Source organism: Vulpes lagopus, chromosome 2 (genome assembly GCF_018345385.1).
Source record: "Vulpes lagopus strain Blue_001 chromosome 2, ASM1834538v1, whole genome shotgun sequence".
Taxonomy (NCBI): domain Eukaryota; kingdom Metazoa; phylum Chordata; class Mammalia; order Carnivora; family Canidae; genus Vulpes; species Vulpes lagopus.
In genome coordinates, this window is record NC_054825.1 from 153879886 (window position 1) to 154001781 (window position 121896).

General features: G+C 55.2%; 3 protein-coding genes across 11 annotated transcripts; 1 reads left to right on the forward strand and 2 right to left on the reverse strand.

Annotated features, from left to right (window-relative positions):
- The first annotated feature begins 9665 nt into the window (after positions 1-9665).
- Positions 9666-68392, forward strand: SEMA4D (semaphorin 4D). 5 transcript variants are annotated; one of them, XM_041746129.1, is made up of 20 exons: positions 9667-10138; positions 31879-31945; positions 32342-32476; positions 39458-39806; positions 41580-41725; positions 44245-44307; positions 45730-45828; positions 48222-48315; positions 48826-48939; positions 49569-49720; positions 50637-50812; positions 50902-51058; positions 51996-52218; positions 52923-53038; positions 56138-56310; positions 56390-56433; positions 59509-59715; positions 64760-64969; positions 66628-66725; positions 67291-68392. In XM_041746129.1, the coding sequence occupies exons 1-20, from the start codon at positions 9816-9818 to the stop codon at positions 67315-67317; spliced, it is 2973 nt and encodes a 990-aa protein (XP_041602063.1). In that variant the 5' UTR covers positions 9667-9815; the 3' UTR covers positions 67318-68392. The 5 variants fall into 5 exon arrangements, with proteins under 5 accessions (XP_041602059.1, XP_041602063.1, XP_041602058.1 ...); XM_041746125.1 differs by lacking the exons at positions 59509-59715; positions 64760-64969; positions 66628-66725; positions 67291-68392 and adding exons at positions 41270-41476; positions 57200-59327 and having other exon boundaries at positions 9666-10138; positions 39458-39599; XM_041746124.1 differs by lacking the exons at positions 59509-59715; positions 64760-64969; positions 66628-66725; positions 67291-68392 and adding an exon at positions 57200-59327 and having other exon boundaries at positions 9669-10138.
- Positions 68393-69297: 905 nt separating this feature from the next.
- On the reverse strand, positions 69298-116146 carry SECISBP2 (SECIS binding protein 2). Of its 5 annotated transcripts, none has more exons than XM_041746131.1 (17): positions 116010-116146; positions 115229-115374; positions 110504-110753; positions 110159-110279; positions 108524-108759; positions 105987-106068; positions 104632-104834; positions 102194-102316; positions 100919-101008; positions 99518-99650; positions 80107-80273; positions 79417-79555; positions 77951-78101; positions 77266-77486; positions 70965-71119; positions 70503-70698; positions 69298-70125 (listed from the first exon to the last, which is right to left on the reverse strand). In XM_041746131.1, the coding sequence occupies exons 1-17, from the start codon at positions 116043-116045 to the stop codon at positions 70022-70024; spliced, it is 2553 nt and encodes an 850-aa protein (XP_041602065.1). In that variant the 5' UTR covers positions 116046-116146; the 3' UTR covers positions 69298-70021. The 5 variants fall into 5 exon arrangements, with proteins under 5 accessions (XP_041602065.1, XP_041602064.1, XP_041602067.1 ...); XM_041746130.1 differs by having other exon boundaries at positions 77951-78107; XM_041746133.1 differs by lacking the exon at positions 102194-102316 and having other exon boundaries at positions 77951-78107.
- Positions 116147-117292: 1146 nt separating this feature from the next.
- On the reverse strand, positions 117293-121559 carry CKS2 (CDC28 protein kinase regulatory subunit 2). Its single transcript, XM_041746499.1, has 3 exons — positions 121369-121559; positions 118781-118908; positions 117293-117625 (listed from the first exon to the last, which is right to left on the reverse strand). The coding sequence occupies exons 1-3, from the start codon at positions 121425-121427 to the stop codon at positions 117573-117575; spliced, it is 240 nt and encodes a 79-aa protein (XP_041602433.1). The 5' UTR covers positions 121428-121559; the 3' UTR covers positions 117293-117572.
- Positions 121560-121896: the final 337 nt, after the last annotated feature.

The following is a 121896-nucleotide window of genomic DNA, read 5'->3' on the forward strand; positions in this document are numbered from 1 at the left end:
TGGCTCCATGGTTTTCTGTGTATACAAACACGGTTCTGTAAACCTGCTTTTCTGAGGGAGATAAAGGGGCCTTTACTGTGATAAAACACACATCATGTAACATTGACCCTTCTAAGCCCAGTTCAGCGGCATGAAGCACATTCACGTTGTTGTGTAACCACCACCGCCGTCCATCCACAGGACTTTGTCACGTTCCTGGAACAGAAAGTATGTCCCCGGTGGATACCAACCCCCCAGCCTCCCCAGCCCCTGGCGCCCACCCCCTCTCCACTCTGCATCTGGGAGTTCGACCCCTTGGGGGACCCCAGACAGATGGAGTTATAAAGTATTTGTCCGTGTCTGGCCAGAAATAAAAGTGTTTTTAAAACATTTTAACCAAGAGGCACCTGGGCAGCTCAGTCGGTTGAGCGTCTAACTCTGGGTTTCAGCTCAGGTCGTGATCTCAGGGTCATGGGATCGAGTCCTGGGTTGAGCTCTGCGCTCAGTGGGGAGTCTACTTGGGATTCTCTCCCTCTCCCTCTGCCCCCTCCCCACCCCCCCTCCTCTTCTCTAAAAAAAAAATAATAATAATTTCAATTCTGTCTATACACACACACACACCCCTTATTTTACTGTACTTCCCTCCACCGCACTTTGCAGAAACTGTGCTGTTTATAAACTGAGGGTTTGTGGCCAAGCGCGTGTCGAGCAAGCCTGTCAGCATCACTGCCGACTGTGTGTCTCTGTGTCCCACTCTGGTCATTCTCATGCTATTTCAGACCTTTTCGTGATGATGATATTCGTTCTGGGATCCACGCTGATGCCCGGCTCAATGCTCAGATGACAGTTTGTGGCTTCTAGCAGTAAAGTTCTTGTAACACAGGTATGTGTGCTGTGTTTCAGACACAGCGCTGTTACACATGTACCTTTTACATGTTCTGGGAAAGCTAAAAAGTTCGTCTGACTCACTCTGTTGAGATCTGCTTCATCATGGTGGCCCAAAGCCAAATGTGCAGAACTTGGAGGTCCTTCTACTCTTTTTTTTCTTTATATTTTATGTGAATAGACAGTGAAAGTGGCCTTTGGTGTATGGTTCTTTTTTTTTTTTTTTAAGATTTTATTTATTTATTCATGAGAGACAGAGAGAGAGGGGCAGAGGGAGAAGCAGGCTCCCTGTGGGGAGCCCAATGTGGGACTCGATCCCGGTACCCGGGATCACGCCCTGGGCCGAAGGCAGATGCTCAACCACTGAGCCACCCAGGCGTCCCTCCTTCAGTTTTTCAACATAGATAATCCTCCTGTCTCTGAAAAGGCCTTTTTAGTTCTTCCTTGCTAATCTGTATGCATTTTATATATCTTTATTGCTCCTTCTCACGAGCCAGGCCTCCACGGAGTCAGATGGGTACAAAGAGAGGAGCTGTCCCACCTTGGCCCTGACTTAGGGCCCGGCGTTCAGTGTCCCCCCCCCCCCACACACACATATGCTACCTCATCGTCTGCTGAAGGTTTCTTTGTAGACACCCTCTGCGGGTGTGGGCGCGCCTCCTCTGCCTGGTTTGCTGAGAGATCTTATGAGTAAATAGTGAGTTAAGTCAGATGCTTTTCCTACAGAAGTTGATCCCTCGTGTGTTTTTTTCTTCCGTGGGCCCCCAGGATGCTGTATCTACTGATTTTCGCATGTTGAGCCTGCCTCGCATCCGGGGATAAACCCTATTCGGTCATGGCGCGCCTTTACATATGTTACTGGGTTCCATTTACCAATATTTTCTTGAGGATTTTTGGGTCTGTGCTCATGAAGATCAATGCTCTGCGATCTTTTATGCTGGTTTCGTCTGGTTTTGTTCTCAGAGTAATGCTGGCCTCCTTGAGGTTGGGAAACTTTTTTCCTCTTCTGTTTTCTGGAAGAGATGGCGTAAGACTGCTGTGTGTTTGTAAACATTTGGTAGAATTTGCCGGTAAGCGCATCTGGGTCTGGATTTGTCTTCTCCAGAAGGTTCTTAACTACAAATTCATGTTCTTGGGTGCTTATGGTATCGTTCAGGTTGTCCGTTTTGTTGTGGGTAAGCTTTGGTGCGCTGAGGTCATTGAGAAATCAGAGCATCCCCAGCATGTCTCTGACTGGGTGTGCCCAGCGGGGTCGGCAGATTTCCTTACCTGTCCGCCTGATTCTGGGGTCCGCAGGGGTAGCAGCTCTTTCTCCAGATACTGGGAACGAGTCAGATCTTGTGTTTGAAACACAACCTTCAGAACAGGGTATCACAGCAGCTGAAAGTGTTGGGTCATCCCCCTAAGCAGGGTTCCTGGGTTCCCAGGTACCCCACAGGGGATAGCGCATGAGATCCCATGGGGCAGCATTTGGTGCCCAGGGGCGGAAAGTTAGTGCATGGCACCCCAGTGTCCTGCGCATCTCCATGTGTTTGCAGAAGCGCCAGGTTGGGGCCAGGGAGCAGTTTCCCTCAGGGAGAGCCTCCTGACAGGGTGGGCCGAGTCTGCCCCTGATTCTGGACACTCAAGGGGGCCGTTCCGGGCACAGTGTCCACACTGCGGATTAACACCCGCTCCTCCCATATCCAGTCAGGCCACAGCTGGGCTGGTGATTTTTACCCCCTGGCAAAATACGTCCACACAGAGCTTCCGGTGTTTTTAGAGGTTTAAGCAGCGATTGCTTGGCTGGTGTTCATGGGGCCGGGCCAGGAGCGCAAGGTATGTGTCAGCACATCCTCACACATACGCTACGCCATGTGATCATCGTGAACCCTAAGGTAGATGTTCCAAAATGACAAAAGCTGTGGGTTTCGGTTCCTATGTTAGTCTGTTCTCGCTGCCGCAGACTGGGTGGCTTCTCAACAACACACGCTTATTTCACACGGTCCTGGAGGCTGGAAGTCCAAGCCCAGGGTGCCGGCAGCCCTTCCAGGGCCCAGGCGCCTTGCCGTGTCTTCCTGTGGTGGAGGGGGCCGGGCTCCTGGGGTCTCTAAAGGGCACTAGTCTATCCACGGGGACCCTGCTGTCATGACCCTGTCAGCACCTCAAGGCCCAGCTCCTCGCACCATCACATGGGGTGTCGGGTGTAGCATGGAGTTTGCGGGGGACACAGACTATAGACCGGAGATGCTGACCTAGGGCGTCATCCCCTGGGGGGGCAAAGGTCAGAGCTGTTTAGGAATTCCTCAAGCAAAATTAATTTTGCTTCATTCAATTAAAAGATCTGTGTCACTCAGGGCTTTAGGGCAGGGGAAGGATTTATGAACAATAGAAGGAGGATGAGATTTTGCAGACACAGAATGATCTGTCATGGCAACGTGCTGTCCTGTGTTGGCCCTGCTGCAGATCTGGGGTGCACGGTTTCTGCCTGATTTCCAGGAGCATGGGGGTGACTGGGCCCAGCACGGGGACCGCCTCGGCCGCTTGTCTCGCTGTCCGCCCTGTGGCAGCTCAGCCTGTGTTGGGAAACTCCAGGCAAAGTCCCCCAGGCTCAGCAATGGTGCGGACCTTGAGGGGCTGCGGTGGTGTGGGGTGTGCTCCCTGCGCCCCTGTCCCTGAGGCAGCTGATAAGACAAGTAACCTCTCTGGGTGTGATTTCCAGCCTCATTATAGAAGTAGCATGTGTTTCCTGTAGGAAGTCCAGAAAGGAAGGAATTGGAATCAGCCTCCACTGGGAGAGTTAGGGCCTGCGGGCCCCGGTCTCCTGGGCGCGGGATCGTAGGCACTAAAGGCCGCAAGCTGCCTTGAGGGGCACCCTGTGTGGGAGCCCAGGGTCTTCCGACGCTGACATCTCAGGAGACGGGCCTGGGAGGGCACACTCTCCCGGGGAGAGTCCACACGTGGCCACCAGGACGGAGGCAGGCCAGGGCGCAGGAGAGGGGTGTCCCCTCCTCTTCACGGAGATTCTGTGCCGTTAACTCTGTGGATTAATAATTTGGTCTTTCCCATGAGGTTGGTGACAGGCGAGTCTTGCATTCTGGGTGCTGTAAAAGAGTGACAACTCTGTTCGGGCCGTGCTTTCCAGAGCTCATGGCTTAGAGCCTCTTGGTTATGCGGTGACAGAGGACCAAGGGCCGTGCAAGTGCAGCCCCACCCTTGCAGAAGGTTCTGGTTGTTGACGCGGGGTCCACACCTTTTGACGTCTTCCTCTCACGCCTCCAAGGAGAGCCTGTGGCCTGGCAGTCACCCGCTCAGCTCTTCATGAGGACAGGGGATCCATTCCCTGGGTGCCCCGGGCCTCCATCCAGACGTCCCCTCACCTGGCCCCGTGCAGAGGAAGCACGTGCCCTCACGACCTGATGCCGTGTGTGCTCTGGACAGAAGCGAGTGACCACTCTCGTCCCTGGATGGCCTCTCTGAACGAGAGAACGGTCACCATTGTCATGTGGTCTGGAGCATCAGTGTGTCCAGGCACACGCCCTGGAGGGGTCGTAGGGATGCGGGGACCCCTTACTCGCACAAGGGGCGGCCTTCCCTGTGTTGTTGGAGATTCCTGGAGAGAAGTCTCATCTGGCAGACAGAGAAGGCATTTCTAGAGATGACTTGGTGTCAGGCTTCCTTATTTTGGAAGATGGGTGAGCTCAGACCTGAGCCGTCACTGTGGCTTTTCTTCTGAGGGAGTGGGGGGGGGTCTTTCCTTTTGTGCGTGCGTTTGGCAGTCTACGTGTCAGCTGCCTCGGAGCGTGCCCCAGGCTCCTTCTCCCCGCACACTCCTCCCCATCTCACTCTGCACCTTCACCTGGCCCGGGCCCCAAAGCCCCGCCCCTCCCCGCTCCCCACCTGGGATGGTGCAGTGAGCGGGTGTGAGTGGAGGGTCAGAGCCCCTGACGTTTGTCTTTGTCCAGTTTCCGACGCTGCACGCAGTCAAAGGCCATATGGACGGACCCCTGGGCAGGGATGCGCATGCGTCATCCCGTCCACTGACCGTGGACTTCGTCCCCCGGGAAGGGCCGCTTTGCACCTGCTGGAGGCAGTTCCAGGATTCCTTCACCCAGTGTCTTATGGGGCTGACCATGTTTCAGTGCACAGTCCAGGGGCATTTGGGACATTCCCAGTGTGGTGCAGCCACCGCCTGGTTCCAGGACACTCTGTCATCCCAGGGAAGTCCCGTCCCCCTCAGGCGGTCACCCCCGCCTCCCCCACCCTCCCCCGTCTGTTCTCTACTTCTCCTTTGAAGAGTCTGGAACACCTCATTGGTTCCTCATGAGTAATGAGTCAAACAACATTTTTAACCCGTGGTTATTTTTTCAAATGACCTTTGACAACCGTCCTGCCCTTGGCTAAGCCACAGTTTCCAGTGGGCCTGAGGTCCTCACTGGCCTGCGCCCTGTGGGACACCAGGGCTGAGAATCCGGTCATGGGGGGCAGGGCAAGCACCCCACGTGGACTTTCCCAGTCTTGTCTCTTGGGTGGAGGCGAGTCACCCAGCTGGCACTCTGCTGTGCTGGGACAGCATGCACCAGGTCATTTTCATGTGCCTGGGGCTGTGTCGACCGTGTGAGAGGTTTTCAGCAGCTGGTAGGGCTCAGTGCCAAGCAGTGAAGTAGATCTGAGAAGAAGCAAGAGATGCTCCATCGTTTGGTGTCCCTGGGCATGCATCGTAGTCGTGAGTGTCTGCTGAGCAGAGCAGAACCTCCTCCGCGGGACGCGCTGGGCCCCTGTGGTGGTGGCCAGGACTTGGTCTGGCCTGTCCTCCAGGAGGATACGGACCACCCCCCGCCCTGGCCCCTGCACCCCCTGCTCCCAGCAGATGCAAGACTCAAGTGTGATTCTGTTTGAAGCCTCTGCTTTGTGCAGGTTGAACCTGTAAGGGGCCTGAGTCACAGCAGGACCAGCAGGTTTGACGTGTGTCAGTGTGACTCCTCTTCCTGCCCCTGCAGCGCATGGGGACGACGGGTCTGGCCCGGCTCTCCCCAAACAGCAGCACCAAACGAGGGGTTGTGACTTTGAGCAGAAAGAGGAAGCCTCTGAGGGCCCCACGGGGTGGCTTCCTGGGGGACGGAGCCTGTCCCTGAGCAGGGCTGGCGTGGCAGAGGCGGGGGCCGTGTGGGCTGCAGCAGGTGCGAGCTGCAGGTGCTTCTGGACGGTGTGGCCAGCCCTCCGTGCCGGCTGCTGTCGGCTGGTTGCTCTGAGCGGGGGGCTTCCGCCCTGACTGCAGCCTGCTTTCTCGGGCTGTGATCATTCCCTCGGTTGTAATATTTTCCAACAGCTTTATTTTTTTTTAAGATTTTATTTATTTATTTGAGAGAGAGAGTGAGAAGGAGCACAAGCAGGAGGAGCAGCAGAGGGAGAGGGAGAAGCAGCCTCCCTGTCAAGCAGGGAGCCCAATGCGGGACTTGATCCCAGGACCCCGAGATCATGACCTGAGTTGAAGGCAGACGTGTCACCCACTGAGCCCCCCAGGTCCCCACATCCATCGCCTTTTAAAAGATTCTGTCTTGTAAAGAAGGCAGGGCTCGTGTTATGTAGATGTGCCACCAGGAAAACCACCTCCGCGTTGGGTCAGTCTCTTGTTGCTGCTCATGCCCACACGAGGCAAGAGCGTGGGGACCACTTCCTAGCGTGGCAGGTGCCCCTGTTGTCAATACTGGATGGCCAGGGACCCTACTTTCTGCACCATACCTGGGCTTCAGGGTGGAGCTGGTGAGATGTCCCCATGTCTGCACCGGCAAGAAGCTGAGTTCCCACGGCCTGCCGCCCGGTGTTCATTGTGCGGCTCCGCACCCGCACCGTCATGGGCTCTGCAGACAGCATCAGGTGGAGTCAGGGTGCTTGTAGCTTCTGGAGCTGCAGCCGGGTCTTAGCCAAGGTTGACAGCTTCCCATCCTGACCAGACCGAGTTGAATCAGCTGCCAGGAGAAGCAGGTCACTGACTGTTACCGGTGTCCCTTAAATCCAGCCTGTGAATCTTCTGTCTGCTATAGAACCGCACCTTGGCCCCCCAGGGAGGCTGCATGTGCACAGAAGCCGCTGTGTGCTCAGCATCTCTAACCCGGGGATCCTGGGGGCCGAGCTATGTTTCTTAATCCTCTCTCCAGGGCCTCTCTTAATTTTATGCCCTACTGAGTGTCCACTGGAATGGGAACTTCGGCTGTGAACCCCTGTCCCCAATCCCCGTCCTTACCCGTAGCCAGCATATGCCTCTGCAAGGTTCCGGATGGTCCTGGGCCGTGTTGCTTCTAGAAGAGGCTTCCCATTGGTAATGGGAGCCCTGGCTCCTGCACACATGACCCCTGAGACTGAGCCTCAGAAGTCTGCAGTCCATGGGAGGTTTGAGTCCCCCACTGCATCCTCCCCAGGAAGCCTGCCCTGCTGGGGCTCTTGCGGGCCTAGCCTGGCCTACCCTGGCCTACCCTGACTCGGGGGGCCAAAGGGGCTCTCCCTCCCATGTCAGAAAACCCCCTGCTCTGGCGTTAACCTTTCACATCACAAATCGTCTGCTTGCAAAAGGCACATTAAAAGGGAACACTTAGATTTAAAAGTAGATTCTAGAATGCATGTCCGAGCAGAAAATCGGCTCACGTGAGGGATTCGCTTTTCCAGCCTGAGGTGGTTTGGAGGAAGCTTTGCATCAGTGGGTTCTCTGTGTGGGGACAGAGCGGAGGCAATCTTCCATCACCAGCATGGCCCGTCTGTCTGACTAGGGTCCGAGAGAAACAGCCTGAACCCCGAAGGGGTGCTGCCCGTGTCACAGGGACTAGCCGTCTGGGAGGCTGGCTTCGAGGGCCAAGGGTCGGGGTGCAGGGGGTGCCACCTGTAGGTGAGCTTCCCTGGAGCATGTGACCCAATGGGCCCAGAGGGCCTCCATGGCTTCCTGGGATAGGGTCCACAGGGACGCCTGTCTGCAACGGATGTAATTTTATGTCTCACCTGCAATTTTTCTGTTAGACCCAAAGTCGTACTACAGCCTGGGCAGACGCGCTGATGGGAGGCAGAGAGCCATCTGCCCTGAGCACCTTTGTTGTGTTGGCGCCGGATAGCTAACAATCCCACGGTCTTGCCGAGCCATGGTGCGGGCCACCTGGCTGCCGGGGGTGGGGGGGGGGCCATCCGTGGGGGGGCCACTGTCCATGGGATGGGTGCTTCGTGCACAGCAGGTGGCGTGCGGTGTCCTGCAGCGTGGGGAGAGGGACTGCTATGTGTGTATTTGAGGACCTGGGAGGGTCTGTCTGGTGGTCCAGCTGCAGCCCCGGGATGCGGTCACCCCCATGTGGCCCAGGACCACCCCTGAGGGCACCCAGGGTCCCGTGGTGCTGATCTGACGGTGAGTGGTCTGGACTTTTCGTGTCTGAAGGCTGTGTATGTGAGGGGCTCACATTTCACAACTGGTTAACATCAGTGTGGAACCAACTTCCTCCCAACTCGGGTCTGCACATGGTCTTAGCCCAAAGTCCAACCCAAGGCCCGCGGTACAGACTGAACGACAGGCCAACCAACAGGCCGCTGATGAGGCGTGGGCAGAGCTGTGCGTGCACCTTGCTGAGGCCGGGGCTCCTTGGAGCCAGGACTGGGGGGCAGGCCCTCTGGCCGTGACAGCCGCACCGCGCTGACCCCATTGGGTCTGTGGTGATCAGGAGCTGCCATACTGTCGGCCACAGCTGGTCCCGCACTGGCTCTGACATCAGAGCCTCACGGGGACAATACCACTTGCTCATGCGTCACACCTGCTGCACGGTCCGACACCACGGGGGCACGGAGCCGGTGCAGCGGCTGGTCAGAGCTATGGGCGTGGATAACAGCACAGGCTGTAAAGGCCCAGGGTCAGGAGGGACTGACCGGAGGTGGTTCTGTTCATGATGCTGGGAGCTACCTGTGATCGTGCTTTGGATGTGTATTGGACTAAACGAAATATGTTCTAAGAGCTAACATCACCTGTTTGTTCTTACTGTTTCAGTGTGACTTTTGGGTGCATCTGAAATGACACATGTGGCTCACCTGGCATTTCTGTTGTTAGCACGGATCTGGACTGCTTCTTTTTTTTTCCTAAACATTTTACTTATTATTTAAGAGAGAAAGTGAGAGTGCAAGCACATGTGCGCACGAACAGGGGGAGGGGCAGAGGAAGGAGCACACTCCCTGCCAAGCAGGGAGCCCGATGCAGGACTCGATCCCAGGACACTGAGATCATGACCTGATCTGAAGGCAGACGCTTCAGAGACGGAGCCACACAGGCGCCCTGGACCACTTCTGTGACTTCCCGCATCTGTCAGGCCGGCCCAGGGGTGGGGATGCTGATTCGTCACGGGTCCTTGGGGCCTGGAGTATAGGGCAAAAGCCTCTGTGAGCCTCCTTGGTCCTGCATCCCTGCCGCACTGACTCACGGGGGGCGACCCTTGCCAGAGACATGGGCTTGGTGCTCAGACCGCATCTCCTGCGGGGGGACCCAGCCCCCTGCTTTGTGAACGTGTTCGGTCCCTGAAGGGCCACCCTGGCTCCCCGATCCCTGCGCCTGTGTCCCTGTGTGCTGTGCATAAGGGGCCGAGCCATGGCCCGCAGCCTGGCCTCTACACGACCACCTCCTGCACACGCTGTGTGGCAGTGGCATCGGCGAACTGCTGGCTGTGTCCTGGTGGGAGGGGGACGGGCACGGGACCCTGTCCTGGCAGGAGGGGGATGGGCACAGAACCCTGTCCTGGTGGGAGGGGGACGGGCGCAGGACCCTGTCCTGGTGGGAGGGGGACGGGCACAAGACCCTGTCCTGGCGGGAGGGGGGTCGGCAGGGGACCCTGTCCTGTCTCTGGGTGCAGGGTTGCTGTGGCTTCCCGGGGCCCCGCTGATGGGGGGCTGGGCTGGAGCCCTGGGGAGCACCCTGCAGGCGGGTCCACATCTGGCTGGGCTATTTATATCCCACAATGGCCCGTTTTGCTCTGGCGCTGCTGTCATGCTCGTGGGTGAAGCCAGTGAAACGGGCCTTTCATCACCCGCTGCTGGGGCGTCAGCCGCGTTCTCGTCCACATGCCCGTCCCCAGGCTCTCCCCTCGGCCCGCTGCCGTCTGGGGCACACACAGCCTGGGCGCGGCATTGGGATGGCCTGGCTGGCCCAGGGCAGCAAGCCCCGGCTCCCCCCTGGCCCCTCCAGACCCCGTCTGTGCGCTGACCTCCCCTGCTGGGCAATGGGGCCTCCGCATGGGGTGTGCACTCCGGTGTCGGGGAGGACAGAGCGACCGCGGGACCAGTAAGTGGGTTACGAGCCGTGAGGTGGTCCCGGGAGCACAGGAGGGAAGCCCAGCGGAGGGCGCACCGGGAAGGAGGGCCTCGCTGAGGAGGGTGGTTGGGGAAGGGGAGACGGGCTGCGCCTGGGTTTGGGGAGTAGCGCTCCAGGCGGGAGGGAACAGCAGCCACAAAGGCCCTGAGGCTGCAGCGGGCCTCCCGTGTTCCGGGCACAAGGGGAACCTGGGAGCTGCTTGGCACTGGGGATGCCGAGGTGGGAGCCTGGAGCCCAGGGTTTGGGTGGCCCACGGCTTCCGGGACATGGGACATGGTGGGGGCAGGGGGGCTGCAAGGTGGTCTGGAGAGGACGTGGTGGCACAGGCCGGCTGGCTATAGCAGCCAGGGTGGGAGGATGGCCGGCTGGGCCTTCCCCGGGAGCAGAGTCGGGGGACTTGCTGACTGAGTTGGGGTGGGTGGGGGTCGAGGATGCCCTGGGGCTGGGCAGAGCAGCTGGAAGCATGGAGGGTCCCGTGGGGGCAGCTCCCCGAGCCCCTAGGAAGCGTCTCAACCTTGGGAGGTGGGGTGGCAGGCTCGGGGTCAGGTGAGGCATGGAGGGGAGGAAGGCCTGGGGCCCTAAGCCTGGCATTGGACGATGTCTGCGGACCTCCCAAGGGGTGGGCACCTGCTGCAGCAGCGTGTGGATCTCCAGACGGGTGGGCTGCTTGCTGTCAAAGAGCCTCCATCTGTCTGTCCATCTGTCTGTCCATCCGTCAGGTGAAGCTGGCTGTGTGGGAATCAGGATGGGCGGCCTGTTACGACCCCGGGGTGGGACGTGGTGCATGGAGGTGGGGAGGGGTCTCGGTGGCTGTGTGTGCGGGGCGGTGAGGGTGGGCTGCTCAGGGCACATGTCCCAGGGTGCACCCCGGCGGAGCTCCACAGGGGGTTCCGAGCTGCTGGGTACACAGGCCTCTGGAGGCTGGTGCGGGGGTGGGGGGCATGTGGGGGAGGCAGAGCCAGCCACAGGGGAGCCCTGGCTGGCTGTTAGGACGGTGCGCAGCCTGCGTGGTGTGGGAGTGGGGGGCTCTTAGGAAGGAGGCGCCTCCTTGCTCCCGGGCAGACCTCAGCACCGACACTCTTTGTACCTATCTCCAGGATAAGTGACTACCTGGGGTGGTAGACGACCCCCCTCCCCGCCCCACCCTGAGGCCAGGGGGATGCTCATTTTTGCAGGCACACAGTAGCCAGGGTCTGCACCCTGCCTCCCTGTAACCCGAGAGAGGCTGGTGCCTCTGTCACAGACAGGAGGTGTTGCATCTTGTCCTCGTGGCTGTATCGGGTTGGGAAGAGGGATGATTACCCCCTGGCCAGGGTTCCTTTATGACCTAGCACTGGGTCCCACGCAGAGCCACTCACCCACACTCCCGGATTAGACCTGTGGTCCCTTGTGAACTCGAGAACGACCGTCAACAAAGTCAGGCTCCGGTCCCTGGAACTTTGGGCACAGCTATGTCTAGACACAGGGTCTATGCCTGTGTGGTTCCGTGAAGGGTGTTGACATGGGAACGAGATCCTGGGTGGCCTGGTGGGCCCTCAATGCACCACAGTGACCTTCTGAGAGTGAGGCAGGAGTCAGGCCGTTGAGGACAAGAGGAGGACGTGACGTGAGGACAGAAGATGGGTTGGAGTTGCATGGCATGGTGGCTGGTTTTAGGTGGTAGCTTGGCGGGCCGCCGGTGCCCAGATACTTGGTCCAGTGGGATTCTGGGCATGTCTGCAAGGGTGTTTCTGGATGGGATTAGTGTTTGAATCAGAAGACTGAGTAAAGCAGATTGTCATCCTCAATGAGGGTGGGCCTCGTCCAATCAGTGGAGGGCCTGAACAGAGCCAAGAGGCGGTGTAAGTGAGAATTCCCGTGCTGGCTGCACAGCTGCTCTGAGCTGGGTCGCCGTCGTCTCTGGCTCCCAGATCTGGACTGGAGCTAGGACTCATGTCCTCCGCTCCCCTGGGGTGTCCAGCTTGCCAACTGCACATATCAGGACCAATCAGCCTGCAGGACCGTGTGATATGATTTATAATAAGTAATCTCTTTCTGTGTGTACATCCCATCGATTCTCTGCCCCTGGGGACCCTGACTAATGCCATGGCCACGAATGAAGGGATGCCGACGGCCACCAGAAGCTGGAGAAGGCAGGGAGGGGGTCCTCCCCCAGAGCCCCCAGAGGGGACACGGCCCTGCTGACCCCATCATTTCAGCCCAGCAAGACCGATTTTAGACTTTGCGGCCTCCAGGACTGCGGGAGAATAGATTTCTGTTGTTCTGAGCCACCCAGTTTATGGTCATTTGTTAGAGACGCCACAGGAAAGGAAGACGCAGCCAGTGTAAACAGTGCTGCCCTAAATAGGGCGGCCACACGCAGGGGCTGTAATTCAGTGCGTGGCCTTCAGGGAGAGGTACCGCTTGGTTGGGGTGGGGGGGTGCCTCTTTGTTCTACAGATTGTGCCACATGCATCTGCGCGGGTGTCTGACAGCTGCCACCTCCCCGTGAGGCCGTGTGCCCGCCCTGAGCGCGGCGGGCACGAGGGGACTGCCTGACCGTCGGCCTGCAAGGGGCAGAGCTGCAGGACGTGCGGGCCCCGCGCTGCCAAGGTGGGCTCTTCGCTCACAGGTGCAGCGATCCCTCTGTGTGTGAATCATCCACTCGTGTTCTGGGCCCGTGTCCTTCCTCGGCCGTCTGTAGATGTTCACAGGCGTGGGTGATTCCCTTCTGCCCTGAAGATACGGGCTCCCCGCTCTGTTGTTTGGCCCTTTCTTGGGTCACTGTGTCATTTGCCACCAACATGAGGTCATTTTGCAGCTGACTGTGTGTCTTGTCACCTCTGGTTTCTGGCTGCCGGGTCTTCTGGGAAGATCACCCAGGCTGTCTCTCGATTGTCTGGCGGGGGCTTTGTCACTTTGGATCAGCTCTTGAGCGCATCTAGTATGCTCTCGCATAATGTGGGATCAGATTTTTGAGGGCGGAGGAGCCTGATTTTATGTCCTTCCAATGTGCTACACCAAGTAGTCGGCCAGTGAGTTGAGCTTCCAGTCTGCAAGGTGTCCTGGGCTCACATACGTGGGTTCCCTTTGGGGGTTCTCGCGTCCATCCCACTGACCTGGGTGCCTTTGGTGCACCAGTGTCTCACTGGTAGCGGCTGTGTGGTATGTTTCCACAGCTGAGGAAGGAACCCCCTTTCCTGTGCTCCGGGACACAGTGAGATGTTATGGCGACAATACTGGGTGTGCACCTGTGAGCCCATGTGCACACTGACATGTTCCCATGGCTTGTGGGCAGAGGATGATTTGGGTGGACACAGGATAGCTGTGCTGCCAGGGGCAGCAGAGAGGACAGTGTGGTGTAGGTGCAGCGGGAAGCCAGACGCAAGGGACAGAGGGACAGTCACACTGCATTAAACTACTCCTCGGCACACACAGAGTTTTAAAGGTTTATTGAAATAAGTGAAGCAGTAGCATCTGAGGAACAAGGCCCTGAACACAAAGGGTCGCCACAGGGGAGTGGCCCCATAGCACATCCCACTGGCTCCACCATCATGTTGGGGACATGCCATGGCCTGGGTTTCTTCTGTGCATGAGTGCTTTTCTTTGTGGATGGTGGGACATGTGTGTGCATGTGGGGGTGTGTGTGTGTGCATGTGGGGGGTACATGTGCATAGCAGGAGTGTGCATGTGCGTGGGGGTGCAGTGTGTGTGCATGGTGGGGGGGTGCATGTATGTGGCAGTGTGTGTGTGCATGGATGGTGCCTGTGCACGGCGGGGTATATGTATGCACGGCAGGGGTGCATGTGTGCATGGGAGGGGTGCATGTGCACGGCAGGTGGGCACACGTGTGCATGTGCAGGGTAGTGTTTGCATGGCAGGGGTACATGCATACATGGGAGGGGTGCGTGTGCACAGCAGGGGTGCACGTGTGCACAGGAGGGATGCAGTTGCATCCCTGCATGCATTTGTAGCCAGTACACACATGTCGCAGCTGGGTATTGTGTCTGACTGGGCACCCTCATCATATCAGTCACTGGCTCAGGCCCTCTGAGCAGCAGCACCCTTTGTCCTCAGACATCCCTGGTGTCCTCCAAATGCCTCCGTGTTCGCCCTACACCATCTGTGCCTGGGCTTCTGCCACCCGAGCTGGGGTGCACCCCCCTCCATGCCGGGAGCCTGGATAGGTCCTGCCTGTACTCACCCTCTTGTGACCCTGGCCCTGCCCACACAGCGGGTGGAGGTGTCCCTGGAGCTCCATGCGCTGCACCCCACACAGGACTGAGGACTAGCACCTGAGGACGCTGGCCTCAGCTGGGGTGGGGTGGGGTGGGTGTGGGCACCGCAGGCCCAGGCTGTCCACTCACTCTCTGCCCCACACAAGTCCTCCTTCAGTAGTTCATGCTGGGGGCCGCCCAGCCTGCTTCACGGCTGGCAGGCCTGGGGGGGCAGGGTCCACAGTACAAGGTAGGCTCACCTCTTTCCCAAATACCAGTGTGACTGGAGTCTCCCCAGGACCAGACTGTGGCCCATCTGCTCCGAGGTCAGCAGAGGGTGACCTGGGAGCTTCTCCATGGGAGAAAAATGGGGAGCATGCCCTGTGGGCAGGAGGGGAGGACGGAGAGCAGGCCCCCTGGGAGGAGGGGGAGGAGGATGGGGAGTGGGCCCCTGGGAGGAGAAGAGGAGGAGGGGGAGCAAGTCCCTAGAAGGAGGGAGAGGAGGGGAGAAGGAGGAAAAGCAGGCCTCTGGGAGGAGGGGAGGAGGGGGGAGGTGGGGAGCAGCCCCCCTTGGAAGGGGGAGAGGAGGAGGGGGAGGAGGAGAGGCTGGAAGAGGGGGAGGAGAAGGGGGAGTGGGCTCCCTGGGAGGAGGGGGAGGAGAGACAGTGGGTCCCCTGGGAGGAGGGCAGGAAGCTGCAGGCCGAGGCCATGCTGGCGAGCAGGTGAGGAAGGACACCTCTGGGCTCCCGGGGCCCCTGCCTGGCCGGTGGCAGGCTCACCCTTGCAGCTGAAGGACGTGCACGTGTACGGGTGCTGGAGCAGCATGTCTGGTGGGGAAGAGACATGTTTCAGCACAGATGGGTGCCCGGGGAAACCCCCCCCCACCGTGTCCACTACTCCCTGTGCTCGGGGCGAGGGGCCCCTGCGGGAGGTGGTCACCCTGGCCCCAGCCTGTGCCAGGGAGCAGGGGGCCCGAGCTCACGGGGTTTGGGTGCAGGCGCCGCAGGAAGGGCTGAGGCAGGAGGGGCAGGAGGCACTGGACTGGCGAGAAGTCTGAGAGGAGGACGGGCCGCCATCAGTGAGTGGAGGGTTGGGAGGCTGGGGGCCTGGGGGCCGGGCACTAGGGACCCTACAGCCCCAAGGAGGAGCCCCCAGGCTTGTGGGGTGCTGGCCTCTCCTCCCGCCACTGGGCTCCTTTGCCCCCTTCTCAAGCTGGGACCCTGATGCAGCCCCCCCACCATGCAGACCCCCAGGGAGCACCCCACGGTGGCCCGTCCATGGAGACCTCATCCTTCCGGGGAGATCAGGGCCACTTACCCAGTGGGCCTGGGTGTGTTTGAAGGGTGAGGAGCATGCGGCTCGTGTGGCTGGTGGAAGGTGCCCCAGCAGAGGGCAGAGACAAGGGGGTTGGCGTGGCCTTGTGCAGGGGAGGGGTCTCCAGGACAGAAGCCCGTGTCGGGGTGGCCCGCACGGCGAGGGCCAGGTTCCGAGAGAGGGTGATGTCTGGACTGCTCCTGGTGAAACTGAGGCAGGCCGCTCTGTGCCCCTCAGGCCTCTCTGCAGCCTGGCAGGTGCTGTGACAGGACCGGGTTCCAGTGGCAGAGTTACACGTGGTGCATCCTTGGGCTCAGGGGGTTGGATTGATGCTCGAAACTGATGCTAAGACGTGAACTTGAGCACGAGCCCGCTGGTTTTCACTTGGCCGAAGTTTGTGCAGTGGGGTGGCCGCCTCCTTTCTCAGGAAGCGAAGCACGTACCTGAGGCAGGCTGGTGCAAGTAGAGCCCTCCCTGGCTCCTTCCTGAGCCCTGGGTGGGCGCTGGGCCCAGGGTCCCGCTGGGTGCGCCCACTCTGAGCTGGGCCGCGGAGCCCGCCCTGAGCGCCTTTGCGACGGGGATGAGACTGAATTCAGAAGCTCGTCTTTACACGGGCGGCTCATCAGTGCCGGTCTGTGAAAATATCCTCGGTTTCAGGGCGTGTCGCAGACTTGAGGAGTCTCCAGGTAGCAGATTGGGTGCGATTCCAATCAGAGCACGAGGAATACTTGAGTTTGTGGCCTCGGGACAGCCGTGAAGCCAGAAGCGCTGTGTGCCTCTCCTGACGACAGAGTAAAGGGTTTTCGTGATGCTGGCGCGACGGAGGCCCCTGGCAGCCCACGCTGGGTGCAGTCTCGCTGTGTCTACTGTCCTGACCGTGTAGCCCCGGCTCCCCCGGCACACGTGCCCTGGAGCGCGGCCTCTTGGGCTCCGACGGCACCGCCTGGAGCTGCCCCATGCTGCCGGCCAGGGTACAAGTCCCCCCACAGGACCCATGCGAGCACCTGCTGTGGCCACCCTGCCTGTCTCGCTGCTGCTCCCGGGCCTGGTGCTCAGAGTGCCGTCCCCAAAGGCTCAGGGCAGGGCAGAGGTCCCTGGAGCAGGTGCCTGGGACCAGGTGGGGCCCTTCCAGGCAGGGCCTGCATCCCTCAGCACTGGACGCGTCCCATACGCCGGCCCTCTGTCTTGGTGGCTCAGTGGCACTGTGGGTGGCCCGCAGAGGTCAGTGCCCTCGGCCACCAAGCCGTGCAGCGCCCCCTCGACCCGTGTCCTCCCGTGGTGGGGCGCGCAGTTATCTAGGGCCACAGTGGGGGCCTCCCTGCCTGCTGCCCATGTGCTCGGGTGTGTTCATGACCAGCTGTGGGCACTCCCATCCCCTCCCTGTTCCCTGTCCAGGTCCGCAGGGTCCTGGGGACGCCCTGTCCACCCTTCACAGGTGGCTAGCGCGGGGGCCATGCGGAGGGGCCGTGGTCAGCCCTTGGTTTGGTTTCCTGGGTGAGTGTCACTGTGCCCAACTGTGCCGTGGCTGCATCCCTGCCTCCCCTGCCCTAACTGCAAGCCCAGGTGCCCTGACTGTCTTTGTTTCCCAGGCTGGACACTGAGGTTCAGAGGGGTCACCCAGGGCCCCTCAGCAGAGCCTGCTGGGGAGCAGCTCCCCCCTCCTCGGCCTGGAGCCCCAAGGCATCGGGGACCAGCTGTGGCCTGGCCTGTGTGACCCTCAGGCTCTCGGTGGGACCCCTTGTTTGCCCTCTCGTGGCTCCTGGTCCCCTTCTTCCTGAGGGAGTGGTGTTCCTTCCCCCTCCTGGGCCAGGCCCCCCGGTGCCCTCAATGGGCCCACACAGGAGAACAATCAGGCCCACATCCCGCACAGCCTGCCATTGATAGGGAGAGAATGGGGCAAGCGTGTTCCACGGACCGAGGGGGGCTCCCCGCGGGGCCTTGTCCTGTTGCTGAAGGGTCCCTTGTGGTGCCCGTGGCTGGTCCCCGCCCCCCCCACACGTTGTGCCCTGGACACCTCGCCGTGCCAGGACAGACGCCCTGCAGGTCAGGCCCCCGCAAGCAGGGGACAGCGGGGCCAGACGGGTCCTGAGCGCTGTCCCGCCACGGCCAGCGTGGGTCGGGGACTGCCGGCGAGCGCAGCCCTGGAGAGGTGAGGCCGGCTGGGCGGGCGGCGGGGGTCTGGCTTGTTGGCAGGAGTCCAGCGGGGTTTTTCCTGCTGGAAGAATCAGGAGCGTGTACCAACCCTGGGTGCCAGGATGCATCTGGATCTGAGTTTGATCTTGTTCCCAGGCCTCAGGCGTGTGATGGCGTTCAGGCCCGTGAAGAAGTGGGGTGACGTGCGGCCATCCCCCCTTGCTGACCGGGCACCCTGGCACGGGGAGGCCGGGTCCCCACCCATCCCTGCGCTTCTCATCATTCTTGTGGACGGTCCTGTGCTTTCCCGGCTCTGACAGCTCCGCTGTGGACAAGCGAGCTGAGTGGGCAGGTGGGCATCCCCCCCACCCTGGGTGACCGAGGCATGAGTGGCCAGCCGCCCTGCTCTAGGGCCGGGGGAGTCTGTCTATGATTCTGGGCAGGTGCTCATTGGCCTGGGTGGCTTGTCCAGGTCCCCGTGGACATGTCACAGCAGATGTGTCTCAGTGTCTCATGGGCTCTGCAGAGAAGCCAGCAAAGGCCATGGGCATCTTGGGAGTGGCGGGGCAGGTGGGTGGGGTCAGTAGGACAGGCTCCCGGCCCTGCTGGCTCTGCACACGGGGGCAGGCCAGGTGCCGTCTGGGGTCCCCACTGCATCTTGCTTGGCACCCTGCGAGGGTCATGCCAGGCGCCCTGGCCAGTCTGGCTCAGGAGACAGGCTGGTGCGGCCCCTGGGGTGGGTGGGGGGTGGGACCGGGCCCCCCCACCCCAGGGACCCCGCCGTGCCTGCCTGAAGAGGCCTCTGGGGTTGAGGGGCTTCGTAGAAGGACCCAGTGCGGGGAGTGCCTGTGGCTGGGAACTGTGAGCGCTTGTTCTGGGGAATTCCTCTGGCCTGGCTCTCCACGGGGTGCTTGTAAACCTTCCAGAATTGGGGTAGAATTTGCATCTGAAAGACCAGTCGGGCCAGGCCAGCCTTGGAATGTGCTGGTTTCCTTGTTACTTCCCTCTCCTTGTTAACACTCAGTCACATTTTTATTCTGCCCACGTCCCTAAAACTCACATTACCTGGCGGGTGCCTTGCCCCTGGTTTCAGGGGGCACCTCCCTCATGGACCCCTACCCCCAGCCCCCAGAAAGTGTGCACCCTGCCGCCCCCCAGCCCTGGGCCCCCACCCCCAGCACCAGCCCCCCAGCCCCCGCGGAAGGTGTGCACCCTGCTGCCCCCCACCCCAGCCCTGTAGTACCCCCGTTCTGTGGGGCACCCCTGTGGGCTGGAGCTCACAGGAGGCACACAGGTGTGGTCTGGACATCCCAGGATCCCAGTTGCCTGTTACTTCTCTACATGAAGAAACTGGGAGCTTTATATCCACAAACCTCACTTTTTCTACAAGAGCTGGGAGCTATGCTCATCATGCGGGGCCATATCATCAAGTAGCCCTGGGGGCTGCAGGAGGCTGCACACTGGCCCCAGGCTCGTCCACATCCTCACCCCTGGAACCTGCCACGCAGTTGACCTTGAACGGTGTGGGGGAGGGGAGCTTCCATGTCCCCCAAAAGCCTGCTGTTGACCAGGAGCCTCGCCTGTGACATCCACAGTCAGTTAACACGTGTTTTGCATGTGGAATGCATCCCGTGCTCTGTTCTTGGCGTAAAGTCACCAGGGGGGGAGATGTTGTCAAGGGAACCATGGGGAGGGGAAAGGACATGCACGGTATGCCCTATGCGTACCCCAAATAATCCACCTATGAGTGGACCGCACCGACGCAGTTCAAAGCAGTGTTGTTGAAGGGTCAACCCTGTGTCATCCTACGTGGTAAAGGGACTTCACAGGTGTGATTTAGGGTTTGAGTTAAGGACAGGATCCTGGGTCCTCCGGAGGGGCCTGAAATGTCATCACGGGTGCCTGATGAGAGACTCAGGAGGGCGACGGGAAAGAAGATGCTAAGGTGCTATGCCACCAGATTGAGGGAGGGAAAAGCTTCTCCTCTCCTGTCTTAGGTTCTGTCTGTGGGGCCTGTGAATTAAACTAAGAAATGAGAGATTAATAGGACAAAAGGCACACAAGTTGTACTATTGCCACATGCACAGGAGCTTCACAGGCAAGTAAAGACCCAAAGGAAGCAGTTAGACGGTGGGGGGGGTGGGGGGGGTGGTGCTGACACATCACTTAAGTCAAGAGCGGTTAAGTTGTGAGGTGCTAAGGCCAAGGGAAGGCGGTTTGGGCTCCTGGGGCAGTAAACTGTGGGAAGGCAAATAGGAAACTGGTGAGTACGGGGTGTTCAGGAAGGTTTGCTGGGCAGACTCATGTTGGTGCCTTCCCGGGGTCACACTAACCGAAAGTGTGCGTCTTGCGGGCTCGTGGGGAGGCAGCGAGCCCTTGTGTGTGCCGCTCCTCGGCTGCCTTCTGCTTAAAACTGTGCTTCTGCCAAAGTGGCCTGCATGGCCTGGTGCATCCTGATCTTCTTCTCTGGCTCCGAAGCCTGAGGCAGGGACACGAGCCCGGGAGCACAGGAGGCCCCGGGGGCTGGGAAGGCAGCATGGGTCCCTCCACTGGATGCCCGGCAGCCCAGTGGGGCCCACGTCAAGATGGCAAACCCCAGAGCCGCTGAGATGACCCATCGATGTCCGAACCCATGGAGTGTGTGGTGATTTTCTCTGGGAGGTCAGCACGGGTCCTTAGGCTGCCGTCTGCTGGCTCCTGCGGCTGGTCGGGGCGGGACGACCGTATGGCCCTTCGTCTCCCCAGAGGCTCATGCCGCAAGCACTTACACATCCGGGGATGCAGCCGCGGCCACTCCTTGGGCAGGAGGCCGTGTGGTTGACAGTCTTGAAGACACATGGCCATCCTGACTGTCGCCTGCCAGTGGACCTGCTAGAGTCAGAGCCGTGACATGAGGGCCTGGGCGGCGGGTGCCCCGGGCAGCCCAGATCTGCTCCCCCATCCCTGCTGAGGGCCTCCCTTCCCGGGTGCTGGAGGCAAGGAGGAGGATCAGGGACGCGGGGTGGCCTCACAGTTCCCCAGGTATGTGGGGAGCAGGTGCCGCCCCACCCGGTGATAGTGACATCCTTTAGGACGGGACCTGAGGTTGGAGGCCGAGGCAGGAGTGCTGGAGCTGCGTAGATGAGGTGGCTTCCCCTCTGCGTGGCAGGCAAGCTCTTCCTGCGTGAGCTCTCTCCTGGGGGACAAGGTGTAGAAGGAATACAGCGTGGGATGTGCCAGGGCGGTCGTCTCCCGGGAGGCCCAGCAGACGCCCCAGCCATGCTTTGGGGCCGGCTCCATCACAGCTCAGACCTCAGGGGCAGCAGTGGGCAGCTGACACGGGTCACACGGCTCCAGCCCGGGCCTCCCATGCATCCCTCTTGGGGGGCAGCTGGACCATCAGCCCCCAGCAGGCACACAGACATGGAGAGCAATGAGGCATCGACGATGACAGAAAGGAGAAGCCACGGCATGGGCGGCCCCGTCCGGTGGGGGACCGGGAGGACGGATGTGTCTCTAAGGACAGTGGGAATGCGCCCCTGGGGCCGCGGGCCGCCTTCCTCTCCGCTGGGGCTGGGGGATTGGTCCAAGAGAGACTCTGGGAGAAGCTACTGATTGTGGAAACATCGTGATTGTTCTTTAAGAAAAACACACAAAAAAATTGCATTTTCCAATTGCAAAAGCAGTCAGGAGATGCAGTAGAATCCAAAGAAGGATTTAGAAATGCCCCCATGAGCCCAGGGCGCAGAGCTCGCCCCGCAGGCAGCAGGCACCCCTGGCCCACCTGTGACAGGGCCACAGCCTGGGGCTCAGGGCTCAGAGAGCAGGTGCACCTGGCCCAGCGAGCTCACCTGAAAAGCAGGTAGTGCTGCCCCGCCGGTGTGGAGGAGCGCGCGTGGGCGCAGGGGGCAGGGCCGCAGCCCTCCTGGACACAAGCCTCCCCAACGGCCTCGTACGTGAGTAAGCGAGCATTTGAGCTCCAGTTTATCCTCCCCGCGTCACATTTAATGATCTACGTGTCCGTCCGTGCTCAGCAGTAAGCAGGGACCAGATGGTTTGCGTTGCAAGCGTAGCAGGCTGTGATATTACCTAGATATCTGTAGATCCTTGCTGCTGGGGCCACATGGGGGTCAGCGTTTGAGCCCACATCCTTTTGAACTGGTGGGATGGCGGCGGCCAGGGAAGTAGGTGATCGGCGCTTGTCTAACTCCTCTGGAACGCCGGGTCTGGCTGCACCCTGGTGGGTGCTGGCGGATACTAGCAGGTGCTGCTCCATGCTGGGTGGGGGTTTGCAGCCTGGCGGCTGGCACCCCCACAGAGGCAGAAAATCGTTTCCCACTGAAGGTGGAGGGCCCCAGCCTGCTGATGGTGGGTCAGGGCAGGTGGGTGTGCAAGGGGCTGCCCAACGTGACTCCCCTCGGGCTTTTCTAGGTAGAAGAGACGTGGCCCCAGGGACCTGTGCGTGGGGGCAGGGAGTGGGGTCGGGCAAGCTCGGGCAGGTGCTTCCAGTTTCTCAGTTTGTGAGTTGAGTTTTGTGAAAAGAATCCACCTGGTTCTGAAATCTGGTGAGGAGTGTCTTCCGCCATGGCTGAAATGTTTCTAGAGCCTTCTGTCACCTGGGACGCTCTGGGAGGGATTGCCATCCTGGGCTGGGAGCCTGTCCTGGGCAGACAGGGGTGGGTAGCCAGGTGTGCCCACCCCCCACGGGGTCACAGCTGCCGCCAGCCAGTCAGGGAAGAGCAGAGGCCCTGGAAGAGGGTTTGTAGTTAGAAGATGCTAACGAAGCTGTATTGTCATTTGAGGTTCATCCCTGTCCCTGACCACCTGACCTTGAGGCTCATCCCCGACCCTGACCCTGACCACCTGACCTTGAGGCTCATCCCCGACCCTGACCACCTGACCTTGAGGCTTGTCCCCGACCGCCTGACCTCAAGGCTCGTCCTCATCCCTGACTGCTTGACCTTAAGGCTCGTCCATCCCTGATTGCTTGACCTTAAGGCTTATCCATCCCTGACTGCTTGACCTTGAACATGCACCTGGGGACCACGTGGTGTTCTGGGCATGGAACTGTTGCTCTCCATTCGCCATGTGGTCTCCAGGGATGCAGGGGGCGATTAGTTTTACCGTCTCTGTGTTAGGTTTTTAAACTGGGAAGAAAAAATGAAGACCACACAGCCCTGATTTGCCGAGTGGGTTTATTGGCGAGGCACAGCTGCCAGACTCCAGGGGCGGGCCCCAGTACCACCGGCCTGGTTTAGACCATGGCGGGGAGGTGCCTGCTACACCCCCACCTGGGAGTGTGTGTGTGGTGTTGGTGGGACACCTGGCAAGGCCAGCCATGTGCACCAGCTCTATGTGGCCCCGGCTCAGGCTCTCCCATGTCAGGGGGAAGGTTGGCTCCCCACCCCGGTGGGGGGGGGGGGTAGTTACAGGTGGTGTTAAGGTCGGGGCCCAGGCAGATGCGGGCATCGGACTCTGATGGCCACTGGCCGTGGGACTCTTGGAAGTCTGGGCTGTGGTTTCCTTATGTGTGAAGGGGGGTGAGGAGGAGAAGGAGGATGGCCCCAGCTCATCCTGTGGCCGGAAGAGCCCCTGTGACAAGCCCACACATCTTGGTGGTGTGGGGTGACTGACCAGCTCCTCTTCCTCCCCCAGAGCTCATGCAGGGACGTCAGGGCCCCAGCTGTGTCTGCAGGAGGGTGAGGGGTGGCTGCCGGTGGGGGGCAGCTCTAGGGGTGGACGGAGCTGCGGGCAGGTGAGGACGGGGGGGGGGGGGGGGGGCTGCCTCCAGGCTGGTGGCAGGTGGGGCAGGCCTGGCGGGCTGCCTGGCAGTAGTGCTCTGCAGGCCTCCCCTGCCCCTCCCCCATGCAGCTCGTCAGCTTCCGGCCCAGAGCTTCCGGCACCTGGAGGGTCTGTGGAGGCCTTGGGGGACCCGGAGGTGAGGGCGGTGGCAGCCGGCCCCTAGGGAAGCCACATCAGTGCCTCACAAGGTCGAAGAGGAGCGGTTGGCCTTTCCTGGTGACCCCGTGGCCGGCCGGGGCCCATCTGGTTTGCTGCTGCTCCGGGTGGCACTTCCGCCCAGGGCTGCCTGTTGCCCCGCACCTGCAGGTAGGGCTGGCACCAGTGCTGTCGGGGGCCCTGCCGGGTGGTGGCCCCACTGCAGGGACAGGCTGTCCTGGAGGAGAGCCGGGCGGGGCAGGGGCTGTCCGGGTGTCTCTGGTCCCTGCTGGGGGCTAGCAGCGGGCACGGGGCTCTCACGTGTGCATCGTGGGGAGCCGTGCCTGGCGCCTGGCCGAGGACTGCCACGCTCTGCTGCCCGCTGGCGCACGGGGTGGCCCTGCCCGCGTGTGGTCCTCGGTGGGCAGTTGCAGGCCTGGCTGGGTCCCCTGCAGTGTGCGGCACGGTGGCTCAGGCGTCCCTGGCAGGGATGTAACTAGGCAGCAGGGAGTGTGAGCCCCGGGGGACCGTGATGGTGGTGGCGCCTCCGGGGCCCAACTGTGCCTATGTGCGTGGTCACGGGAGGCAGCAGGGCCCAGGTGAGGGCGGCTGTGTCAGCCTGAGGTCAGCCCCCCCGGGGCACAGCCCACCTCGAGGGGCCCCGCATGTCCCTGGTGTGATGATGGCAGGACTGGCAGGCTCCCCAGCAGAGCTCACCCTGGGCGGTGGCTGTCAGGGGCCCGCCGAGGCCTGGGGTGGGCCACCCGTGATACTGCGTGTCCCCGGGGCCCGGGAGCGGGTGGCAGGGGGGCCCTGAGCTCTGCCTGGCAGGCAGCATGGCCAGCTGGCCAGGCTCCAGGACCAGGCCTGCAGGAAACCAGACCTCGGGCCCGTCACCTCCAGTAGACAGGGCCGTTGACGAGCACACCTCCCGACTTCCCGAGTCCTTGACCAAATGCCGGTCACGTTTCCTCAGCCCTTACCCTCCGAAAGGCTCAGAGTCCTGTGCTCTGGCTGGTGCTCGGGACCCACGTTGGGGGGTCCTTTCGTTCTGTCCCCGTGTCCCCATCCCTGGATGAGGGTGCCCAGTATGCATGAGGTGGCACGTGTGCAGCACCTGGCAGGAGGCTCGGCAGGAGCAGGTCTGAGCCAAGCCGCGGTGGTCTCCCGGGGTGCAGTGGCAGGGCCCTAGTGGGGTAGAGCGGGGACCTAGCTTACTCTGGTGTGAGAATGTTCTAGAAGCTCTTTTAGATTTTGATTGATTTTGGTTGCTGTGAATTGTGAGGAGGCCACTCTGCCTTTGTGCTGTGCGGCTCCTATCGTATTCCCAGCACTGGTCCCCGGGAGGGACGGCGCCTCCTCGGGCTGGCTGGAGGCCGTGTGGGCCAGCTAACCCCTCAGCCCGCGTCTTCCCCCCTGGAAGATAACTGCCGCCATGTTTCCGTGTCTCACACATTCTGAAGCACCTGGGAGGTGGCACGGGGCTCGGGACAGGAACGCCCCACCTGCTGTGGGAGTCCACACCACGGGAGGGACAGTGGGGCCAGGCACCAGGGCAGGACACAGGTTGGGTGGGCCGGGGTCCAGTGAGTCTGGCCCGCGATACAAAGGGAGACCCTCTCCCATGTGGATGCTGCAGAGTAGATCTCTAGAATCTGAGGTGGGGGCTGCCCTTGACCTGGGACCTTCAGCAGAGGTCACCCCCAGGCACCTGCTCACCTGCACCTTGTCTGGAGGGACAAGGACATTTGATGTACTGGGGTTTGCTTGGGGCCTAGCCTGCATTGTTTATGTGGCCCTCGTCACTCACACAGCAGCTGGGCCCGGAAGCATCTAGAAGATGAAAAAAACCACAAGGGAGGGTCGATTGGAGGGGTGAACCAGGCCCAGGGTGGGGCTCTCAGTGCTCCCCCCAAGGGCTCTCCGTGCTGGTGTTTACCTCGGGCTGTGACTCTGCGGCCTGTTTGGAAAGTAGAAACGATTGAGAGTCTGGGCATCACCTGTGTGCGGGCGGCTGGCCAGTGGGCATCTCAGCAAAGGTGGAGACCCTGGTGCCCCCCAGGTTAGGGAGAGGCTAGGGTCCTTCCAGGCTGCCTGTGGCACCCCGCAGTATTTGCCCCTTGTCCTCATGGCTGGGGAAGGGCTGTCACTTTGTCTCCTCTGCAGCATCCTGGGGAGGCCGCTCCACCTGCCCAGGGCGACCCCGTGGTCCGCTGTTGGTGGGGCACGGCTTGGTGTGGTTTGAACGTGGATCAGAGGTGGCGAGGTTTCAGGACGGTGAACTTTGCTGCCAGGTGTTCAGTCAGCTGCATCCAGGGCCGAAGTTGGAGTTTCTGGGGGGGTCCCCGTGAAGGGGAGTAGAAGATGGTGAATTGGAGCAAAATGCTGGGGTGTAATGTGTGCGCAGATAGTCCATGGAGGTTGGCACGGCAGCCTGACGTGGCACGGTGAGGGCCCTCGTGCCCCGCCTGGGGGAGGCCCCGGGGCCCTCAGGGTGCCTCAGCCTGGGGCGTGTGCCTTCTCTAATGGGCTCTGCCAGCTGAAGAGCAAAGGCCACGTCCTGCAGGGAGGCCAGGTGCAAGGAAACGGCTTCATCCCGCTCGGCCTTCGCACACTGGAGCTGGACGGCAGCCTGCGGCCGGTCATGCTGGCCTCGCTCTGGAGCCCTGCTGGGTATTTTTAAGGAGTCACTAAAGAAGATGAAGGCAAAGAGAGTAGCATTTTGTGGGTTTTTTAGACTTAAAAAAGAAATCTCCGCCTGGACCTAGGCTTGTCAGGGCTCCAAGGCCTGTCCCTCCTGCGATGGCCAAGACGTGCTGGTCATGCTGCCACTGGGCTGGGCCCATGCAAGGGGCAGGAGTCTGGTCCCCTGGTGAAACTGTGTGCACAGCCCCCGTGGACACTCTGAGGGGCTTGAGCACCCTGGAGGCAGGACACTGCCCCAGGTGGCCCTGAGCGCCATCCCGAGCCAGCCCTGGATTTCGCATGATTCCAGGTGATTCTGTGACACCTTCGTTCCCTGGCAAATGGTAAAGAGAAGGAGACACCTCTTCTGAAGCACCTGCTGTGGGGTTGGAACACCCCTTGTCTCTGCTCTGAGCTCCTGGAGGAGAAACATCAATTCAGAGTGGAGCCAGACACTTCTGCAGAGAGCAGTCTCTAGCCCTGCCTGCTGAGCCATTGCCCGCTCCGTCCCCAGGGCAATGGGAGCCTAGGGACCTGCTGGCCAGTCCTGCAGGGGGGATGCAGGACACGGGAGGGACAGAAGATGCCCAGCTTTGCTGGAGACTCCAGATTCATCACTGCCTTTGTGAGTCTGTTTCTTCTTGACAGGGGTGCCTAAAACCTGCCTCACTAGGAGCTGGGGGTAGTGGGGGGCCACACGGTGGTACCCCCATGGATGGTGCAGCAGGGCTGTGGCCTCAGTGACTAAGTCTGTTGGCACAAACCAAGGGTTCTTTCAGAGGTCTTGCATTGAGAAAAAAAAAAAAAGGCCTTGCATTGTAGTCAGACATGTGTACACCCAGGGAGCTAGGCATGGATAAGGGTAGTGATCTCTTGTCTATAACACTGTAATGCCTGTGGAGGGGCTGAGGGAGTAGCTGGGGGTGATGGAGGAGCTGAGGGAGTAGCTGGGGGTCGTGGAGGGGCTGAGGGAGTAGCTGGGGGTGATGGAGGAGCTGAGGAAGTAGCTGGGGGTGGTGGAGGAGCTGAGGGAGTAGCTGGGGGTGATGGAGGGGCTGAGGGAGTAGCTGGGGGTGGTGGAGGAGCTGAGGGAGTAGCTGGGGTGGTGGAGGAGCTGAGGGAGTAGCTGGGGGTGATGGGGCTGAGGGAGTAGCTGGGGGTGGTGGAGGGGCTGAGGGAGGAGCTGGGGGTTGTGGAGGGGCTGAGGGAGGAGCTGGGGGTGATGGAGGGGCTGAGGGAGGAGCTGGGGGTGGTGGAGGAGCTGAGGGAGTAGCTGGGGGTCGTGGAGGGGCTGAGGGAGTAGCTGAGGGTCGTGGAGGGGCTGAGGGAGGTGGAGGGGCTGGGGGAGGAGCTGGAGTTGGGCAGTGACCTGTCCCCGTCCCTCCAGTGGGAGGTGGCATCCCTGGCCCTGGGAGCGGCCACTAGAGCAGCACCCTCACTACCCGCCCCCTCCGGCCCCCCCTTAGGGGAGAGCAGCCACCAGGAGCTGAATGGCAGCTAGGGCTGGAGGGAAGCGCAAGCGGCGCTGAGGTAGAGCGCCCCGCGGTTTATCGCACAGAGCGCGCGCCTTTGCCGGACGAGACCGTGTTGGGCGCCCGCAGGGGCCGAGCGCGCCACGTCCCGAGTCCCCGGGCGGCGTTTCCCGGCCTGCCAGGCAGTGCGTGCGTGCTCTGGGCTGTGGGCCGCGCCGGGGCGCAGGCACGGGCCTTCCGACCGCTTCACGGTGTCCCCCGCGTGGCGACTGCACGTCCGCAGACAGGCTCTGGGTACGGGAGCCTCTGGGTGGAGCTCGCTGGAGGCCAAAATCAGGCTTTAAAAATGAAGTTTAAAGGGCGCCTGGGGGCTCGTCAGTAGAGCACATGACTCTTGGTCTCAGGGTCATGCGTTCAAGGCCCATGTCAGATGCGGCTCCTACTTAAAAAATGAATTTTAAGTCAGAAATTGGCAAACGTCTGAGGGTGCCACCTTCTCCTCTTTAATCCTGGAACACCGAGCGGCCATCAGAGGTGCTGGCGGAGCGCCGGGGGCCCACGGATGCCCCCCGCGGGAGAGCCCAGGGAAGGGCACGGCTCACTCAGAGGGCCCGCCCCCGCTCGGCCAGCGCCCAGGGGACACCCCCCAAGTCCGTGTGCGGCAGCAAGCTGCCCCTGCCGCCCCAGGGCACCGGCCGGCTGGGATCCCGGCCCTCCCCGGACCGTCCTCCTGTGTCAGTCCCTCGGTGGGGGTCCGACAGGACGTACACGTGGGCAAACGACGCAGAGACTATCTGCTGTTCTCGGGAACTGGTGCTTTAATAGAATCCATGTCGTCAGCCTCACAAACGGAACCAACCGGACATCAGAGTCTGTGCCTTACTTGGTGCCCCCAAGTGAGCGTCCCCGTCGGTCCCCGGGCGACATCGTGGCTGTGTCAGCGATGACGCTCCCTGCGCTGAACTTTCCATCCCGCGCACTGACTTGTGTTGTTGCTGGACGTTTGTACCTCTCTGTTCCCGTCACCAGTCTCACCCATCGCCCACCCACCCCCGCTGGTGACCCCAGGTTGTGCTCCGTCTTTAAGACTCTGGTTTTCCGTTTGTTCATTGGTTTCATTTAGATACCAGTGTAACCAAGATATAGTGTTGATCCTTGTCTGAGTGACTTACACTCTCTAGGTCCTTCCATGTCATCATGAGTGGTAACGTGTTCATTTTGTTCTTTGTTTTTAAATATTTTATTTATTCATGAGGACACACAGAGAAAGAGGCAGAGATGCAGGCAGAGGCAGAAGCAGGCTCCCTGTGGGGAGTCCCATGCGGGACTCGATCCCAGGACCCCGGGGTCACGCCCTGAGCCGAAGGCAGACGCTCAACCACTGAGCCACCCAGGCGTCCCATGTTGTTCACTTTGGTGGCTGAGTAACATTCCAGTGTGCGTGTGCCCACCACACCTTAATCCACTCGTCTATCGAATGACGCTTGGGCTGCTTCCGTATCTTCACCGTTGCCAGTGGTGCTGCAGCGAGCACAAGAGCGTGTGTGTCTTTTCAGATTACTGTTTTTAGTTTTCCTTGGTAAACGCCCCGTGGTAGAATTACTGGGTCATATAGTAGTTCTGTTAATTTTTTGAGGATGCTCCATACCATGAGCACGCCAATCTACACTCCCACCAGGAGCGCACAAAGGCTCCTTTAGCCACTATATTCCTTTTAGCAGCTGCGTACTGTTCCATCCCACGGACGCAACACGATTTATATACAAGCTGATTTGTGCACATACGGTGTGTGTGTGTGTGTGTGATGTCTCCAGAGTTGCCCTGTGGAATAGCCTCCTACTCGTACGTGGGGTGTATCCAGCTGAATTGCTGGTGGACAACTGCTGCGTCAGGAGCCCTTGGCACATGTTGGCCGGGGTACGTGGACACTGCCCCTGCGCCTTCCTTGCGGTGTCTCATAGCCAGCTGGTCCCATGGCTGCCCTTCTCAGAGGCGGGACGGTAGCATCTTGCTTAGATGTGCAGACCCCTGCTAAGGGTAAGGAGCTTGGGGGGGTGATGTCACAATTGCAGAACATGGGCAGGGTGTGTGCAAGAGCTGCTTTGCCTTCCCTCCGTGCTGTGGCTGGAATGGTCACTGGACAGCTGCCCAGGGCATGGGCCTTGGGGCTCCCACACTCACTGGCACCCTGGGGAGGGGGGGATGGGAAAGGCCAAGTCCCTCATGCAGGAGAGGAAACACTCTCTCCCTTCTGATTAATTTTGTGCTTTTACCTTGCAAAAGGACGCTCGGATTCTTTTTATGTGCATTACAAGTGGGTACGCATGTGTGGCTCGAGGAGATGCGCGAGTCTGTCGCATGCACGTCTTCGGGGTGGTGGTCCCTCATTACAGTGCATGGATTTTTCTGTTGAGAAACAAGGAAGGACTGGCGTGGTAAGAGGGCACAGATGGCCGGGGCTGGGGCCGGGGCCTGGTCGTTGGTGGGGCCGGAAGTGTCTGGTTTTGCTCTGAAACCACAGGTTAGGAGCTGCTGGGTGGAGGGAAGCTGGGTGTGCAGACCTAGGTCAAGGTTAGAAGGCGAGGTTGCCACGCCCAGGTGCGTGTGAGGGGGTCCACGGTGCAGACCCACATACAGGCATCCCGACCTGGCAGTGGTGTCGGGCGCTGTGAGATGGGGGAAATGCGATGCCCGCCTCGTCCGGCCCCCAGACGAGCAGCTCTGGGCTTGTACTTGTGGAAGTGACGGAGGCTTACTGAACTAACAGAAGAGAGACGTTTTTCAGTTTTAAAATTCTCAGCATTCATGTTGTTTATCTGAACCTCTTGCTATGTGTGAACTGCTTCCCCCCCTACCCCCATGTTTTTGGGAGTGTCTGGGTGGCCACTGTGCGCTGCCGGCCTGTGCCATCGGGTTTGCGTGTCACCTGTCCATTTCTTGTGACAGCACCTGCCCTGGCGTTTAGACAGCAGGCGTGGGTTCTGGGAGCTGCAAGGGTGCGGCCTTGTCTGGCGATGCTTCTGCTGGCTCATGGGTGAAGATATTTTTGCTTGTCAGTTGGCCGTCAGCAGGAGCCAACCCAGAATCAGAAAGACCCAGTTCGGCCTCTGCAAGCCTGCCACCATGAGACCAGTACTGGGCCGGGGGGGGGTGGGTGGGGGTGGGTCTCATTTGCTCAGGATTCATGGGATGTGTCTCGGGCGGCAAGGCTTCCCCGGGGAACCCTGCCTGGAAGTCGTGCATCACAGGTGGACGCGTGGGAGTGGGCGCAGCTGGCCCCCAACTCCGCAGAAGCCGTGGGATGGGGTGTCGGCAGTGCTTCCGGGGAGTGCTTTCCACTTCTCAGCTGTCTTCAGAAGACCGGCAAGAATTGTAGCAGTTCTTCAAGCAAAAGGAAACCAAAATATTCAACCTCAGAAAAAAAATGCAAGTGTTTGATTGTGAGGTTTCAGGCCCATGCTGGATCGTTGCGAGCCCTCGAGGGTCTGGCACCAGTGTCCTCGACCCCCTTGTGCATCCAGCCTGAGGCCCACTGGGGCCGCCAGCCACTCTGGGCCTCTGCGATACCCTGCCCATCCTGGACCCGGCTGCCCATGGTGAGGGCCACACCCTGCAGGCCGGGTTTCGGGGAGGTGTGTTCTTTGTGGATCTGAAGCTCACAGGGTGCTCAATTCTGTGTCCACAAGCAGCGGACCAGCCCCAGAGGCCGTGTTTGATTGGCTCCTCCTGCAGGGAAGTGGCTGCGGTCAGTGCTTGGGGACCGGCCAGGTTGCACTTCCTTTCTGGGCACGATTGCACACTCCCTCCTCCCTCCCGTTTGCACAAGTGCGCAAAGGCCTCACCCATCCTAGGCCAGGGCCGGCCTGCCTGGGGCCCCGGGGGTTATAGAAGAAATTGCTGAGACTTTCTTCTTAGTTGTGTCCAGAAGGGATGCTCAGCTGCCGTGGACGGAGGATTTCGATGTTGAAACGTTCTCCTTTCCTGTCACTTTCAGAGCCCAGGCTTCTGAGGACACCGTCCTGGGAACAACAGGGGGCAGGTCCTGGAAGGAGAAGATCCAGGTAAAAACGCACGGCCTCCCCACCTGTGTCCCCTCAAGGCAGGGCCGAGTCCTGGTAGAAGCTTTAGTGGGGTCCCGGGGACACTGGTCCCAGCTCCCTGTGTGCTTGGGTTGGAGTTGAGGGAGGTCAGGACATGCTCTGCAGGGCGCCTGTCCGTCTTGGTGCCGGGCACCTGGAGCCCAGCGCACAGCCGTTCTCTCTGCACCCACCCTCACCGTCACCCTCCTGCTCCCTGCTTCCTTCTCAGCTCTCTCCCCTGGACAATTGCAAAGCTCCATCATCTCTTCTGGGGGCGCAGGGGCCTTGTCAGTGGTGTGATTGCAGGGAGGGTGCTCTGTGTCACCCTGGCCCAGATTTGGGGTCATTTTGTGGTTCGTCTTCATTTCAACCATGTAGTTCCAGCTTGAGGGGAAAGAGAAAGAATTGAATGTAAAAGCAGAAGGAAAGCCCACGCCTCCCGTCCTCCTGCCTCGCTCTGGCTGCTCTCCAGCAGCCCTGCCGCCCCGTGTTCCCCGGGACCTGTCTGGGCCGGTATGCTGGGGCACCGTTAGTGAGCACGGCTTTACCTCTAGGGGCACTTAGCACTTTCCGTGTGTTTGCCTGGGCCCACGCGTGTGCACTGAATCACCAGCCGTGTTGGGCCAGGGGCTGCTTTGGTAGGTGGCTGTGCAGAGCAGGAACTCTAAGCCCTGGCGCTTGGCTGACAAGTATTTTCCCCCCAGGTCATGTATCTTCAATTGTGTTATCTATTTATTTTAATTTTTTAAAAGATTTTATTTGAGAGAAAGAGATAGAGATATAGTGACTGAGACAGCACAAGCAGGAGTGGAGGGAGCAGACTCTCAGCTGAACAGGGAGCCCAATGTGGGACTCGATCCAGGGACCCCGGGATCACGCCCTGAGCCAAAGGCAGAGGTTCCACCATGGAGCCACCCAGGTGTCCCTGTTGATTACATTTAAAAAAAATATTTGGGGGATGCCCAGGCACCTACCAGGCAGGTGCAGCAGTAACTGCAGAGTGGTATAGATGTGGCACTCACTGTGTACGAAGCCAACACGAACACGAAGCCAACACAACTGTGTACGAGCCTGTGGGGTAACATCTGGTTCCTGAACCCATCCTGAGCTGAGAGGACAGGGCCATCTCTGCGAGGTGGTAATGCATTGGTCCCACAGCCAGTGAGGGAGAAAGGAGCCCAGGGCTGGAAGCTGGGAGCAGGGGGTGGGGGTCAGTCGGAGGACAAGAGTGCTGTGGGCCAGCCTGGGGGCAGGGGTGGGCATGGGGGGTGGTCAGCCTTGGGGACAGAGGTGGAGGGGTGGGGAGGGTCAGCGTTGGGGGCAAGGGTAGGCGTGGGGAAGCCATGGGTAGGTGCATGTCCTCTGCTGGCCAGGCTACAGGGTTGAGGGAAGCAGGGCTTCACCCACCCCGTGTGCGTGGACCAGGCCCCTTGGGCCCCATGGGCCCCATGGACCCCATGCACAGCTGTCACCAGAAAGCCCTTCCACAGACTCGTGGGTGCCGGCAAGAGTGCTCTGAACGTTGGCTTCACATCCTGCTGGTCAGTGTGGCCCTGAGGTCTTCAGGGGGCAGGGAGAGGTGGCCCCTTTGTGGTCCCCCTGTGACCCTCCCACCCCCACCCAGGGCCACAGGCAGTTGGTCCCAGGAGGGGAAGCCAGTCCCAGGGAGCCTTGTGGTCCTCGGTTCCCGCAGCAGTCAGCTGTCACATCTAAGAACAGAATGGCAGGTCAAGACTGTCCTCCTGCAGCAGAGTGCACACACCACACACGTGTGTTCACGTGCATGCACACGTACAGGCGTGCACATGTGGATGCACACAGGTGCACAAATAGAGGTACACAGGTGCATGTGTACATGCATGCACACAGGTGTGTAGTTCACATGCACACATACAACTGTGTGCATTATATGCACGTGGGTTCATGCACTTACATGTCCACGTTGCACACATGTGTGCACGCACCTGCAGCTGTGGGGGCAGTTTCCTGAACAGAACCCTCGCTGGCTGCTGTCTTCTCCACTGCAGTCCCTGACTTGGTTCAGAGGCACCGGGGGGAAGGCTGGTGGGTGACCGGCACTGACAGACTGAGCGAGGGGCTCCGAGCCCCCTCCCTCCAGTCTCTCAACGCCCAGAGTGGGGTCGTGCACTCCTCATGAGCTAGCGCATGGCCATGTAGGTACTGGGGCCTGTGCGGTGGAACCCTGCCTCCCTGAAGGGCTCCTGGTTCCGTGTGACACTTCTCTACTGGGGACACACAATGCACACCGGTCACTTGGCTCCCAGTGACAGGCTCCTGCTGCTCAGAAGCGCCTGGGAAAGCCAAGGCAACTGGCATGATCCACTTGTTTCCATTTTAGCATTTATGCCATGGTCCCTCCTGCTGCATGTCCCCCATCCGGGAATTCTGGAGCCGGATTCCTGTAGGAGCACTTGGTGGCCGCAGGTCCGCGTGCACGGGGCATGTGCTCTGCTTGGTGGGGCTTCGGTTCTATGTGACACCACATGCTTGTTGGAAAAGAGAACACGAAGCCCTTCCGGTGTCCTGCAGAACATGAAGCACCCACTGCCGCCCCCCCGAAAAGCCGTCTGGGGAACGTGGCCCTCTCCCCTTTGTTGTTCCTGTGGATTTTTTAAAGACGCTCAGGAAGCTCGTGTGTGCTGCGGCACAAGGAGCATGTCTGCTGAGTGACCTGGGGTGGCCGGGAGCAGGTGGCCGCCCGGCTCCTGAGTGGCCGAGTCTGGGTGGGTCCAAGGTGAAGGGCAGTTAAGAATTCCCCCTCTCCTCACGTGGACCGATTTGAGCAAGCCACGTGTGCAGCAACCTATGTGTGCAATAGCCCGTGTGCAGCTCCCTACGTGTGCACGGTGCCACCCCAGCTCACCTGTGCGTTTGTCAGGCTGCACAGCCCCTGCTGGAGCTCTGGCCACTGCACCTGTCATCCTGGGGTGGCCCGCCCAGAGTGTTCTATTGTGAAGCATCCTGTCTCCAGCACCCCCAACCCCAGCCCTGGTCTCCTAACTGGGGTGTGCATCTACCCGGCCCCACCCACTGCAGAAGGGGCCAGGGCCACAGGCACGATCAAGGCCTTCCATGGAATGAAGAGGATGAGGCCAGAAGCAATAGGAGGGAGGGTAGGCATCCGGCCAGGAGTGGCCCTGGAGCCAGTGTCGCTGTGGGCGAGGCCCAGCTGCCAGGGCCAGCACAGGAATATTCTGGAGGACAGGCAGCTTGTGCCGAGGCTGGAGGTGGGGCATGGTGTTGCTGTGGAAGATGGCAACGGGGTTCTCTGCCTCCCCGCCCTGTCTCCTCCACAACAAAGTCCCTGCGCCCTCGGCCCCACTCCTTGTCACACGGGGTCTTCTACTCCCGGCTATTCTTCCTTCTTGGGAAGAGACAGACCAAGTTGCTCCCTTGTTTTGCTGGAGCAGATCCTTCAGGAGCTTTCTGAGAAAGGCCGCTGTGGGACGCTCTGAAAGAGCTTTGAGAGCCCTGGTGTGAGACGAGTTCCATGTACCCTCCGTGTTGACAGTTGGACACTGTGCGGGATTCTCCTCCAGGATGTTCAGGGCGTCCTCCTCCTTCAAAAGGTCATTCTGCAGGGCTCTGTCCCCCTGGAAGCTTCCAGGACCCCTCGCCCCACCTTTGTCCCCAAGGGTCTCAGATGTCACCACCATGCGCTGGGAATGGTGGTCTCCTTTCCTTCATCACACCGCCGGGGGCTCCCGTTCCGTAAACGCGTATCCTCCGGTTCGGGACCTTCTCTTATCATCGCCCTCTCATTCTCCACGTCTCCTCCTCCTGCCTCCAGAGCTCCTGCCAGCTGCTCCTGGGCCTCCGCACCCCAGCCTCCCGCCCCCTCTCCCCTTGCCCGGTCCTTATCTGCGCCACCTTGACGAAGCTGCCTCAGTTTTATCTTCTCGTCCTTCCCCTGGACGTTCTGTTCCTGTCATCAGAATTTTAATTTCTGAGTTCACTTTCATTTCCTGGGGTGGTTTTCCTCCGGCATCCTGGGCTCCGGCCGCGGCTCTGTGTGGTCCATGGAGCCTGCGGACTCCCAGCCAGGGGGTGCCAGCGCTGGTGGGGGGGGCACAGATGGTATCAGACTGCACGACACAGGCTTCGATGCGCCATGCGCGGCGTTGACAGTAAAGACCTCGCTGCTTTTGCTGTGTGTTTTCCCACTGGCCGTGCTGTTACTGGTCACCGATGCGCCCCAGCGGCCACCCGCCTCCTGCACGTGTGGGGCGGAGGGTGGGCGCTGTGCCCCCATGCATCTTGTGTTGTCTCTGTGTTCAGTGACTTCGTGTCAGGAGCTTGAAGGCACCTCTGACACCCCCAAAAATGGGCATATGGCACAAAGCAGGGCACGTCCCCCACCCTGCCGTGGCTCTTGGAGGCCTGGTGGCTGGGGCTGAGCCCACACAGTGCCTGTGACCCTCACCTGTTTGTGTTCCGGTTCCACAGCGCGGTCACATTCCCACAGGCTATGGTGCTCTCCCCATTTTTGTCCTGATGTTTTATGCCCTTGAGCGTCACAGGATTGGGCTTTAGGACAGCAGGGCTGAACCTCTGTGTGGGCTCCAGGTGGTGCATGGCTTCTGCCATCAGCAGTGTCTGGGTCCTCACCTAACTGCTCCCACAGTGACCTGTGTCGGGGACCCAGCCGGGAGTCAGCGCTGCCCCTGGGCCCTTGTAAACCGGACTCTAGGCTCTGTGTTGGTATTTGGGGGTGGCGGGGATGACACATGCCAGTGGGCCTCGAATCTGCAGCCAGAGGTGCCCTGGGCAGTGGGCACCTCACACGTGCACCTCTTGTGATTGGGAGGCACCTCTCTGAGCTGGGGTGGTTTTTTTTTAGTAAACTCTATTCTTCTGAACAGTTTTAGATTCATGAGGAAACAGAGCATAAAGCACAGGGTTCCCATGTACCCCATCCCCACGAAGAAAACCTTACTCTGCCGGCTGCTGCTGGTTAGTAAGTGTACTCTGGGGAGGTATCTGTTTGGAATTCTAGCCAACTGCTGGTAATAAAAACCTGGAAAACGGTAACTTGAAGAGACTACTGGCTTATTAGCAGGTCTGGAGGCAGGCAGAGAGAAGGTGTGAGGTCCCCAGTGGATTTCCACTTGGCTGTTCTTAGAAGGAGACCCTGGTCTTCATGTTTGCGAGGTGGCGCCCAGAGCTCCAGCCATCCAGTTCAAGTTCCAGGCACCAAATGGAGGAAAAACTGAAGGCAAAACTGCCAATGCTAACCGAGTCAGCTTTCCTGGGATTTGCACCTGATACCTTCCGTTCCCAGTTCTTCAGCCTCTGCTGCCTCCAGGGAAGCTGGGAGTTGTAGTGAGCTGGGCGCACTGGTGTCCCCAGGGAAACTGAGACCCTGTCAATAAGCAAGAAGGGACGCGGATGCTGGGACAGGCAGTAGGCATGGAACAGGGTGAAGGGGAGGCGGCTGTGGGGGCTCCGGTGCGGGTGGGCATGGTGGGGACGGCCCGGGGGTGGAGGTCCACGTCACCCACACAGGCCACTCTTCCCGGGGCCTCAGTGTCCCCCGGTTCCCCAACTGTTGGGGCTCGCTGGGTGCTGGGGGCTGCCTCATGCAGGGTCACAGGGGACCCGCACAGGGAGGAGCCTCGCCCCCAGCTGGGGGCAGGATGGCAGGGAGCCCAGTGCCCTCGGGACTGCTGTCGCGCTGCCACATGGACTCAAGTAGCCGGGACAGAGACCCCGCGGCTCAGTAGTCCCTGAGAAGGGTGCCCGTCTGGCCATCGGGGGGCAGGCGGGTGTCTGCACAGGACATGCCATCCCAGGAGCAGGAGCCAGCAGGCGCCCCAGCTGCAGGGCCTGACGCAACCTTGGGGAGAGGATGGGCGCCGGGAGGACAGAACCTGGCCCGGCAGGCGGGCGAGCCGCTGAGGCCCCACCGTGCCCTCCCCACAGGGCCCCACGAGCCCCTTCCTTTGGAGGGGGGTGGCCATCCTGGTGCCCTGTGTACATACGAGAGGCAGAGGTGCGCTATAGCACCCCGTGCGGTCCATGTGGTGGCGGGGGCCAGCCATGTGGGGTGCTAGGTTTAGGGCTCGGGTGAGGATTCCAGGGGCGGGACAGGGTGGCCTCCTGGCCAGATGAGGCAGCCCAGGAGGGCTTCCTGGAGGCGGTGGCCAAAACGTCTCCTAAAACCTTCTCGGGAGGTTTGGTTGGGCTGGAGGTGCTAAGGCACAGCAGGAACTGGTGTATGGTAGGTTTGGGGGCCCTGTGGGGGCGCTGAGCAGCAGGGAACTGTTGGGGGGACTGGGTGTCCACAGACATCCCTGAGGGCCAGTGAAGTTCAGGAGGCTGGTGGTGATGCTTGGGGTGAGAGGAAGGCTCCAGAGGGGGCCTAGGGCTTGGCTGGACTGAGGGACCCACAGGCGGGATGAAAGGAAGACAAGGGGGTGAGCAGGGCCTGCCCTGGGCTGAGAGGACAGACTGTTCCACTGGCTCCCAAAAGCAGGAACCTGGGCTGGGGGGCTGCGAGTGGACACTGTGCTGGGCCCCCTGGGGGAGGGCGGGGAAGCACAGGGTCCTGCTGTGACATACCTGCACCCCCCTGCTGGATAGGCAAGGGTCCCATCTCTGCTCCCACAGCTGTTTGGGAAAAGCCCACAGGAACCCTGGTCACAGTCCCGCTGGGGTCCCGGTGGGGACTCAGGTCAGGGACAGCCCCGCCTCAGCGACCTGCAGTGAGGCTGAGCTGCCCCTCACCACAGGCCGCCTCATACACGGCACATGGGGCAGAGCGTGGGTGCCGGGAGACCTGGGGACCCCAGCCCACAGCCTCTGTCCTGCTACCCAGGGACCCCTGTGAGCCCAGAGCTACTCCATGGGGACATCCCAGGTGGGGCTGCAGGAGCAGGGCCGTGGGGGTGGCCGTGTCTGCTGCGGGAGGTCAGCCAGCCTGCATGGCGAGGTCACCTGTGTGTGTGCGTAGGCATGCATATGTGTGTGCGTGTATGCATGTACTTGGTGTGTGTGCATGTGTAGGTATGTGTACGTGTGCGTGGCTGCCTGCATGTGCATGTGTACGTGCATATGTGTGCACACACATGTGTGTGCGTGTGTGCGTGTGTATGCATGCACACGTGCCCCGGCTTAGCCTCCACCTGCTGCTCCTGCTCTTGGGCCCTGGCTGACCTGCTGACGAGGTCTATGGAGCTGGGAAGCCAGGGTTGCGGTGATCCTGTCCCCTGGTTCAGGCATTTGCATCACGTTGCAAGCTGACCATGAGCGTCCATGCTGGGGGGACGCTGAGCAGCCAGGGGGGTGGTTGTCCAGGTCCGGCCCCCATCTGTCCTGGAGCTCTGCCCCTGGGTGACTGGGACACAGTGTTGCCCTGGGGCGTCCCCACCACCCTGCCCCGGCACAGAGCAAGCCAGGGGCCCAGGGAGATATACCCAGCAGGTGCTCCTCTATGCATCCTGACCTGTGACCTTCCTTCTCGCTTGCTTCCAGAATTTCTTCGTGAGGCCACAGAGAAGCGCACCATTGAAGAACCGGGTGGCCCTTGACATCTGCGGCGGGGACCTCACCCAGTGCCTGGGAGATGCGGGTCCTCAGCATTCACACCATCCACCCGCTCCCGGCCGTGCTGCGGGTCGTGGCCCCCTGGCTCTGAGCAGCATTGGCCGTCACCCCCACCACGGGCTCCCTGCCCACGAGCCTTCACTACCGGAGTCCCCCCCGTGGCGCCTGCGCGTGAGAATGTGTGCCCCCATCGGCGGGCTGCTTGCCGCCCTGGCCATGGCATTTGGGATGACGGTGGCATTCGCACCGGTCCCCAGGATCACCTGGGAGCACAGAGGTGAGGGCTGGCCCTTCCCTGGAGGACTTGCGGGCAGCGGGGGCTGTGCTGGGTCTGGGGGGAGGGGGTGCTGTGCACCTGCAGCAGGGGAAGAGCCTCGGCCCCGGGGTGCACATGCCCAGCTGGTGCAGGGCCCCCAGGAAGGATGCTTCCCCCTCGTGCGCCCGAGGGAGTGTGCACGCGGCCCAGGCCCGAACCTCAGTGAACGCCACTCCAAGGGCCTTGAGTGACGGGTGGCCGAGCATCCAGCCAGCTGCTCTCATCTGCTCCATCTCCCTCTCAGGAGCCGTGTCCTGAGACCCCAGGTCCCCCGGGCTCAGTGCAGCAAGGGCTCACAGGGCCCAGCCGTGTCGTGCGGAGCCCCAGGCCATGTGCCTGGGAGCCTGCGTCCGCATGTCTGTGCCCAGCCCTGGAAGATGAGGAGAGCAGGATGGCAGGCCAAGGAAACCCGGGTTCAGACCCCTCCACGGGGGCCGGGCCACAGCGAGCGCGCTTACGTAACTGCCCATTGCCCGTGCCTCATGTTCCTGCATATCGGCACCATGACCTCGTAAGAGAGGAGGCATCCCGCGTTTCTCTGTTTTATAAGTTGGTGGTGCTTGTCCCTGAAAAATACTCAGGTTAAGGGACATATTTACCAAAATATTTTTTTTAAGGTTTTGAGCTAAATCATTTTTTTTCACTGAATAAGGAAAGCTTAGTTCTATTTTTTATACAGTTTATCTGTGTTATGATCAAACACACATACCAGAGTATGCAAGCACAGCAGTCAGCAGCCTGAGGCGTGCAGGCAGCCGGTGGTCTCCTGGGAGGTCACGAGGTCATGCTCCTCAGAGGTCACATTCCTGGGAGGCCACAAGCCTAGAGGTCATGCTCCTCGGAGGTCACACTCCTGGGAAGTCACGAGTTCAGAGGCCACACTCCTGGGAGGTCATGGGCCTAGAGGTCATGTGCTTAGAGGCCATACTCCTGGGACGTCCTGCTCCAGGGAGGTCACAATCCTGAAAGGTCCTTCTCCTGGGAGGTCACGTGCCTGGAGGCCACACTGCTGGGAGGTCATGCTCCTTGTAGGTCACACTCCTGGGAGGTCATGGGCCTAGAGGTCATGTGCTTAGAGGCCATACTCCTAGGAGCTCCCGCTCCAGGGAGGTCACAATCCTGAAAGGTCCTTCTCCTGGGAGGTCACGTGCCTGGAGGCCACACTGCTGGGAGGTCATGCTCCTTGTAGGTCACACTCCTGGGAGGTCATGTGCTTGGAGGTCATGCTTCTGGGAGGCCACATCCCTGGGAGGCCACACGGAGTGCAGGGTTTGGAATCAGCTGGGCTGGAAGGAGTAGGAAGGGATGTTGGGCCACAGCACTGGTTAACCACAGTGGCTTGGGCCTTGCTGGGTCCTCTGCTCTTCGTGGCCATCTTAGGCCGGGGGCTGGCCTCGTGGCAGTGGGTCCCGGCCGTGCTGCGGGTCGTGGCCCCCTGGCTCTGAGCAGCATTGGCCGTCACCCCCACCACGGGCTCCCTGCCCACGAGCCTTCACTACCAGAGTCCCCCCCGTGGCGCCTGCACGTGAGAATGTGCGCCCCCATCGGCAGGCTACTTGCCGCCCTGGCCATGGCATTTGGGATGACGGTGGCATTCGCACCGGTCCCCAGGATCACCTGGGAGCACAGAGGTGAGGGCTGCCGGGCCCTGGCGACCTGACGGTGTGCTGAAGCCAGGCAGGGTGCTCGGTGCATCCCAGTTCAGAAGGGCCTCACCTTCTCCCTTATCCCCAGAGGTGCAGCTGGAGAAGTTTCACGAGCCCGGCATCTTCAACTACTCGGTGTTGCTGCTAAGTGAGGACAAGAGCACCCTGTACGTGGGTGCCCGGGAGGCCGTGTTTGCCCTGAGTGCACTCAACGTCTCCGAGAAGCAGCACGAGGTATGGCATGGGCTCCGCTCTTCTGCCGTGTGGGCCACAGACCTTCTGGGGTTTTCTCCTTGAGCCTGCACTTCGGCCCCTCCTGGGGTGTGAGGCCCCTCACTGGCCATGAGGCTGCTCACCCTGTGGCCGGCCCACAGTATTCTGCACGCCTGCGAGCAGCCTCCCGCCCGCCTGTGAGCAGCCCGTCCCGGGGTGCACCGGGGCAGCCTCCATCGTCCCAGGCCAGCCACTCACCCAGGGGCCACCCTCCTTTCCTCCTGGGGTTGTGAACTCTTCATCATGGACAATCTTAAGCCCATGCAGGAGTAGAAGTGATGTCGATGAGGCCTGTCCCCCCTCAGCTCCTATAGCCCTGAGTCACCTTCCTGCACCCATGTCCTTGTGCTCTGGTCCCTCTGGAGGCTTCAAATCCAACCCCAGACCCATGCTTCATCCATAAGGGGTTCCCTGGTCTCCTTCCTAAAGAAAATGATTCTTTTTTGTCAAAATAACCAAAATACCACAATCACAGCCTAAAAATGTTATCAAAATAGTTGTTCAGATTCCAGAAACCATCATAACTGATGTCTGAATGTGGTTGAGATCAGGCTGTTCTTGGGGTCAGCCACTCTGCCCATCAGGTGTCCCCAGCCTCTCGCTGGGAAAGCCACCTCCTGCGTCTGGGCAGACCTGTCCACCGAGGCAGGGCCCCCCTCCCCGCCCCTGGTGCAGAGATGCAGGTGCATCATGGACCGCATCCAGGGACTGCCCGGCCCAGCCTCTCCTTCCCTGTCCAGGAGCAGGAAGTTGTCACCAAAGGGGACATTCACGTCCCCAGGAGCCGTTCCTTTAGACATGGCTGGATCAGCACCTGAAATCCTGGCCTCTGTTTGCCTGTTTTTCACGCCCTACGCCCTCCATCTCTCCCAAGGGAGGTAGTGGCATTTTGGTTATTTGGATTTTCGGAACAACCTTGGAGTCGTGAATTTGAGCGCATCAGCAGGGCCTTGCTCCGTGGTAGCCCGAGCAAGACCTGCTGCTCAGACTGTCCCTGGCTGATGGCAGCCTCCCATAACCATAGGTCCTAGGCTCAAGTCGGTGGCTGGGGTTGGCTTCTTGCTCTCTGGAACTGAGCAGGGCCGAGCTGGTCTTATGCGTTCTCCGCCCCAGATGTCTGTGCTTTGTTCTGCCGTTGGCTCCCGAGTCTGGTATCATCGGGTTTATTTCTGCCTGACTGATAACCGATAACCCAGATGCTGGCCATCGGCCTCTGAAAAGAACGGGGTGGGCAGCCTGGGTGGCTCAGCCTGTCTTCGGCTCAGGGTGTGGTCCTGGGGTCCTGGGATCGAGTCCCACGTCGGGCTCCCTGCACGGAGCCTGCTTCTCCCTCTGCCTGTCTCTGCTTCTCTCTGTGTGTCTCTCATGAACAAATAAATAAAATCTTCAAAAAAAATAATTTAAAAAAAAAGAATGGGGCTGTGCCGACCTCTGGATGTGTGGTTGGAGCCCACATGGCTCTTTTTGTGCATCCTGTGTCCCCTCGGGGTGAGGGAGGGGTCCCCTCAGAGACCAGGGGCCCATCAGCGTTCATGTTCCCGTGTCCTTATGCATTTTATGTGGATGGAGATGAAATCGTTTTTATTTTACTTTCCGAGGCAAGTGGCCATTTGCCTTCGTACGTCATTCTGATGAGGACTTGGGTTTCTCTGGAAATGGACCGCGTGGTTGTCAAGGGGTGTGCTGCTCCCCCTGCGGGAAGCCAGTCCGTGGAGGACACTTAGTGTAGGGCGGCATCCACGGAGATTTGCCTCCGTGTGCTCCCTGACCCCTGAGCCCCTGATAGCTGGCTTTGATTCTCTGAGCGTTGGTCATGGGGTCATCACATGGGGAGATGGGGCATCCTGGAGGTGAGGCAGGAGTTGGGGAGCCCTTTGTGGGGTGACCTGTGGCCTCTTGTCTTGTGTGGGGCAGGGGGCAGAGGCTCCGCAGCCGGTTGGCCTTGATCATGCAAGCACAGGCCATGGGAACACGCGTGGTGCGGGGGGAACAGGTGCTCCCTCGCTGCCAAGGCTGCGGGCACAGAAACCTGAAGGGAGCCCAGCGGTCACGGGAAACACAGGACTTTATTTTTCCTTTTACTGCCCTCGAATTGGTCTGGATGGATGAAGGAGCCAACTTTGCCATTTGAAAATGCCTGTGGTTTAGCTTGTTGAAAAATAATCTACGACTTCAGTGTTAGCATGTGAGCGTTGGCTGCTGCTTTGTGGCAAGTGATGGGAATCTGGGGTAATGATGGAAATCTGGGGGGCCAGGCGCGCCGGCTTTGGGGGAATGGTCCTGGTGGAAACTTCTCAAAGCCCCAGTTGCTCGGGCATCCGCTGGCTGAGCCTGGCTTTGCAATCTCATGTCTGCTCTCAGGGGGAATGTCTGTGCCCCACATGCCCCCGGGTGCTTTGGGAGCCATATGGGTTTTGACGCCAGCGTCCCCTTTTGAATGGGGGAGATGCACTGAAATGGACTCTCGTTTCTCCCAACAGGCATATTGGAAGGTCTCGGAAGATAAAAAAGCAAAATGTGCAGAAAAGGGCAAATCAAGACAGGTAATTTCTGGTCTCAGAAGCCCCCCAGTGACATGACCACAACCCATCCTGCAGGTCCCCCTCTTGCACCCCAACGATTGGGGGGCATCTCTCAAATCAGGAGCCCCCACATGGTGGGTGCCTGACACACTTTTGTAAAGGTGAACATAGGCGCGTTTATTCAGATGGCCCCAAACCTGATAGAGAAAATCCTTCCTGGTGCCCGTGGGATGAACATGTGTGGTGCAGGGCCCAGCCTCCAGCACCCCGCCAGCTTTGGGGGGTAGCCGTAGGGTTTCTGCATTTGGGGCAGCAACCGTGCCTTGAGAAATGCTCCTCCTCCAGGAGGTACTGGGCCGGTCCGTGTGCTGGCTGTGTGGGCAGTGCTGCCCCCCACCCTCTGTGCCCCCCATCACTCCCTGGGCCCCCTGCCCCGACCTGGTGCCAGGCCTGTGTCGGAGTCCCTGAATGGAAGAGCCCCGTCTTCCTTGCTAGTTGGGCAGGACACCAGAGTTCAGGTAGATTAAAGTGGTTGGCTAATTTCAAAAAGGATTCAAAATTTAAAAAAAAAAATGCTCCTGCTGAACTTTTTCTTTAGCAAGACGTTGCACACGTTCACTGAAGTCCCTAGATCCGAAGTTGCTTTAGGAAATGGGGAAAATGCAGGCTTCATGTGGTAATAACTAGTGTTGGAGGGAGTTGTCTGAAAGCTAAATTAGGCTGAGTGCTCGCCCTGCCCGACGTGGAGGCTGCTCGGAGACAAGAGTCCCTCCCGGGTCACGTGGGGAGGGTGAGCTACTGCCAACCCATTAAAGACAATTGTGGTGGGGGAAAAACCTTCCCTGGGCAGAGATAATTTCAGACAATAGTCCATATAACACATATAATCCCGGTACATACATTTCAGCCTAAAATAGCGTGTTCTCTGGTGGCATCTGGTTTTCTCCTGCAGGGACAGCCTCGGGCCCCTCCCTCGCCTGGCCTGTCCCTGGAGACCAGAGAAGTGCTGTTTCCAGTCCCGTGAACTGGGCAGGCCCGGGATGGGGGGGTCCCTGGGACAGGGAGGGCAGGCGGGATGCCTCGCTATGGCCCCTCTGCAGCTCTGGCCACGCGAGGCCAGTCCCGGGTGCTGAAGAGAGTCAGTGCCTCTGTCCGGCAGCGGGTGTCCAGGGGGGTCTGAGGCCAGCGCATCTTCGCGAGTGTGAACTGGTGGTGGAGGTGAAATGTCACGGCCCCTGACGGCTGCCCCGGGGACGCTGCCGGCACACAAGCACCCAGTCCAGCTGTAGAGTTAGGCTTGTCCGGGGGGGCTGGGTCTGTGCCCTGACCCTGCTGCCCAGGCAGGGCCGAGCGAGCATGTGAAGGTGCGGGGGCAGCCAAGGTGCCCAGTGCGTGAGGGCGGCGTCCAGTGGCGGCTGATGCTCGTTTCTCTCCCTTTTGCAGACGGAATGTCTCAACTACATCCGCGTGCTGCAGCCGCTCAGTGCCAGCGCCCTGTACGTGTGCGGGACCAACGCGTTCCAGCCAGCCTGCGACCACCTGGTAAGGCTGCGGCACCCACTCCTGGGGCAGTGCTCCTAGCAGAGCAGAGGGGGCCTGAGGCAGCCTGGGGGGCTGGCAGCGAGGGCTCCGCGGGGCCAGTGGCCGGGCTCCCGGAAGGCCAGTGTCCTGCCTGTGAACCGCTATCACCGAGGGGAGGGCAGGGCAGGGCTCACGGGGCCAGTGGCACGGAGCTGGCCATGGGCAGAGCTTCTGGGATGCATGCTGTTGGCACACAGAAGTACCAACGTGCCGTGGACCAGCCTGTGTCCTCCTGGCCACGTGTGCTTCGTGGGGGGGCTGCTGCGGCTGGGGGGCCTGGTCAGATGGAAAACCCAGGACTTGGATCCTGATCGCGTGCTGCTGGTTCACCTGGGCTGCAGGCCAAGTGTCCATGCGCCCAAATCCATACGTAGGAGCCCTAATGCACCCCCTGCGTGTTGGTGTTTGGAGTTGGGGCCCGTGAGCCTCCAGAGCTGTCTCTGCACCACGTTGGGGGGATGGGGCGCCTGCCGGCCAGGAAGAAGGCAGCGTCCTCTTCACCCAGCACGTCCCAGCCGGTGCCCTGAACCCCACTGGCCACCTCCAGAGCTGGAGGGAACGGATGTGTGTGCCAGGGGCTGCCCTGTGTGCTGCTTAATGGCAGCCCAGGCTCACAGGGACTGCATGGCTGCTGCTCGGCTCCGGGGGCATTGCCCTGTGGCATCGGCTGTGGACGTGGGGACCGCTGATGTAGCTGGTGGCATGCACCCCCTCCAAGGCGCTGTGGCATGGCATGGGTGTGTGAGTGCCTCCCTCCTTGACCCACGTCCATCCTCCTGGCTCCCACTTGCCTTGTGCAGCGTGAAGGTCTTTGAGGGGGGGCCCACACTTTCCTCCACAGGCCCTCGCCAACAGGGAGCCAGAAGGACATTGGGTGGCAGCGTCTTGCCACAAGAAGCCTGTTTTGCTCAGGCACCTGCTGAGCCATTTACAATGACCACAGAGAACGAGCAGAATTTTATGTTTTACAAGGTTTTATTTATTTATCCATGAGAGACAGACAGGCAGAGGCACCAGGCAGAGGGAGAAGCAGGCTCCCTGCAGGGAGCCCGATGTGGGACTCCTTCCCAGGACCCCGGGATCATGCCCTGAGCCAAAGGCAGACACTCAACCACTGAGTCACCCAGGGATTCCCCCAGAAAAGCATTTTAAACACCTGAGGATCGACAGGCCCCTCTTCTAGTGACCATCCCTGATTGAGCAAGTCTCAGCCAGGCAAGAAGTACGCTGCCATGGAGAGCTTTGTTTGCTGGAACCCTAAAGTAATCATAACTTAAAGAAGATTCTCCAACCTTGAGTCCGAGCTACACGACAGAGCAAAGTGGGGGCAGACACAGGACTTGATTGGGGAACCATGTTCGTGCACAGACCCACAGGGCGGCTGCCACGACCCAGCCATCTCAGCTTGCAGACGCTGGGGGTGTGAGGGCCGGCACCTCCTCTTTCTGAGGGAGGGAAATGTGTGCCAGGACTTTTTAGAAACGTCTGTGCACCCAGGTATCTGCTGGCTGAGCTTTAGTCGGTCAGGAGTTTCCAACACCAGGTGTAGATGCCAGTCTCGTGGGCCTGTCTGCTGTTAGGTGAGGGAGTCAGGTGTCACATGTAATCTCTCCCCATATTTTTAATGACAGTGTTCAGGCCACCAGAAGGCCGATGGCGCAGGCATCTGGGCACCTGGATCACACAGGTGGCGCAGGTGTGGGCGAGCTGCCCCATGCCCCGCAGCCTCCGAATGCCCAGAGCAGTGGTGCTGGCCTACATGACCAAGCCTGTGGGTGCCTGCGAAGACGCACAGTCATTTCCAATAACCTCTCTTTTCTGGGCCACCCCCTGTTCACACGTTCCCCAGACTGCCCCTCGTGCTGCAATCCATTCACACCCCAGCTCGTGCTCACTGGCCTGACATGGGAGGTGGGCCCACAGCTTTCCTGTTCTTTATGCACAGGGTTTGGGCTCCCTGGTCAGGCCAGGAGGGATGCCCGACCTGAGACTGTCACCCCTACTGTGTGTGAGAGCCAAATGGGGTGGGAGTCCCCAGGTGCCTGTGTCTCAGGGGGCCTGGGCCCCACTGCCTCCAATGCTGCCGCCTTGGCACTGAAATCCTGTATTAGGCCTCCAGTCGCTCGCGGGGGCCTCCCACCCCGGGCTTCCCTAGATGCCTAGTGACCGTGGAGCCATCGGCGCTGTACAACTAAAATGAGGCTCCTGGAACCCGTGGGGCGCTCGAGGCATCAGCGTCCAGATGCTCCTCCCTCTCTCCCCCCAGCGAATCTGGGAAGCGGTTTAGCACATGGGCACTGGGAGCCAAGAGGTTCAAACTCTTCCTGATGCTTTGTCTCCTGGTTCTGTTGCAGAACTTAACGTCCTTTCAGTTTCTGGGGCGAACAGAAGACGGAAAGGGCAGGTGCCCCTTCGACCCCGCACAGAGCTACACTTCTGTCATGGTTGGTGAGTCCCACCCCCAGGCTAGCACGCAGCCCGTGGGGCTCCCTCCCTCGGCCTCCACATTCCCTGTCCCCCGAGAAGGCCCACGGGCCTCCCTGTGAACCCCCCACACAAGCCTTTGAACTCATTGTGCAAAAGGCCCACCGGCCACCACTGGGGCCACACGTCAGACTTGTGGGACGAGGTTATCGTGCATCTGTACAAATTACGTGGCCTCCTGTTCACACTGTCATGCCTCCACAGAGGGCAGCATGTGTGGAGCCCTGTGTGCCCACCATCATGTCCTGGGTGCAGGTCCCCTGGTGTTCACGGCCCAGCCCTCGAGAAGCACCCTTCATGAGGTGCACACAGCCATCCCCATGGGGAAATGCAGCAGAGGCTCCAGAAGCAGCTGCGTGTGCCCAGGAGCAGGCCCACGGCCTCTCCCCATCCCCAGAGGGGCTTGTGTCTGGCTGTGACCGGAGCTGTGACGGGTGCTGACCCCCTCTCCTCTTCTCTCCGGGGCCACTCAAGACGGGGAGCTGTATTCTGGGACGTCCTACAACTTTCTGGGAAGTGAGCCCATCATCTCCCGAAACTCGTCCCATAGCCCTCTGAGGACAGAGTACGCGATCCCGTGGCTCAACGGTAAGAGGCAGGAGCCCCGCCGCCGTGTTCCTCCATCTGCAGCGCTGAGCCTCCCCAAAGGCCCTGGGTGCCCCTGACCTCGTGGCAGCCCCCCTGCGGGTGCATCCAGAGCTCCACACCCAGTGTCCCAGGCTGGGTCTTTCCCCGCTCAACTGGTGCTGCTTGGAGGCCACCCTCCCCACTACTTCCTTCCCTGAAAATGGACGTGGTCACCATCCTTCGTGATATGAGAGCTTCACAGTCCCCGGTGACTCGGGCGGGGAGGCCACCTACCTCCAGATGATGCGGTTGCAGCAGATCCCGCAGCTGTTCACACGGGGCTCTCCCTGTGGGCTTGGCAGCTGCCTGTAACCCCAGGGTGCTCCTCGCTGCAGGGTGGGCTAGGGCAGGGGCTGTGTCATCGTTGTGTCTCCGGAGATGGGGGTCTGGCTCCCCGGGAACCCCAGGCTGCCCTCCATGGGGGGAAGCCCAGCCTGGGGTCACAGGCAGCATCTCCGGCACCTCCGCGGGCCAGGGAGGGCAGTGGGCGGCATCCCCACCCCTGTGACACACGCACCCTCTTGCATTGCTGCCGGTGGCACCGGGGCCCTGGGCATGTGGAGGGACAGCCATGTGTCTGCCGCTTGCAGAGCCAAGCTTCGTCTTTGCTGACGTGATCCGAGAACACCCAGATGGCATGGACAGCGGGGATGACCGGGTCTACTTCTTCTTCACCGAGGTGTCTGTGGAGTATGAGTTTGTGTTCAAGCTGATGATCCCACGAGTGGCCAGGGTGTGCAAGGTGAGCACGCTCCCCGAGGTCCCCGTGGTGCCGACCCATGGCGCACGTGTGTCCGGGGGACTTGTGGGTTCCGGGCTTCCTCTGAAATGTCAACACCCCTCTGCTTCACCCTCCCACACCATGATGATCAGCCTGCCCAGGCAGCCTGGGGGTGTCCCTGTGAACCCCGGAAGCATAGGCACCCCCGTGTGTGAGCGGCCGCCCAGTCTCAGCAAGCCTGCTTCTGACTCCCCATCCCCAGGCCTCCCAAGTTACAGAAACTTAGTGGCTGGCCACCGTGTGAGCTAAATTCTGCTGGAATTGGGATTTTGGCATCCCAACATACAGGTGGCAGAGGGCGTGTGGGTTTCTTTGTCCAAAATGAGTAAGAATGCTTCGATTCCAGAGTCTCCTGCATCCAGATTCTCGTGTTTCAGGCTCTCCTGGGTGGGTCCTGTCAGGCGTGTTTGTCATTGTCCCTTGGGGGCCGCTCACGAGAACATGTGTATGGGGGACCCGGCCAGAGCCCGCTGACATGACTGCATCCTCTGCGATGAGGACTGTCTTTTGGGGGAGTCCCCACGTGTTGGCCTGAGGCAGACAGGGCCTCGTCCATGGCCTGGGCTCTGCAGCTGCTCATGGGGTCCAGTAGCATGTGACTGGTGAGGCACCTGCCTCACACATGATGCCATGTGTGTGTGCGTGGCCCACCAGTCCCTCCAGCCACGGCCAGGCAACGTCACCGAGAGGCCTGTCTGACCCGAGACCCCAGCTGGTGAGGAAGGGGCACAGTAGCCAAGTGGTGGTTCCGCGGCCTTCCTCAGCCGAGGCCTCAGGTGGTTCGAATGGCGCCACTGGGGGCCCGCTGACCACACTCGCTGGGCACCCGCTCACAGGGGCCTGCCTTTCCCCCACCACACGTGTCTTCCGGTTTTAGGGGGACCAGGGTGGCCTACGGACCCTGCAAAAGAAGTGGACGTCTTTCCTCAAGGCCAGGCTGATCTGTTCCCGGCCAGAGAGCAACCTCGTCTTCAACGTGCTGCAGGACATCTTTGTCCTCAGGTCCCCAGACCTCAAGGAGCCCGTGTTCTACGGGGTCTTCACCCCACAGCTGTGAGTGTGTGGGCAGAGGGGTGGGCAGGGGGGCAGCTTCTCTGCACTCCCACCAGCCAGGCCAGTCACGCCGTCCCCCTCCTCCGCAGGAACAACGTGGGGCTGTCGGCTGTGTGTGCCTACAACCTGTCCACGGCCGAGGCGGTCTTCTCCGGCGGGAAGTACATGCAGAGCGCCACGGTGGAGCAGTCCCACACCAAGTGGGTGCGCTACAACGGGGCCGTGCCCACGCCGCGGCCCGGGGCGGTGAGTGGGGCTGGGCTGCGGGAGGCCGGGGGCAGGTTGGTGGCAGCCGCCATGCGTCCCGGGCCAGGCCAGGGTGGGGGTGGTCCTGGAGGGGAAGAGGCATCCACAGGGGCTAGGAAGGTCAGCGAGCACACTCCTCCTCCTGTGCTGTCCTCAGTGGTGTGCAGGGCACGGGGTTGCAGGACTGAACGAGAAGGTCGCCCTGGCTGGCACAGGTCACTTCGTGGCATTAATGTGTGATAAAAAGAGTTCTGGGTCATCTTCTGCTCCCTGCACAGAAATACACAATTTCTTGGTTACGAGCTGTACTTCCTGCCCATTAACACAAGTCACGTTTTTTCCCCCTAAAAGTAGTGAATTCTGTGTAGAAGTCAGTGTGGTCACAAGGCCCGTTTGGCTGCATCTGCTCAGCTTGTGGTTGGCGTGCGGGGCCGGGGCCTGGGCTCTCCCCCAGGACAGGGTCTCCTCCGGGGGGCACACGTCTGCCCACAATGGTCGGGTCCCTCAGTGCGCAAGTTACCAAGTAAAACCCGTCCACTCACACGCATGAGAAGCTAGAGTCCCTCACACGCTTGACCTTCATGCGCTTTGGAATGGGACTGTTTTTAGCAGTTTTAGCCGTGTTCTTGAGCTATCAAGCGATAAGTACTTAGATTCAATTTCAAAAGCTTGATACGCTTTTCTCGTTTATAAGTAGGTACAGCTTCGTAGAGTGAGGATCTCGGGAATTCTGTATCATGGATACAAATGTAGTTGCCTCCCCCACAGGCCGCAAAGGAAAAGGCACCTGCAGGGAGCGGGCGCCTGTTTGTGCCCTTGTGCAAGAAACCCACTGGGTAATGGGTTTTGTGCCTCCTGGGGGCCTGCGTGGGGGGCTGTGCGGAGCATGTGCGGGCAGCCGTGTGTGGGGTGTTGACAGGCAGCTCCCTCCCTGCAGTGCATCAACCGTGAAGCGCGGGCCGCCAACTTCTCCAGCTCCCTCACTCTGCCGGACAAGACCTTACAGTTCATCAAAGACCACCCTCTGATGGACGGCTCCGTGACCCCGATAGACAACAGGCCCAGGCTGATCAAGAGCGACGTGAACTACACGCAGATCGTGGTGGACAGGACACGGGCCCTGGACGGCACTGTCTATGACGTCATGTTTGTCAGCACAGGTGGGTTCTGACCCCTGGAGAGGACACCGGCACCGCTGGCTCTTCCTTGGGGAGCCAGTGCCTGCCCCCCAGGCCCCAACTGCGTGCGTGGAAGTGTTCCGAAGTGGCCACCCCAGCTGGCTGGCTTCAGGGCTGTGAGCACATCAGACCACCAGGGCGCTGGGTGAAAAGTCAGGTCCTGGGTCCCATCTGGGGAGTTGGGTCCCATAGGTCGGGGCTAGCACTGAGGGAGTCTGGGTGGTCTGTGTGGGCCTCCCTGCTGGTTTGGGACCTGACCCTGAACAAGGGGTGGTGGCCAGGCTGAAGGCCGCTGGTAGGGCACCAGGGGTTGGCCCTGGGAGCTTTCCAGCGGCTCTAATCATCACGGGAGAGGGCCCTGCCTTCATCTTCCCCAGGGCACCCACGGGCGGCATCCCCAGAGGGCCACCTGTCCTTACCGTGGCAGCACGTCCCTGCATCGACATCCACTGGAGCCAGCTGTGGCCTGTTAGCGTATCATTGAGGGAACAGTGGAAACGCTCTGTGCCACTCGGTCCCCACTCCCCAGCGAGTGGTTTCTCCTTTCCCACCTCCAAAGCGAGACGACCATCAGTCTCTAAGTGTCCTGTCGGGGGAGGGAGTTGACGGAAAGAACGGACCGCGGGCTGCCGTGGCACGTCCTGTCCTCGCGGGTATGGCCCTGACCCAGAGCTTTGCCCCTGCAGACCGGGGTGCCCTGCACAAAGCCATCAGCTTCGAGCACGAGGCCCACATCATCGAGGAGACGCAGCTCTTCCCGGACTTTGAGCCGATCCAGACGCTGCTGCTGAATTCCCAGCAGGTAGAGTGGCCGGCGGGGGGCAGGCAGGCGGAGGGCACTCGTGTCCCTGGTCGCCGGGTGAACGCGGAGGCCAGTCGTCTGTCTGGTCCAGAGGAGCCGATCTCCAGCCTCTTACAGGAGGTCCTGGGAGGCCCAGGGTGTCGGATGGGGAGATGTAACTGTCAGCTCAGGAGGGCTGTGCCTCACGGAGTTGCCGGGGCACCCTGGGAGGTGAGGGGCACCGGCTCACAGAAACACCCCTGCGCCCTGAGCTGGGTAGGGTCGGCGCCCCGTCGGCAGGTGAGGGGTCCTTGCAACATATGTGTCGGGACAGAGGAGCCTGCTCTGAGCAGCAGTGATGATGCCTGTGCGACCCCCACCTCTCTGACGAGGCATCTTCTGCATCCGGGTTGGGGTCAGGGTCGAGGTCAGGATCGGGGTCGGGGTCAGGGTTCTGCTAAGCCCTCCCGTAAAAGCCAGGACTGAGTGTTCGAGGCTCCAGGGGCATCCACCGGCGTTTGCACCTGCCTGCACTCCGGCAGAGCTTTATTTATGGAAACAGCTCAGGAGCTCGTTAACACCCAGATGTCATGGAATGTTGTTCTTCTGACTTTTTCCTCAGCCGTTTCACAATGTGAAATCTATTATTAGGTGGCGGGTAGTGTAGAAACGGGGCGGATTTGCTGCGCAGGCCGAGCCCTGCCGTCTCCACACGTGGCTGGGCCGCGGCTCCCGCTCACAGCTGGGGCCGGCCACGCGGATCCCAGCAGGCCAGGCCCAGGTAGGGGGACCACGTGAGCCTCCTCTGTGGCTGGGGGCATCTGACCCTGGGGGTGGCCTGGCCCCGCCATGTGACTGGCTGCAGGCCTCGCTCCTCCCTGTGGGGTCCCCACGCTGGGAGTCCCCCCGGGGCCAGAGCAGACACCGGAAGCCTGGCTGCAGGCCCGTGCCCCTTGCTGCGCACCTGGCCTCTCTGCCTGGACCTGCAAAGCCTCGTTCCAGGGCACCGGGCTCAGCTGTCCCCAGTGTGTGGCATTGTTCATGTGCTGAGCCTGCCTTGTGTGACCCTGACGCTCCTGAGCCTCTGTCTCGAGGGGTGGACGGAGCTTCACACCTGAGGTGGTCCCATGGCCCCTCCACTTTTACGCGCAGCCAGGGGAGGGGACGGTGGGCAGCAGCAAGAGGCACGGGCAGCCAGGTCGGGGGAGAAGGCAGCTGACTTCCCAGGGGCACGTGTGCAGACGTCATGCACGGGTCCCCTGTATTGTGAGCAGATGGACTTGGATCTGATGTCCAAGGGGACCCGCGAGGGGCCAGGCAGGACAGCGCCACGGCAGGCACCCACTCAACAAACCTCACAAACATCAGGCATTACCTGCTCAGGTTTTTTCTTTGCCTTTTCAAACACTTTCCATTTTGAAATATTGTCAGATCCACAGAGGTGGGGGCATGATGTGCAGGGGCTCTGGCCACCCCCCGCACGGAGGAGCCCCGCTGGCACAGTGCCCACTGGCCCACAAACATCCGCTCCAGTTCTGGGGCCTCACGTGGCCTGGGACATCCCCGTCCATCATCATTTCGGCGGCATGCTCAGCTTTGCAGAGGACCAAACACCCCAGGTTTCCTCGTGATTGGATGGGGTTGAGGGTTTGGGGACGTGAGCAAGGACAGTGCTGGCCAGCGGGGCCGGGCAGGGGTGAGGCCCCAGTGCCCATGGGCAGACATGCTGTGAAGCCGTGGACCTGCACTCCACCCCGTGGTGACAGACGCTTGCTCATGGGGAGACCTCAAGGCTGCTGGGTGTCAGTCCCTCCTGCCCACGGGCTTCTGCACCTGCCAACGGTCTCAGCCACCCCCCACCACTGTTTGCCTGTTTCCTTCTCTCAGAATCTGTTACTCCGTGGCTCTGGGTCACAGAAGCCCAGCCCTGGGGACGGGGGTGCAGGCACATGAGCGCCCCATCCCCCCATGCCCACAGCCACACGCTCAGGTCTGGTGTCAGCTGGGGCTTCCAGGGCAGAGTCTGTGCCCTCCGGGGTCCCTCAAGGTTGCCTGCTCGGCCTTCCCAGGAACCCTCTCCTCTGCAAGCCACGTGACCCCGACAGGGGTCTGGGGTGGCATCCTCAGTCCTTTCAGCAGCCATGTGGCCTCCTCTGCCTGGGCCCCACCAACAGGGATGGGCTGGCCCCCAGGCCTGGCTCTCTCTGCCCCTTCTGACCAGAGGACAGTCTGCTGTGGAGGGGACTTCTTGTCTATACTCACACAGGGTGTGTCACAGGCCAGGAGCGCCAGCTGGACGCTGCTGTTAATTCCCTGTCTCCCCCCCGGGGGAAGGCTGCAACTCGTTTGGGTCTGAAACACTGACTTCTGCTGGGTTCTGTTAACCCTGAGGTTAACCAGAAGATCTGTGTGGGGTCGGGGGAGACGGGCTCACCGGCGGAGGAGACCGTAAACACACATGCAGAATTGCAGCCCTGCAGCATGGCTGTGCCAGGAGGGGTCCCCGCTGTGTCCAGGGGAGCAGTTAGCCACCTGGGGGGCCTGGCTCTGTGAGGTGCCAGCCGTCGGCCTCCCTGTCTGCGTGCTCCTCCCTCACAAACCTGGCTGGTCCCTTATTCCTCGTGCTGGAGTTCTGCCTGCCCCCCACCACTCGCTGGTGCCTCCTTTCCTGGCCCCGCTGGATTCGGACACTACTGGGCTGTCTGTACACGGCTGCTCAAGCCAGGCAGGCCTGAGATTGGGCTCCGAGTTGTACCCTTTGGCCTCTGTCCTGTCGCAGGGCCAGGAGTGTCCCACTGGAGGAGCCCCATCCACACAGAGGAGCTGACCCCCAGCCCTAGTGGGGCAGAGACACGTCCACATTGGCACCCAGACGGGAGGGCTGGGGGGTCCTGGGGGAGGCCTGTGACCAAGGCCCCGAGTGCTGAGTTAGCGAGGACTCTGCTGAAGAGCACGCAGCCTCTGCGGGCTTGAGTAGCCCAGCTGAGCTCCGGTTCTGGAAGCTCCTGGATGAGGGATCGCAGGAACGTGCTTGCCACAGCCGGCGAGGTGGAGAAGCACCTGCCACCAAGCGCATGAATGCCGCCCCTCACGCGCCTGTCCCCTGTCTCCCCCGTGCAGGGCAAGAGGTTTGTGTACGCGGGTTCCAGCTCGGGTGTGGTGCAGGCCCCCGTGGCCTTCTGCGGGAAGCACGGGAGCTGCGAGGACTGCGTGCTGGCCCGCGACCCCTACTGCGCCTGGAGCCGTGCCGCCGAGGCCTGCGTGGACCTGCACCGGACAGACAGCCCCAGCAGGTACCGGGGGCGCGCGTGCCGGCCGCCCGCCCTGCCCGCGGGGAAGGCGCGTGAGTGACCGTGCCCGCTTGCCTTGCAGGACTTTGGTTCAGCAGATGAGCGGTGACACGTCCGTCTGCCCCAGTAAGTGGCCCCTCCTCGCTGTGCTGCTCGGGGGCGGCCGGGTCTCGTGATCGTGTCGTGGTGCTGTGCTGTTGTGGCATCTCGTACATTCTTTTTTCCTTTCTCTACTTGGAACAGAGGGCACGTATCCATGAGGATACAGAGGCCGACCCCGCCAGCCCCTCTGGTTGCAGCCACGTAGTGCGTTCACTGGAAGGTGCTCAGCGTCCAACCTGTGACATCCAGTCTTGAGATGCTCCTCTCTCCCGCTTAGCTTGGGGCTGCTGACACAACCCTGAGGGTCCCGGGAGGGGCAGCGGGAGGAGTCCTCGTCCCCTCGGCGATGCCCCTGCCGGCCGGGGGGTCAGGCACATCCCTTGGTCTCCTGGAACGCAGCCGTGCCCTGGGCTGTCACACTCCTGATGTGGACTCGACAGCGGGGCAGCCTCAGGAGGGTGCTGGGCGCACTGAGAGCCCACGGGCCCCGGAGCCGTTGGCAGGAGCGCGGCGTGTGACTCCGCGTGTCGCCGCACGGCCTCGCTGGGCACCAGATGGGATCTCTGTGCCCGGTTGCTCCCGAGTTCCTCATCCCCTGGGGCTGCCATCTGGGGCTCATCTCTGCTCTTCTGTCACGCATGTCTTTATCTCCTTAGTTGTTCTGGAAGATTCTGTGTTGCTCCAGTGGGTGAAACTCTTGTGTTCTCTTGTGCGTGTTGACCTATCTTTGAAAGAAGGGAAGTAGCGGGCCGGGTTGTTGACACTGTGCACGTTTATTTTGGTGTTCCAGATGAAACTAAAAGTTTCCGGGAGCATTTTTTCAAGCACGGCGGCACAGCGGAACTGAAATGCTCCCTAAAGTCGAACCTGGCCCGGGTGGTGTGGACGTTCCGGGACCGCGTACTCAAGGCCCAGACCCCCAAGTATGGCCTGGTGGGCAGGAGAGACTTGCTCATCTTCGACCTGTCAGAGGGAGACAGCGGGGTGTACCAGTGCCTGTCGGAGGAGAGAGTCAGGAACAGGACGGTCCTGCAGCTGCTGGCCAAGCACGTTCTGGAAGTCAGGGTGGTTCCTAGGACCCCGGCTGCCTCCACCCCACCAGCCGCCCGGACGGAAGGCGACAGGACCGTCCTCAGAGTGTCGACGGAGCCCACCCCGGGCCCCCCGCCCCAGACCCCGGCCATGCGGGGCCCCACGCCCAGCCCCGCGCCCACCGGCGGCACCTGCAAACCAAAGACCATCATCAACACGGTCCCTGAGGTCCACTCGGAGAAGACCATGTATCTCAAGTCCAGTGACAACCGCCTGCTCATGTTCCTCTTCCTCTTCTTCTTCGTGCTCTGCCTTGGCCTCTTTTCCTACAACTGCTACAAGGGCTACCTGCCCGGCCACTGCCTGAAGCTCCGCTCCGCCATGCTGCTGGGGAAGAAGCAGCCCGCGTCCGACTTCTCCGACTTCGAGCAGAGCGTGAAGGAGACGCTGGTGGAGCAGGGCAGCTTCTCGCAGCAGAACGGGGGGCAGCCCCGGCCGGCCCTGGACACCGGCTACGAGACGGAGCAGGACACCATGGCCAGCCGGGTGCCCACCGACAGGGAAGACTCGCAGAGGCTCGACGACCTGCCGGTCCGGGACAGGCCGTTTGACGTCAAGTGTGAGCTCAAGTATGCCGACTCGGACGCGGACGCAGACGCGGAGTGAGGCGCCCGCGCGTACAGGCCTCCACACACCGTCGGTGCTCGTCCGGCCCTGGGGCCACGTAGGGAGCCCGTGTCCATACACCTGTCTTCTGTGTCTTTTCTCTTGGGTCGAGCTTGTGATTTGGTTTCTCTTTGTCCTTTCGGAAAATGGTGAGCATTGTGCCCCGGCCTCCCAGGTGGGCCGCCGTCGGGGACCGGCTGTGGACACTCATGCCTGGAGCGCCCCCTCCTCCAAGCAGCCACTGAACGATCATTTCATTCCAGATTGGAAATGACGTGTTTGTTTATCAGATTGGTAACTTAGCGCCTGTTGTCCAGATTGGCACGTACCTTTTCTTCCCACAGGATTATTTTTGTAGGGTTTTACTTCTGTTGTGTTAGGTCGTTTATTTCTTAAATCAAGAAAGCGGATGTTTAAATATTGAGAAGATGTAGTACATCTTCCGGGTTCTGTTGTGAGGATAGGATACAGCTTACGTTGCTTACGATTCTCAGGGATAAACTTACTTTGGCTAAATGCATTCCTTCTGCTTTTAGAAACGTAGACAGAACCATCTCTTAAGCACATTTTTTTTTTATTCCTTGAAGGAAACCTCATTTTCAGAGAGATTTTCTTTCTATAATTTTTCCCCCGTTGTTTTAACTATTTCGAAGAAGAGAGGACAGCGGGAGGCTGGCCCAGAGCTGATGGGGGTGCAGGTCTTGCAAACGGAGGCCCATGGCCACTGCTCAAAACCTCCTGTGCAGACGGACAGACATCCACCAGGGCGTCTTCAGCCATCCATGTGGCTCCTGTGACCATTGGCCTCTGTCCGCAGCCACTGCCCGCGGGACGTCCCACCTGGCTGAAGAGAGCTGTCCACACATGCAAGCAAGCTGGACAGGCCCGTGTCCCAATAGTCCTTGGAGCCATGGGGCAGAGCCGCGTGGCCCAGTGCTGTCTCTCAAGGTGCGAACAGGCGAGATGCTTCAGCCTCGGTGACGTCAAGCCCGCCTGCTGCTTCCCACACGCCTGCAAGAGGAGGCTGTCTTTCCGTGGCAAAGAGCAATAAGCTGGACTTGTGTATGCCCGCGTGGACGGTGTCATCTGCAGCATGCTAGGACTCGACCATTTTGGTGTAAACATTTGTGTTTTATAAGATTTACTTTGTTTTTATTTTTCTACTTTGAATTGTATACATTGGAAAAGTAACCTAATAAATGAGAAGCTTCTATCCTTCACGCGGGCGTGACTTGCCGAGTCTGGCGGCCAACACCCCCCCCTGCCCCCCCCCGCCCAGCGGGCCCTGACCTACGCTGCCAGCCCTCCCTTCTCTGTGCTTTGCTTCCCTGCTCCGGGTGCAGTGGGATCCTCACGACCCCGCCTCAGTGGCCTCTCTCTTTTCTGTCCTCTGTCTCGCAGCCTCACCTCTGCCCTTCCCCCCTCCGGGGTCCTCCTCCCTGTCCTGTCGGGGCCCCGGCTCAGCTTCCTCTCCCCGAAGCCCCTGGCCGGCCTCGGCCTCGGGGCCTGACAGCAGCCTGCCGGTTGCCCTCCTGCCACCCTTCCTCAGCGACCAGGCACAGCACGTGCACGCCCTGGGGACCTTCCACCTCTTCTGCCAGGCCACAGGTGAGCAGGGGCGCCTGTCGGGGTAGGGCGGGGGGGGGCATCGGTCTATCCACAGGGGGCCGCGCTCACCACCATGGGCTGCACAGGCCACGAGCCCCGAGGCCTTGCTCAGCTGGTCTCCTTACGTGGGACTGACTGATTGCCGACCCCTCAGGGCTCTGTCCTTGGAGGGCTCCGTCCTTGTGGGGCTCTGGAGCCACCAGAAGGGGCGTCGTTCTCATGCGTCGAGCCGAGCGGCCCCGGGGCCTGGAGGTGCCTGCCCTGTGCTGGGAGAGGCCAAGACAGCCTCCGGCGGGGCCATGTCTTTGTGGTCTCCTGTGGCCTCCCCTGGTCCCCATGGTTTTCCATGGCCTCCGTGGTCTCCCTGGTCCCCGTGGTGTCCTGTGGCCGAGCGGCTGCCTGGAGGCTCCGTCCTCTGTGCCCCGAGGAGAGGGATAGAGCTGATGAGGAAGCAGCGTGCAGGTGGTTTCTTCTTGAGACTTTAAACTGTGAGGAGTGCTCCGGGTACGAGCCGGCTCCGGGAGCCTTTGCACGTCCCGTGTGGCCGTGGACTGGCCGCATGTCTCATGGCCGCACGGGTAGCTGCCTGTGAGCAGGACGCTATGGAGACAGACCCATGGGGGCAGGTCTGTGCAGCCCCCGGCTCGCCTGCTCCACACCTGGACTTAGCCCATACCGGGCCCCCCGTGTGGCTCCGGGCCTGGGCGAGTCCTCTTGGGGCCTCCCCGGACAGTGGTGTCCCCGTTGCTGGGAGAGCAGGTGGTCAGTCACTCAACCTGGCGAGGAACCCAAGGCCCCTTGCTGCAGGCGGCCATGAGACCAGGGGACACTTCTAAACGTGGCTTCTCTGGGAGGCGCTGTTAGCCAGTGTGTGCACACAAGTGCACTGCCCATGTGATGGGGGGCAGGGGGACCCCGAGACTGGTGTCAGCCAGAGTGGGAAGCATACCAGGTTTCAACAGGGACCCAGTGCAGGGTGTTCGCTGCAGGGATGCTGGCGGCTGGGGAGAAGGGGTGCGGGTCCCATATGTGACGACGGCGGCGGGAAGAGCCACACCCCCTCCCCTGCCGGGCTGCTGCCAAGAACCAGCAGCCAGAGGGACATTCTTCCCCAGACTTCCCGCCTCCTTAGTGGGACCTGACAGGAAGCTGGGGACCAAGGATGGGGAGGCGGCAGGTGGCCTCGCAGCCTGGGGCGGGAGAAGTGGGCAGCACGGAGGGGCAGCTGATTGAGCAGAGGGCCCGCGGCCCCCACCCTCCCCTCGCACACTCCTTGCTCCTTGAGCGGTGGCCCATCTGGAACCTTCCATTGTTCCATGGGGCCCCACCTGAGGCTGTGAGGCAGCTTGAGAAGAACGGGCCCTTCCCAGGGAGCCTGTGCATCCTATTCTACCTGAGAGGGAAGGCCGTGCGTCCTTGTCAGCTCGAGGTACCCCAAGGCCCGGGGCTTGCCCAGCGCAGCTCGGCACAGGCCACACGGAGCACAGCGGGCCCTCCTGTGGGCGGCTGGGTGTGGGGGCCGGGCCCCGAGGGAGGGCGGCTCCGTCGGGCAGCAGCAAGCCAGGGCAGGGGCCGCATCCCAGAGCAGTCGCTGGAGGTGTCAGCGGCCGAAGCCAGGAGGCGCAGCCCTGGCCTCAGGGCCCAACCCCAGCTCAGCCTCTCCCCCAAGCCCCGTCCATGAGCCAGTGCTGGTCGCATGCGCAGGTGGGCGTCCTTGTACATGGGGTTTCAAATGACGGTGCCTCTGGCCACCCCTTCCCGGCACATGCCAGAACCAGTTTCTTCTCCAGCTGACGCCCCAGCCGCAGCTCCTCCCGCAGCCCCTCCCTTTCCAGGTTTCCCTCCAAGTGTCCCCGAATGGCCTCAGGCCCGGGGGCCACGCAGACCTGGCTTTGGTAAACTGTGACTGGCAGCTGGGCCAGGTCACCTGCCTGTGCCGGGCGTGCTTTGCTGCTCCCTGTCTTGCCCCATCTCCAGATTTCCCCCGCGGGGTGTGTGTGTGCACTCACGTGTGCATGCATCTCTGGCCACAGCCGACTGCCAATCGTGCTCTGCAGCCATGCCTCCATTCCCAGGCCCCGAGGCCTCAGGGTGCAGAGGAGGGCGTCTCCAAACTGCTGCTCACCTCCCAGGAGGTGACGGGGGGCGGGGGGCGCATCTGCAGTTAGGAAGGTGCTGGCAGGCAGAAGGGATCCTGAGCCCGAGACTGATGTCGACACATGGCGGGGATGCTTTTCTGCAATAATGACCCCGAGCCCCCTGCCGTGGAGTGCAATGGGATGAGCAGTCATTGGCAGCGGTACTCCGTGTGTGTGCACAGGGAGGGAGAGCTGTGAGCCACACCAACGCGCCCACGTTCACAGACGTGCACAATCTGCCCCCACAGGTGTGTGGACTAGAGCCCCAGGGCTTTGGTACCCAAGTGGAGGCGTCTGCCCCGCGGGACTCCGCATCCCTGGCAGACTGTGCTCATCACTTTCACAGCTAGGAACGGGTCCTCTGTACGTGAGGTGACTCGGCTACTCATGGTTTTGGCGGTCTCCTAGGTTTTAACCACAATGTTGGAAATCAGAGCCCTTGAAGCCACTGGGGGCTGTGGGGGCCACAGAACGTTCCCTGCTCCCCCACAGTGGCTGTTGGTGCCAGTGTCTTGGGGGAAGGGGGGAGGGAGGGTGCTCCGGAAAGACCAGGCTGGACTGTACGTGTCGACTCGGGAGCTGGTCATTGTCTGGAAAGGCTGGGACCCCTCCAGGGTGGGCAAGGCGGCCGATCTGTCCCCTTGCAGCTGGCTTGATCCTTAGCATGTCTTTCTGTTGCAATCACCATAGGCTTTTACAGAGCAGTCCTTGCGTGTGGGACCGTCCCCCGCACCTGGCACCCCGTGAAGCTGGGCGCCTGGGCAGGCGACCCCCATGCTCCCACTTACCCACAACGTGGTCTGTGAAGCACATTTTGCCACGTGCTTCCAGGGATTGGAACCTAGATATTCTCTAGATGTTCTGGGGGTCACTCTCTTCAGCCAACCACAGGGTGCTGGCTGCTTTGCAACAATGTGGGCACTGTGATGGGAAAGCTCTGATGGGGTGGAAGAGGCCCCTCTCCCCAGCTGGATCCTGATTTCCATGCAGTTCTGGATCTGGCCATGCAGGACGACGTCCAACTCTGGGTGCAGCCCAGAGTAACTGGCAGGAGGCCCCGGGCATGAGCTCGGAGATGGGCTGGCCCCAGGGTCAGAGGAGACCATATACAAGGGGATGCTTGGGGGAAGGCTTGAAAGGCAGGGACACTAGTCACAGATGTCGCCCGAGGACTTGACCCCATCACACTGCCCTCCAACTCTGGGCTCTCAAGGCCCCCACTTCCAGAATCAGGTGTCCTCCCTCAGTGAGGCCACTGCTCTGAGGGGCTCTGGTTTTGACACAAGGTAGAATCAGCACTGCAACCCACCAGTCCCCTTCGGGCGTGGGGTGGGTTAGGGGCAGGGTGACCCCGGGCAGGTGCTGGAACCCAAGGCCTGGAGAGCCTTCCTGGGGCAGGAGGGCCTGGCCCGCTGTCTGGGCCTGAGTGGCAGTATGCAGGCCCTGCTGACGGGTTTTAACTGTCCCTTTGCCTCCCTGCTCTCCTCTGCATTCAGAAGGAGCCAGATAGCTTTCTAAAAAAGTAAGTAGAACGTAAGTACACCTTTAACATTTTCAGTGCTTTACTGTGGCTAAACGCACAGATTTCAGGCTGCTCAGAGGGTTTTCAGGACCGAGGGGCACATGGTGGTTTGTGTTCTGCCCATGCCCCCCTACGGCATGGGCACCCGGGCATTTTGCTCCTTCAGGTCCTGGCATATGGCTCAGGTTCTGTCCCAGAGAGGGCTGTAAGAAACCTCCAGAAGCTCCCGTGGCCCATCCAGGTGGCACGTCACCATGGGGCAGTCAGGGGATGGGGGGAGCCCAGGCCCTTTGTAACAGACTTCAGTGTCTGTTCACAGACTGCCTCAACAAGAGTCCGTTTCCAAACTTGATTCAGCTGCTGGGCGGTGGTGTCACATGGCACTCGCAGCAGGTACAGGGAGGGTCAGTGCCCGGCGATGGGCAGCTGCAGGTGTATGCAGACATAGGCAGACCTGTGTGTATGTTCATGCGTGTGCACACACGTCTGTAGTGCAGACCCTCAGATGCATGCATATCTACGTGTGATACACAGACAGAAACATCTTCGGCTAGAGGACAAAACACTTTGTGAAAATCAAATTACAGTAATAGAATAAAAACCCATAAATCCTGCACAGAAAACAAGAGGACACTGACAAGGTGTCCACACCACCAGTGTGGCCACAGCGCTGCTGTGTGAAACACGTGCTCCTGCGTACATGCACTCCCTCTGCTGACCACCCCCCGACGCTGCCGCACCCTCTACGATTCCCAGGTTGGCGAGGCAACCAGGAGACTCTTGCTTTGAGAAGCGGTTCTCAAGCAGGGCTGGCTCTAGTCTGGGTCAGCTTGCAGCCCACCCCTGGGTGCCATCCATGCCTGGCGCCCCTCCCCACCCCCTGGGAGCGCCCCCGGCAGCCCCACCCCTCAGCTTGGCCGGACCACCTCCAGTTAGGTGCCGGGAGAGCAGGGGTGACGCCCTGGAGGCAGAGCCTCTGGTCACAGGTGGTGTCGGCAGGTCTAGGGCAGGAGATGAAGTTCCCAGGCTCTGACCCTGAGGTCTGACCTTGTGCAGAATGGACACCTGCCCCCAGGTCCCCCATGGCAAAGGGGGCTAGGGGATACCACTGTGCAGATGTGCTTCTAAAAAGGTACCTAAGGTTTAAGAAGCAGGGGGCCCAGGGGGCAGTGAGGGCACACCTTTTCTCCAAGGACACTGAGGCTCACAATGGGAATCACCCCAGGCCACCTCCAGGGACACAAGTGCCGTCACTCTGAGTCCAGCTGGGACAATGCAGGTCCTTGCCCTGGGTAGCTCATGCCACTCATCCCCACTGGGGGCTATGAACACGGGCCCTTAGAGTCCAGGGGACACCAGGTGGAGACAGTCTGTGTGTCCCCAGGTCCTGCAGACGTTCACTTTGTCTGGGAGAAGAATGGCCGTGAGCTGGAGACATGTGTCCCCACACAGACCCACGGGCTGCACGACGGCAGGACCCACGTGCTCAGCTGGCTGCGAGATGCCCTCCAAGAGAGCGCCGAGTACCGCTGCTCCGTGTTGTCCTCCGCGGGCAACAAGACCTCCGGAGTGCGGGTCACCGTCATGAGACATGGTAAAGAAGGAGCGCGCCGTGCACGGCCAGCCTCCCCGGCATCCCGCCACTGCCACACAGCCCCCACACCCTGTGCCTACCGCATAGCCACCTGCCGGGGCTCACCCCGGGGTCTGTGAGGTCTTTGTTTGGAGAGCCCGTGTCCCCTGCTGTCTTCACACCGAAGGGCCGGGTGTGCGCGTCTGGCCTGAAAGCCCTCCTGTCTCCCAGCCCTGCACACCCAGCCTGGCACTCCAGGCCCACCGGCCGCACTGCATACACTCACACCTCAGTGCCCCCAGGCCTGACTGAGCCCATGCCACCAGGAGCTTTACCTGAACATGTATTCATTCTGCTCTGCTCCACTTCATGTCCTGTGCTCTTTCTGGAACTATTTTCCCACACGTTGGACCCCTTGGTTTGGTATGGAGCAGGGAAGGGCCCTGGGGCCGTGCTTCCGCGTCCAGATGGCCTGTCCCGGTGCCCGAGTATCTCCAGGAGGGGTTGCCTCGGTTTCCCCACTGCTGGCCCAGGATTCAGCCTTCTCAGGTCTGCTCCCTTCCAGCTGGTGCCTCTGCTTTCAGCCCCCAGGTTTTGTGCTTTCCTCTCTAGTCCTGGCCTGTCCTCAGGTTTGCACCTATACTTGGCAATGCTGAAAAGGCCACATCCTTCTGGGGCAGGCTTGGGGAGAGAAAAATGCTGCAAATATTCGCTCCTACCCAGAACCCCTTTCTTCCTGTTTCTGTGAAGCGCCCTGCCTGCTGCACTGAGGACAAACGGAATCGTGACATGAATGTGCCCCACAAACTGTGAGGGGTCATGCAGAAGTCGCGGGAATGGCACCGTCAGCCAACAGCCAAGGGGCCACAGGCAGTCTGCCCCGCTCCCTGGGCTATGCTCTGGCCCAGGGCCTCCCAGCTCAGAGCTCATGAGCAGCAGGCCCCAGCTCTACCGTCACACTACGGGCTGCCCAGGCATGCAGCGGGCAGAGATGCCAGCACAGCCAGGACAGCCAGAATCTGCCTGCCAGCCCGGCCTCCTGGAGATGCAGGGGCGCTAGAGAATGTAGGGGTTCTCTCAGGAGAGGAGCAAGATGTCCCCGCAGGGCCCCTCGGGGATTAGGACCCCTAAGGCGCCTCTGGAGCCCTTGCCCCTGCCCACTTCTGCTCCAGCAACAAGTTCCGCTTGGTGTCTCAGGGTTCAGGTCCCTGGCACCCACTTTTGAAATCAGCAGCCTGAACTCTGGGCCAGATCAGTGACACAGTTCACACCTGTGTTTACAAACAAACTCCACAGCGGTCTGCTGCGCCATCTTGACAGCCCCCCAAGTAACTTGCTTTCAAACCCTAGATCAGGCTCCTACTTGCGGCAGGCTGCACAGAGCAGGCAACAGCTGGACGTCAGCCTCCCTCAGGCCAGGCCTCAAAGGGGAGGCAGCACGCCTGACACGGGGAACTAGACAATTCAAGGGAGCAGAGGACAGAGCCAGAGTGACCTTGGGGAGCAGCCGCTAACTGGAGCTGGCAGCCAGGGACGACCTGGGGAAGCCCCCCCCCAGCCAGGAAGGCAAGGCTGGGAGGTGTCAACACTCCTCGGAATGGCCTCAGTGGATGGTGCATACACCCAGGGTGCCATCAAGGCCTGCAAACCTGACACCTGGTGTCCCCTTTGTCTTGCAGAAGCGACCCACCAGGAGCAGTGGACCAGAGAGCTCGCCGCGTGGAGGGCTGTGGCCGGGGAGCATGACCGCATGATGCACAGCTGGAGGAAGGCGTGGGTACGTGGCCGGGCTGGGGGTGGGCAAGGGCTGGCGGGCGTCCACTGCCTTGGGGTTTGGTCTGCTGAACAGTTCTTTCTGGAACCTGCAGCCTCAGAGCTCCAGGCAGAGCCCTGAGGAACATCAACAGAATGGGAGGGGGCACTCACAGAGACAAGTCTGGGGGCCCCACTTTTGGGGAGGTGACTGCTGGGCCTGCAGGGAGCCCCATCCCAGCACCAAGGGGGGAGGACAGGCGTCCCCTGCCCTCACTGCTGCAGCCATCTGGGCAGCTACCAGGCCAGGAAGAAGCCCTACAGCTCAACCACCAGCCTTCAAATGTCCTGGGTTTCATGGCCACCCAAGACCTCTCCCTGTTGCCAACACAGGCTAAGCGTTTCTGACTCATCCCTTCAAGTGTAGAACATGCAGGCCCCCCTCCCTGAAGGCCACCCCCTTGACCCCAAGGGGGAGCACACAGGGTGTGACGCTTGAGGCCCCTTCCTACATCGAGGACAGTGAGGGAGAAGCAGGATGGGCCTCTCTTCTGCCGGGAATTCAAAGACGGGTTGCACTGTTGTTTCAGGAAAGCTGTGACAAGGACACCTTCTAGGCACCAGGAGGTGGTGCCCACCCCTAGCCACACCCCCTGACCCTGCCATGGCTCCAGGACAGCGAACAGTCACCTGGCCTGCTGAGAGGTGGCCCCACCTCAACCTCTGTGACACTAGCCAAAATGTTCTAAAAACTTAGGTGCTTACATGAGACAGAAGAGTCAGCCCAGCAGAAACAGGACAGCAGGACAGTTAACTACCTATAGATTGCAGATATGTAGACAATGGTGTGCATGACGGCTCATCTTCCAGAAACACCCGAGTGGTTTCCTGTACAGCATGGCCACCGCTGGAGCCCCGCAGCAGCTCTACGGGTTCATGGCCACCCCCCACGCCTGCTGCCGCTCCCTCCTTCACACATGGCCACGGAGCTCCCAGTGCCAGGACAGGCCCAGCAACACCAGTGGCAATATCTGGCCTGATCCTTCAAGTGACAACAAGGTCTCCTGGAGCTCACAGGGACTGTAGGATTCATGGGCTTCCGAGCACATCTCAGAGTGTGGGGGCTGCTCTACGGGGCTCTGTGCGCACCCCGAGCTTATGTGCAGCGGTGCCGCGGAAAGGGGCCTGTGTCCTGGAGCTGCACCTGCAGGCACACTGTGTGTGTGGGATGTGAAAGCCTGATGCTGCACAGCCTGGACCCTGCAGACACTTTCTGCCGCTGGAATGGTTAGCAGAATGCCAGTCCACCAAGACACCACAACCTCCGTGCAACCCCAGCAAATGGATGACCACAGCCTGTGTCCAGACTCCTTCGTTCTGAGGCCAGGGACATCGGAGAGCACAGCCTCCTGAGGACACCGGCTTGGGGTGGGGTCTGCCTGGGATGCCTGCCCACCTGGTTCCCAGGCCATCACGCGTGGTGCCCCTAACAGAAGGGCTCAGAGGCCTGAGTCCTCCTTGGTGCTGCTTTCCAGAGCCCTGAGACTTGGCCTAAGTCGGGGGGCTCAGAGTACCTCATGCAGCACCACAATGAGATGTGTGCTTAGCATAGCAGGGAGGGTTCTGGGGGGAACCCGTGCTTAGGAGTTCGGGGTCTCTGCTCTGTTGAAAAAATAAATAGAAATAAACACAGTGAGCTGAGTGTGTGGTTGGGAGGCCCGGCGCCATGTGCTTCCCGCAGCATTGGCCACAACAGGCCCCATGTCACCAGCAGCAGGAGCCTCTGCCGTGAAAGGGACACTGCAGCTTGGCTAACCCCACAGGTCACAGGAGACGCTGGCCCCCTGGGACTGACGCCGTGTTCACACCTCCCCACTCTGCTTCGGCTTCTCTGCCCCCAGATGAGCTCTATGCAAGCCACGGGCCAGGGCTGGGGCGCTCAACAGAGGCCGGCATATCCTGCTCAGAGTTGTACATTTGATTTTCTCCTTTTAGATTAACTCTGGAACCTTCCCTCTCCCATAATATCCAATTTTCAAACCTACAAGAGCAGACTTGGCCCCTACTGACACAGCAAGGGGAAAGCCCACCCTCGAGCCCCTCCTCCCCACCCCACTGAGGGAGCAACCTGGGGGTGGGACTTGGCCTGGGTGACCACGTCACATGCCCCCCACTTACAGGCTCAGAGAGCAGAGAAGCAGGCACCTAGGGTCAGCAAGCATCCAGACGACAGGACATACCGGTGCTTCCACACCCCGCCAGCCCTGACAACACCACATGCCCTTTGTGACATCACTTCAGTGTGCTCCTCACAGGCCATTGGCCTGTCAGACGTGTAACACTTGACACGACCGACTTCCCCTCACACCACCTGCAAAGCCAACGCACTCTGCCGCCCTTCTGAGAAATGGCCAACAATAAAGCTCCATCTTGCCGTCGGCTCTGTGACGGCACAGGGGGCAGATGGGGCCGAGACAAGGTCCCCTCAGCAAACCTCTCCCCAGGTTCCATCCTCTTCCCTTCAAGCAACAGCCCCTGAGGAGTGCGGACGAGGGCTGAGGAACCACCCATAAGCCTAAGCTCTGGCCACAGGGAGATCAAATCATTGCTCTTTATTCAAAATAAATAAGCCCTCTTACTTACAGCAAAGTATGAAAGCAAACTTCTATCCTGCTGGCCTCCAAGACAGAAACCACATTCAAATAATATGTTCATTTACAAAAAAGCCTATAGATTATCAAAACTGAAATTTAGGACTTCAATATACATTGCTTCTTTGAAAAATAAAGACAAAAAGGAATAATTCATGTCAAAAGGTCACAGGTTAGAGAACTGATTTTCCTTCTGAGTGAGGCTCATTTTAGCAGACATTCCAAGTACCCCCAAATCTTCCAGCCAAAGAACCAGGTTCTGAGAAAGCCCCCCACCCCAAAAGTGGCCCCACCACACCCGCCTGCTGGCTTCTCCGCAGCTATGCTGGGTCCTCAGGCAAGAACACCAGCCCCAGGGCTGCGCAGCGGCTGCCACAAACTAACCCAGCTCGGCTCTTCCGCATCAGAGGGGGTTTCCTTCACAGCAGACTCAGGGCACCACACGTTGCAGTCTTCCCAGACAACGTACGCTTACATCCAAAGCTGTGTCTCAAGGCTCTCTGGCAAGGCTCCTGCATCCATTCCAGGAGGCACACCCTGGACCCCCCTCCCAGTTATCAGCCGCACAGAACAGAATACATCGGGTCAGTGAAAACCTGGGAAGAATAAGGCCCCGGAGTCTGTCACACCCCCCCTCCTTACCCCACACAACACACACACAGAATTCTTCCTATAAGTTCAGGTTCATCATCTGAGAAGTTGAAGCCTCCAGTGAGTCTTCCAGCTCCAGGGCACAGCGACTGTACGCTTCCAGGTGTCTCCTCCAGATTTCAACTGGAAACAACAAAGTGGCACAGCTGAAGGACATACAGGGATACTCGGGACAGTCTCTACTGTCCGAAGCGTGCCACCCGTGGCTCAGCCCTATGTGGGCCTGACAAGGACTCAGCCTAGCCGCCCCCAATCACAGCCACGCTCTGGGAGCAGTACCCATGAGCCCTTGGTGTTTGGTGGGTTTGACGGCCTCCCGCCAAGGACACCGCTGTCGTCTAGGCTACACTCTGCAGGTGCCACCTAACCCGAGGTCTTGACACCAGCTCTTAAGACAACAGCCAGGACCAACCCAGCCTTTGCAAGGGGCGCTGCCAGGAAGAGGCCATCCAGGCACTCCGTCCCTTCTGTCAGCTGATGCAGCCCTCCCCAGCACTCACTGTAATGGGGCTCTTCTTTCTCGGCTGTAGGAGCAGGGGGGCTGTCCTGCGTGGAGCAGCCAAGACCCTGCATGGGCGGGTTGGCCAGAGCTGGGGTCCCAGGCTCCCCGGCCAACTCCTGGCGCACGTTCTCCAACATGGTCTTGTAGGCCTGCCGCGCGGCCATCGTCAGCTCGACCATCCTGTGGAACTGGTCCTGGGTCAGAGGTGAGAGCAGAGGTGAGAGCAGAGGTGACACCCCTGACCCACCGACCCACCGGGGACGCTGCCCTCTGGCGGGGAACAGGGGGACACCCGGCATGGATGCTGCCTGCCCGAGGCACCTCTGGGACAGCAGTGAGCACAGAGCAGACTCAGGATCGCACCACCGCCCTCGGGCTCAGGGCTGCCCCATGGAAATGTGCCTACAAGCCCAGGCCTCTGCTCCACCCCCACCCCCAAAGAACTCCCCCCACCACTCACCTGGGCCCCATCGTAGCTGAAGATGCCCACCACACTGACAGGGACAGCCTTGTTCAAACTGCGCCCCAGAGCCTTGCGGTTGAGGGCAAACACAAAGGGAATGTTCTGCTCACAGGCGTAATCAATGATGGTGTGCAGCGTGTCGTCCAGCCCACCTGGTCAGGGACAGCAGAACAGGGAAATGCGTCAAATGCAGCGCGGTGGTGACACTGGCTGCAAAGGGCTTTTTTCTACAGAAGGCAACACCCCCAGCTACTTCGTTTACTCGTGGGCCTGTGCCAGATGCCAACAGGACAAGCCTGCCACCGCAAGTGCATGGTGACTCTCAGCTGCAAGGAGGAAATCAACTCTCCGGGAGAAACGTCCCCAACATAATACACACTGCAACCCCAAAACTCTTTCCTTGCATTCTTTCCATTTGCTAGAGATACAAAGAACTCCACTCAGGGAATCACTTAACTTCTGTTTTTCCAATTTATGAAAGGATGTGACATGAGTTCAAATCACCAGCTGGAGCAGAGATGTACACAGGGCAGGAACAGAGAAGGTGCGGAGCTTCCCTGCCTGCTACAGGTGTGCCAACTACTCTGGCATCATCTCCTGTGCACTGACCAAGAGGCTCTCCTAACCCAGCCTGGGGGGGAGTTCTATGGATGCTTCACCACATGGTCACGATGGACTGAGTTGACCTCCAGCTCCTCCCCTCCCTGCAGGCCAAGGGTAGGGGTGGGATGGGGACAAAGGTTCCAACCTCCCCAATTACTTGGGTGACTGACTCCCTGGCAACCAGCCCCTGCCCAAAGTCCACCTTCATTAACATGACACCTTTACTGAAGTTATCACAGATAACTTTCTGTGAGCCAGAAAACAAGGACAAAGACTAGATAGGAAGTAGAGTCTATTTGGGTCATCTGAACAACCAAATAGGTGTTTCTTACAAATCACAACACTGCATGAGGTGACTATTTCCTGAATACTCAGTGTGCACCAGGCCGCTAGTTAAGCACCTCGTGCATGTTAGCTCCTGTGTGCACACACCCGGCAGGAGAGAGGCTGCACCCACACAATGGAACCCCAGAGCACACACAGGTCACCAAGTATGTGACAGAGCCCAGCTGCGGGCTCCCTGACCTCCACCACCTGCCCTGCTGCCAAGCAAGGTGCCAGGCAGGGTCCATGCACGGGGAGAAGGGCCATGGGGCTCTGTGTGCAGGCAATGTGCCTGCCATGCGGGGGGCCCAGGAGCCCCGAATCTTTACCACGAGAGAAGTACATACGGGTGTCTGTGTACAAGTCACACAGAAATCACGAGTCCTCACACAGGTAAGTGGAGCCACCCAGGACAGGTATGGACAGCCACCAGACATCACCACAGACATCACCACAGGCAGGAACAGATTTATCACCAAGTACGAAAGATTTACTGAGCAGCCTCAAGGTGCTCCAGAAGCACAAGAGAACATCTACAGGAAGGCACCTGTGCTCTCAGCCACAACATACCAATTCTGTGCTAACCTAACACTCTGAAATACTTACAACTGGGGTTTTTTTGAGGAATAAAGAATATGAAAAAATATACATATGAGAACAAGCCTTTAAAAAAGAAAATAGGGGGATCCCTGGGTGGCGCAGCGGTTTGGCGCCTGCCTTTGGCCCAGGGCGCGATCCTGGAGACCCGGGATCGAATCCCACATCGGGCCCTGGTGCCTGCCTTCAGCCCAGATCATGATCCTAGAGTCCTGGGATTGAATCCCATATCGGGCTCCCTGCATGGAGCCTGCTTCTCCCTCTGCCTGTGTCTCTGACTCTCTCTTTCTCTCCAGGTCTCTCATGAATAAATAAGTAAAATCTTTAAAATAAATAAAAGTTTTTTAAATAAATAAATAAATAAATAAATAAATAAATAAATAAATAAATAAATAAATAAGGAAAATAATACCTGGCTAGCATCACCAGGCACAGAGCTGCTCAAAGCCACAAGACATAAAAGCAGGGACGCGGAGTGGCAGACCAGAGGCCCCCAGGTGCTGCTGTCGTGTGCAACCTGAGCAGCTGGGAAGAGCGCTGTGAAGCAGTACAGAAAGGACACCTGGCTCGGCCTCTGGAAAGACCCACCTGAGAAGGAATATGTTCTTCCTAAACAAAAATGAAACCATGGAAGAACCAGGAAAAACAAAAAACAAACAAACAAACAAAAACACAAACCTACAATAACCTTGGAGTGTTAAGGTGAAAGAATGGCATAAAACCTAAAATGTAATTAAAACACAAAAATAAAAAACGTTATTATCATAACACCCAAAATACATTTAAAAAATAGGAAAATGACAAACCAGAGAAACATTTACAACTCTTACCCAAAAGGCTTTATTATATAAATAAAGCACAAGTCACTATTAAAAAGATCAACATCCCAAAAGACAATGGGCAAAGAACATGAAACACCAAGTCCTTTAATAAGTAAGCAGCTGCTCATCTCCCCCAAGCATGCATACTCCACAGAAGGCAGGGCCGGGCACGGGCACAACGGGCTCTGGGTGCAGGCGGAGGTGCGGAACCCATGCAACCCACAAATACACCCACCCTCACGCCCTCAGTGTGGAAGCCACAGACACGTTCCCACAAGCAGAAAGGACAGGGTGCAAGATGCATCCTTGTTCATAGCTGTTGGCATCTGGAGAGAACCGTGCAGAGTTTGTGCACGATCCTAAGAGCTGGACCCCCAGACTAACCACAAAGCTAAAAACAAGGGCCAAAGGGCCAGGGTGCCAGACCTCCCTCTGTCTCTCTCACACACACATACCCTGCCTACCAAGGACACATCGAATGTGGCAATGCTGGTTGCCTCTGGGGGGCTGCAGGAATCTGGGGGACTTATTCCTCAAAAGGAAACCCAGCATCTGGCTCACCAGGTGGCACGGCCTGCCCCAGCATGTGCCTGAGAAAGAAATGTCTCCCTGTGGCCCCTATCACCTGGCACTAGTTACAGGATTATCCAATTTTCTTTCAAGAGAGGAACTTCTCAAAAGCATGGCCCGCTGCTCTGGGAACTGAGAACTCTGCAGCCGGCTGGATCAGAGTTAACATTCAGGACCCACATCCATTAATTCTGCCCACCCCCTGGCCCAGATCCTCCTGAAGACAAGAGGAAGTGAGGAGGAAGTTAGCTCTGGGGACAGATATGTTCAAGGAGAGCCGCACTCCCGGGTTGGCAGGGAAGTGGGCAGAGGGGGATGTGGGCAGGGTGGGGTCCTTGACTAGAATCACAGTGACTCTTTCCCAACTTCCCGCTGGAGACTCCTGTGCCCCTGGGGGTTGGCCACGTGGTCTCTCTCCACCTCGTGTCCCCCACCCTCAGAGCTGGTCACAAATGCTTTGCTGTCCCGTCAAAGGGCCCGCTCTCCAGGTCTCCCCAGGCTGGCACCAGGGCCTGGGTTTCCAAAGGGCTCCCACCATGCTAGCTGGTCAGAGGAGCTTCAGGGTGGCAATGACAAGGTTCATGCTGATTACCAGTCGGGTCAGGCAGGGGGTGCCCACGTGACCAGCCCCCCCCACAGAAGACCTGGGCATGATGTCCTAGGAGCTTCCCAGGCAGACGACTCTCCACACGTGCATCCCGAGTGACTCCCCTGGGAGAGACTGGAAGGCTGGGTCTGTCTGACACGGCGGCAAGGCTAGATAGTTCTGCTCCACCCAACACCTAGCCTGCATTATCAGGGAGAGCTGAAAGCAACTCCAAGGGCCAGCTTCCCAGGATTGAGACGACGACACAACTTAGAACAAGCAAATGCTCAGGACAACTGCTGTTTGAAATTCAACTTCTGAACCACTAGGGGGAAGACCGTCCTGAGCAGACGCAGTACTTTCACACAGTCCAAGAGACCACAATACTAAGTTTTTCCTTTAAAATGACTACAAGCCACTGCCTATCTTTTTTAAGAAGAAAACATTTATGAGGTATAATAATCAAGCTGCTTTGGCCTCAAAGCAGAAATACCCCTAAGAACTGATGATGAACAGCGTATCTGAACCTGCAACCAATGCAGACGCCTGTTGGCCAGGCCTGACCCCTCTGCCCAGTCAGAGGAAGGAAGGCAGCTCACGGGAAAGGCACGGTGGACCGCCCACTGCACACACATACCCATTTTCTTAGTCTGTTTTTTAAGGACACAAATCACAGGAGAATTCGAGACCAGAGCAGGAAGCTCGAATGGAAAGACAACTGAGCTGGCCAACCGGCCAGTGAGGCCAGCGCGGGGAGCCTGGAGCTGGCCATCTACAGCCTAGCACCAATTCCCAGGAGCCTGGCGGCTACAAGCAACACTGGGCACCTTCCAAATGGAGCAAAGCTGTGAAGAGGTGACGGCAAGCTGGCGTGCGTCACCCAGGCAATGCCAGAAGCTGCACTTCAAGGGGCAAATGTGAGGATGGATGGGTGGACTCAGGGTGGATGTTGGGGCCCCACACCGGGGGGAGCATCTTGCCCAGGGGACTCAGAGACATGCCCTTGGGGGCTCTCCAGCACAACAGCGGCCCCACTGGTCAGCCAAGAGTGGGGACCCTGGAGTAGCAGCATCTTTGAAAAACATGCTCAAAATGCTCAATTCTGGGGTCCAGGGGCCCTGCTCTGGCAGGGAATGTGATGCTCACATTCACTAGCTGGAGAAGCACTGCCCTACAACGCAGCTCCTGGCCTCTACATGCCAGCCTCGCTAGCTTCCTGGCAGCTGAGGACACAGGTGCCCAGGGGCCACTGGCCATCTGCAGAAGCATCTAGCCAGAGACCCAAACGGCAAAGCAGCAGCCAGGAAGGCTCTTGGGGGGCAGGAGCCGCACACCCCTACATCTTCTCCACACACAGCTCAGGGCACAGACCCAGCTCCAAAGTAGCAGCAGTGGCAATAAACACAGAGACTTCAGGACAACAAACACAGCTCCCAAAAGTCAGAAATGGAAAACTTTGCCATGGTTTAGAAGACACAGGTAAGGAAGATGCCGTTCTGTAGGGCAGAAAACAGAACCAAGGAAAGGCTGAGAAGATGGCGGCACAGAAGACACTGCTTGGTGCGGTATGCTCCAGAAAGGCAGCAAAGGGGCCCTGCATGCAGGTGTACAAGTGGGGGTCTGTGTGCTACCCACCATCCTCCCAGGGAGGAGGGAGGACAATGGAGAGTGGGTAAAGGAGAGCAGGCCTCTGGAGAGCCAGCAGACTGGGCTCTGAGTCCTGGTTCCTGGACGCACCCCTGCACCTGCCTTTTCATGAGCCCCCGGGGAACACGCTCAGGGCAAACAGGGTGCCCCTGAGAAGCACACAAGCAGGCACCAGTACCCCCACACGCCAGGGGGGCCAGGGAAGGGCAACCCCAGGATGATGGCTGCAGAGAGGTGCAGAGAGCCCCCAAGGAGCCCAGGTGAAGCTATGGAATGCCCCAGGCATCCTGTCTTAGAGGAGGCTCAGGCTGCAGGCAGGAGCTTAAGGGCTGCCTGGTGTTATAGCCCAGCGCTGTGATTGGACCCAAGTGAGGGGTGCAGCCAACACACAACCAAACGGCAGGTGCCTGAAGCCCCCTTCTGTCCCATTCCGGTGTTGAGGCCCACCCTCAGCTAGGACCAGGACACGGTGAGCGGGCAACAAGCAGGTCTAGCTGCTGCTGCTCTTGGACCCTGGGTGCCCAACACAAGCCAGGAAACCTCAAGTCTTCAGCTGCGAAACGGCACCCAGAAAAGCCCAGGGCAAGATCCGGACCTGTTCCCTGCAAGGTAACCTGTGCAATATGGGAGAAGAAGGTGCCCAGTGAAGGACTCCACATGCTCTGCAGGCTCCCTTGGTCCCCTTGGCAGAGGAGGACACGGGACCAACATCCCCCTAACAAGCAGCCCAAGGAGGGCCACAGGGGACACGTCACAGCCTGAGTCTGTGCGTCACCTCACCCAGCCCACTGCATCCCATGAGACACAGCCAACTTTCCAGGGCCAGTAAGATGGCCAAGCCCCTGGACAAACCGCATCCTTAAATTAGTGGACAGGGGAGTGGTCACAGACACAGCAAGTAAGTTCAAAACGGACTGCCTGGCTGCCACTCACAGACCTCCTGCAGCACGGCCTCCAGGGCCCCCCCATGCCCCCCAACAGAAGCACAGCGTCCAGCCACCAGAGGCCTGCATGGGCCGGAGCACACAGGGGCCTGGCTGCCTCAGAGAGCAGGACACCGGGTGGCCAAGTGAACGCTGCAAACACGGCCCTCAGTCAGAGAGGAGAGAACCAAACCAGCCCTAGCAGCCGGGCCCACAGCCCTGGTTACCTTTCGACTGGATCTTCTCACAGTTGGGAGAGATGATGATGCATTTGAGCTTCCTGAGCTTCAGATGCTTGAGGACCTCCCGCAGCCCCAGCACGAGTCGGCGTTTGGTCTTAGCCTTGACCGGATCCTTCTGGTACATGCGGTCTTGGAATCGCACCAGTTCCTTCAGCAGATCCGTGACACAGGCATCCACCTCCTTGCTCAGCATCTGGCTGCAGTAGCTGAAACAAGGTTCCCGCTGGCGGCAGCCCTCTCGGGAATCACAGCACTGAGCAGCCCGTGCCCAAGAGCTGGGGCTCACCTCTACACCCGGCTTCCCCTGATGGCCCGCCACACTAACCCCGTGGCAACTACTGCCCATGAGAACCCACACGTGGGGTGTGCCCTGGGAGAAACATGGGACGGGAGAGACAGAGTTCCCTCAGAAATTACAGACATTTACCTCGAAAGGGAGCCCACCCCCCCAACACACACGTCCATTGAAGTGCACCTCCCATACCACGTGTGTAGGGCAAGGATCCTGCAGAAGCAGATTAGGTGGCCTTGCCCTGGGCTACGACAAGGATGAAGGCTGGGGCCTAGCTCTGCAGTCTGAGTGCACCAGGGCAGCAGGGCCCCACGCTCAACATCACAGTGAGCACATCCGTCCCATCCCCACAGGGGGCACAGCACCACAGCCACTCACTCCCTGAATCTCCGGCTGTGGATCTTGGGGCAGCTGGCGCCATTGGGCACCAGGTGGCAGCCCTCCGCCTCCTTCTGGAGCTCAGCTCTCGGCGGCTCTTCTGACCCGCTCTCCACTGCGGGAGCAGAGGACAGCACCTCCTCCGGCCCCTCTGCAACTTCACAGAGACACAAGTCAGGGCACAGCACCTGCAGGGCTGGGCACTCAGGCCGAGGATGGAGGCCACCTGTGCACACCTCATGGGGCAGCAAATCCGGGGCAGCCCCCTCCTGGTACCATGGTGGGTGGCAGAGCCAGGAGAGATGGGAACAGCTGGGGGACGCAGAAGGACTGGGCGACTTTCTGCTCTGCCTGGAGGTGCCTCCGACCCCGACTTAAGCTGGTATTTACTGTGGCAAAATATTCATAAAATATACCATCCTGACCATTATTAAATATGCGGTTTGGCTGCCAAAACTGGTTTTTAATTTTGAAATTTAACCTGAAGTTCATAATAGGAAGTTTTAAGAACAGTTTTAGCATTCCCAATTCTTCATAAGATGGTTGAATTCATTCCTTTAGCAAACAAATATAAAAAACATCTGAACCCAAACACCTAAACTATGAGCTTCAAGCTCACAGTTCCCAAATTACTTCCAGAGACTTCCAAAGGACAAGTGAGATAACAGCACCGGAGAGAGAAACTACCCGCCAGGAGGGCAAAGGTGACAAAGACAGCCTCCTGTGGGCTGACTTCTCCCCCACCTGTGGGCAGACCTGCTGGAACACCTGGAAGCCAATCTGGTGGAAGCCTGAGGGCAGACGGCAGTGGACCAACCCCTGGAGCCCACAGTCCCACCTGGGCACATGCCATAGGAGAAAGTGCTTACGTCCTGCGCGCACGCTGACCTACTTCTACTGACCCTGAGAGGGAACTCCCAGAACGTCCACCTGCCAGCTGGCACGTGAACATGCCTGAATGCCATGCAGCAATGACAATCAGAACCCACTCCTACAGGCCACAGACACACAGCTGGGTGCAGAGGCACAGGCTGCAAGATCCCACTAGAATGAGGTCAGGGCTGTGGCCCTGGGCCAGAGGGCAGGGGGGCTGTCCTGCTTCTGAGCTGGGTGTGGTACTCACTGTATGAGACGTCCTCCAGCCACACACCAATCATCTGGGAGACTGTTCTGAACACACAGCTTAATAAAAGGCTTCCTAACATGTTCTATCTATGAGACCTGACTCTCATGCTGGGGGAAGCAGCTCTGAAGTCAGGGGCATTCACTCTCACGGCAACTTCAAGCTATAAGGACCACCCAATGCCACACAGATTGCACTCGGGGCCTCGCCCCCTGTCCCCTGACATGTCCCCACACCCCACACAGAGGCACAGGCGTCAGGAGCTCTACCCTGCCCACTGGGATGCCCTTTCCTGTCAAGTCACTGCACGGTCCTCTGGGCAGCCAGCACAAGCGCTCAGTACCTGAGGGGTCAACCTGCTCGAAGGCCTCATCGTCACCGCCACTCTCCCCGTCTGGCACAGCATCACTGGCAGGAGCTGGGCTCACAGCATTTTCTTGGAGACGCTGCTGCTTTCTCTCCTGCCGTTCTTTCAAAATGATCTTTAAAATTAAATAAGCAACTGAAACACCTATATACTTATGTTAAAAATAAGCTCTTTTGCAAAATAAACCACCCAATTTCAGGTTGCAGGCATCATGCCTTTTTGCGTTCCCACAGCAGCGACATGCCCTCCATCCCCCAAGAGGCTGGGACACATGTCCCCCAAGTGTGCAGAGCAGGGTATGCAGGACCCGGGCCAGACACCACAGGCTGCGACAGCCCCTGCAGAACCCACACTCAAGAATCTCAACACCAGACAGATCACCCAAGGGAGGATGAGGGCAGCAGAGTGTGAACAAGTAGAAGGCAACCCCCCCATCCCTGGCTCTGTCTGCATCACTGGAGAACAAAGAGCCCTGCCTCTACAGCAGAGACACCCTGCCTCGTACCCTCCGCCGTCCCACTCAGGGAGAGGACCATGTGTCAGAGAATCACGCACACACCTGGTAGAGCACATTCAGGTAAACATGTGGAGAGCCGTAAGAGATTAACAGACACAGGAGAGCCCACAGGTTTCCTAGCACCCAGTTTCGAGGGGAATAGCACATACCTTCTTCAACGAGGTTGGCTTCTTGGCCTTGGGGACCTCCCTCTGCTTCCCCTTCTTCATCAGCGGGGCGCTGGAGTCCAAGGGGTTGTGTGGGGTCTTCACCTGGCTGAAGTGGTGGCCCTTCTTCCCCGATGCAGTGTCCCTGGAGAGAACCGGCACCGCCCCAACTGCAACACAGAGGGGACATGCATCAGGCCAACTGCCGCACCAGCTCATGGATCTCACTCACACCATGAAGATGTTGATTACATAGTCTTCTCATTGGCAACTCAATGAAGTTTAGTATCTTCTGGTAGAGATCCAAAAAACTATCAACTTATTTGAGGACAACCAGCATCCCATCCCTGTGACGGAAATCTCCACATTGTTCAGGAAGTCTGACAGCGGGTGGACCCCACCTTCTGAAACCAAGGTATTTCCAGACAGTGCGTACTTGTGATGGCTCTTTTGAGGGAGTCTCTCCCCACACTGTTCAGTTGACATGGCCTCTGCAGAAGTTGACTACTGGTTTCCACACATGCATCTTCTCTCTCACTAGCTTGTAAGATTCTCTCAAGTTTTCCTGGCAGAAACATACTGTCATCCTAGGTCCCCTCATACACAGCTGGTGGCAAGCCCTCCACCATAAACAGAAGATCACAATCTGCTCAGCACTCCTGCTGCATTTTCCCAAATCTTGCTCTACTTCTCACCTAGCTCTTGCTCCAAGGAAACTGGTTATTCGTGGCTACTTCTTTTCCCTACCTTTCAGTCAGGACAGCTTTCCGGCTCACACCCAAGAAGAGAAAACGGTGTGACAACAAACCCCAGGTACCCACTGCCCAGCTGCAAAACCATCACTGTCTTCCCAAACATCATCAGACCTGCCCTCACTGGGTTTGAAGTACATTGTAGAGTTACTGGTGTCTTCTCAATCGGGCATGCCCAGTGCCCTATGGAGAGCACAGCAGCACTGCCCCTAGCTCTCAGCCACTTCTAGTCATGACTCCACAGCATTGCTGGCAGCTCTGCAACTGTGCTTCCCCACCATTATAGGTTTGAAACATACACGTGCCAAGCTCATTTGGAAAAACCACCCCATGCAGACCCTGCTGACACCTGTTCACTCTGTCCCCGATACCACTTCCCAGTGCAGGACCTCAGCTGGGCATCTGTGACTCCTATTGCCTGGCCCCTCCTGTCTGCCCAGTTGCCAGGCGACGCTCCACACAGCATTAGCAATGAGCCCGGGAGTCCCTTCCACATGCACAATGAGGTCGACCAGCTCCCATCCCTGAAACTGGACAAAACTCTAAAAAATCATGTCAGCCCTCTAGGAAGTGACCAAAGGCTTATCACAAACTATGGAGCCTTACTAGTGCGCTCTATCAAAAGTCCAGTAAGAACAGCACCAGCCTGGGCGTCTTATCCAGGCTGCTCTCATTCAATCCCTGCTGACAGCTAGTTGGACCAGGGGAGAGAGGCCATGAAAACCTGCAGCTTCACTGCTCCTGCCAGAAGGAGCTGCTCGATTTAGAACATGATCATTCAGAGACATGATCCAGCAAGAGACAGTATAGCCAGCCCGAGCCGTGGTCCTCTGCAGGCAAGCAATAGGGCAAGAGCAAGTCCACCCCACATCCCAGACAATGACAGAGCCCTATGCAAGTGCAGGAGTCACAGGAGTCCAAGGACACTGAGCCAGGGCAGACCTGACCACAGCCCGCAAGCTGAATGCACTCCAAACCCACACATACTTGTGAACAGACAGCAGAGGCTGTGCAATCTTGATGCATTTGAGCACAACCTCCAACACATCTGTGCTGGGTGGACAGGCAGGGGTGGCCTCTGGAAAGCCAAAAACAGTAAGAACAGGGAGAAATAACTGAGCTGAGGCATCAGCAACCACACAGCATATGGAAAACAGCCTTTAGATTCAGACCAACGCACTTACTAAATAAAACCCAAGAAATGAAATCATAACCATCACGACTCTCAGGGAAGGAAAAATAAATTCAGAATCCAGAGCTGTTACAACTTATTAACTAAAATATTCGGTATTCAACACAAAATTAGAGACTTTCAAAGAAACAAGGAAGTGTGGACCCACACTTTGGGAAAAGGAAGAGAAACTGCCTAAGAGGCACCCACTGTGAGATGTGGCCAAGACTTCAAGGCAACTCTAAGAACACAGCTGAACCTAGGGTTTCAATTAACAGAAACTGTAAAAAGGAGGTCAGCAACAGATCTGACATGGCAAAAAAAATCAGAGAAACTGAAGATACATCAATACAAACTATTCAGTTTCCTGAAAAAACTTAAAGAGATAAAGAAAAGTGAACTGAGCCTGAGCGACCAATGGGGCATCAACGAGTGGAATAATATACATGTGTAATGGGGGGGGGGGGGGGGGGCAAAAGAGAAAAACAAAAAAGTTTCAGGAGAAATAAAGGCCCCAAACTTCCCAAATCTGATGAAAGCATTAGTCTCCAGAGCCAACACACAGCCAACCAAGGAGGGATGCATATACAGAGACATATCAGACATGCCCCAGCCCGAGCACTGAAGGCCAGAGGAAGAGAACCCATGGAGAACAGCAAGGAGACAACTGCTCATCAGAGACCGGGCACAGGATTAATGGCTCCTGAAATGTCACGGGCGATAGTGGAGGCCAGAGCACAGGAGACACCCTCATCTTACTGTGCTGCACAGACCCTGGGTGTTTCATAGACTAAAGGCTGGTGACAACCCTGTGTTGGCAAGTCTCCTGGCACCACCTTCCTAACCAAACTTGTACTTCAGATCTGTGTCCTAATTCTCATAATTTCTTCAATTTCTCGTTACTATTATTGATTATAGGGATCTGTGACCAGTGGTCTTTGGTTCTATTATTGTAATGTTTTGGGTACCACAAGCCGTGCCTATGTAGACGGCCAACTTAATCCCTGTCTCTCCCCCTCTCTTTGGGCCCATTCCCAGAAACAAGACAGTACTGAAATGAGGCCAAGTAACAACCCTACAGTGGCCTCTATGTGTTCCAGCAAAAGGAAGGCATGCTGAAAGCCGAGATGGGCCAAAAGCTAGGCTTCTTGTGTTAAACAGCCAAGTTCTGAATACGAAGGTAGTTTCTGAAAGAAATTACATATGCATAGCAAATACACAATTGATAGGAAAGTGAAATAGCTTTACTGCTGATAACGGAAAACGTTTAGTGGGTAAAAGGTCAAACCAACTGCAAAGTTCCCTTCAACCAAAGCCTCACCCAGAGCAAGGTCCTGACTCTGTTCAATCCCATGAAGGCTGAGAGAGGGAAGGAAGCTGCAGAAGTCAAGTCTGAGGCTAGTAGAGACTGGTTCATGAGGAATAAGGAAGGAAGCCATGTCCATGGCATGAAGCTGCCAGGCGATGCAGCAAGTGCTGGTGTAGGAGCTGCAGCAAGTGATCCAGAAGATCTAGCTGAGATCATTAACGAAGGCGGCTACCAACCGATTGCCAGTGTGGGTGAAAGAGCCTCCCATGGGAAGAAGATGTCATCTACGACTTGTGTGTTTAGAGAGGAAAAGTCCATGCCTGGCTTCAGAGGTTCCAAGGATAGGCTGATTGTGTTGTAGGCACTAAGGCAGTTGGTGACTTTAAGTTGAAGCCAATGCTCACTGACCATTCCGAAAATCCTTGGGCCTTTAAGAATTATGCTAAAGTTTATTTCTGGGGAAGACAGCAAAGTAAAAGGATCCTAGGCTCACCTCATCCCACAGTTACATCTAAGGTAAAACCCACTATAGTGTAAGTAACCCAGAAAAAGGACCCAAAGACTAGCAGAACAGCTAAATGTACAGAAGATGCCACATCAAAGAGGGTAGGAAGGGTGGAGACACGGTCTGGAGCCCAAAGGACCCTCAGGACTGTCCACAGGAGGGAGAAATGCACCAGGTGCAGAGAGGAAGAAGCGCTGACCCACACCAGGACCTGCACTGGGAAGAGGAGTCACCATAGTATGTGGCTTTGAAAACCAGACTCACCTAACATTGTGATCTCTTACAATGAGTGTGGCTGAGCACCTGAAACTTTAAGAATCAGTGGCTCAGCTCTGGGAAAGCTGGAGGGTGATAGGCAACTGCAACCTGCCCTTAGAGAGACAGCACAATGGCCTCGCAGAGAGACAGCAGCTGAGCAGCAGCAGGCTGAAACACATGGGGTAGACATGAGGAACATCTGTTTGCTGCTCTCAGAGCCTACGTGGCAGGGGCAGGGATCCCTAGGAGATGCTCCAAGAACAAGAGCTGGTGGGTGCCACTTCTGTCCCCACCCCCCAGCCAAGATACACTGACACCTGCAGGAACCAGCAACGTGGACTCTCCCCTCCTGGTTTGATCAACAGCACGTCCCCCCTCTATCCCAGCCTCCACAGGAGTCCTCCTCGCTGGCACCATGCACCTCACCCCTACTCTTCTGCAGCCCTGGCCCCTCTGTCCTGGTTGGGCCTCCACAGATTTCCCTGTCCACTGCAGATGCCCACCAGTGCTGGACCAGTGTGCACCCTGCTGGCACCAGGAGCCCAGTCCCCGTGTCCTCCTGTGAATCTAACACCTCCAACATACCCTAGGCCCAAGCCCATCCAAATCAGTGCCACAAGCCTGGCAGTGTCCCAGCAACCCTGAGAGAGGCCAGCACCATTCCACAGTGATTCCTGCCCCTAAGAGAGGAGGAGACTGGGGAATCCCTGGGTGGCTTGGCGGTTTAGTGCCTGCCTTTAGCCCGGGGCGCGATCCTGGAGATCCAGGATCGGGTCCCACGTCAGGCTCCCTGCATGGAGCCTGCTCTTCCCTCTACCTGTGTCTCTGCACCTCTCTCTCTCTCATGAATAAATAAAATCTTAAAAAAAAAAAAAAAAAAAAAAGAGGGAGATAACCACACACACCAGTCCCCCTGCGGCCCCAGCAGAGGGCTGGGGTCAGACAACTGGCCACACTGCAGGGCCTGGCCACCAACAAAAGCTTCTCAGGAGATAACACAGGGAAAGCGCCCTGCAGTCTGGTACCTACCACAGCTCTGGCAAACACCTGGTCTGACACAACTAAGCCCAAGGCAGCCCAGACTGGCCCACCACTAACCCAGGAACCAAACCCTGCTCAATGGCAAAGAGAGCCACTGCAGACCACTGGACTGAAGGAAAAAGTGGTGAGGCCACAGGAGCAGGGCACATGCCACACACAGAGGAGACAGCCCCTGAAATGCCAGCCTCGAGGGAATAGGAGACACAACACACAGAAACAAACACAGGGAATTAGACAAAGTGAGGAGAAGAGTAGAATATGTCCCACAGAAAGAACAAGGCAAAATCACAGCAAGACAGAGAGCTACACAAAAACGGTGATAAGTAATATGCCTCGCAGGGAATGTGAAGATATGGTCATGAAGATCCTCGCTGGACTTGAGAAAACAGTGGGGGAGCTCAGAGAGACCCCTGACACAGACACAGAAAACGTATAAAGAACCAATCAGAGATGAAGAACTCAGAAAGTAACATTAAAAATATTCTATGTGGAATAAATGGTAGATGAGAGGAAGCAGAAGAACCCATCAGTGACCTCAAGGCCAGAACAATGGAAAACAAGCAAGCTGAACAGGAAAGAGAAAAAGAGTAAGAAATGAAAATACACCCAGGGAACTCAAGAGACACCATCAAGCATAATAACATTTGCATTACATGAATCCCAGAAGATCAGAGAGAAAACAGGCCAGAAAATATACTTGAGGAAATAATAGCTGCAAGCTTCCCGAATCTGAGGAAGGAAACAGATCTAGATCCAGAAGACAGAAAGAATCTTCCAGAAAATAATCCCAAAGAGGTACACACCAAAATACTGAGTAATTAAAATGGCAAAAAGTTGGGACGCCTGGGTGCCTTAGCAGTTGAGCATCTGCCTTCAGCTCAGGGCGTGATCCCAGGGTCCTGGGATGGAGTCCCACATCGGGCTCCTTGAGGGGAGCCTGCTTCTCCCTCTGTGTATGTCTCTGCCTCTCTCTCTGTGTCTCTTATGAATAAATAAATAAAATCTTTAAAAAAATAAAATGGCAGAAAGTACTGGTAAAGGCAGAATTTTAGAACTAGGAAGAGGGGTGCACCTGGGGGAGGTGGGGCTCAGGTGATTAAGCATCATCGAACTCTTGATTTTGGCTCAGGTCATGATCTCAGGGTCCTGGGATCTCAGGTTGTGGATTCTGCACTGGCAGATTCTCTCTCTCCCTTCCTCTCTGTTATCCTTGCCTTCAGCACTCTCTCTCCAAAAAAACAAACAAACAGACCAGCAAGAGAGCAAACAGTTACATCCAGGGGAAATCCCATAAGGCCGTGCATGGATTTTTCAGCAGACACTTAGCAGTGGCATGATATATTCAAGGTGCTGAAAGGAAAAAACATGCAGCTGAGAAGACTATCTAGCAAGGCTGTCAATAGGCATAGAAGGAGAGAGAAACAGTTTCCCAAAACAGAAGTTAAAGGAGTTCATGACCACTAAAACAGCCCTACAAGAAATATTAAAGGGGTCTCTGTGAGTGGGAAAGGAAGTCCGTAAGCAGGAATAAAAAAGGTCCTTAGGAAGCACAAAAGCAGTAAAATTAAGTATATCTATAAAAATAATTCAAGGGATTCACAAAATAAAAGGATGTAATGTATAATACCATGTATCTAACACACCATGGAGAGAGGAGTAAAGCCTCAGTGCTCTTAGGATGGGTTCAAACTTAAGTGGCCATCAACTTATGATAGACTGCTATCTGCAGAAGATATGATTTGCCAACCTAGCTGTAGCCACAAATCCAAAACTCCTAACAGATATTTAAAGAGTAAAGAGAAAGGAATCCATGTATATAACTGAAGAAAGCCAGCAAACCCTGAGAGAAGAAAGGGAAGAAACAGAGAACTACAATAAAACCACCATAAAAAAACCAAAATGGCAGTAAGTCCATACTTATCAACAATGTAAATGGCCTAAATGCTCCAATCAGAAGACCGAGGGTGACAGAGTAAATAAAAAATCAAGACCCACCTATACGCTGCCTACAAGAGACTCGTTTCAGACCCGAAGCTACATGCAGACTCAAAGTGCAGGGATGGGAGAGCATTTATCCTGCAAATGGAAGTGAAAGGAAAACCTGGAGACCAATTCTTATATGAGACAAAACAGACTTTAAGACAAAGACAAGAAAAAAAGGCGGACAAAAGGGGGCAATCCAACAAGAAGATATAACAACTGTAAATATTTGGGACCCAACATGGGAGCACCCAAATACATAAAGCAGCTAATAACAAACCTAAAGGAAGTAATCAATAGTAATAAATTAACAGTAGAGAACTTAACACCCTACTAACATCAATGGATAGCTAATCCAAACAGAAAATCAACAAGGAATCAGTGGCTTTGAATGACACACTGGGCCAGACAGATCCAAAAGATAGATAGATAGATAGATAGATAGATAGATAGATAGATAGATAGATATTCAGAACATCCCATCCTAAAACAGCAGAACGTACATTCTTTTCAAGGGCGCATGAAATGTTCTCCAGAATAAATCACATATTAGTGCACAAAGCAAGTCTCAACAAATTCAAGGAGCTCAAAGTCCTAACATGCATCTTTTCTGACCACGCTATGAAACTAGCAATCAACCATAAGGAAAAATATGGAAAGATGGAAGATTAAGAACATGCTATGACAATGAATGGGTCAACTAAGAAATCAAAAAAGAAATCCAAAAGTACACAGAAACAACTGAAATTGAAAATACAATCGTCCAAAATCTTTGGGATACAGCAAAAGTGGTTCTAAGAGGGAAGTTTATAGCAATACTACAGGCCCACCTCAGGAAGAAAAATCTCAAATAAACAATCTAACTTTACACCTATAAGGAGAGAGAAAAAAGAACAAACAAAACCCCAAACTGAAGGAAGGAAATCATAAAGATTATAGCAGAAATAAATAATACAGAGACTAAGAAAAAAACAGAATACAACAATGAAACCAGCAGCTGGTTATTTGAAAAGATCAACAAAACTGATAAATCTTTAGTCAGATTCATTGGGGCGGGGGGGGGGGGGGGGGCGGAGAAGAGGACTGAAATCAACAAAATCAGAAATGAAAGATGAGAACAACCAAGACCACAGAAATACAAAGGATTATAAGAGAATATTATGAAAAACTATATAAATTTGGCAAATAGTAGAAATGGATAAATTCCTACAAACACACAATCTCCCTAAACTAAATCAGGAAGAAATAGAAAATTTGAATAGACCAATTACCAACAATGAAACTGAATCCCTTATCAAAAAACTCCCAACAAACAAAAGCCCAGGACTAAATAGCTTCATGGGCAAATTCTATCAAACTTTTTTTTTTAATGATTCTATTTATTTATTCATGAGAGACACACACACACAGAGAGAGAGAGAGAGAGAGAGAGAGAGAGAGAGAAGCGGAGACACAGGCAGAGGGAGAAGCAGGCTCCATGCAGGGAGCCTGACATGGGACTCCATCCCAGGTCTCCAGGATCAGGCCCTAGGCTGAAAGCGGGGCTGCCCAAATTCTGTCAAACATTTAAAGGAGAGTTAATACTTACTCTTCTCAAACTATTTTAAAAAAATAAAAGAGGAGGGCAGCCCTGGTGGCCGAGAGGTTTGGTGCCACCTTCGGCCTGGGGTGTGATCCTGGAGACCCGGGATCGAATCCCGTGTCGGGCTCCCTGCATGGGGCCTGCTTCTCCCTCTGCCTATGTCTCTGCCATTCTCTCTCTCTCTCTGTGTCTGTCATGAATAGATAAATGAAATCTTAAAAAAAATAAAAGAGGAAAGAAAACTTCCAAATTTACTGTGGCCAGCACTACCATGATATCAAAATCAGATAAAGACACTATAATAGAAGAACCACTGGCATCTCTGATGAACACAGGTGCAAAAATCCTCGAGAAAATAGCAAACTGAATACAACAATACATTAGAAAAATCATTCACCATGATCAAGTGGGATTTACTCCTGGGATACAAGGGTGGTTCAATATTCACATATCAACACAAAACATGCATCAATAAAAGAAGAACCATACGATCATTTCAGTAGATGCAGAAAAAGCATTTGACAAAGTACAAAATCCATTCATGATAAAAACCCTCAACAAAGTAGGTTTAGAGGGACCATACCTCAACATAACAAAGGCCATATATAAAAAACCCAAAGCTAACCCCACTCAATGGTGAAAAACTGTGAGCTTGGGATGCCTGGGTGGCTCAGCAGTTGAGTGCCTGCCTTTGGCTCAGGGTGTGATCCTGGAATCTGGGATCAAGTCCCGCATCAGGCTCCTTGCAGGGAGCCTGCTTCCTTCTGCCTGTGTCTCTACTTCTCTCTCTCATGAATAAATAAATAAAATCTTTGAAAACAAAAAAACTGTGAGCTTTCCCCTAAGGTCAAGAACAAGAAAAGGATGTCACACCACTTTTATTCAACATAGTACCCAAAGTCCTAGCCACAGCAATCAGACAATGAAAAGAAATAAAGTCTTCCACATTGGTAAGGAAGAAGTCAAATTTTCACTATTAGCAGATGATATACTATATAAAGAAAAACCTAGACTCCACCAAAAAGAGCTAGAACTAATAAATAAATTCCATCAAGTTGCAAGACACAAAAACCAATGTATAGAAATCCATTGCATTTCTATGTACTAAATAATGAAATAGCATAAAAGAGAAATTAAGACAACAAACCCATTTACAATTGCATCAAAAATAATAAAATACCTAGGAATAAACTTAACCAAGGAGGTAAAAGGCATGTGCACTGTGAAAACTATAAAACAGACTAAATAAAATGATGATAATGCAAACAAATGGAAAGATATTCTATGCTTATGGATGAGGATAAATACTATTAAAATGTCCATATTACCCAAAGCAATCTACATATTTAATGCAATCCCTATCAAAATATCAACAGCATTTTTCAGAGAACAAGAACAAATAAGTTTAAAATTTGAATGGAACCAAAGAAGACCCTAAATAGCCAAAGTAACCTTAAAAAAGAAGAATAAAACTGGAAGCGTCACAATCCCAGACTTCAAGTTATACCACAAAGCTATGATAATCAAAACAGCACGGTACTACAGCCCTAGGTGGCAGTCACTTAGGCATCTAACTCTTGGTTTCAGCTCAGGTTGTGATCTTAGGTTTGGTGGGATCAAGCCTTTTATGAGTACAGAACCTGCCTCAGATTGTTTCCCTCTTCCTCTCCCTCTCTCTAAAATAAATAAAATCTTAAAAAAAAAACAAACAAACCAAAAAAAAAAAAAAAAAACAAAAAGCAAACAAAGAAAACCAGTATGGTACTAGCACAAAAAAAGAAACACAGATCAATGGAACAGGACAGAAAACCCAGAAATAAACCCAAAATTATATGGCTAATAATCTTCAATAAAGAAGGCAAGAATATACAATGGGGAAAGGATGGTCTCTTCAACAAAGATTAAGCATTCAACAAATAATGCTGGGAAAACTGGAGAGCTACATGCAAAATAATGAAACAACTAGTTTCTTATACCATACACAAAATTAAATTCAAAATGGATGAAGGACCTAAATGTGAGACCTGAAGCCATAAAAATCGTAGAAGAGAATACAGGCAGTAATTTCTCTGACATCAGCCATAGCAACATTTTTCTAGATATGTCTCCTAAGTCCAGGGAAACAAAAGCAAAAATAAACTGCTGGGACCACACCAAAATAAAAAGCTTCTGTTCGGTGAAGGAGTCAACAAACTAAAAAGCAAACTACTGAATGGGAGAAGATATTTGCAAAAGACGTATCTGATAAAAGGTTAATATTCAAAATATATAAAGAACTGCTACACCAGAAAAACAAATAATCCAATTAAAATGGACAGAAGACATGAACAGACATTTCTCCAAAAAAGACATCCAGATGGCCAACAGACACTTGAAAAGATGCTCCACATCACTGATCATCAGAGAGATGCAAATCAAAACCACAATGAGCTATTACCTCACACCTGTCAGAATGGCTACAATCAAAACCACAAGAAACAACTGTTCACAAGGATGTAGAGAAAAAGGAAAGCTCATGCACTGTTGGTGGGAATGCGAAGTAGTATAGTCACTCTGGAAAACAGTATGGAGATTCCTCAAAAAATTAAAAATAGAATTACCCTATGATCTAGTAACTCCACTACTGGATATTTAATGAAAGAATACAAAAACACTAATTCAAAAAGATATATGTACTACTATATTTACTGCAACAGTATTTACAACAGCCAAATTACAGAAACAACCCAAATGTCCACTGAGAGACGAATAAAGAAGTGACACATATATACAATGGAGCATTAATAAACTATAAAAAGAAAAAAAAAGGAAATCTTGCCATTTGCAACAACAGGATAGATCTAGAGAGCATAATAATAAATAAGTCAGAGAAAAACAACATGATTTCACTCACGTGAAATTTAAAGAAAGAAAGCAAAAAAACAAGAAAAACAAACTCTTAATTATACAGAACAAAATGATGGATACCAGAGGGGTGGTGGGTAGGGGACTGGATGAAATGGGTGAAGTGGCTTAAGAATATACGTATCGTGATGTGCACTATGTAATGTATAGAATTGTTGACTAACTATAATGTACCCTCGAAACTAATATAACACTGGATGCTAAGTATACTGAAATTGAGAGAAAAAAAGAATTCTGCTAAATCTGTTTTGCCTGTGATCTTTAAATGGGGACACTAAAGCTTGGAGACAGCACAGCTGTTTACAACATGGTTCACTATTTTAAGCCCATGGGGGGGGGGGGGGACCTATTGCTCAGATATAAAGATTCTTTTCAAAATATAACTGTTCATTGACAGTGCAATTGGTCACCCATCCAAGAGCTCTGATGAGATTAACTATCAAGATTGTTTTCATGCCTGGTAACAAAAAATTTATTTTGTAGCCCATAGATCAAGGAGTGATTTTGACTTTTGAATCTTATTATTTAAGAATTACATTTCATAGGCCTATCGTGGCCACAGATGCTGATTGCTCCGATGGGTCTAGGCAGAGTGAACTGAAAACATCCTGGAAAGGATTAGCCATCTGGAACAAGCCAAAATATTAACATTCATAAGGGTTTGGAAGAAGTTGATTCCAGCTCTCATGGATGGCTTGAAGGGGTTCAGGACTTTCCTGGAGGAAGTCACTGCAGATACAGGAACAGCAAGAGAACCAGGATCAGAAGTATAGTCTGAAGATAGACTGAACTGCCCCCAATCTCGGGATAAAACTTAAACAGACGAGGGGTTGCTTCTTAAAGAAGAGCAAAGAAAGTGGGTTCTCGAGATGGGATCTACTCCTGGTGAAGATGCCGTGAAGCCTGTTGAAATGACAACGAAGGATTTAGACTGTCACGTGAACGTAGTTGTAAAGCAAAGGCAGGGTTTGAGAGGAGGGACTCAAGTTTTGAAAGAAGTCCTACTGTGGGTAAAATGCTACCAAACAGCATTACATGCTACGAAGAAATCATTCACGAAAGGAAGAGTCAATCCATGCAGCAAACTTCACTGTCTTATTTTCAGAAATGGCCACAGCCACTATCACCCTGATGGTCAGCAGCCTTAAACATCAGATGAGATCCTCCACTAGCAAAAAGATTATGGCTCCTGAAAGCTCAGATGAGGGTTGGCATTTTTTAGAAATATTTTTTAATTAAAGTATATACATTGTTTTATTTTAGACATAACACTGCTGCACTTAATAGATTACAGTTCAGTGTAAACATAACTTTTACATGCACCAGGAAACCAAAAATTAATTTGACTTCCTTTACTGCAATATTCACTTTATTGCAATGGTCTGGAACCAAACCCACAGTATCTTCAACGTACACCCGCACTAGGGGAGAAAAACTGCCACGCAGGAATTCTATATCCAGCAAAACCATCTTTCCAAAACTAAATGCAAAATAAAGACATTCCCCGACAAACAAAGCATGAGAGAATTCGCTGCTTAGCAGAACTCCTGTACGATACAAGAGGAAATGCTAAAGGAGGAGCCCCCTGGACAGTAACAGACTCCAAAGGGACAAACACAGAACACTAAAAATTGTGAACAGGAAGCTGATAAACATACATTTCTCATTCCTTGTCTTAGTTTCTTCAAAAGACGTGGCTGCACAAAGCAATCCTGACAATACTGTATTGTTTTAACATATATAGGTGCAACAACAGCCCAAACACAGAGAGAGGGAGAGAAGAGTTGTACTGGAGTAAAGTTTCTCCAGTGCAGAAACTCAGATGTATACTGTAATTCCTAGAGCAATCACTGTCTTCATTCAGGAGCAACCACTTACTTTCCTAGTTTTCAAGAAAATCATTTTTTTTAAAGAAAAAACAAATGAAAGTATCAAAATGGTAGTCTAAAATTATTTACTTGGGGCACCTGGGTGGCTCACCACTAACTTAACTAACTAAGTTAGTTAACTAAGAGTTAGTTAAGAGTAGACTTGATTTCAGCTCAGGTCCTGGGATCGAGCCCCAGGCGTGGAGCCTGCTTAAGATTCTCTCTTTCCGGGCAGCCCCGGTGGCACAGCGGTTTGGCGCCGCCTGCAGCCCAGGGTGTGATCCTGGAGACCCGGGATCGAGTCCCACGTCCGGCTCCCTGCATGGAGCCTGCTTCCCCCTCTGCCTGTGTCTCTGCCTCTCTCTGTCTCTCTCATGAATAAATAAATAAAATAATTAAAAAAAAAAAAAAGATTCTCTCTTTCCCTCGCCCTCTGCCCCTGCCATCTCCATTAATAATAAAAACTATTTACTTAACATAAAAGACAACAGTTGAAGAGGAACAAAGACGACAGGAGAGAATAAAAAACCCAGCAAAACACTGAACATAAATCCAACCACAGTAACAATTACATTAAATGTGAACGAAGGAAACACCCCAGTCAACAGGCAGAGGCCATCAGGCTGGATAAAAAAAGAAAAACATGACTGCAGTAGTCTCAAAGAAACACACCTCGGGTTCCAAGGCATCGTCTGCTAAGTAGCCAGGGCTCCTCCTGCCATTGCTGCTGGTAAAAGCAGGTATATCCTCATTGCCCTGGTAGCCGACAGGGAGACCTGATCTGGAATCCAGGAAAGACTCAAGCCAAAAGCCCTGAGTGAGGTTGTGTGCTGGCCTGAAAGCACGGCACAGGGGTCACCTCACACTGGCTCAGCTACAAAGAAAGAGAAACCCCAAATTCCTCTTAACTGGTTTTCACTTTTCCTGGCAAAGAGGGTTCCAGTTGTAATGTCAAAAGAGAAGGTGATGGGCACATCTGGATGTGGGCATTCTTCAGATTCTGGCCAAAATATCATTTCAATATTATCAAAATCCCAGCCTCAAAATTCAACCCGAAACTACTTAAAAATGTGACCTGAATCGGAAAATATAAAATTTGCTTTTTAAAATATTTTAGAATGATCTGACCATCTGTACTATGTATTTTTAAGTCATAGGTGATTATACAATTACCTTCTTGGTTCCTGACTTGCCAATTGTAAAGTTGTTTTTTTTTTTTTTTTAAAAGATTTTATTTATTCACTCATGAGAGACAGAGAGAGAGAGAGAGAGAGAGAGGGAGAGGCAGAGACACAGGCAAAGGGAGAAGCAGGTTCCAGGCAGGGAGCCCGACGCGGGACTGGATCCCGGGTCCCCAGAACCATGCCCCAGGCCAAAGGCAGCGCCAAACTGCTGAGCCACCGGGGCTGCCCTAAAGTTTCTATTACTCCTTCACCTCTATGAGTTTTACAAACCAAAATATAAGTGGCTTCTTTAAAAAGAAAAAATCCTGATCTCACTGGGGTCTCCCATTTTTTGCTAAACTATTTCACACACAATTCCATCAAATAGATCCAACTTGAACCCAGTGGGAAAAGACCCACACAGTGCCTCTCAGGCTGGTTTCCTCTGCCTTGTGAGTGATGTAAGGATCTGGAGAGCTCAGTCAACAGCTTACACACACCCCCTGCAGCCTCCCCAGGGAACTACATTCTGTGCCACAGGAGGGCCGGCTGCACATCTTCCAGATTTCTGAGTGTGATGTAGGTTACTTGAATTTCTACTCCGGAAAACAACAGGCTAAGATAACTTCTGCCGTGACCTAGGAGTAAGCCCTGCATTATGTTTGTGTATTTGCTACGTATTACGATGTTTTGACATCTTAAAGGCTTCCAGTGCCCTCCAGAGATAGCCAATTCTTAGACCAAAGGCTCCAGGCTGCAAAGCGACTTCAATATGCAAGCTAACCCACCCAGAGCCAGACCTCCTCCATCTGGCCCCTGCACCCTGGAGGCAGGATCCTTAAGTCATCCCAGGGCCAGGGGCCAGGCCACTAGTTACCTCTAGCTCAGAGCTCACTGAAAGGAATCACACTGGCCAGTCCTAAACAGTCTGCCATTCCCTGCCCACAGAAACCCCAACAAAGGCTCTGGCCTAACGCCCTCCCCTCGCTTCTGACCTCTGCCTGCTGTCTACCCCGGTGCTTGTGCAGGTGGCTGTGCCTCCTGTCTGTAGGACCTGCGACTACAATAAACTGTTTTCTTGAGCCCCTCTTCCACCCCTTCTTGTGGCCACACCTGACTCACCACCTCATCAAAAAAAAATAGAACAAGCCCAAAGCCAACTGCCAAGGAAAAGCTGACTGCCCATAGGTGACCCATAAATTAATTACCAGCTCCTACTAAGCACCTGGACTAGTCTGAGAACAACACACAATCAGAGAGCCCTGCAGGCCTTTCCCAAATGAGCTGAGGAAAGCAACGCTCATCAGGAAAGAGTCACCCAGGGGATAGGGGTCCCAAGCTCTGGTACAGTCACTCAGACTTGCCACATACCCAACCATGAAAACTGACATGGATAAAATTACCAACATCACCAAGACAACCAAGGAAATTTAAACACAGACTGGACACCAGACACTAGTGAGAAACAAGCATAAATGCTATGAGAGGCCGGCGGGGGGGTGGTCCAGTGAAGCACACCACCATCATCAGACATGCCAACAGGGCACATACAGGGAAACGATGGAACACCTACCACTTGCTTTAAGGCACTTCAGAAAAATAAAAGGTGAAGTCACAGACACAACAAGAGTGGCACAATGTTGATAACTGCTGGAGCTGGGTAACAGGCAAATGGCAGGGTTCACTGCACTCTCTCTACTTTTGATTATTTTCCATAATGCAAAGTACAAAACAAGGACAAAACAAAAAATCCTACTGTGAGCTAGTTAAAAACACCTCGTCCCCAAGCCCAACTCCACCCCAGTGACTTCACTGCACCTGCCCGAAGTCTGAGACATATCCAGGGTCTGTGCCTTCTGTGCACTCCCAATTGTGCAGCTGCAGGTGGCCCTGGGGATGCAGGGTGAGGGAGGAACAGTGGGCTGAGGGACACCCTGTCTACCACTGCCTCAACCACTGTGCTTCAGCTAAATTAGCTACGTTGAGAATTTTAAGGTTGTATGCTGAGCTGGTAATAAACGCCACTAAGGAACTGCCACATAAACTTCCTTCTGCTATAGCCATGCGAATGGTATTTAGAAACTGCTCACCACATACCATTCAGCAACCCGTACAAAAACAATCCACACGAGAAACAGCATTTCGAATTTTTAGCTTCAAAAATATGCCAACTCCACCCCGATCCCCCCTAGAAAGGCTACAATTAAGATCAACATGATCATCATATTGGTGAGCATGCAGAAGCACCAGAGCTTGCACACATTACTGACGAGTGTAAAACAGCATATAAGCGGTACGGCAATTTATAAACTAAATATATCCCTACCATGTGGCCCAGCAGCTCCACTTCCAAGTGAATCAAAAACAGATACTCAAATACTGCTACCTGAACAGTCATAAAAGTACTACTCACAAGAGCTAAAAGGTGGAGACAATTTAAATGCCCATCAGTGGGCGAATGGGGAAACAAACTGTGGCGATGAACAGGATTCAGACATAAAAACTAGCCAGCTGCTGATGCAAGAACATGGATGAACGTCAAAGACGCTCTGCCAAGGGAAAACAGACCAACACAAAAGGTCACAAACTGCACCATTCCATTTATGTAATGCATCAGAACAGGCAAAGCCAAAGAGAAAATGCACACTGGGGGTTGCTGGGAACTGGGGAAACGGGGAGCTCAGCGGGCATGGGTCTCCTTTTGCCAGGGTGAAAGTGTGGAACCAGAGAGAACAAGGCCACACAACACTGGGGACGAACTCCACGCCACTGAACTGTACGCCTTAAAATGGGTTTTATGTTACTTGAATTTTACATTCAAAAAAAGCCAAAAAGGAACTCTGTACAAAAGGAGTAAATCTCAAAACCCCCTTGATGAGTGAAGAAAGCCTTAATCAAAGGAGCATTTATTATAAGATCCCATTTCTACGAAGCTCTAGCAGGAAAAAGAAGTCTGGCAGACAAAGAATCCGCAGGTGGCTGCCTGGGGGCACGTAGGGACCTGCTGGGTGGGGGTGCAGAGAGCTTCCAAGGGTGCTGACGGGGGCTTGGGTGACCTTGCAAAGGGCTTACCTAAGATCTGTGCATTTCACTAATGCATGCTTCACCTCCGAAGACAAAAAGAACCATGAGCTCTAGTCAGTGATATGCCTGCAACCTTTATTAGAGGTGAAAGCAACCAAGGTCTGCAACTTTGAAAGGCAGCAAAAAATAAAATAAAATATTGATAGGTGGTTAGGTCAGGGTCAGCCAGCTTTTCCTTAAAAGGCCAGAGAGTAAATATTTTAGGCCCGTGAGCACATGAGTGTGCAACACTTAACTGCCATTTCCTAAAGTCATCATACGTAAGTAATTCATCAACACCTAGCATGTTAACTATTCCATAGTACACAACCCAGGAACACCAATCACACTCACTGTGTTGTGCAACCCTCACTACCACCTAGTCCCCGAAGTTTTCCATGCCCCAAACTGAAAGTCTGTCCCCACCAAAAAGTCCCATGCCCTCCACCCCAGGTACCCTCTAATCTACTTCCTGTGACTGTCTATTCTAGATCTCTCATGTAGCACGCGCCCTTTCGTGCTGGCTTACTCCATTAGCAGAACGCTTTCATGTTTATCCACTCTGGCAGAACTTCCTTTCTTTTAAGGCCAAGTGGCAGTCGGTGGTCGGGCTGGGCTGTTTAGCCATTTGGGCTGATAAGCAAGTGGGGGTGTTTCCACTTTTCGCCGCTTGGAATAATGCTGCTGTGAACACTGCCTTGCAAGAGTCTGGGTCTTCATTTTCAACTCCTCTGGGCGTACACAGGCAGTGGCATTGCTGGGCAACATGGCAACACTCCATCTAGCATTCTGAGGAGCTGCCAGACTGCTTCCCCAAGTAGTCTCATGCTTCCCCATTTCCCAGGGGTCTCCACTTCCTCCAAATCTTCACCAACACCTGCTATTTCCCGTGTTTTCCCACCACGGCTACCGCAGCAGGAACAAAGAACTATCTCAGTGCAGCACTGGCTCACATTCGTCTGATGACTAATGCTGCTGAGCATCTTTTTATGTGTTACTGGCCACCTGTACATCTCCGTGTAGAGCCATGTCAAGTCCTTTGCCGATTTTTTAGTGGGTATTTATTATCGAGTTGTAGGAGGAGTACACAGATCTTTGGACACCAAATCCTTATCAGACATGTGATTTACAAACATTTTCTCACTTTCTGTAAGTAAATTACTTTTCTGTTTTCTTGACAATGTCAGCTAGTACACATAAGGTTCTTGTTTTTGATGAAATCCTATTTAACTGTTTTTTCTTTTGTGGCCTGCGCTTTTGGTGTCCCAGCTAAAAATTCACTGCTTAATCATAAGTCATGAAATTTACCCTTGCTTTTTTTCTTTTTTTTGAAAGAGGGAGAGAGAGAATCTCAAGCAGACTCCCTGCTGAGTGCAGAGCCCAACCTGAGGTCACAACCTGAGCTGAAACCAAGAATCGGGTGCTTAACCAACTGAGCCATCCAGGCGCCCCACCTTTGTTTTCTTCTTAGGGCTTAGTTCTTATATTTAGGTCATCAATCCATTTTAACTATTGCATATCGTGTGAGGCAGGAGCCCAGCTTTCTCTGGCATGTGGAAAAATCCAGTTGTCCCAGCACCATTTTTCAAAACTGTTTCTTATTCTTTTAATGAACACATTCTGGTCAAAAATCCACTGGCCATAGATACGTGGGTTTACTTCTGGACTCCCAAGCTATTCCATTTAGTATCTTTCTCTTCATCTTAGGACCATGCTGTTCTGGCTATATACACACACTTTTGATTAAAGATCAGACAGTCACAGAGCAGTCTACCTGAAAGACCTCTAGCCATTTATCTGAGATGGACAGACTCTTACCTGAGAACACCACAGGTTTGGAGGACGGCTTCGAGCTCTGGGAGTGCTGCTTCTTTTCCAGGGCTGCTAGCATTCCCCCTAAATCCAACTGTACCGGAAGTTGGCTCTTCTTTCCACTATTTTTAAAATTACTCTATAGAATTAAAAAATCAGAAGTTTCCTTAGGATAATATATTTCACAAACTGTGTTTTTCTTTCTATAACAAAAAGATATAATGATATAAAAAATAAAATGAAACATATTCATAGTGACTGTAAAAATCTTCTAAAAATTAATTAAAGGAAGCCCTAGATAATCCCATATTATCTCTCAATATGACTGGCATGGTTGTTTCCTCCTTCTCCCATAACCCTGGGTTTGTATCAGATGAGCTCCATCCCTGGCTACACCACTTGTGAATAAGAGCATACACCTACAGGTACCAAATCAAGACTCATGGGAAGTCTCTGGCAACAGGAGTTTGTGTGTGGGGCTAACTGTTGGTGTTTTGCCTCACCAGTACCACTCAACCTCTGACTGCCTAGGGGAGCCAATCGAATGCCATGAAATCATGGACATACAACCAAGAATTTACACAAGTCCAAAATACACACAAGCAGGTATTAAATTTAGGCATGAAGTGTGATACATTGAAACAACTGCTATTTCTGAAATAATTGTGACCTGGGTTCTGAGGCTGTGTGAAAGGCTGTGCAGGCAAGCCGCTGCACGCATGTGCTCTGGCACATTGACTCCTGCTCTGCTGCCTGGCTGAGGGCCCACATCAAAGTGTGAGCACAGAGTGCCACACTAGTAGGTTACAGGGTCCTCCACAGACAGGCATGCAAAAGGTCCAAACTGTACCATGGGAATTCAAACTAAGGTGCACAAGGGTTTAGAACTTCTCACCAACATGAAAATAATGACCCCACTTCGGAAGGCCAAATGACAATGAAGATGCTAGAGATGAGCCGAGGAATGGGGCCAAGTGTGCAAGTTCCCCATCTGGGTGACGAGTCACGAGTTCATCCCTGAACCTACCACAGAGCTGGGGCTCAAGGGGAGTCCTCTCTTCACCTTGTATTGACCGCTTAGAGTGAACTCTGATGGCTCTCCCCAGTTTGTTCAGACACTGCTGCCTCACAAAGGAAGTCCTCTAAGATCCCCAGGTAGCACGTGCTGCCATCCTTTCTGATGCAGCAGCGGCAGCTACCAAGTCTTCTTGTAAAGGTGACAGAATGTTTGGGCTTAGAGCAATTTTATTTCAATACACTGGGTATGATTCTCCAACGAAGGAAGGGATCAAAACTAAACCAGCTCTCTTGGTGCATAAAAAAGTCTGGAAAGTAGTTTTTGTCAAGAGTTTAGTTGAGCGAGAAAAGTTAAGCCTAAATCAAGGACAAGGTCAATCTAAAAATTACCTGTGGCTGCTGTTTGGATTGAAATTTCGGAGATGCTACTCTGTCTCTTCTTTCAGACGCAACTGCCAGATTGGGGAACTCCTCGGCATCCTAAGTAAACCACACACCCTTTAGCTCATTGCGGATCACGAGAATCAATGTGCCCACGTGCAAGCTTTTCCCTGCTCCTGTTCTGCATCTATGACAAGCTCCCACAGTGCTCTCAAGGGGATCTCAACAGCCCCTAACTGTTTCACTCTTACCAACAGATTTAAAGACCACGGTTCTAATCCCGCTGCCCTGGAGAGCAGAAGGCAGGGGCCCCAAGGACGTGGGTGCCTGAGCCCCCACCCCAGGCACAAGAGTGTTCAAGCACCCAGCCTTCAACTGCATTTTCATTAGAGAAACTGTCTAGACTCAGGAGACGGAAGTACTCTGTCTCGTGTGCTGCTTCCAGGCTGGAAAATAGAAATAAAATAGAAAATAGGGCAACAGGCCTCTAACAATGACACTGAAGTCATTTAAGAACATCCTTCTGTGAGCATCTGAGGTGACTCAGAGTATGTGGGCTACGGGAAGAGAACTCTATGAATTATGTGTTGGCCCAAGCCATAAGGCTCTGGCAGAGTGATAGGTCTTCAAATACAACCCCTAGTGTCCTCAAGAAGATGTCCCGAGAGCCCCCAGATACATGGTCAAGTCTCAGGTTTGGCCCCAACCTGGGTGGCAGGCAGCAGTGCTGAGCCCCCAGAGCCGGGCTGCTGAGTCTGGTACTCAGTCTGAACCCAGGGCAAGTCCTCACAGGACAGGGCCTTTCTTATGGTGCCACAGGGAAAGTTTACAGGGTGGTTTTGCAAGTCTGTAGAATTCTCTTGGCCAGGGCCCACAATGGAGCTCTGGCATTCTAATTTCCCTCTAGAGTGACGCACATTATATTACCATTTCTGGATAGAAAAGGAGACCCTGCAAAAGCCAGCATGCCAAAGCAAAGAAGAAACAGGGGAACAAGATAGTTAAGGAGTAGGAGCCGTGGCAGGTGCCCCACTCGATCTGCACAAGGACTCTTGCCTCTCCACTCCTCACGCACCCACCCGCCCAGTGCCCACGACAACTCAGCCACCACGCTGGGCCACCAAAGTGAAGAGAACAGGGGACGGCTATTGTCTTTAGCACTGGGCAAAGCCTATCAAGGAAATGCTGGAGATTTTCATTTGGGAAGCCCGAAAGAACCTGAATTTCTACTAAGACAGACCCATTCACTGTGTCATAAAAGGTGAGTAATAAACGTAAATGTACTTCAATCCTTGGTGGCTCCTGAACTGTCAAGACTTCATATTTTGATTTAGACTTTTCTTTCTTTTTCTTATGCTTTCTTGAGGCTTCATTCTGTTCGGGATCGCCACCCTGTGACGCTTTAGACTAGATGGAACAAAAAACACAGCAAAAATCATGGGCTTTTTAGACATTGAATGGGATGTTTACTTTGTGAATCAGAGAAAACTGACCACATGGCAACTTTGTTCAGAGTCTGGCTCCTCATCTCTGTTTTCCAATGAGCCAGCATTCAGTAGAGTACTTCTCAAGGAAAAGAAATCTGGTGAAAAAACTGTCCTATCCAATTATTTTGAAACTGGTAGATTTGGATATAACCTACTTGAGCCAGAAGAGATAATTCTGACATCTCTCATACCACCTTTAAGTCTTTTCATAAACCCGGGTGTGCCATTTCTAGCATAATGGCCTGGTAGTCCCTAAACCTGATCACATATCTGAATCCCCTGTGGAGACTTCAGGAGGGCCAAATGTGTGGGCCCGTCGCACACCTACTGAAGTGACCCCGCTGCTTGCACCCTCCCGCAGCACAGTAACCTCAGGGCCTCTGTACATCCGCCCACACTCAGGCTAGGCTGGGACCACACCCTCATTCCAAGTCAAGAGCCGTCCCATCTCTTGAGCCTGTCCCTCCTCACCGCTCCCCTCCAAAGCACTGATCCCTCCCTGAGTGCACCATGCTCCTCTCTCAGAATGGAGGCGTGAGGAAAGCAAGGCCTTTTCAGGTGGGGGCCCTGCCCTACCTGAGGCAGGAACTCACCCTCCAGGGGCTCCTGAAAACAGTGTTTACCTGTTGACCTACAAGATCTGTCCGTGAAAACTTATTAAGTGAAAAAGGCAACTCTGAAGGGATGATGTATAGAAGGGTCACATTTTTGTTTCAAAGAAAAAAAAACTTAAAAACAAGAGAAATCTGTTTGTTGACGTTCTGTGGAGCCCAAGGTAGGACATACACCTGGTTGTTACCACAGCCTTTCCCGAAGGGTGGACAACAAAGGGAAGATGACCTCGTTCATAAGATCTCTGTTGGTATTACATTCATTTGCTATTTTGGTGATAAAAACTCACAACACGAAGTTTCAGAGGGAGAAACCATCATGATGCTATCACTCCCGTTACATATGACAGCACACCCTCTGGATTCTAAGATGCCAGGCAATCTAAATTTTCTTGTCTTTACCTTAGAACTTTTCTAAAATCAACTTTTCTTACACTTTTTATAACTAAAAAACAATGTTAGGGGCACCTGGGTGGCTCAGTCAGTTAAGCACCTCCCTTCTGTTGTCATGATCTGTCATGATCTCTCGGTCTGGGATCGAGCCCCACATCGGGCTCCCTGCTCAGTGGGAAGTCTGCTTCTCCTTCTCCCTGCCTCTCCCCCCTGCATGTGCATGTACGCTTCCTCTCTCTCAAATAAATAAAATCCTTAAAAATAATTTTTTAAAGGTTCTGGGAAAATAAAACAAAATTGTTAATAATAACTCTAAGAATGTGCATCAGGAACTGTGGTCAGACAGCAAGATGGCGGCTGCGGGGCAGCCCCAGCCAGAGACCTGCCCCACACCTGCACCCACATGGCCACAGCTGGCAGCTCCATGTGAGCTCAGAGTGGGTCTCACCTGAGCCTCTAGCATCCTTCACATCATTCACAGAGCTGTGAGGACAGGCACACAGGTCTGAGCTCACCGAAACTGTTGGCAGCACACTTTCCCTCCCTCAGCAGACTCCCAACATAGCTCCCCTTTATGGGGGATGGTCTATGACACTCTGGGTGACAGAAACTATCCTCATACTTAAAAAGACAGGATATCATTGCACTAACAAACATGGCCACATTTCAACCTGAAAAAAAGTATCCATACACAGTGAAAATCAAGAAATAAATCTAGACCAGTAAAAAAGGCTCTTACAGAAATAAATCTAGGGACCAATAAAAATGACAGCTTAAAATTATTTGACTTGAAAAGGAAAAATGGACCCTGAGATGCTACCTTAGACACTACAATGAACTGAGTCAGTAACATACACCAGATGGTCACACGAGGTGGAGTTCAACTGTCTTGCTATTGTGACTAGTAGGTAAAAGATGAAAAGGCTAGGAGAAAAAAGGTAGGATTTTATATACCAGGGCGTGAACTTCTACCAGTGTCTCTCCTTTACAGACTTCAAAATGGTTCACAGGTGTTTGAAGACCACAGATATAAAATCGACAGATATCTCCCTTGCTCTAAAAGCTACCAGCTGTGTTCCCGAACCGAGGTTCTATTTTTCTCAAGGTACAAAAATGCAACTGATTCAGATGAGCGAGTAAAACACAGAATGAAACACTTTGTGAGGATCTGAGAAAAATAAAGACTATCCAGTCGCACAGAAGATCAACATAATGCAAACGTGACACCTACCTTTTTAGCTGGGTGGACATGTCTCTCTTTGTAGGAAAGATCCGAAGATAAAACTTCAGGAGGTGATATACTAACACTTTTAGGGTCTGCTGATGAAGCAACCGTCTTTAGGTTTATCATGGAAGTAACGTTTTTAGGGGCTGCTGACCGTTCTGTAGATAATGTCTGCCGAACAACATAACCCATTGGTGTCCAAGATAACTCTGCTCAAAGATAACCAAAGTTGTTGAACAATCTCAACATTAAAATAAAAATACTTAGAAATTCTAAACACGTATTACGTGAGGTCATTACTCAGAGCATGATTAAATTTAGACTGGTGCTCTGAACACTCTTGGAAATGACAGCATTTGCTTAAGCTCTCTTCTTGGAACGCACTGGCTGAATTAACTTACAGGCTGTGTGATTTCCCTAGAAAGCAATTTTTTAACTTGGGTGTGCAGGTGGATAGACACACTACAGCTAAAATTAAAAGGACAAAGATCACACGCTAGCCCCACTAACCTTGCTATGTAGCACTGACACTAAGTCAAGGGTCACTGACTTCAGCTTCCCAGGAAAAGGTGATCTCTCTCTCTTTAGGCTCAGGTCTCAGTACGACAGCACTACTGCCTAGGTCCACAGAGAGAACAGAACCCATGCACCCCATGGACAGCTGGGGCATCCCCCCAGGAGAGGAGGCCAGTCAGGCTGCTTTCATACCAGAGCTACACGCCATTCAAGCTGCCTCTTAGGTGAAGGCTTTACTGAACCACACACATGCCACACGTGAGAATGCAAAAGAAAACACACTTATGAATACACCTGGAAGAGTTTTGTAAAAATGTCTTCTGCTAGGACCAGCTACTCAGAAAAATTACTGAGGTCTCTCTGAACATATCACTTCCAGGACAGCCAGGCCAGAAGATCCATAAGCATGGTCTGAGGCTCCCAAGACCCTTTCAGGGCTCTGAAGCATCAAAACCATTTTCTTGACAGGAGGAACGGGCCCTGTGCCTCCCTGTGCTCATCCTCCCTGTGCCTCCCTTCGCTCATCCCCCTGAGTGTCCTGCGTTCATCCTCCTGAGCATCCAGCAGCATTTTCCGGAGGCTGCAAGACGCGCGACAGTAGAGTTCATTAAATTCCTCCCTTAACTGGACAAAGTGGACACATCTCATTTAGAATTCTTTGCACCCACGTTACACTCCTTGCACACTGACATGGGATCTCATGTACTTACTTCCAGCTTCTCACAATAACATCAGTTTGTCCACAACCCATCAGCTGTCTTAAAGAAGGCTTTAAACCAAAAACATTTCTGTTGTACTGAGCTAAAAATGACCTTGGAAAGCGGGGGCCTGGCAGTGCCTCTTACCTCTGGTACATGAGGAGGGATCGGCCACAGAGCTGCCAGTCATAGACTCCGCTGCATCTGTGCTTCTCACCACCCCTTCACCCTAGAAGGCAAACCAGCATCATACTATTTCAAGTTGAAAATAATCACTTAATTTTTTTTTTAAGATTTTATTTATTTATTTATTCATGAGAGATACAGAGAGAGGCAGAGACACAGGCAGAGGGAGAAGCAGGCTCCAGGCAGGGAGCCCGACGTGGGACTCGATCATGGGGCTCCAGGATCATGCCCTGGGCTGAAGGCGACACTAAACCACTGAGCCACCCGGGCTGCCCTAATCACTTAATTTTTAAATACATCTTCCCTTGCCATTCTTAAAATCTCCAAAATATATGCTAATGCCACCCAGGGGCCCCATAAATTATATTTATTAAAAGAACAGGCTATGGGGATGTCTGGGTGGATCAGTGGTTGAGCATCTACCTTTGGCCCAGGTCATGACCCAGGGGTCCTGGGATCAAGTCTCACATCGGGCTCCCCGCAGGGAGCCTGCTTCTCCCTCTGCAGGTGTCTCTGCCTCTCTCTATTTCTCATGAATAAATAAAATCTTAAAAAATACATATATACACATATAATATACATGCTCACCATGGCATACCTGTCCCAGAACAGTTACATAAAGATTCAGTGCAACAGGCTTTCAAAAAATACTTAGTAACACAGAAAAATGCCAAGTTTTAAAACCTCAAAACACAAACCCATATATACACATAACCTCAATATGAGGGGCATCCCCTCAATTCCCACAACATACCACTAAAAAAAGATTTAAGTACTTAACACAGTTTTCCTTGGATGACAATTACAGGTGACCCTTAAGCACTGGGAGTTGGGGTGCCAAACCTTGGCGAGTCAAAACTCCACATGTAACTTCTGACCCCCTCAAAAACCTAACTACTAACAGCCTACTGTTGGCAGGAACCCTGACAGATCACATGGAGTTAACATGCATACCATACACGATATGTATCATATCCTAGATCCTTAGAGTAAAATAAGCTAAAAAAAAAAAAAAAAAAAACGTTAAGAGAATCACAAAGAGAAAAAAACATGTTTACGCTCCTGTCCTGTGTTTATAAAAAAATAAAATCAGTTGGTGCAGTTCAAACCCGTGCTGCAGAAGGTCAACTGTTTATTCTCTTTTAAATACTCTTCTTGTGTCTATTTTTTTTTAAGACTTATTTATTTGTTTATGATAGACATAGAGAGAGAGGCAGAGACACAGGAGGAGGGAGAAGCAGGCTCCATGCCGGGAGCCCGACGCGGGACTCGATCCCGGGACTCCAGGATCATGCGCTGGGCCAAAGGCAGGCGCTAAACCACTGAGCCACCCAGGGATCCCCTCTTCTTGTGTTTAAAGATACTACTAGGATTAATGAGGAAAAAGTTCTTCTAGATAGAAAAATTAAACTGCACACATAATTCAAAAATGTGAACACATCCTGAGCGGGGAGTCTTGTACACCTACTGACATAGCAGCATGGGCCTCATTTTGTGTCCAGATGCAGGTGTGTGACCAGTGACCACGATGAGACAGGTCGGTCACATCCCGCCGCAGGCCACTAGGGACGTGGACTACTCAAGGGCTTAGACTATACAGTGACTACCAGGGACATGGACGTGGAGCCCCTCAATGGCTCGGCTACTCCACGCACACAGCAGAAGGGTCACACAGCTGCCAAACGAAACGGATTCCTCGACGTCAGCCAGCCGGCCACAGGGAAGCACCAGGGTGTGATAGCATCTAACGTGTGGGGAATGGTGTAACTCCTGCACACCACAAGCCACGCTGCCTGCCTCTGGGCGTCAGTGTCCAGGCACCCAAGAGCACCTGAGGAAGCCAAATCCCAGCTCCACTCAAGAGGTAGGTGGATGGGGAGGCCCCCCCTCCTTCTCTGTACCCCCCTCCTTGCCTGTCCACCCTCCTTCAGCAGGAACTTGTGAGAAGCAACCTTAGAGACTATACTCGGATGACCTTTCTTCCTGAAACCTTGATGGAATAAACTTCCAAGACCAAACGTGGAACAATGCATATTTTTAAATCATTAAGTGACAAACAAAACACACAATGATGACTTCTGCTCAGTTTGTGGTCTCATCAACGAAAGAAGTATGGATAAAAAACCTAGAAAAATCAGAGGCTACTTGTGCAGTTTGAAATATTAGTCTGATTTTAAAAATCTCTATGTCTATACAATAAACGTTTGTCAGATGCAACGCTGGCAGTGAGACATTCACCAAGGGCTGTCTAAGCAGCGGGACCTGTGCCAGAATCCGACCCCACGCCCTGGCAGCTAACAAGCACAAGGAAGCTTATTGGGTAATTCTTTTAAAAGAATAGCTGTCTTAGGGGCTACAACCAGCTGGGAAGAGTCCAAACCAAAGGTCCTCTAAGTGCCTGGACAGGCCCCCACACTAAGACATAGCGTACTGTGAAGTACTTGCAAAAATGCATACGGAGAAGAAAGGGAGACAGGAGGAGGAGGCCCCACACTCACCTCTGCTGTCACCACAGTGGGTTTCACCACCTCCCTGAGAAGAGAAAGGTCAGCTGAGGCAGAGCGTAGAGGCCCCCACTTGGGCGGCTTCTGTGTCTCTGAGAGCTTGCTGTTCTCTGGGCCTGGCAGCTCAGGAAAATCCAACCTGGTAAATTCAAACTCAGGTTTGGAGGCAGATCCACTTTTTTCAACAATCCTGGATTTCCTATCTGTTCGTTTATGATAACCATCTGTATCTGTAGAATCAAAAGTAGGGGTGAAAAGTCAGGCATCGTGTGAAAACTGTTACTCATGCTTCAACAGTGGGGCAGAAAGCCTGTTGCTGCTGACGCACTAACACAGGACTGTCCAAATAGAATTGGTTGCTAGTGTTGCCAACTTGGCTAACGGTGGAAAACAGAAATGACCACAAGTTCCAGCTGGGCCACCAGGCAGGAAAAAGCAAAGCACGCCGCAAATTTTGGGCATAATTCTCAAGATGCTGAACTAGTTATTACAACCTGATCTAATTATTCTTAACACTGTAGAGTTCTGCAAATTCAGAGAGATGCCAACTAACTTCTTTTCAGCGATATATCTTCCACACTTGAGTGAAACTTTGGAAGAAAGCGAGTAGAATTAAACTTGGAGGGATCCCTGGGTGGCGCAGCGGTTTAGCACCTGCCTTTGGCCCAGGGCGCAATCCTGGAGACCCGGGATCGAATCCCACGTCGGGCTACCGGTGCGTGGAGCCTGCTTCTCCCTCTGCCTGTGTCTCTGCCTCTCTCTCTCTATGTGTGACTATCATAAGTAATAATAAAAAAAAATTTAAAAAAAAAAAAAAAAAGAATTAAACTTGGAACCTCTTCCCCATCTTTCCCCTTCAAATACAAATGAATCCTCCCGTGGGCTGTAATACCATGAAGTCCCCGCATTTAATCACGAGGGCAGAGAGTTATTACAGTAAACTGTTTGACTTTCCTTTCACACTTCCATGCACCAAATGATTTCTGAGTGAAGTCAACACAAAGAGAAAAATTTGTATACCAAATAAGTATACATGTAAATAAGCTGGGCATTCCCAGAAAATGCATTATTACAAAGGTGTTAACTATTTATATAAATAAGCCATTAAACTGCGCTAGTACCTAACTTACAGGAGAATGCAAGACACCACGTGGAATCATTAGCTTTCAGCCAGAGCCTGAAACAGTAGTTTCCAAGGCCAGAGAGGCCACGTCCCCCAAGTAACTACACTGCCTCAGGTTTGCTATTGCTCAGGATGGGATTCAAAGCACAAACTCTCTCACATATTAAAAAACGTCCCAACAGAATACCAGAGAAGTGATTTTAGCAATGAACATGGTCAAAAAGAATACAAAGGATGCAGCCGTGATTTGCTTAAGGAAATGTTTTGAGGCCTGTGGGTGTCAGCTACTTGCCATGTTAACTTTGGGCTGGTTCCTGCACACGTGCGTGCACATCACAGAGCGCCCCCAGAACAGGTCCCTCCCGGGGCAGAAGACCCCAGTGGAGTCCAATGGCCTCTGCTCTTCTCGAGCAAGTCCAAAGAAGCAGATGAACAAAGAACAGTGACATTTCTGGGGTAGGCGGGGTAGGACAATAGAACATCAGAGAGGAGTCTGTCATTTTCACCTGATTTCAAATTACTGTCAGCGTGAATGGATATAGGATGTGAACCTCTAACTGATTTTAGATCCGATGACAGAGATCCGTCGGCCTTCTTGCTGTCAAACTTTTGCTCGTATGTTTTTTTCTGCAGGAAAAATTAAAAAGTCACATGAATTAAGAAAACTAGCACAAAGGCTTAAAATTGCAAATCCGTAAGTATCCCCAGTGACCATTTTGAAAAAGGCTAAACAAAATTCAATTCTTAAATACACACAAAAGACTTAAATAATACTTAAGTATCACGTGAGAATGAAGCAGCTCTTTACACTGTAAATGCTAATGTAACCAATAGCACCATGGTGTGCTAACCTTAAACAGAGCTTTCGTGTCTTGTGGGAGAGGGCACATCTGCTCGCTTCGTGGCTTCATGGTCTGAAAACCTCGGTAACCGCTGGGGTGGCCGTAAGCATACTGGGACCCAGGCACTGGGCAGACACTCTGTGCACACTCCATGGGGTAAGGCGAGTAACTGCATGGATGAAGAGCGAGCTCGGAAGATAAATACTGAGGTGGAAACGTTGAAGCCCCAAAGGCCACATCTTCAGTGTAGAGCTTCTGCCTAAAGAAGGAAGATACATTTTATTTTTTTAAGATTTTATTTATTTATTCATGAGAGACACACAGAGAGAGGCAGAGACACAGGCAGAGGGAGAAGCAGGCTCCCTGCAGGGAGCCCAATGTGGGACTCGATCCCGTGACTCCAGGATCACGCCTTGGGCTGAAGGCAGACGCTCAACCGCTGAGCCACCCAGCGCCCTGAAGAAAGGTACATTTTAGTGGAAAATTTCATACCACAAACCAAAGAGCTATCCTGTAAAAAGCAATTTAAACTTTTGAGGTCATTCGTTCTAGCACTGAAATCTCTCTAATAGCACAAGGAAAGCTCCTAGTGTTTCCTTCTTGCCCTGCACAGAAAGACGCAGAGCCAGTACTCCTTGTTCACTACTAAGGTGAAGTATCCACGGCAGGACTGGGTCACAGGGCGCAGGAGCAGAGCCCAGGGACGTCTCAGCAGCTTCTCATGCACAGTTAGACGTCTGGGAAAGCCTCCCACCACTACCCTGGCCTAAAGGGCCATCCAGACCATTCTCTCTGCAGAGGGGGCTCTTACAGAGACCCCACTGTCCCATCCAATCTCCAGCTCAACCTCCACATCCTGTGCTTTTCTGCCTTGCAGGGCCAGAGCTGCAAAGGGGACCCTGCACAAATGGTGGCCTAGGAGCTGCAACCTGCCAACAAGACGGCCACCATCTGTGGATGCTGCCATCACCCCATTTGCTCAAACTGTGAGACTAAACCAAAATATAATTTAACACTGATTTTGTAATCAAATTTGGTATTCAGCTAGAGGTTTCAATCCTCTTGTGACAAAAGATGATACAATGGCGAAATGCTGAGCAGAGGAGCTAAGACACAAAACATGCCCTTCTCATTCCCACGAATGAGTACCAGATGTTTCTGTGACATCCCAGAGCATCAAAGGAATCCCAAAGGGTGCTGGTCCCCTGGAAATCAGAGCTAATGATGAGACATCCCAGCTGACCTCACCTTCCGGATAGCCAGGAGGTACAAGCAAAGGCAACATGAAAGACGTATTTCTGTTCTGGGGCAGGAATGGGTCTGGACTGCAGGAGACAGCACCCAGATGAGCAGGCCAGACCTGAGACCAGGCCAGACACCAGAATGTTCCCTGCATTCACAGCCACACAGGGCCTAACTGGACAGCCTGCTACTGCTATCTATGAACCCACAACACCTTATAATAAGTTCACACCCAGTAAGATCCTTCACTAATTCCAGTAATTAAGTATTCCTAAAGAAAAACCAAGAAAAACCTTTTACTATACTTTTTTCAGTACATGTGGCCTAGTGCTGCTCTTTGCAGAAAAAAAAAAAAAGATTCAAAGCTTCATCCTGCTCCCAAACGCAAATCCGTTTCATTTTATTTGAAGCTCAGAAAATCTAATGGGAGTGCAGATGAAGGTGGAGACTCTGCTCTTCACAAGAGAAGGTGGGCAAAAGCAGGTGATAGCAAAACACAGTAAATAAGATGAAATCCCAAGTCCAAAAACCGGTCAAACGAACAGACCAATGAAACTGAGGTAAGGGAGGAAAGGAAGGCCAGGCCCCACAGTTTTGAGACTGTGTCATCCAGCAAACGTGCAACCGCAAATCCAGAGCCCTCGGTTCGGGTCCTGGCTGTTTTCAGTATCTAGTCGTCCACTTTGGACAAGTCATCACTGGCCCTTCTTCCTCTGAGAAGTTGGTACTTTTCCCTTCCATCCAAGGACAACACAATTACATGCAGAGACCACCACACAGAGACACACAGTAAGTCACAGCGATAATGCACAGCACCTGCCGGGGCTTCAAGCAGCTTTTCTGTAAAATTCCAGTTGCCACAAATGGCCCAGATTTTCCTCAACCACAGAGCATACCTTCTTCATGCCCCACATCTCACCCAGCCCCCACCTCTCCTGCAGCTAACCCCCCACCCTGTACCCACACAGCGCCCCCCCCCCCCGACCTCTCTGTCTCCTTGCCCCGTCGCCACCCGCAGTCCCAAGTCTCCAGGACATCCTTCCTGCAAGCCCAGTGGCCTCCTCCCCACACCATCTGCGGGTCTGGCCCTTCTGTCCCATCACTTGTAAAGCTCCACTGGCCTAGACTTGCCAATCCTGTCTCACCTTCCATGGCTCGTCCAGAGAGGGCCCTCCTCGGCACTTTCCCAGTCTCTCCAGTCAGACTCCGAACCCAGGCCTGTCCTCGCTCTGCTCAGGACTTCATACATGTACATGCCACCCTGCACCTTTGCCAGCTCTGGGCCTGGCTCTCCAACTGACAGGTCACACTGCCCTCGAACCAGCACTGACTGCAGTCCAAGCTGAACGTGGAGTCCCCAAAGGGCCCCTCTTCCCACCCCCATCCTCAGGAGTGATGCCACCGCTCTGCACATCCTCAGCCTCTTCCACTAGCATCCACACGGGTCACCATGGAGCCTTCCTTTCCCGTATCTTATTCCCTAGTTTCAGTGCCTGGAACCCAGTCCTCGCCTTCGAACTCTTCTCCCTACAAGCTGAGTGAGAAGCCGGGAGGGAGCGTCCCCACACATTTAAGGCACGACCGGCAGTTCCCTACTTCTACCCCACACCCTTAGTCTCCTCAGCTGCACTGAGCAGTTGTCCCCCCCAGCACTTCCCTAAATCCCTTATCTTTGACATTTGCCCCACAACGTTGCCCCCAGTCCCTGCCGTCAGGCCAGGACAGGTCAGGCTCCAGCTGCTCCTCCAGCCACCAAGCGGACCTGAGTGAGACACACTGCAACCAGGACTCCTCGTTCTCACAGCTGAGGGATTTGCACTCAGAGGCACCCACTGCTGACAGTACACTGCCACCTGCCAAACTGTTCTGCAAACACTTGCCACAGGTGGCAGCAGCTCTGGGGAGATCCACTGAGGGCAGGTCAGAATTACAGATACTCACTCTGCTCTGGGCACTGCCTACCTCAACGACTGAGCACACGTTTCTAGCCCCAGTTTCTCAGGTGCAAAAATAACATCACACCTCCTGCCAACGTTATGGACTGGCAGTGGGACAGGCAGCAAAGACGACCTATGTTCCTTATGGAAAATGCTAGAGGAGATCTCCATTTCCGGGAAGCCTGGCTCAGCCAAAGACTTCTTGGCCTCCGTCAGGAAGGACTAGATACTCAGTTCTCATTACGTAATACATCCCTTTCCAAGGCTCCTGTCCCTCCTAATCCTGCCCCTCTGCGTACATGCCTCTTTTCTCCTTATTTTCTTGCTGGCCAGGTATATTGTCAGCCAATCTTTTCCTTGGTTATAAATAATTTTTAAAAAAATCAAAGCTATAAAAGAGTAAGAGGTCAAGAAACCTAATTTTTAAATTTGGCAGTGCACATCCTGAAGCTTCTGATTCGTCTCAATTCAGGCTACTGCCAGAACATTAGTTCAGCCGTAGGAATGTTTTCCACCTTTATTTTGGGTAACTGGAATCCCACCCAGCAGATGGCTTCGAATCCCCGTCACTGAGTGAACTACATTTTATACTTTACTTTGTGAACGAACCACCTAAGGTAGAACAATTCAAGTGAGACCCATGCCAACCTTCCTCTAACAGAGGATGAAATCAAAGTGGAAAACTCGAGTACTCCTAGCAACCCATGTACAGGCAAAACTTCAACACTTTCAAAAAATACAACCTAAGTACACCAAACAACTTTATGATTTTCTTATTCATTCTAAATTTCACTCTTGTGAATACTAATCTACAATTTATAGGAAGCATGATCTATTTTCATTCGACACCATGCAGACATGAAAAAGAAACAAGTATGACCCACATCAAAGAAATGTAAAGACAAAGATTCTTACATAAGCGTGAAGGTGACGCATACCTTAAAAAAATCTACATGTACTCTGTACGATGACACGAGAGCTTTAACACATGTTTTTCTAAATTCAGCTAATGACAGAAACCATTTTTGTCAATACCCAAAAGATGAAACTTGTGAAGGAAAAACTGAAAAGCCAACATAAGCCTTTTAACTCGAGAAAAATTTTATAACCCAAGCTTCTAGACTCCATCTCCAGGAGACATTTTTAAAGAAAAGTGCACAATTCTTTGGAAACTATCCAACAAAGGAGCAGCCAGGGCTGCAAGATTTTACAATGTTAGCCCTTGATCTCCCTGGACTTGTCCTTGCCCCGTGTCCTCTCTGCACCCCAGCCACCTCGTCTCCGCCAGATGTGTGATGCAGTTCCAGACCCCATGCACGACTGAACCCTGAAACTGCATTTCCTACCAGCGAGTGCATTGCAGCCTCCACACTTTCTTGGCCCAAAACCACCACATGGGCGTGAGGAGGTGACCTTTCCGCGTCCGGTGCAGGACACAGGCTGTGCCCCAGGCTTGGGCCCCTCCCTGGGGAGGAGCATCCTCCGGTGGAACACGACCCCGTCAGGTGCAGCGTGGTTCATCCGGGAAGAAGACAAGACAAAGAGGGATACGTACTCGGGCACGGGCAGCTCCTGAACACACGGGTAGTAGGTGGCTGCACAGCCGGGGAACACACGTGCTTCCGAAGACTCTGCCCAGGCCACACTGAGCCCTGCAAATTTGGGGACAAACGGCTTGACATCTGCTGACAACTTGATGCCCTGAGGAAAAAAGGGAGAGATGGTTTTGACTAGTACATTCGCAGATAAAGGATGAACAAACAAGCCGAAGCAAGCCGGGTTCCGGCAGTCCCCGAAATGCCAAGCCCAGTGACGTCTGCGGTTCAAAGCCCAGAGCGTCTGTCCTCCTAACGACGAGACTGTGTTTGCCAACTTCTGCTCTGATGCTTTTCTCCTAAAAAAGGGGGTGCAGTGAGGGGCTGGGGGTGGGAAGGGCAAACGATCCAACCGGTGACGGAGCCAGGACAGCCGGCAGGGTTCCTCGGCTGTCACCCCGCATCTCCGGGGACCGCGCGGCCGCCCAGACTGCCAAACGCACTGCCGGGGCTCGCGGCCATCACGCTTCCCAGATTAAAAAGTTGCGTCAGCGCTCTGCTGTCACGCGGCGGCCCGCGGCGAGCGGCTCCGTGAGCCACCGAGGGACCCGAGCGCCGCGGCGGCCGCGGCTCCCCCTAGCGGTCCGGCCCGCGGGCCCAGCGCGCCCAGCGCGCCCAGCGCGTCCAGCGCCGCGGCGGACGTTGGCGGGAGCTCGGGGCGCGAGAGCCGAGACGCCCCTCGGGGCCCGCCGCCAGCCCCCGCTAGCCGCGGCCGCCCCCACTCCGGCGCGCCGTCCTCACCTCGCCCACCGGCTCCCGCGGCCCCTCCGACGCCATGGCGCGCGGCTCGGAGGAGGCCCGGCCCGGGAGGCCAGCAGCCGCCCCGTCGGCTGGCGGCGCGGACGAGCGACGCTCCCGCTCCCCGCTTTTCCGCCTTCGGAGCGGACGCCAGGAAGTGCGTCACAGAAACGCGCCCCGCCCCGCCCCGCCCCGCCCCGCGCTCCCTCGCTTCCTCGCTTCCGGCCGTTAGTGTGCCGGGCGGCGGCGGCGGCGGCCGCAGACGGCCCCGGGACGCGGCGGGGCTGGGGGCACCGGAAGCGGACGGGGACCGCAGAGCCAGGAGGCCACGAGGACTCGGTGCACTCGACTGCCGGCGGCAGGAGCTCTCGGCTGTAAGCGCGGAGCGCCCAGCGCTTGCAGCTGTGGGGACAGGGGTGCGGCCGGGCGGGGGGTCGGAGGGACCCAGCAGGTGTGGGGCCGCGGGGGACGGGGGGGGATGGGGGGTACACACTGGGGAGCGCGGCGGGGCCTGGGAACGTCAGCGCTGCCCCGCACGGAGGCCTGGGCTCAGACCGCCCGGTACGCGCGGGCAGCGCCTGTTGCCCTCCCGGTGTGCGCTCCTCTGCAGGTGTCCCAGCAGGTTGTCGACAGGCCTGGGGTGAAGCAGTTAGCCTCGCTGTCCCTCCCCTGCGGCCTGCCAGCCCAGGGACTTCTCGGGGATGGGCCCTGGGCTGCAGCTCAGCACCAGTGTCTCTGTAGACGCCCCGCCCCTTCCTCAGGAGCGAGCCTATGGAGGACCACCAGACTGGCACCAGACTCCCTGCTTCTGCGCACCTAATTTCAGGGTTTTCTCCAGCACAGCAGATAAAATAGGCTGTGTGTGTGTTACCTCAGGAATGTTAAATAGCTGAGAAGACAGTTTAACAGACACCGACTGTGTAGGAGCTGGTGTTTGATGGTGCTTTTCAACTCAGTGGAAACATCTGGACTGGGAACAGGTAGAAAAAGAGAAACGGGGGCTAAGAGGTTTCCCCCACGGCCACCACCTGGGGCAGTCCTCCCACCCAACTGCACAATTCTCCAGAACTAGACTAGCAGCAGAGCTGTAAAATAAACCTACTCTCTATTAACTATTACTTCGTATGTGAATTAAGTGGTTTCCTCCCCAAGCCAAGCTATTTTAAACTCATTTAATCTTACTGTTTTAATTTCCTCCGGATCAAACTTGTAAGAGCTGAAATCCTCTAACCACCTCACTACACACAAATTAACATTAAGAAAATATACCCCAATAAAGTCAATAATAAATGCAACATACAAACTTTATTTAACAAAAGTAACACAGACAAAGTCAAACAGGCACTTATATTAAGAGAAAAACTGACTAGAAGAAATTTATCTTGAACATCTTATAGTAACCTACTTGCAGTTGCATTTAACTGAGCTCTGTTGCTGTGAAGAATACAGCTCATGCACAGGTATGGATCAACAATTTGTACATTTTAAGTATTCACTGAATACTACCTTATATACACATATACATTAAATTTGAAAAAGATTTAATTGACGATCCCCAGAAAGACTTCATTTTTGTTGTTCTTTTGGAAGAGGTCGTCTAAAGAGAAGAATATGTGGTTCTGTGGAAACAAAATATTTTATATAATTTTAATACATTTAATTTTCATTCATTCAACCAAAAACTCAAAATCCTCAGCTGATCCAAATAAAATAGATCAACTGTCAAAAGTCACTGCCAACTATAAACACAACCACCTGATAACATTCCCCAATGTTTTAGTTTTATCCTAAGTAGAGAAGAGTTTGGGGAGAATGGTTTCTACCTTTAGAATCTCAATTCCAGCAAAAAAGGGAAAAGAGTATCACTTTTGTGTAGAAAAGACACCTAATCAAATTCAAAAACCACCACCTTGTAGAAAGTGCAGATCCCAAGGGCCCATCCCCAAAGATTATTTCAAGTAGGTGGGAGTCCCAGATTCTACAGCAAAGTTCCTCACGTGCTCTGGTACTAGCTGGACAAAGAGCTTTTGACCTAATAGGATTAAATGCCCCTAGTCCCAAAAAAATTTTAAGTCCATTTCTGAGGGTACTGCCACTTTAACAAAAGCAGAAAACAAGATCACTCTAATTCCACCTGATTCAGTTTCTATAGCATGCCCTCAAAATTTGCTCAAAGCACTATAAATTAGATTTATTCATTATGCAAAAAAAAAAAAAAAGAATTTAACCCCACGAGTTTTAGTTGACCATTTCATATCTGGGAAACTCTGGTGAAATCCACAAAATAATACACTCCTAACGCATAACACACATACCACGGTTTACTATGTTACGTTATTCCAGCTTAACGTGGTAGAACCCAATTATCCTTTAAATAGAATGCTAAAGGAAAAGATAAATCACTTCAAATTGCATTAATTTCTATGCATAGAACTTAAGGACACTTAAAGGGTCTTAAAAATAAGTTCTTAGTTTTCAAAGAGGGGACAATAATTATGGCAAAATAAGATACTATTTATAATGACATATTTTAAAACAATTGCCCTTTTTTTAACTCATCTTTCTGCAAGAGAATAATGTATTACTTTCATTCCTGGTATTCACTACAAAATTGGAATTTTTCCTAGGAAGAAAGGAATCAGCCATTTAAAGAACAATCACACTTACTAGAGTTACTTTGGGAATACCACTAAATGTCAGTATTATTAACCTCCAACAGCCAAAACCACTACTATTTTACTTCAGTTGATGCTTTCCTAAATGGCCACACTTACCTGGCTCATGAATCATGTAATGAACCCAGCCTAGACTCTGTTGGACACCAAGTCTCCTCCACTCCTCTTCAGACATCAGATGGGTTTTAGGTACTTGTTTGGAAAGTTCTCTGGGTAACATGACATGCCTGTTGAGATAGAGCCAAGTATTAGTATCCACCTTTCCTACAATTATTACTTTATAAATGCATTTTCAGAATACTTAGTATCTGAGTTCAAAATAAAGATCTTTAAAGCAACTCTTTTTACATTACTGTTGGTATCAATCTTGAGGACTATCACCTTTAATTCTGAGTTTTGAAAGCCAAATATTCAAAATTAGGGAGAAAAGAATATACAGTCCAAATACAGAAGGCATTTTGTTAGGATTCACCTTCTCTATGAGACTTCAGGGATAGAATCTCCAAAAACTAAGTGGTTTATCTAAAACACCCCAGCCTCCCGCCACAGCTACCCCTTCTGACTTAAATCCTGGCCAATATGAAATAAGCGGAAAATACACCAACTTATAGAAACTGTCCTCAAAAGAGAACATGCCTAACTCTTTTCCTTGTTCTTTCCTGTTGGTTATGAATCAGACGAATGGCATCAGGGAGCTAGAGAACCCATCTAAATCCACAGAAGCATAAGTTGAGGATGGTTCCTGGTTGTAAAACTAAACCCCATGCTGCCTTTTATATAAAAGAAAAAAAAGATTTCTAAAGATCTTATTTGGGAAAAAAAAAAAAATCTTATTTGAGGCAGCAAGAGAACAAACACCAGCCGGGTGAGGGGACAGAGGGAGAGAGCAGCAGAGTCCCATGCGGGGCTTGATCCCAGGACCCCGAGATCATGACCAGAACCCAAGGCAGACACATAACTGAGGCACCCAGGTGCCCCCAAAATATCTAATTTGTTAATTTGGGTGTCCCACTACTCAACATTATAGATTTATAGTAGATAGGAGTCCTGTATACTGTACAAGTTGCTTTGTCAGATACAAAGTAAAAAACTCAAGTCCCACAAATATAGGTGTACCTAACCACCTCAAAGACTTCTTTAATTTTTATTTATTCATGAGACACAGAGAGGCAGAGACACAGGCAGAGGGAGAAGCAGGCTCCCTGCCGGGAGCGGGCTGTGGGACTCGATCCTGGGACTCCAGGATCACGCCCTGGGCGGAAGGCGGGGGCAAAACCGCTGAGCCATCCAGGCATGCCCAAAGACTTTTTTCAGAAGTTACTGACTTCTATCCAAACGACTTATGTCCAAAACCTTAAGTTGTTATTTTAAAGAAAAGATGTTCTCTTCAATGTACGTATACATTGTACGTGTACAACTATTATAACTTCGTAAATTCTGAAAGACAAGTCTGCATCCCTCTTAATTGCAGTAAAAAGGCCTTTATCAATCACAATTCCCAAACCCATTTTTACTATTCCCAGTGGCAATATGAAGTTATGGAGTTCTCGACACTAACCAAATCTTTTGACCAGTACGAAGTATCTACCTGTGGGTCAGTTGGCTGGGGGGGGGGGGCAGAAAAGGGGAATCTGGTCGGTCACATTTCCTGTCAGAAAACTGAACTCATTACACATCAACACTAAGACGGTCGTCAGCTTACATCCTCGTCGGTGACAGTGAACTAAATACCCGTACGTATTATTCACACAGAAGCAGTGAGCCTTGGAACTACCACCATGTTTTTGAATCTGCCCTGAGACCTCCAAATCGAATTATGCTATTTCTACCAACTCCAGTGAACTACAGTTGACCCTTGACCACCACGGGGTTGGGGGCCCTGACCCCTCAAACAGTTGAAAGCCTACACGTAACACCCGACCCCCCCAACACTAATTACTGACGTCATCCTGACGCAAAGCCTGACTGGTGGGAACGTGTTGTGCACGTTTCCTTGAGATGCCCCGTGAACGGCCTCACTTCTGCCTTCCACGTCGCTGTCCGCCTGCAGCACGTCCTCAGCCCCCGTTCCTTCCGCGGGGCCGCCGCTCCCCAACTACGCCGGGGTCGGTGTCCACGTGACGGGCGCGCCCGGGGCTACTCAGGACACACGCTCCCCCGAAGGCCGCAGCGCCGACGCTCACGTCCCGAGATCCCGCGCGGGGACCGGGTCTCGGAGACCGGAAATGCGGCCTGGGTCAAGCCATGCTTCCGGGAACACTCCCCGAGGGGCCGCTCTCCGCCCGGCCCCGCCCCCGCCCCGAGCGTGCCCCCCGCAGCCCCACCCCGCCCGCAGCCCCTCCCCCGCCCCACCCAGTCCCAGCCCGCCCGGCCCGTCTCCCCCCAGGGGCTGGCGCCGGGTCCAGCCGCGCCTACCCACAGCCGTCGGGCCGCGCTCCGACGCCGCGGCAGCCCCCCAGGGCGCAGCAGGGAGGGAGGAAGCGGGCCCCACTGCCCCGGCCCCGCCCGGCCACCGCGAACAAAGGGCGGGGGACGCGGGGACGCCGGTCCGCACGCCCCGGGGCCCTGGTGCCCCGCCGCCCTCGGGCCCCGACCCGAACCCCCGCCGGCGCGCTGCGACCCCGACGCCGACCCCGGTTCCGGTTCCGCCCAGCCTCGCGGCCGAGGCCGGTAGTCGCAGTGCTCACCGGTACTCGTAGTGCTCGTCGAAGTACTTGTCCGAGTAGTAGATCTGCTTGTGGGCCATCGTGCGGGCGGCGGGAGCGACGGGGCGCGAAGAGCGGGCGCAGCGGGCCACACGTCTACGTCAGGCCGAAGCAACGACTCGACTGCGACCAACCGACCGCAGGCCCAACGATCCCGGTTTGAATCCGACAGCCCACCGCTGATTGGACGGAGGCGCCAGCCAATCACCTTCCACGCAAACTGCCAGTAGGCGGAACTGGCTCCCAGCCTATCGTCACCGACCCTCCTCGGCGTTGCCTCCCATGACCAGCCAATCAGAGACCTGTTGCGGGGTCGCCCTGGGGAAGAAGTGGATGATTGGCAAGGCGTGGCGACGGGAAGCTCCCAGACGGGAAGGGGCACGGCCAGGGGAGGGCGGAGCCCGGACGTTAAGGGCCTCAGAGCGCGTGCGCAGGGGTTTAGAACGTTCCAGGTCAACCAGGCGTTGGGGAGGGCGGACCTGAGGGAAAGGTGAAGTATCGCGGGGTTTG

Excerpts from the sequence above, each read along its gene's own strand:
- SEMA4D (XM_041746125.1), top strand. The coding sequence starts at position 9,816 with ATGGCCCGTTTTGCTCTGGCGCTGCTGTCATGCTCGTGGGTGAAGCCA. Across the intron at positions 45,829-48,221 it reads AGCCAGCCTGCGACCACCTG|AACTTAACGTCCTTTCAGTT; the intron begins GTAAGGCTGCGG and ends GTTCTGTTGCAG. Across the intron at positions 50,813-50,901 it reads GGGGTCTTCACCCCACAGCT|GAACAACGTGGGGCTGTCGG; the intron begins GTGAGTGTGTGG and ends CCTCCTCCGCAG.
- SECISBP2 (XM_041746130.1), bottom strand. The coding sequence starts at position 116,045 with ATGGCGTCGGAGGGGCCGCGGGAGCCGGTGGGCGAG. Across the intron at positions 110,280-110,503 it reads ACACGAAAGCTCTGTTTAAG|AAAAAAACATACGAGCAAAA; the intron begins GTTAGCACACCA and ends TTTTTCCTGCAG. Across the intron at positions 77,487-77,950 it reads CACAGCCGGAGATTCAGGGA|CTACTGCAGCCAGATGCTGA; the intron begins GTGAGTGGCTGT and ends ACCTTGTTTCAG.
- CKS2 (XM_041746499.1), bottom strand. The coding sequence starts at position 121,427 with ATGGCCCACAAGCAGATCTACTACTCGGACAAGTACTTCGACGAGCAC. Across the intron at positions 118,909-121,368 it reads GACGAGCACTACGAGTACCG|GCATGTCATGTTACCCAGAG; the intron begins GTGAGCACTGCG and ends CTATCTCAACAG. Across the intron at positions 117,626-118,780 it reads TTACATGATTCATGAGCCAG|AACCACATATTCTTCTCTTT; the intron begins GTAAGTGTGGCC and ends TTGTTTCCACAG.